General features: G+C 33.3%; 1 long non-coding RNA gene and 1 pseudogene across 1 annotated transcript; both read left to right on the forward strand.

Moving 5' to 3' along the window:
• Positions 1–30,690: 30,690 nt before the first annotated feature.
• LOC141562194 (ADP/ATP translocase 3-like) lies at positions 30,691–37,457 on the forward strand (annotated as a pseudogene).
• A 15,353-nt stretch (positions 37,458–52,810) lies between these two features.
• On the forward strand, positions 52,811–93,559 carry LOC141562744 (uncharacterized). Its single transcript, XR_012488236.1, has 3 exons — positions 52,811–52,958; positions 82,432–82,597; positions 89,818–93,559. It is a non-coding gene; the product is annotated as an uncharacterized LOC141562744 (long non-coding RNA).
• The last annotated feature ends 50,620 nt before the right edge of the window (positions 93,560–144,179 follow it).

Here is a 144,179-nt window from a genome sequence, read left to right on the forward strand (position 1 = left end):
TGATGATTTCAATTTCAATTGTATCCAATTCCAGAATATCCTAAATACTAACTTCAAACAAACAAACAAATGGATTTTACTATGTAGTAGATAGAGGGTCAGCCTTGGAGGCAGGAAGATCTTATATTTATCTGTTTTGCCTTTGATATACAATCTAGTCAATTGATCAATCAGTATTAATATTATTCAATATTAATCAATTAATTAATTAATATTAATATTAGTAAATATTAATGTGTACCTTGTGCTACATTCTGGCAATATAAAGACAGAAATGAAACAATTCCTGTCCTTGATGAGTTTCAATGAATAAGAGAATTCAGGGATTTTTCTTGTTCTCCCAAAAATTAAAAAAGAAAGACATTTTTATACCAAAGGCATTTTGTTTGTACTTTTATTTCTCTTCATGCTCATATTTTATATATAAAATAAGACATTTGCTTTGTACCCTCATTCGGGGTTTTCTTGGCAATGATACTAGAGTTTTCCATTTCTTTTTTTTCTTTTCTTTTCTTTTCTTTTTTTTTTTTTAGCTTATTTTAATAGATGATGAAACTGAAGAAAATAGGGTTAAATGATTTACTCAAGGTCACACAGCTAGTATGTATCTGAGGCTGAATTTGAACTTAACTCTTTTTCCCAGTATTCTATTTACTGTACCATTTAGCCATCCACTATATCATGTAGTCATCTTCTATTTACTTAATATAACTAAACTGGAAAATGGCAGACTTTTAAAATGATACATTCTTGGTGATTTTAAAAAAAATATTGTTGCCTTTTGTTTTCATACCACAGTCATTTTTCTCTTAAAATCTCCATCCTCTGAATCCTGGCTTGTAACAAAACATTTAAGCTAAGCCAACTGTAAGGAAACCATATTCCATATTTCCTCTCTCTCTATGGAGAGCAAAGAGATTTGCTTCATTACATCCATAAAAATTGAAAACAGTAGAATTCAGCATGTTAATTCCATTAAAGCTCATTGTTAGCTTTCTAACTGATGTCTGTCCTCTAATCCTCCAGTCTGTTCTGTGTACTCAAGATTAATCTTATTTCTGAATTCCTGCTTTTATTGTTTTATTCCCCCATTAAAAAACTATCAGTAGCTCCCCATTGCCTAAAATATAAGAGTTTATATGCCTTAGTTTGCAACTCAAGGCTCTTCACAATCTGCCTTTAACTTATCATTCTAGTTTATTCCTTATCACCTTCCCTTCAAGGCTGTGAGCTAGGATGTACCTCATAGGATTGTTGTGAGACTCAAATGAATTTAGGTCCACATATACCCATATATATGTTTAACAAACTTTGAAGTATTAAATAAATATTGATTATTATTAATTGTTAATTTTTCTTATATTGGAGGAAATTATTTTTCTTACATGTCTGGGTCTGCAGAAGCAAGCAGCATGGTGAATACAACTTAAAGAACAGGTCAATGAAGAGACAAGTGAAGTCAACAAGCATTTATTAAGCACTTACTGGGTAATAGCAACTGTGCTAATTGCTTAGAATATAAATACAGAAAAAAAGACAGTTCTTACCCGCTATGGTCAAGGGCATAGTAGAGAAAGTCCAAAGATTCAGGAGTACAACCTGCAGTGGAAGGAAGACATGGATGGCTGGGCTTCACCTTAAAATGGTGGTTTTTGGAGAAATTGGCTAATCAGAGGAAGAGACTACAGCAACAGAGGATACTTTCAGTGTGGGAAATCCAGTGGTGGACTGAGCATCTGGGGTAAAAACTTCTATGGCATAGGAGAGAAAGCTAGGAAGGTCAAGAATGGCCTGAAGAAGACAGGAGCTTCCAGACTCATTTTTATGCTACATCCCAAGTTTCTGGTTGAATCTTTCTCTTGGTCCTGGAGAGTGCACTCTCCAGAGGACTTGACATTTGATAAGTTCCATAATTAGCTTTCTCTTATCATTCATGGGACTTTTGATGGCATTGGATTTTTTTTTTTGAGCCCTGAATTCCTAAATTAGGGTGTGAAGGGATCTAGAGGAGTGAATGAAGTTCAAGAATGAAGGGTCTTAAAAGTGAAGGTTGGTCTTCATTCAATCTGGCTGTCACTGTGACACATTCTCAGGGAGGAAAATGGAGCCAGAAATTAAAGGCATCTTGTCAGTTGCCTCAGGTAATATTCTGTCAGAATAAGTCCTCATCCTTCATAATCTCAAGATTTTAGAAAAGGGATAAATAATTTCTCTATTTAAAAAAAGGATTAGGGACAGATTCTCTCCTCCCCTTTTGAAAATTAGAATACCCATTCTAATTTTCTCCACTAGCCTACTGCTAGAGTATTTTCATTACTCCTGTCTACAGAAAGTAGCTGTCATCATGTGAGTGACAAAGTCAATGAATTAATAAGATCACAGACACTTTTCTCCATCCCTTCTAACAGTGGTGCTCTTCTGTTAATCTCTTGCTGAGCTTTTTTTTTGCCCTCAAGCCAGTCATCTGTTATATCTTGCTTCCTCCACTTCACTTACAAATCCCATTACTCTGGTCACATCACTGCATTTGTGTAATACTCTTCTAAAATTACAGAGGAAGTAAAAATGTTGGCGGGGCCAGGAACATTTATATTTTGGTTGTATGGATTTCCATCGAGGTCAGATATGTCTGAGTACATGGGGCATGGTGCCCTTCATGCATAACTGCTTGGAAAGCATACAATTTTTGTTAAAAATCTCCCCTTCCTGGCTCCTTCTGAAGACATGAAATATCTTGGCAGACGTACCTACATTTCAGTGCTTTCTTAATCTGAAACACTTTTAATTTTGAGAAAAATCTCCTTTTGTGGAGAGCTGCTATGTACAGAAATGTCACTCAGAAGCATAATTAGTGCTTTTCCTGCCTCAGCATTTTCCTAACTACAAAGTAGTCTGATATTGCTTCTTCTAGCAAAACTTATAAGCTTTTTCAGGTACTGTATTTTTCAGTAATCTATATTTATATTATGCAGTAGCCTGCCACAAGATAGGCTTAATGAGGTTTTCTTGGGATTTTTCTCTGGTCCCAACATTTTTGTGAGGTTTACTTGATATGACCAGACTCCCACTTGATGGAGCCATAACTATAGCTGGACAATAAGAACTCCCACCTAAGGTCCCCAAATTTATAGTGCATTGAAAGCATTTATATGTAATTTACAGTGGAGAAGGAAATGGACACAACCAAAGTAGCAAAGATTTTTTTTTGGACTAGACCTATAATTTCATTGGTTTAAGAAACTCCCAAAAAAGAAACATGCAATTTATCAACACAGACTTACATATTCTTTTGTCTTTCTTTTAAACTTTGTTATAAGCATTTATTATATGCCAGGCACTGTGCTAAGCAATGGATATATGTAAAACTATGACCACTGTGCTTTAGAAATTCATGCTCTAATTGAGCTGAATCCACTCCCCAGTACCTCCAGTACAATATGCATGCAAGGTTTATATAATTTAAATGGGAGGAAATCTCAGAAGAAAGGCATTAGAAGTCTTGCAAACTAGGAGAGGCCTCTTGTAGAAATTGAAGTTTTGAGTTCTACATTGAAAAAACCCAGTTAAGTCAAAGGGTGGAGTTAAGGAGAAAGATCAGTCCAAAGATGAGGGATAGTCAATCAAAAGGTATGAATGTAGAACAGGAAGTATTATATTTAGAGAGAAGCAACTCCATTGTCACTGGATTGAGGATAATACTTTTTTTTTTTTTTAACAGCTTATGGTTTTAGAGGGTTGCACTGAGAAATAAATGATTTGTTCAGAGCCACACAGACAGTATATATCATAAGCAAGACATGAACTCGTCTTAGTGATGTATAAGCTGACTCTCTACTCCTATGCCATGCTGCTTATTTAACAAGAATAATTAGTTAAATAGGAAGGTCATAGATGTTGTGCTTCCTCTCCAATTACTTCTGTCCCCCTAAACAGGGGCGATTTGTTTGTTCATCCTCACACAGTCCATTCTTTTTTCCTGACCTCCCTATAGTCTCTTGCAGAGTGCTTCTTTTCTAATCCTCAGATCTGAATTGTCTCAGACACCAACATTGCAGTTTGGCACTTTGCCACTACCTTTTCTTCTAAGGGAACTTTTGAAATGTTAAAATGAATATTTAAATAAATTAAATAATTTCTTGATTTAAATTTGTTTAATTTCAAAAGACTGATTACCACAATGATAATTCTATTTTCCTCAAAAACCAATAACTTAATTTTGCTGTTGTACTGCCAAAGTATGCAACATCATTTCCTTCATGGGAAATATCTGTATAGATAGTCATATTATTGGCTCTTATTGTATGTGTGTAACACATCTTAAATTATATTTGTCTTGACTTTTGATATCTCTGCCCTTTTAAGCACTGAAGGGGAATATGGCTGGTCTGAATTTACTTGCCATAAAGAATTTGGTATAGCAAACTAATGCCTACTTTGAAGTATAACTCTTGCCTCAATTTGATTTTTCTTGCCTTTTTTTTGGAAAGCTTTGAGAGCTGATTATTAAATACATCATGTGAGCACGTATATTTTAGAAACTAGCAAATGGTACAAATCAGGGTTTGATTTATTAATTTTGTTGATTTTCTATATTTAAGAAAGTGATAAAGTGTTAATAGTATAGATTAAACTAAAAAGTATATCTTCAGCACTTTTTTTTGAGAGCTGATTGTTAAAGAAATATGCCAAAATACTCTCATTTATAAGTAAAGTAAATGAGACCCAGAGTGGTAAAGAAACTTGTACAAGGTCACAAAGGTATTAAGATAAAATTTAAACCCATGACTTTTGATTCCAAATCAAAAACTCTTTCTGGTTGACCATCCCTACTTTGGCTACCTGGTCACCTCACTTTTTTGACTTTTGACCTCTTTATGTTGACCATTGTTTTGCTATATCAATTTCTACATCAGGATGCATAGTTCTATCCTTGAATATAATCAGATAACCTTGGACTGCTGTGATTTGGCAGCTAGTCTTTCCAAGGTCATCTATATGCTGATATAGACAAAACTATTGGCTACAATAATTTAGACATAATATTGAATTACAAGCATTCGATAATGTTTTTAGTAGATGCTGCCATTCTGTACCTTCATAACTTCCAAAGTAGGTAGGGTGAAAAGTTCTCAAAATATAAAGACCTAAAAGAAAAAATTAAAACCATATGGATACTAAAACATGTCAGCAATCTCTACCATTTTGTTATAGGAGTTTTCCTAATGGTGTTCTTTAGTAAGTCTACAAAAGATGATCTTGCTTGTCAATACTTTGATCTCAATTATTTTATCCACCTGCATACTATACTGGCAAACATTATGCTTAGGAGAACAATAGTAGGATGTCAAACTGTTGGTTTCCATCAAAAGTTCATTGAACATAAGAATGAACAATAATAGCTGACATTTATATAACACTTTAACATTTGCATTCTTTTTACATTCATGATTAGGACCGAATTCTTCTACTCTTGCTTAAATCTTAATAGTGGTTTATGCTAGTTTTGTGGCTTACCTATAAAATGAAGAGACTGACCTAGATGGCTGTTGAAGGCCCTCAGCTTTATTATCCCATAATCTTATGATTCCAAGTTTTCTAAATTGTAGAATGGAACAAAATCTGAAAATGACAAATAAAAAAAAGGAAAATGTCCCTTTTTGCTTTTTGTTCTACTGTCTTTTTGTTTGGATATTTTCATTTTCTTTAATCAGATATGGACCTTCGAATGGAAACATAAAGTAATCTTTCATATTTGCAAAGAAAAACAGTTCAAAGTGTCTTTTCTAAGAGAAAATAAGAAATGTATTTGGGGCAAAATAAATAGAGGATATTTCCTTAATAGGAGGCCTAATATTCTTTGGGTGTGCAGAAATAACTAAGGTGCTTTAAAGGGTTTCTGAAACTGACATAGTGCTACTGTAATTAGAAACAGGTGCATATAAATTAGTAAAGAAAGAAGACTAATTGTTACTAATGGACCCTTTACAGTAGATATTTTACATAATAAAATGCATAATTAAGCATTAATGACCAAGTAGATGGTTGGTGATTTCATCTCACTTGTGCTAAATTTTGGCCTAAGGTGAAACCTAATATGTTTATAATGCTGAGGCTGCTGTTGCTTTGAGATGTTTGTTTAAAAAAAAAATCAAACTTCTGCATTTATTTAGAACTTGCTGGTGTTTAATATAGATTTAGAGATGAATATCTGTGAAGGGGCTCAATGTTCTCTGGAGACTAATGCCCAGGAGGTATAAATTGATTTGAATTATATTCCTCTGAGAATTGTCTCTACCTCTGAACCACCACAAGCAAGGAAAAAACCTCAGTGTTTTCATATATAAACCATCCACACCAAATTAGTTCAGACATTAATCAAAGGACCTCCATTGTGTGGTGAGGCTCTTGGGTCAGGACTTTGCACATTTTGATAATGGATTTTGACAGAAACCGAATCAAGAAATAAAACAAAATGAGGCACAAAAGTTTAATTTAAGATTTTCATAATTGTGCATGAATGTTTCTAATTTCTAATTATTATAATTTTTCCTATCAAAAATAGAAGTTTTCTATTTCATTAAAGAGCTGTTTCCCCACTCTGGGACTATATTCATGGTTTTTTTTTTTTTTTTTTTTTTTTGCTAAATTATTCTTCCTTGTAAAGCTAAAACTTTTGCCATCTAGAAAAAAATCATATTCTAGACTCTCCTTTATAGGTGGTAGTTGCTAATTTTTGAGTGATCCAATGCTTAACACAGTGCTTGATACATAATAGGCACTTAATATATGTTTATTGGTTGATTGCTTATTAGTAGATCCTGTGTATACCTCTGTTTTGGAATTTTTTTTCCTGATTGTTTGCTGTATTATTTTACTTTGATATAGAAGATCTATGTTTTAGGTATAATGTTCCTGGGACTTTTTATTTTGGAGTTAATTTAAGGAGGTGAGCATTGGAGTTTTTCTATATCTACTTATTTCTGGTACTAAGAAACATGGACACTTTTCTTTAATGATTTCTTGAAACATGGTGTTTAGACATTGGCTTTCAGATAGTTCAATAATTCTTAAATGATCTTTTCTTGATCTTTTTTTTCCCCCTTGTTAATTGTTTTTGATACAAAATAATTTCTCTTTTCTTGTTTTAATATTTGTTGTTTTCTCATGGAATACTTGGCTTCTATTTGGTCCATCCTAATTTTTAAGAAATCTATTGATTTGAAATGGTGTGCCAGGCAGTTAATTCTCTTTCTACTTCTTTCTGCATTAGCTTTTATTTTTTTTTAATTTCCTCTGGGATTCTCATTTCTTTTTCAGTTATTTCCTATAGCACTCTCATTTCATCTATAAGATATTTTTAGCTCTTGATCTATTTTCCAAAGTAGTTGTTTTTCTGATGAGATAGTCCATATTTTCTTGTATTTTATCATTCTTTTGACTTTGTTTCTTGATATTTCATGGAGTCATTTGCTTTTACTTGAACAATTCTAATTTTTGAGGAATTACTTTCATCAATGGCTTTTTTGCCACTTAAACAATTCTTAATAGTTATTTGTATCAGTAAGTTTTGCTTCTCTATCCCCTTCCTCCCTCTTTAAAAAAACTTGGCCAATTCTTTCTTTCTTAAAATTTTATTTTATTTTAATACATATTTCTTTATGATTTCTTTATGATGTGAAGAGAAAAATCAGAATAAAAGGAAAAAACTCCTGGAGAGGAAAAAAACAACAACAGAAAAAGAAGTGGACATAGCATGTGTTGGTTTAGATTCAATCTCCATAGTTCTCTTTCTGGATACAGATGGCATTTTCTATCCAAAGTTTATTGGGATTGCCTTGGATCACTGAACCACTGAGAAGAACTTTCATAGTTGATCATACATTCTTGCTATAACTGTGTACATTGTATTCCTGGTTCTGCTTGTTTTGCTCAATATCAGTTCATGTAGATCTTTCCAGGCCTTTCTAAAATCAGCTTATTCAACATTTTTTATAGAACAATAATATTCCATTACCTTCATATACCACAACTTATTCAAACATTTACAAAAAAAGCTGCTACAAACATTTTTGTGGCTCCTTTCCCCCCTTTTTTTATGATTTCCTTGAGATACAGACCCAGTAGTGACACTGCTGGGATGAAAGGGTATGCACAGTTTGATAGCCCTTTGGATATATTTCCAAATTGGTCTTCAGAATGGTTGGATCATTTCACAATTCCACAACAATGCATTAGTGTCCCAGTTTTCCCATATTGCCCCCAACATTTATCCTTATCTTTTCCTGTCAACCAATCTGAAGGGTGTGAGGTGGTACCTCAGAGTTGTTTTAATTTGCATTTCTCTAATCAATAGTGAGTTAGAGCATTTTTTCATAAGACTATAGATGGCTTAAATTTCATCACCTGAAAATTGTCAGTTCATGTCCCTTGGCCAATTCTTTTTTTTATAAGGTATTATTTTCTTCAGTATTTTTATGTGCTATTAGCAATATAGCACAATATAGCAATTACCATGCTATCGTCTTTTCATAATCTTCTGATTTGTTTCCCTCCATTTTCCCAATTTTTTATCTATCACTCTCATTTAAATTTGAAAATAACTTTTTAGTTCTTCTAGGTGTTTTAGTTGGGCTTGTATGCAAACCACATTTTTCTTTGAGTCTTTGCTTGTAGCTGTTTTGACGTGTTTTGCTATTCTCTGATGCAATAGTAATTTTTCATGGCTTGGATCTTTTTTCATAGTTTGTTCATCTTTTTTCTAGCCTACTTTAAAAAAATAATAACTTTTTATTTTCAACATACTTGCAAAGATAGTTTTTAACATTCTACCCTTGCAAAACTTTGTGTTCCAAATTTCCATCCCCTCCCCTAGACTGCAAGCAATCCAATATATTTAAACATGTGCAATTCTTCTATACATATTTCCACATTTATCATGCTGCACAAAAAAAAAATCAGATCAAAAAGGAAAAAAATGATAAAGAAGAAAAAGCAAGGAAACAACAACAAAAAGGTAAAAATACTATGTTGTGATCCACATTCAGTCCCCTTAGTCCTCTTTCTGAGAGCCATCTGCACTCTTTCCATCATAAGTCTATTGGAATTGGATGAAATCACTTCATTGTTGAAAAAAGCCATGTCCATCAGAATTGATCCTCATATAGTATTGCTATTGCTGTGTACAATGTTCTTTTGGTTCTGCTCACTTCACTCAGCATCAATTCATGTAAGTCTCTCCAGGCCTTTCTAAAAATCATCCTCCTGCTCATTTCTTATGGAACAATATTCATTAACATTCATACATCATAATTTATTCAGCCATTCTCCAACTGATGGGCATCCACTCAGTTTCCAATTCCTTGTCTCTACAAAAAGGGTGTTCTAATCTACTCCTTGATATTAACATTTGGCTGTGTGTTCCTGGGTCAAGGTGGAGGGCACTGTCTCTGACTAAGAATTTTTTTGCATTGCTATTTTCAGAGCTAGTTTTAGGATTTTGGAAGTTTTTGGTACTTCCAAGTTAGTGTGATTTGAGGAGAAATGTGGTCACTGCTGTCTTGGTTTGTGCTTCTTTATCTAGGTAGAGCCTTTGATTCCTTGAGACAGCAAAGGATACTGCTCTTCAGGGCTCCTAATAGCACTTCTCCTCAAAGTCCCTGATCCATTGGGACTGCAACTATTCTTCTCTGCTCTGTAACTGTGGCTTAGAAGTCAGTATAGTCAACAGAGTTGCCAAATTATGTCTCTAGCAAAGTTTTCTGACTAGTGGCCACATCTTACTGTCTATGACTTAAGAACTCGGAAAGCGCTGTTTCTGCAGTTGCTACTTCCAAGTTCCTCCACTGATTTTGCTGCCTTATGAGTTTCAGTACATTCCCATACCAGTATTACAGGTGTCTCTTTCTGATTTAAGTTGTATTAGACTATAAGACTGTACACACTTTCACCTTTTATTGATTCTGCCAAAGCAGAATTTGATTTGAATTATTATTTTAAAGTTGTTTGAAGGGGAACATTGAGAATGATGGACTGCTTCTATTTCACCATTTTGGCTTCTCATAAATTTTCTTAAAAAACAAAACAAATCAAAAACGTATTCTCCCTCAAACCAAAAACTTTGGATCCAAAGGTGTTTTGTTTATTTATATCTCTTTGAACATCCTTTTGTTCTATTGTGTATTTACAAAAGTTTCATGGATTTCTTTTTTCTTTTTAACATCTCTATTACTTCCTTCTCTCTCCATTTTTTAATTCTTTCATTCCCCTAAGTCAAAACGCTTCCCTAATAATTACAGTAAGAAAAAAAAAACATTCAGACATTGCTCATGTCTAAACATCTTTTTTATTCTGTATCTCTAGCTAAGCACTTGTCAAAAGGTGGGAAGAATACTTCATCACTGATTTCTTGGAATAGTGATTGATCATTGATTGGAGGTCTTATTTTTTTCAAAGTTTTTTTTGTTTAAAATTAATTGTACAAATTGTTCTGGTTCTGTATTATTTCAATCTGTATCACTTCAAATATGTCTTCTCTGGTCTGAAGCTGCCCCTTTTATTATTATTTTTTTTAAGAAGCAATAATATTCTTTATTTTAATCCATGTACCTAACATGATAAATAATTTCCCAATTTATGCTTACTTTAGTTTCTAGTTCTTTATTACTACAAAATTATTATTTTGAATATTTTAAAATGAGTGTCTTTTTTCTTTTTCTTTGCTGTCTTGGGACTATAGACCTAGAGTTGGTAATGCTGGGTGGAAGGGCATGGGTTTTTTGGATATAGCTCTAAAATGATTTCAATTAATGGTTGGATCAATTTGCAGACCTGTTAATACGGGTATCTATCCTACCATATCCCTCAACAATTATTCTTTTTTTGGTTATCATTGTCAGTCAGATGGGTATGGAATGGAATCTTTGAATTTTTAAATTTGCAGTTTTCTTCTTATTAATGATTTAAATAATATTTTCACATAATTGTTAATAATTTGCTTGAGAAGCAGAGATTTCCATGAAAACTTTACACTTATAAAATTATTCAGATATTTAACCATTGTATGGATCCCTTTAGTAGTCTGGGGAAGTGTAAGGGTCCCTTTTCAGAATAATATGTTTAAATGCATAAAATAAAATAATAGGAATACAAAGGAATAAAGATATAAAATGTAAAAAAATACCCAATTCCCCCAAGCTCCTCAAATTTATAGCTAATGAATTCCTGATATAAAACAAATTTTTAAATCTCATTTCACTATTACGGATACTAAATAATTAATTTTAAATAAGTATAAAATATAAATTACAATATGATTCTCTTATATACTGTTAATCCAAGAACTTCCAAAGACAGTAATATTTGTAGATCATCCACAATCTTATTATTTATATTTGTTTATCTGAGTTTTTAGGAAAGTTATTTTTAAAAGTTGAACTACTTCAGTTACACAGGAAATAACATTAACCAATTCTGATTCCCTGTAATTATTTGCTCAATTGACTGTGTAGAAGAGAACAACAGTTATGGTGAATACTACATTTTAAATGTATGTTATAACTGAGTGCCTCTAAGTGTTAGGTCATGAAATTTCCTCACTCTATATTTCAAACATCTATTAATTATTAATATTGGTATTTTCCTCTAATAACATATATTACAATCCCTATATAATGTGGTAAATAGCTTTCAGATTTGTTCTGATTAATTAAAAAAAGAAGACAAACAATTATACTATACTATTAATATGTAAGAAATTCCTTCACTAAAAGCATGTTCTTTCTCTTCACATTTTCTGAAGTCTGTACTTTCTATTTAGGTAGCACCTTTTCTTAAGATCTTAACATTTGCACTATCAAGTCTTTAATGGATAGAAATAACATTAAAATATATTACTATCTAAAAAAATTGCTGTCTGAAAAGTTTATCCAACTGTGACCTATCATAGTAGCCCTCCAAATATATAGGTCCATACTTACAGTTTTCTGAGCCTATACAAAAACTCTTTTCAATCTGATGGTAACCACCAGAACTTGCACTCCATAGTTGAAAACTTTGAAAGGTCAAGGTCATCTCCATGCCATGATTAGGTAATGGGACATAGAGTCAGACTTTAGTGGAGGTTTCTCATTAGACTTCTAAATAAAAAAAAATAAAATTATGCTTGACATAATAAAATAAATGAAAACCTCATTTTTTTATAAGAAAGAAAGCCCTTCATCAGATAGCGAGGGTAAATATTGTTCGTTTTATATGTAATAGAAATAATAATGATAGTTGCTTAATTATAGTGTTATAAAATTTGCTTAGGACTTTTCATACATCATCTCATTGAATGCACATTCATGTGTTTTACAGAGTACTTTAACGGTTTTGTTTTTGTTTCAGAGTCATGGTGCACTTTAAAGTTACAAATTAGTTTCACAAACATTATCTCACTAGATCCTCACAACAACCTTGTGAGAAAAAAATTACAAGTGCTATTTTCCTTTTTCAATCTGAGGCTTGGAGTAATTAAGTAATTTTCCCAAGGCCACAAAACTAGTAAATTGTTGAGCCATGTCTTCTGGCTATCAATCTAGTACAATTTTGATGATGATTCTTCTTATAATGTCCATATAAAGGAGGTAATTTGGGAATAAAAAGGCAGCATGGTATTGTTGAAGGAGGAGCTTTGGCGTCAGGAAACTTAGGTTTAATTCTGCCTTTCATATTTACTAATATGACATACTAGAAAACTCACTTAAACTTTCAGAGATTGTTTCCTCTTCTCTAAAAATAAGATAAATAATACTTATGTATGCAATCTCACTGATGAAATGCTTTGCAAATCTTAAAGTACTCTATAAATAAATATGAGATGTTATTAAATTCTAAAGACAAAAAGGTACAGTGCAATGAATGCTGGATTTTGTGTCAAAAGAGGTCTGAGTTCAAATCCAACCTCTGATGTCAGTTGGTATGTATGACCTTGGACAAATTTCTCTCAGCTTCAGTTTCCTAACATTTAAAATGTGACTAACAATATTTCTAGTATGTGCCTCAGATGATTCCTAGAAGGATAAAGTGAGATGATGCATTCAGGATACTTTGCAAACTTTAAAGTGCTATGTAAAAGTAAGTTGTTTTAAATAGGGCTCTGGATCTTTCATGATAAATCCTGATGCTAAAAATTCCATTTCTTAACTTTCCTACTAACTTAATCGAAATAATGGATTAGTTGCTTTTTTTCTCCCACATTTTGAATATGAACTTTCCTTTCTATTCTGAAGTTCCCAAATTGATATACCAGTTTTAAAACTAGCAATTGGCATGATTTTCCTTCCAATTGTTATGAGTTTGTGCTAATGGAACTATACACTCATCCTCTCTTTTGGGAGAGACCTATCAAGGGTTAGTTGTATTGTCTGTTGCTATGGAAAAGACTAATGTTTACTGGTTAATTTAGGGATAAAAAATAAGACCTGTCCTCATTAGCATCTTGCTTTATTAGCTAAGCTAAATTGTCACTTATATATCAAAAGAAATTGGAAAACAAATGGAGTAGCTAGTTGTTTGGCTGGTATAAGGTGTTAAGGATTTTGAGCTTCTTTCTAAAATAATATAATTATAGGACCATGCACAGTTTTTTTGAAAGATAACTGAAGATTTTAATAAGCTAAAAACAAATCAATAATTCTTAATTAAGTGATATGAAGCCTTATGATTTGAAAAGTAAACTAGGGATCTTGGAGTTTTGAAAAATGATTTTTTGTTGATATCTTATAATATTGTCTGGATTTCCCCTTGTATCTTTTCTTCTTCCTCTCCCAGAAAACCATCTTTTATCACAAAGAATTAAAAAGAAAAAGGTTAAAAAAAAAGAGATGAAAAAAAATTTGACAGAGATGACTCTGGCCTCTCTTTGTTAAGGGTCGGACCTGTAGCATTTTACCTTTTTTCAAATTCATCTGGTATGCTGAAAGGTTTGGGGAATTTTATTTTTCCTCCATTGGTTCCAGTCCGCTGTGGCTATGTTTTCCCCTTCCCCCTTTATAGTTGCATGTATGATTAGTATCTCTATTCCATTTAGTTACTTAATATTATATTAGTCATTACAAAGAAATATTTGCTTCAATAAGATAACAGGAATAATTAAGTAAACATTTTCCACAAAACTTTGAGGGAATAATTCCCCTTTACATCCCTTCTCTAGGGAGATAAGGATTAGATTTATAGTTTAGTTCAGTTCCCATCTAACCTTAGTCTCACCAAGTTCATCTACCTCGCTACAAGCCTTGAATCTTTGGCCCTCTAGGCACTGATCTTGGATTTGGCTGTAACATTTGGCCTGGATTTCTGGACTCCCAGATTTACCTAGGTCATGTTTCTGAGCCAAATCAAACTCTGTTTCCTGCAGTTAAAATAGAAAATAATTTACAAAAAGAGCAAAGATCCAAACTTTTTTTTTGGGGGGGGATCAAATTAGCTAAGATAGAGGAGAAATGAAGGAAGTTGCCGGAGGCATCTTCTCTTACCACTGGTATAAGTAAAGGATCTCTTTAACATCGAACTAAATGCATTTAATCTTTGCTTCCCTGGCTTGGTTTCCCTGGCTTCTTTAGCCATTCAAAATTTTTCATTATTTAAAATTTCTTTCCAGCATGAATATTAATTAATTCATAGCTTTATAAGCAATGCATTTATGTTCTTGTTTTTTCCATTATTGTTCCTATATTGGAAGTTCTAGTTAAAGGATCATCTTCCACAGGGAGCCTTTCCCAGTTCTTAATTATAGTGGCTTTTCTCTGTTGATTATTTCCAAGTTGTCCTGTATATAGTCTTTGTACATAGTTCTTTTTGTTTTCCTGAGGCAATTGGGGTTAAGTGACTTATCTAAGGTTACACAGCTAGGAAGTTTGTGTCTGAGACCAGTTTGAACTTAGGTCCTCCAGACTTCAGGACTGATGCTCTATCCACTGCACCACTAACTATCCTCTTAGTTCTTTACATGTTGTATCCTCTGTTAATCTATGACCTCCTTGAGAACAAGGACTGTCTTATACCTTTCTTTTAATCTCCAGCATTTTATGTTTTGCCTGGTGCATAGGAAGTGCTTGATAAATGTTTATTAACTGGTTAATTAAGGTTGAACTTAGATATTGCTGACTTCAAGCCCAATTCTCTATCCCCTATATCATCTAATTGCCTCAAGTTTTGGACCAAATTTGTTCTGTATGATTTTGCAACATTCATTTTTGATTAGTTTTTAGTCATCATTTTTTCCATTTATATTGTTTTTGTGGATACTGCTTTTCTGATTCTATAGAATTTTACAACAGTTCACACAGATCTTTCTGTGTTTATATATATGTATTACATATACATATATATCTCATGTATAGTAATCATTATAATACAGTGACATTACATTCATATGTTACAATTTATTTTGCCATTTGCCAATTGATGGATGTTTTGTTTCCAGTTCTTTATGATCACCAAAAGCTTATTACCAAAATGCTATAAATATTTTAGTATGGATGGAGCCTTTATATCTATCAATAATCTTCTTGGAGTACAGGTCCTAGTAGTAGAATTTAAGATTCCAAAGGGAATGTATGTCTTAGCAATTTGGGAGACATTATTCAAAATTTCTTTCCAGCATGGGAATTAATTAATTCATAGCTTCATCAGCATTGAATTAATGTTCTTGTTTTTTCCATAATTTCTCCTATATTGGAGGTTCTAGACTTTTAATTTGGCATGCCTGAATGGTTTTGTGATTTTCTTCAAAATGGTCTTTTCTTCAAAATATTAGTGAGAATCAATTATGATGAAGATGTAATATTTGAGTATATTATAAATGATCTTCTAGACATATAAACATGTTTTCAGTTTTGAGAGGTTACTATAGTATTTCATTTTTGGTAAATTAATTTTATTAAAATGGTGAGTGCTGGCTCATTGTGATGCTTTCCATAAAGTATTACATAATACTCAAGTGCTGAAGTTGCTTAATTATATCAGAGAAATGTGGTCAGAGATATAAATTCAAACATTGAGGGGCCAGGGGGCCAGTAGGTCTAGTTTTAGAATCACAGGATTTCAAAATTTTCTTTCTATGACAGCTTGTACCAAAACTAAGACTCCTTCTTCTTACACCTGACAAATGGTCATTAAGCCTTAACTAAAGACCTCTGATGAAGGGAAGCCTCTACCTTTCAAGATAGTTCATTCTACTTTTATGCGTTTATTGATGAATTTTTCTTTTTTTTATCAAGCTTAAATATAAAAATAATAAATAATCATAGATCATGCAATAGAACTTTATGCTTCTTTGAAGAAAAACGGAGATTAAAATTTCTTATTCTACATTTTATTAACAGAATCATGATTTTGCCTAAAAAATTAACATCTAGAACTTAGATCCATAACATAGCTTCCCATTTTTGAGTAAGAGACATTTAAGCTGATATAAAAGAAATTTAATCTTAGAATTCCTGTTTGCAATCTAAAGTTATACTTTCACATATAAATTGAAATTCTATTGAAGAGTTGAGTTGTGAAGCTCCTATCCTACATTTACTCATATTATTAAAGTCAAGTTTGCCATTAGAACTTTATCTTTGATTTGTTATTATATTTGGATTTGGGATCAGCGAAAGTGTGATTGCTGATTAGACTTGATAGACATGCTGGCAATTCTATCATATGATGGGGTCCCAGAAATAGAGGGCTATTATTATTTTTTTTAAAGAGTGCTTCTTAATCTTAGCAACCATTATCATTTTGTGGCACCAGAGTACAGAATTGAATAGTTAAAGCAGTTAAAGCGACTTGGAGAAGTGACCACTGTGTCTTGGGAATTCAATTCAACAAAATATCTATTAAACTCCTAAGGGAAACAGCTTAATTATAGAGTACCAGACTGGAATCAAGGAGACCTAAGTTAAAATCCAATTTCATGTGCTAGTATAAGTCTCTTAACCTCTTGTTGCTTATTTCCTCATCTGTAAAATGGGGATAATGATAGCTTTTATCACCCAGGTTTGTTATGAAGATCAAATGAGATAACAATTATAAAGCACTTAGGACAGTGCCTGGAATATAAGTGCTTTTTAAGTTTTATAATAATTATTATTATTTGCAAGGTATTGTAGTAGGTGCTGGGGATACAAAGATAGCTATGCAATTTTTATGAATTTTCTTTAGGGAATGGTTGTCTTGGCTCTGTAACCAGAAAACAGACATATCATGTTTCCTACAATTTGATGAGAAGTCTTCCTTTGGCTATGTATGTCTACTTGGGTCTGCAGAAATTGTCAACATAACCCAGAGAGAGGACTGAATATGGATCACAATGTAGTATTTTCATTTTTAAATTGTTGTTTGCTTACTTTTTGCTTTCTTTTTATTTTTTCCCTTTTTAATCTGATTTTTCTTGTGCAGCATGATAATTGTGGAAATATATATAGAAGAATTGCACCTCTTTAATATATATTTAATTACTTGCTGTCTAGGGGGGAATAGAGGGAAGGGAGGGAGAAAAAATTTGGAAAACAAAGTTTTGCAAGGTGAAGTTTGAAAACTATGTATGCATGTGTTTTGAAAATAAAAAGCTTTATCAAAAATTGTCAGCCTAGGGCCATTGGATACCAAATGTCACTATGGAGGAATTTGGTTAATAATGTCCTGCTATGTGGCCTGGCATTTGTATTCCCATTTTTCTAATACAGAAGCTATTATAGACTCCTGATAAATTTAATGCATTATTGCTTTAGCTAGTGAGTTACCCAGCAGCACCTTGATAAAAGGGCATAGTGGAACTGATAAGTTTTGATGGACCAGATCAAATAGGAAAAGAAGGTAATCTGTGGGTACTGTGGGAAGTAGCATTGCTGGAGGAGTTCAGGGTAGCATGAAAGTTATTAGTTATGGAATTTTCAAATAGCTTCATTCAAAGCACAGTTTTAGATGTTCCCTCCTATATGAAATTTATTCTGATTTCTCCCCAGGGGGTACCTCCTTCTTAACCCACCAAACTATTAGCAGTTTCTTCTCTGAAATTAATTTGTATTACTTTGTATGTACACAATAGCATAGAAATACATACATATATCTATCTATCTATCTATATAGGATATAGGTCTTGTTTAATATATGTTGAAATGAATTGAATTTCTGAGGAGGAGCATCTGTATGAGGATTGTAATCAATATGTTCTTTTTTTTAATTATTGAAGGCCATTTTCTGTGACCTAAGACTTTTCTGATTTTTTCAGATTTTGTGTGTACTTGTGGAGCCTTTCAGAACCCTGGATTCTATCATGCTACTTTGTGGCAGCAGAGTTAGGATTTTGTTAAAAGCAATATCTTGTATATTAGCAAGATACTAGTACTTATTATAAGTACTTTTTTGGTTTGTACTCCGCCTACCTTTAAAATAATCTCTTAGGTTGTTAAACTTTTTTTTTTTTAATAGAGAAGATAGTAATAGTGACTACAATAAATGGGCCATTCCACTGTGACACAGCTGCTCCTAGTCATGTCTCAGCAGGTTGCCTATATTTCTCCATTCCCATTATAAGTGATATATGTTAAATAAATGGCCTAGGTGCTACCCTGAAGGGCATTATCGTAATAATTCAGTGAACAGAGTGTAGAGAACAAGGATCCTATGGCTATTATTTATTTGGGATGCCTTTATATGAGTCAGTGGCTATAACAATGAATTAAAATGTAGTTTCAAAGCATCTAATAAAGAAAGGAGAGGTTGTAGGTACATTAAAAATTCAATAGCACAATGTTTTCTTGCAAGTTTTATTGCTTCCACTGAGACTTCAAGAAGCTTTTATTGACATTTGGATATGATCTCAGGTTAGTGTATATCTCACTAATGGGAAGCTGGCATGGTAATGAAGAATGAGTGGTGATATTTTCATGACCATTTTTGATTTTAAATTACTAGTCTTGCCCAAGGATTTGTTTATAATTCTGCTTTGTCAGATTCTCAACCAAGTAGACCAATTATTCTCTTAATTTTCTTAAGTACACCATTTTGTTGCTGATAAAAGGCCCAGGGAAAACATATTTAGAATCTTCTTCTATTTCTTTGGCCCTTTTTCCTCCTCCCTTGGAAAAAATACAGGGTTTCAACCAATGATGCTAAGATTTAATAACATTATCACTTTGGAAGTATGACTAATGGAAACTAAGGTGCATCTGGAATGAGTCTGACTATCTTCCTCTTACCTTGAATTTTTTGCTATGTTGTTATTGTTGTTGTTGTTTAGCTCAAAAATACTGAAGATCAATAAAATATATAAATTTCCCTTGGATCACTCTACTTATTGTAATTTTTCCATACTCTTTTTGGAATAACACCCCCAACTTCCATTCATAGTACTATATAAAGTGGGAGTAGTGGTGAGGTCCATGACATTTCCCATATGTAGCACTCATATCACCCATGATTGCTACTGGGCAGGAAATATGTGGTAAAGACAGGAGAATCCAGTATGATTTTCTCTTTTCAGGAAACTAGTTTTGGCAAGGGGATGTATCTGGACATTTTCTAGATTCATGAGAGTAACAGCAATTGATCTTTTTCACTTACCTGATGCTGCTTTGGAGATATGGTACATGGAGGGATTGATATGAGAGAAAAAAAGCTCTTTATTAATGTTCTGAGTTAGTGAGAATCTATTTTTTAGCATCATTGGAGCTAGGGGTGAATATTATAATAGTGAATACTATGTCAAGTTCCACAATGGTGAACTATTTCCAAATCATTCTGTCTTTACTATGATAATCCTCTTTCCTTTCCCACTGGAAACTATATTCTGTTCATAGGATCCTGGACTCTGATAGGTAAGCTTTTTATGCCTTTTGTTGCATAGAACCTCATCCTTTTGCCATTTCAGAACCATATTATGTGTCCCCAGTGCTTCAAACTCCCCTTTATATGTCCTTTTTTTTCCCTAATTCTTTTTTTTTTTTTTAATTAAAGCTTTATATTTTCAAAACATAGGCATGGATAACTTTTCAACATTGACCCTTGCAAAATCTTGTGTTTCAAATTTTCCCCTCTTTCCCTTACCCCTTCCCCTATATGGCAAGTAATCCAATATGTTATACTCTATGTTCTCTTTATCCATTAAAATGCAAGATCCTCAAGAACAGATATGGACTTGCTTGCTCATATTTGTATTTTTAGCAGTTGGCATAATGCCTGATGTGTAGGAAATGTTTTCCCATTCATTCATTCATTCATTGCCTCCTACTTTTGGTATCTGCTCAGTTGTGAAATATTATTTAGCTTAGCAGGAAAAACTATTCATTGAATGTGTCCCTGGTTCCAGCTTTTTTTTTTTTTTCAAAGACACCAGAAAAGACAAATGTTCTATTGCAAACCACTCTTTTACCCCAAAAACATCTCAAGTGAGGTCACAAAGAATCTGACATGATTGAAAAATGACTGAAAATTATTAGGTGGTTTGTCCTTATGCTAAACTATTTCTACCTAGGTATTCCTTCTCCCTTTACTCTTTGGGACCAAGAAGAACAAATCTAATCACATTTTTACATGGCAGTTTTCAAATATTTGAAGATAATTATTGTATTCTAATCATTTTCTTATTTCTCCAGTTAAGAGTACTGAATTTTGAGTTGGATGATTCTTTTTCAACTCTCAGCTGTGATTTTGGGCAAATAACAACCTCTATGTCTCTCAGGTTCTTCATCTGCAAAATGCAAGGGTTACAATAGATGACTTGTAAGGAAACTTCCAACTTCAAATCTACTATTTCTGGGTCTTTCTGAGAATTCTAAACAATCTTCTTAGTATCCAGATGATATAGAGTAAATTGAATTTTTTTTAAAAAAGAAATTGTACCTGATTTTAATTAACAATTTTCTTTTCAGATTGAATTAATCTTTTCATTTTTTACTAAATTAATTTCTACATATCCATTTCACAACTTTTGAGATCTATGGGTTTGGTCACTAATTTTCCCATTGAATTAGATAATGATTTAATTTTTTTTATAAAGTTTTTAAATTTCAAAACACATGCATAGATAGTTTTCAACATTTACCCTTGCAAAACCTTGTGTTCCAAATTTTCTTTTTTCCCCTCTCTTTCTCCTACTCCCTCCTCTAAATGGCAAATAATCCAATATATGTCAAACATATGCAATTCTTCTATACTTATTTCCACAAGATAATAATTTAATTTCAGAGCACTTTCTTAACAACAAATTCAATGAAAAAATCTTGTGACAAAGGAAAAAGTGGGGACAGAATTTCTGAGTAATTAATAATCAACTTCTTAATTAGTTAATAAACAATAAAATGATGATCAATAGTTTCTCTTGGTAACATGAAAAAATTGGGAGTCTTAATATATTTTTGGAAAAGGGGTGATCTTGACATATTCATTATTGTGGAATTGTGAACTGATCCACCATTTTGGAGAGCAATCTGGAATTATGCCCAAACAGTTATTAAAATGCCTATATCTTTTGACCTGGAAATACCACTACTATTTCTATTTCCTAAGATGATTAGGGAAAAATGTTCTAAAATATTTGTAGAACCTCTCTTTGTGGTAGCAAGAACTTGAAACTGAAGGGGTTCCTCTCAATTTTGAAATATCTGAACAAGTTGTGGTATATAATTATGATAGAATATTACTATGTTATAAGAAATGACAAGCTTGAAGATCTTAAAAAATGAATAGTTGCACAAAATAATGAATAGTGAAATGAACAGAATGAAGAGAAACATATGTAACAATATTGTTTTAAGAAAACTTTAAGTAAATAAGTAATTTTTATTATTATAAATACCTAAATTAATTATAAAGGACATACAGTGTCTGTATCTAGAAAATAACTGGTATGCATAAATAATTTTACATATACACACCTATTTGCTATTAATGATAGCCATCTCTAGGGTGGGGAAGAAGAAGAGAAGAAAAAATTTGTCATAACCTCATTATATATTTAAAAGGAATAGCAAGTTTATATATATATGTATATATACACATATAATAGATTTGTAGTTTCATGTGCAATCAACTTTTTTGATTATACTTTGTTATGGAACTGCTTGTTTATTGCATAAATTAAAAATAAAATTAAGAAAAGGTAAAGGGAATGCCCCAGACAGATGAAACTCAACCCCAGTTGGTAGTCAATTAATGAGGGGGTGAGCATTTAAATGAGGAAGTCTTGCCAAAAATCTTTAGTTCCTCCTGCTGAGAATAGTGGCTTGATATGAGACTCAGCCACCTCTAGCAATCTGTACTGTTATCAATCTCTACCCAGAATACTCTGTTTGATTTTCTTCTTAATGAGCTGGGTCAGTTTAGGAATTAAGCTCAGTGCTTTGAGACAGAAATCCACCTAGACTGGATTCTGTGTTTATTCTAAACTATATTCTTAGTTGGATGGGATCCTCCCCCAAATCAAGGAATATTCACTCCAAAGATCATTGCAATCTCTACTATCAGCCATGTCCTTCAGAGACTGGCTGACTGAACTTATTGAGGAAATGAAAAGCCTGGATTCTAATTAGTAATAGGTTATTAATATAATAGAACATAATAACTTCTCTCAGTCTTTGGCTGATTTTCCTCCTCCTTTGGTCTCCAGCAATGCAAAAAAGAAAAATAAATCTGAATGGCAAAAGCATTTTGGAAGAAACTTGCTATAATGCTTTTCTTTCTCCTTAGCCAATTTATTTATAATTATGTATTTCATAATAAATTTTTTTAATGAAACCTAATTATGTACTTTATCTTACTCAGTTATCATAGTAAATAATTTCCCCTTAATTTATAGTTTTATACTCATGCTGAAATAATAACTAGATTTGAAAATTGTGGATTTTATAATTGAGGCATATTAGATATTAATAAGCATTGTATTCCATATCCAATAATAAATACTGCAGAGTAGTTGACACTTCATAATAGTAGTTGGCATTTCTATGGCTCTTTCTACTGTACAGAAGTCTTTTCTTCATAAAATTTCTGTAAATTGGGTAGTCTAAATGTCATCTCAATTTGCAGATATGGAAACTAGCTAAGACCAATTGAGTGATTTGCACTGGGTCACATGAAAAATGTCAGGTAGGACTAAGCTTGAGATTTGAGATTCTTAATCACATGTCTATTATTTTTTCTATTGATACTCACTGCTTTGCATGGAAAACATGTGAACATATGTGTGAGGTACATTGAGATCATAATTTCATGGTAAAATAGATATTTAGTTTGATTATTTTATTTTGTTTTCTTTTAATTTAGATACGCAAATCCAGATATTTCCACATTCAGAGCAGCTTTGGTATTGACTAGAGATCTGGGAGATCAGAGTCTGCTTACTGAGTTGTATGCAATTGAATTATTTGGACATCTTAACCCAAAGAATCTTGGTAAAGATCTGCTTTCATAATTTCACTTCTCTAATTATGATAGCTTCCTTTTAATTGCCTATTGGATCAAAGTGAGCCTTTCCTGTCTACATTCAATGCTCTTTGCCAACTGGTTCCATCTCTCTCTATTGTCTCACATAAATCCTCCACTCATATCTTGGCATCTTCCTTATTTCCTCTAATCACTGAATTTAGAATTAATAGGACACATGCTCAAATTCTTGACATTACCATTTACTATCATTTGACTTCGAGCAGATTACTTAATCTCAATGTACCTCATCTGTAAGATGAAGGAGTATAACTTTATAACTTCTAATGACTATTAGCTAGCATTTTATACACTTTAGTGTTTATATCTTTATATCTTAAAATATTTTAAAACCATTTTACAACATTATCTTATTTGTTTCTCACAAGAACTCTACAAAGTAGGTGCTATTATTATCACTATTTTATACATAAGGAAACTGAGACTGAAGAAAGATTTAATGTTTAAGATTACATGGTAAATATTGGAAGTAGGATTCTAATTCAAGTCTTCCTGACTCCAAGTTGCACCTAGTCACTTGGCACGCCCTTGGTAGTCATGTAAAACAGTTCCATATTGGTCATGTTGTGAAAGAAAGCACAGTCTTCCCCCCACCCCCACACTCCAAAACAAACAAGTAAGAGAAAGTTTAAAAAGTGTACTTCAATCTGCATTCAAACTTCATCAGTTTGTTTGTTTGTTTGTTTTTTTCTGGAAGTGGAGAGCATTTTCCATCATAAGTTCTTTACAGTTATGTTGGAGCATTGGGTGGTTGAGAACAGTGAAGTCATAAACACTCAATCATTGCTCTTCTTGTGTACAAAGTTTTCCTAGTCCTGCACGTTTCATTTTTTTTTTTCAGTTTGTGTCTTTCACTCTCTCCATCCTCAAAAGTGTTTTAACTACATTAGTGGGGGACCTCAACCTTCCTCTCTCAGAATCAGACAAATCTAACCACAAAATAAACAAGAAGGAAACTAGAGAGACTAATAAGATTTAAAAAAAAACTAGATATAATAGACTTTGGAGAAAATTGAATAGAAACAGAAAGGAATACACCTTTTTCTTGGCAGTATATGGCATGCACACAAAAACAATAATTACAAATAATAACAAATTGGGGAAGTTTTCCTTGATGATGTTTAGGCTTTTTTAGATGACTTTAAGGTAGTTCAGGATTCTTAAATTACCTCTTCTGAATCTATTCTCCAGTTCAGCTATATTTCTGATTTTTTACTAATTCTTTTGAAATTCTTGACCATTTGTTTTTCCAGATGAACTTTGTTATTCTTTTTTATAGATCTGTAAAATAATTTCTTGGGAGTTTGATTGGTATGGCACTGAATAAGTAGATTAATTTAGGAAGAATTGTCATTTCAAAAGAATGAAAAAAAATCAGAAATTACAAAATGAAAATACCCAAGAATATTATAGTTTAATCTTATTGTCATTTATGATCTCTCTTTCTCATTTACCTTTTTATACCTCTCCTGAGTTCTATAATTGAAAGTCCAATTTTTCAATCAACTCTGATGTTTTCTTAAAGGCTTCTATTTTATTGAATTTCCATTTTCCTCCTGAAGGATTATATTCAGTTATTCTGAGGAAGTGAATCTTAGTTGTAATCTTAGCTCCCTTGTCATCTGTAATATTACAGATTAATATTACAAACTCTTCAATTCTTTAATATAGAAGCTGAATGTTTGTGGCAGCTCTTTTTGTTGTAGCTAGAAACTGGAAGTTGAATGGATGGCCATCAATTGGAGAATGGTTGGGTAAATTATGGTATATGAAGGTTATGGAATATTATTGCTCTGTAAGAAATGACCAGCAGGAGGAATACAGAGAGTCTTGGAGAGACTTACATCAACTGATGCTGAGTGAAATGAGTAGAACCAGAAGATCACTATACACTTCAACAACAATACTGTATGAGGAGGTATTCTGATGGAAGTGGAAATCTTCAACATAAAGAAGATCCAACTCACTTCCAGTTGTAACCAACTTGAAGAGATAAGATTAACACACAAGAAATAAGAAGAAAATATTATAGGACACCATTAAGTGCTAAGTGTTATGTTAAAGAACATATAAATATATATACATATTTAATTTTAGGAGGTTTTCCTGAGTACCCCAACCCAAATCAATATTCCCTTCTTTGAATTCTTAAAATATAACACATTTGATATATATCTACATATATATATCACATACACATACACACACATATATAAATCTTTCCTTGTGCTTTATTGTGGGTTATATGTTTTGAAAGTATACATAAAAGAACTAATTTTAAATAGTGACTACCAAAAGTTGCCATCTGATAATCAGTACTTCTGTAATATAAGTGAAGGAGGTTGGTAAACAGCTTCCATTATGTAGTAAAAAATTCTTAATATGAGTATGAGCTCAACAGATAAGAGGGCCTTTTGTGTGACAATAATAAAATAATAGGTAGCATTTATAAAAGATTGAAAAACATTTTATAAATATTATCTCGTTTGGTTTTTACAATACTTTTTGGAGATGGGTACTATCATTCTCATTTTATAGATGAGTAAATTGAGGCTGAGAGAGGTTAAATGACTTGATCGGGGTTACACATAAGTATCTCATGCAGCACTTGGGTCTTTCTGATTCTTAAGTCTAGCTCTATCCATTATACCCATCTAATTGCCTGAGAATATAGGAGCATATGATTTAAGGCTTAAAGGGACATGGACATCATCTTAGAGTCCAGTCTCTTATATAAATGAGAAAACTAAAGCCTAAGAGCCCATAGAGCAATTTCAGTAAAAGCACCAAATATGTGTTTCTTCTGTTACATAAAGCAGGAAACAAGACATTCTAAACTTCCCCTAATGCCAAGGGTTCCTTATTTTGGGAAAAAAGAAATTTCATTAGAAATAGAAGTAACAAGATAATCATTATGTTCTTGCTTTTGATTTCCAGGTTGAATGGAATGAATACTCAAAGACAGAAAAAGAGTGAATTTTGTTCCCTGATTTTGTGTCATAAGTGCTTACGCATTTCATTATAGAAATTAAACAATAAAGTTAAGGAACACAATTTATAAAGGTTCAAATTTCATTCCAATTCTTGTTGCTTCCAGTTTCAGAGGAAAATTAGTTTAATAGTAATGGGATTAACTGAGATAATGGGACTATAAGCTTCAACATAATTGGTGAGTGAATTGTCAATTTAAATTTAATTGAGTCATATTAATTCTTGATTTATAGTAAAAGGAATTTTGAAAAATTAAAAAAAATCAATAAAACATCTTTATTTAAAACACTTAAAATTATATTGTCCCTTATTTCAGTTATATGATTCTTTTATAACTAGTAGCTTACCAAAGAGTCAGTCTGTTTATAGTTGGTCATCTATACTTCATTAAACTAAATAGATTGTTTGAGGTTTCTAGTCTATGGTAGCTAAACTAAGGAATGGCATCATGTGAGTGAATCTTTGAGATTCACTTGATCTTGAGAATCTTGAGAAGTAATCAAGTCTCTTAGTGGGTTTGAGGTAAAGAGTGAAAATAACTCTAAGCTGATTCTCAGACAATAGGCATATAGTTGACTTTGGTTTTCTTGTTTGGAATTGTACACAGAGAAATTCCATTTTGGGCTCCACAGCCTAACTTTTAGAAAATATAGGGCCCTTTAAATGCTGTGAGGAGATATCAGAACAGGAGTTTTTTTTAAAAAACACAAATGAAATGATAATCCAATTTACACAATCCACACAAATACATTTATGTACATGTGTATGTGTACAAGTACATATATATATATATTACCTAAATTGGATTGACATTTTATTTGTGTGTATATATCTATATTTGTTAAGAATGCTAAACTGGTTTTCTCAATTTTGTAAAGACCATAAGGGCAAGTTTAAAAATTTTATTATGTAAAGGCACAATTCTCTGAGTTGAGTCAGAACTTCTAATCAAACCAATTTATATTTGAGTTAGAAGTTCTGATGACAATTGTCAGAGCTATAAGTCAATCAGTCAACATATTTTCCAAGAAGCTTCTATGAACCAACCTCTGGGATAATAATATAGAAGGTACAGAGAAGAATAAGAAATAGTCTCTGTCCTAAAGATTCTTGTAACCAACTTGAAGAGATAAGATTAACACACAAGAAATAAGAAGAAAATATTATAGGACACCATTAAGTGCTAAGTGTTATGTTAAAAAAATTAATGAACTAGGAATTTAAAGATGGAGAGATTACTGTAGATAGATTATAATTAGATGGCTCCATGAAGAACATGGGAATTAAATGGGGCTTTGATGGATAGATGTGAGATAGGCAGGTAGATTGATAGGCAGAGAGGAGAAGAAAAGACATCTACATATTGAATGAAGAAATTAGTATGATGTACATGAAGAACAGACAATAAGATGTGCTGAACTGATGCAAAAATCATTAAAAACTGCTGAGAAATCAGGACATTTAAGTAGGGTTGGGTTTTGACTGACAGCAAAAGAGTTTAAAATTAATGTCATAGGTAATGGGAAACCATTTAAAACACTTGAGCATGAAACAGGAATGAACAGTTGATTCAAGTTGCATCAAAGAAATATTAAGCTGAAGGATGGATTTTAAGGGAGAGAATCTGGAGGACAGAAAATTACTTATGGGACTGTTGCAGTAATTTATATTTGGAGCAATGTGAGGACCTGGTTAGAGTAGTTGTTCTCTAGTAGAGTAGAATACTCAACTAGTAATGTTGAATAAGGACATAGATTTTTAAAAAAATCACAGATTTTAAGCCATTTGCAAGTAGTAATTAATTCATCCTTTGTATTTGCACCGTTAGTAACTCTTGTAGTATTGCTTAATAAATGCTTATTGATAAAGAATCAATAACAAGAGTGAGGTCAAAAGTTTTGTTCTGGGAGATTGGAATATTGGTGGTGCCATTAACAGCAATAGGAAGTTGGGAAAAGAAGTCAATTTGGGAGTAAAAAGATAATGGATACTTACTTTACAGAAGCCAAAATGAATTGATTTTGTATGTAATTTTAAGAGCCATTTGTAGTACTATATTCTAATGTGGATTTTATTAGACACCTTGGGAAAGCACATTTTTTTTTTTGTTTTCAGCCACTATTTCTGGGGTCTTTAAAGTCATTTTCATCTATTTTAGGGTGAGGATAAACAGCAGATGGCAAATATCACATTAGTTTCAACCCAGAGAGCAGCTCAAAAAAGGTCCTGGGCAACTAGGGGGAAAATAATCTTACCTTAATCTCTCCTGTTCTCTAGGAGAATTTCCTCTATCTTTTCTTTCATTATACTGCCTCAGAAAATTTAAAGGTGAGTTCCTGAGGTGAATTCAATGTTCAACTTGATTCTCCATCCTTCTTTGTACTAGAGCTCACATTTTGTTCAAGAAGAATTTCTTTACCACAACTTTTATATCGTTATAAGTGAAGCACTGAAGTTCAAAAGATCAAATGAGAAAACCTATAAAATATTTTTTGATCTTTAAAGCACTATGTAAATGCTAGCTATTACTATATTATTATTATATATTGTTGATATGTTGGATAAAGCAGCTCTAGCCATCCATTTAGATGTGAGGTAAATCAATTTTTTCTGGAAATAATGAATTTATTGAAAAGGTTACTAATATAAAAATATTGCTTGATTTTCCCTTTTTGCCCATTCATCTTCACCTGATAGAGTGTTGGACCTAGAGTCAGGGAAACCAGATTTCAAATCCTATCTCAGACATGAGCCTGGTGACCCTGGGCAAATTAGTTAACCCTTTTTCAAGTTTATTTTTCTTACCTATGAGATGGGATTGTAACAATAGCCCAATAGACATCAAATGAGATTTTATGAACTCATATGTATATACATATATTATATATGTAGCTTTTAAATATATTTACTGCATTACAAATCTTAGATTACAATAAAAGGTTAGTTATTATTTCAGCAAAATATGTATTTCCTGAATGTTTAAAATTTTTAGTCTAATAAAGTTATTAGATGGTAAGTAGGTCTTCCATTTTCTCTCATCTCATTAATTTTTTAACCAATTATAGGACAGTTTCTGATTTTACTACTAAAATGAATTTGCTCTCTCTAGAGTTATCAGTAGTCTTTTAATTGCCAAATGTAATGGCTTTTTCTTTTGACCTGTTTTTTTTTTTTAAGCATTTGGCACTGTTGACCATTCTCTCCTTTGAGATATTTTCTCTCCTCTCTTCTTGGCTGGATTAGCATTTCTCTTTCACCTTTTAACTGTAACATATCCCAAATACTAAGTGATCTTCTTTCCTATCTTTATACGTTCCCTCTTACTTTTCTCATTGGCACTGATGAATTCTATTATCATTTCCATAGATTGACTCTAAGATTTAGAAATATGGTTCTAGGTTTATTCTTGGATTCTATTCCTATAATACCAGGTTGGATATTTCCAGTTGGATGTATAAGCTGAATATGTCTTAAAATGGAAATGTCTTTTGAACTTCCCTATTTCTGTCAAGGGTATCACCATTCTTTATCCAAGTTTTCAATTTTAGTGTCATCCTCATCATTTTCCTTCTTTCCACCTATTCATTCATTTGCCCCATTTTGCTTCTAATTCCACAGTATATGACCCCTTCTCAATACACCAATGGCTTTAACTTTATTTAGGTCCTCATCATCTCTCTTCTGGAGAATTGTAAAAGCTTTCTAATTAGTCTTTCTACCTCAAATCTTTCTCCCTTCTCCACTCTGTCCTTCATTCCAAAGTTATATTTCTAAAGCAGAGACTTGTCAAATACTGGCTACAGCACTTAGAATATTACAGAATTATATTAAATTGTAATTGGGAAATAATTATCAAAATAAGTATAGAAAAATATGGATGACATTTCATTTTGATATTATATTTTGTGATAGTTAATGTAATCATTAATATAAATTAATATGTAGTCCATAATGCTCCTAATGAATGTATTAGTGGCTCCTATTTACATTTGAGTTTGATGCCATTGTGCTAGAATTCAGATCTGGATCCTATTTAAGAATCTCTAGTGGCCTCTAGAATAAAATACAAAATTCTTTGGCATTTAAAATTGTTCTTGGCTCCAATCTGTCACTCTAAGCTTATTGCACTTTACATATATCTTGTATATTCCAAGTTATTTGTTGTCTCCTTTATCAGAAGGTACACTTTTTGAAGGCAAGCATTATATATCCTCAGTGCATGGCACAATGTCTGACACAGAGTAAGCAGTTAAACATTTATTGATCAAGTGACCTATGCGACCTTTGACAACTTACTTAACTTTTCTGGAATTCATTTTCTTCATATATAATTCAATATGATTAAAAGAAATTCTGTTATCTTCTTCTTTGTACCAATTAAGCATATTACAGTCTCAGGTCCTGAATTGAACATCCTTGTAATAACTTGTAAATAACTGAATCATATTCATTTTATAAACTTCCACAATATGATTTGATGCTGAAAGCTAATCCAGAAGTAGACACAGCTTATAAAACACATTTGAACTGACAGAACCATAATATTTTCTAAGGTGGTAGCCTGCTAGGATTTTTAATGTTCTGTGCCAGGTACTTTTCTATGCCATAACACTTTTTGACTAGCCACTAAGGTTAAAAAAATTGGGCCGTCAATTTTCTTATTGACAATGGCATAATTTACTTCCTCTGTAAACTCAATTATTGTTGTAGTAATGGATAAGAAGAAGTCTTCAAACTCATTCTAGTCCATAAAAGCATTAGTTGTCCTGTAATTGCATAATGGAAAGTAAGGAAGTGCTTTTCTAATCTTACAACTATCATCCAGTGCTTAGTTACATTGTTATTTGGTGTTAAATTAGGACTATTTTTTTCTGACAGGAAATTGCTTATAATAATTTAATTCTGTTAGAGTATCTAGGTTCACCTAGAGTTTGTGAAATAAATGTCAAGAGCTTGAGAAATTTATATGACTTGTCATTTTGTTTAATGTATCTTCAGGCTCTGCTCAGAGTCAATGACTTCCTGAGGCAGTCTTACTCAATTCTCTTTGCAGGATCAATTTGAAGTCTGTTTCAATATTTTGATAGACACAGTTTAATTTGTTTTCTTTGTTTTTTTTTTTCCTCCAGAAATTAGCCTGTTCTCACAGAGTTATACTAGCAATGGAGTAGAAATAGGGGCTTGTTCTTTGAGTCAAAAGAACCTGAATTTAGGTTCTTCCTTTGACACATGGTATTGTTGTGATTATGGGAAAACCACAAGTTTCTAATGTCATAGTCCACTTAAGACTATAAATTACAGAAGGAAGGAGGAAACAAACATTAGACAAATGTCTACTATGTGTCAAGTGCTTGACGAATATTACTTGACCCTCCAACAACTCTTGGAGGTAGGTGCTGCTAATATTAGTTTTAAAGTAATTTTTAATATTAATTAGAAATTTAAAAACAGAACTAGGTATAGCAAGGGAGAATAAGTTAGGGGAATCAGATTAGGTTTTGGTGAAAGTCATTTCTTCTAACTTCTCCCAAGTAGTATAGTAGAAGGAGAATTGGGGCTGGTGTTAGGGAGATCTGAGAATGAATTCTTGTTCTGACATTTTTAAGTTGAATGAACCTGGGCAAATCATTTAACCTTTTTAATAGAGGCTTGGTTTCCTCCTGTGTAAGCTATGTTTGTTTGAGAGGTTAATACCAATTTCATTAGCTAAACAATAAACTTTAGCTGAGTTGAATCCTAAATAAATTTTAAAGTTCTATATAAACATGAAGGATTCTTACTCACACTACTTTTGATCCAGGGCACTAAAAGAATAAGTAAGAAGGTGCTTATTTCATTTATTTAAATACTTCTCTCAAGAGATTCTAGCCTAGAAATTTTCTAAAAGTTGTACAAGATTAATTTTTGTAGGCCAGCTTTGAAGAAGAATTAATGAGGTTTATACTATATGTGTACATATAAGATATAGTTTTGCATAGTTAGAGATGGAAAATAATCTTGTGCCCACACATTTCATGTGGAATCATTCTTATATTCCTAGTATGATCCAACTTGAACATACTAAGTTATTTCTGAATATATTTAATACATATCTACAGATAAGTATTTTATTTAAGATTTTTTCATTTATATTCATTAAAATTAAATCTGTAATCACCTTTCTCTTTTTTTCTCTCTGATTTGAAAATCAGGACCTTGTTTGTGATATGAAAACAGTTTTTTATACAATGTCTTTGTTATCTATTCTTGAGAATAATTTTTGTAAGGTAGATATTAGTTGTTATTTAAATGTGAATCCATCTAGATTAATTTTTTTTCAGATTATGCCCATTCTTAAAAAAATGATGCCAATTTAGTATAACTTGCAAAATCTCCACAGCTTCTGAAAACACTAGTCACTTCCATGCCATGATGATGGAGAAAATGAAATGGGATTTAGTAGAAGTTTCTGCATCTGTCTTTTTAAAGATAAAAAAATAATCGTAAAATTAATTAATTATTTCAGTCATTCATTCTTGTTGTCTCCCTCTACAGAATGGAAGATCCTTGATGTCAGTGACTATTTCACATTTATCTTTGCATGTACAATGCCTAGCACAACATCTGATACTCATAAGGCACTTAATAAATGTTTGCTGATTGGTTGATTTAACAAATATTTGAGTATCTACTAATCCTAAGGCATAATGGTAAAGGAATGATTAGACACAGCTTCTTATTGATAATGATTTGGTTGGGTGGTTAAGATGAACACTCAAAAAAATATAGTACAAGTCACTATGTATCATATGAGTGGTAGAGACAGATCTAATTGACATTCAACAATGAAGAGATCAATTTCCATTGTGGTATTCAATGAAGGCAGGGACTGATCTGGGTTTTGAAATCATATTCTGATGGGTAAAAATGTGTGTGTTTGTAAGAAGGTATTTCAAGTATCAGAGATTTTGTAATTCTGGCATCTTCCTTAAATGGATTGTCAACAAATTTGGGAATATTAAAGTTATTTTTCTTATTATATGTAAACATGTGTTTTATGCCAGATGAACTTTTCTTTTTGGTTAGATGGAATAACTCATTTATGTATCATAGTGGATAAAATGTTTGACCATGAGTCAGAAAGATCTAAGTTTCAATCCTTCCTCTTAATAGCCACATAACCCTGGGAAAATCAATTAACCTTCCTAAGTCATAGTTTCCTTATCTGTAAAGTATGAGATAATAACATTATCTTCTTTCTACAGTTGTTGTGAATATAAAATAAGATTGTATTTGAAAAACCCTTTGTGACCCCTAGAATGCTATGTAAATGCTAATTATGGTAATATTAAAATATGATGAAATTTTTTGTATTTTATTATTATTATAGCTTTTTTATTTATAAGATATATGCATGGGTAATTTTTCAGCATTGACAATTGCAAACCTTTTGTTTCAACTTTTCCCCTCCTTCCTCCTGATGACAGGTTGACCAATACATGTTAAATATGTTAAAGTATAAGTTAATACAATATATATATATACTTGTCCATACAATTATTTTGCTGTACAAAAAGAATCGGACTTTGAAATAGTGTACAATTAGCCTGTGAAGGAAATCAGAAATGCAGGTGGACAAAAATAGAGGGATTGGGAATTCTATGTAGTGGTATAGTTGTATCCCAGAGTTCTTTCGCTGGGTATAGCTGGTTTAATTCATTATTGCTCTATTGGAATTGATTTGGTTCATCTCATTGTTGAAGAGGGCCACATTCATCAGAATTGATTATCATATAGTATTTTTTTTTTTTAATTAAAAAATTTTTTTTTCTTCTGAGGCTGGGGTTATATGACTTGCCCAGGGTCACACAGTTAGGAAGTGTTAAGCATCTGAGACCAGATTTGAACTTGTGTCCTTCTGAATTCAAGGCTGGTGCTCTATCCACTGCACCACCTAGCTGCCCCCATCATATAGTATTGTTGTTGAAGTATATAATGATCTCCTGGTCCTGCCCATCTCACTCAGCATCAGTTCATGTAAGTCTCTCCAAGCCTCTCTGTATTCATCCTGCTGGTCATTTCTTACAGAACAATAATATTCCATAATATTCATATGCCACAATTGATTCAGCCATTCTCCAATTGATGGGTGCATCCGCTCAGTTTCCAGTTTCTGGCCACTACAAAGAGGGCTGCCACAAACATTCTTGCACATACAGCTCCCTATCCCTTCTTTAAAATCTCTTTAGGATATAAGCCCAGTAGTAACAATGCTGGATCAAAGGGTATGCACAGTTTGATAACTCTTTGAGCATAGTTCTAAATCATTCTCCAGAATGGCTGGATATATTCACAATTCTACCAACAATGTATCAGTGTCCCTGTTTTCCCACATCCCCTCCAACATTCTGCATTATCTCTCCCTGTCATTCTAGCCAATCTGACAGGTGTGTAGTGGTATCTCAGAGTTGTCTTAATTTGCATTTCTCTGATTAATAATGACTTGGAGCCAAATATGATAAAATTACAGATCCACTATTGAAGTAAATAATGCATTTCTATAATCTCAGATAGATTCATTCATTTTATATAAGTAAGGACACAAAAGAAACAAGAGGGAAGAAAAGAGAGAGAAATTGAAATCCTTGTTCAAAATAGACCTATTGGAAAATGAATTTTAATTAAGACATCATATGTAAACATTGGTAAACTACTTTCTGTTGAAATATCACTAATTGACTTAAGAAACTAAGTTGTGCTGTATATGCTTTAGATCTAAATCTAAAAATATTCTTTAAAAGTTTTATATGCAAGTGGTATTTTTAAAAAAAATTGGAATCACTAGTCTACTCATATTTTAAAGCATTTAAAATAGAAACGATCCATTTTATTTATTCCAAAAGTTTTTAAAACAAGAGAGAGATCATTTATCTATGAATTTGTGGTCAATTCCCAGAAACAGATGATAGAGTTTAATTGATCAGGAATTCTGATTGCTTTAAACTCATTTAATGAATTATTCTCATTTTTAAACAATTACTACACATACCTTATTTTATTTATCTTTAAATGCTGCTATTTTAAATATTTAACAGACAACTGTTGTTTAATTTGTGCTTATAATTTTATTTTTTAACATTTATCTACTACTGACTTACTCTTATTCAAATTCAGAGTAAGTCGTGAAAGGATTAATCTGAAAGAAAAATCAATAAATTTCTTGAATTGACAATACCATGATATAAATTATCTATAGATAGATATAGTTCTCCCTCTTCTTCCCTCCTTCCCTCTCTTCACCTCTCATATGTATGTAGCCATACTATTTTTAGTTGCCAAATTAAATAATTAATTAAGTAATATCAGACCAAAGATCTCTATGAACAGTTTATAGAATTGATTGGAAAATAGGTAATGGCAACACTAACTCATTTTCCAGCTTTTGTCCATTTTATACCCAATCTTTGCCTCTTGACTCTTAATCTACTTCCTCTGTAACCCTGTTGAAACAGACCATCTTCACTAAGGAATTTCAAGACAGGTAACTATCATTGAGAGATTCAAACTATTATTGCAATAGCATGCAGGTAAACACATTGCTGATGATGAAGCGGGTTGTGGTCCCTTTAAGAAACTAGTCCTTTCAGATTGATTTATTCCTTTCTGATTCCCAACCCTCCCTAGCTGATGCATTATCAATTCAAGAATCTAGGACCTTTGATTCACAAATCTTGGTCAAAAGCATCCCTTTGAATTCCAATAGGAGATATCTGGTCTCTCACAACCTCATCTGATCTGAGCCAACTTGGGCTGTCCCAGCCCCCATTTTAATGATCTGCTCAGGTTTCCCAATCCCCACCAAGCAAATTCTAGCCCTCACTGAAGGGCCAGACTTGGGATTTTACCCACAGGCCCCTTTAGCTAAATCTTTCCTCATAAAAGAACCAAGCTGGCGTCCTCTCTTTGCAGAGGTTCCAAACATGGCAGCCTTACGCCTGACATGCCAAGGATCTCTGCCTACTGGAACACTGTTTCCAGTGCCCTCTTATCTCTACCTAAAACTTTTCTAATTAGGCTTTAACTTTACTTCCAAACCCCACAATAAACCTCTTTTATCAATCTAGGTTTTCAGTTCTGTAAATTCCTTTACAGAGGACTCTTGCACTGCCACTAGACCTATTTAACTCCCTATCCTTGAGCCAAATCTAAAGGGGTTGCAGGGGAGCTTTATTTGACTCCCTGTGTCCTGAACCTGCCACTAGACCTCAATTAAACCCTAATTTCATTTAGGTACCCCAATTCTAGATCTCATCAATGACAAGTAGTACTAAAGTAGAAAAGATTATATAGTCTGAATCCCAAAGGAACAGAATCTCTTCTAATGGAGTAATAGCAAATATCATCAGATATTTCTCCACTCAGGTCCTTAGCTTTGTCTTTAAGGATCAGTGTGTTTAGGGGAGGGGTTTAAGCAGTATTTTGCTGGTAATCTTGAATTTTGTAGTACAACTGGAGTCACTTCTCTCTGTTTTGTCTACCTCTTGAATTTCATGAGAATCTACTTGGCATTTGATGTTGGAAAATCTGGCCTGAAAGAGAATTTAAAGACCTGGAAAAGTGCCTTGTAAAAATCACCAAATCTAATAGAATTTGTGGCTTGTTTCAAAATTTCAATATATCAATGCAGGATATTAGTGTCTGTGGAACAGCCTACTTTGGAATCTATGATACAGAAAAAAGATATGCTCCATCATCAGAAGAACAATCATATTGTGATGAGTTGGATAATTGCACACAGTAATTTCTGGGCTCCTATCCCTTTGTTATATCCCTAGATGCAGTCAGGGCACAAAGGAATTGATATCAAGTATCCTGAGATGATTGTGTAATGGAGGAAGATCACTAAAGATGAGAGTAAGCAAAGCTTTCTTTAAGGTTCCTAGTCCAATGTTCTTAGAAGCATAGGTGAAAGTTTTATGCTTGTCCTGTACAATGAATTGAAGAAAATAATCTAAGAACTTACTAACTAAAACAGAAACAGTGAGTATAGATCACATAGAGTATGTAGCTATAATTAGCAATTTCAAAAAAATTTATCAGTTCAGATGGTATTTAGAGATGTATCAGGAAAAGCTCTTCAAAAAAGAGACTCATTTATTTTGATGTTATTTATACAATGGAACTGATGATTCAATACACTGATTTTATTGGTTTGGGGAAAACATTATTTCCATAGGTCCAAGAAAACTGATCAACTTAGACCATCTAGTTTAAATGACATTTTGTAGGACCATAAATGTTATTAAGCACTTATTTAAAAATATGTCTCCTGTTAATACTTAAGCACAAAATGTACCATTTTGCATAGCTGGGGAAAAAAGAAAACATCATTGTTACATGAATCAAGATATACATACATAGTATGTTAAGGCTTGCAAAAACCTTAGCACATATTATTATTTCTGATCCTCATACCAACAGTGTGAAATAAATGTTATTATTATTTTACTGCAGAAGAAACTAAGCTGAGGAAAGTTAAGTGCTTTGTTTAGGGTCAGAAAATTTAATACCCGAAGCAGGATTTAAATTTGTCATCCTTGCTTCAAGTCTAACTATTCAGTATGTTGTGTTTCCTTTCCTATAACTAGGGCCAAATCATATCCTGTGAAGTAGAACAAGCTAGATATAGCAATAATCTATTAAAACATGATTTTATGACAGGTGAGTCATCTATCCTTATTTGCTCAACCCCCAACTCATTAAAGCTACAGGGATTATTTCCTTCTTTGTATTTATATTGCTAATATCTAGTACAGTGCTCAGTACATAGTAGGTACTTAACAATGGCTAGTTAAATGATTTGTTATAGAGTTCATTCTATGGAGATATCAAAGAGTATGAATAAAAAAAGTTTTTTTTTTAAGGGAATTCTCAGTTTCACTGTACTTCCATCCCATAAAGCAATGTGGAAGGAATGAATGAATATGGAGATTGAATGACCCTGTTAAGCCCTAGTTATTGGTGTAATTGGAGGGAGAAATCTTGCTGCTTCTGCTGCTCTATGTCTCTTAATTTCACAATGAACCTCCTGCCTTTGGAGCTGTCACGGGAAATTTCACAGCACTAAATCCATCATAAAAGACCAAGTGATATGTCAAATGGTACAGGTACTCCAGTTAATTTTATTATCATCTAATTGCTTCCTTCAAAAATATAGTTAGTGAAGGATGTGTGGAAATTTTTCATCTTTATGTTTCCAACCCAGGAGGCTTTAAACTATTTTTTTCTTTTTTCTTTTTTTGACCTGAAATTCTTATGTGAAAGATGTATAAGTAGCTTGACTAACATTCAGCATTGTCCTACTTAAAAATGATATAAGAATATTCAATTTAACCTGTTTCACTCTGCCATACTATAATTCACCAGCTTTATTTTACAAAATCAGTATGCTTCTAAGTCCTTCTAATGAATGAAATCAGTGCTAAATTTATGAAGCCTTTAATAACCTTTCAGTTTTTCCATTATTGTATACAATGTTCTGTTGGTTCTGTTAACTTCACTTTGCATCAGTTCATTTAAATCTTTCTAGGTTTTTCTGAAATCATCTTGTCATGTTCTTCTCTAAAGTATAATGTTCTCTAGGAGCAGGTTTCTTGGGGGGCGTCTGGAGGCAGCCTTAGCTTCAGTTCAGTGTACTTATCACCTCAAATGCAGCCAGGAGTTAAAGTCCAAATTCTTTATTGTTCCTTTTAACTCTTGTTTCTTTTCCTGGGACCTGGTTAGCTTTAATAGAGGCCCATCTCTCTTCTTGGTTTCAAGAGCTCCCTCCCAATCCAAAGGTTTGTCCTTCAGCCTCCAGCCAGTACAAAGGTGGAAAATGAAATGAATCTGACTCCACCTCCGAGAGTGAGCTTGTGGGTTCCTGCGTCTTGCCCTGAGAGCTTCTCGCTTATAGTTCTGCCCGACTTGTGAATCTCCTCGACTAAATCCTAAGTTGAATCTCCTGAAGTGCCCAGCCAGAACAAAGGTAGAAGTTGGAATGAATCTGAGTCGGCCTCTGAGAGAGGGCTTGTGGGAGCTCCTCCTTATATATATGCTCTCTTAAAGATGTGAACTTTAATAAGTACTAAGTATATAATCATTGTCTCTATTGATTCCAGTGACTTAGCACATTGTTTCAAGTTCTGGCCCATAACATCATCTTGCTCATCATTTCTTTAACGTAATAATAACAAAGCTCATCACATCAGCTTGTCCTGTCATTCCTAATTGATGACACTAATATGGTAGTGATACCTAAACCAAGAAGAGCCAAAACAGAAAGAAAATTACACTCCAATCTAGCTTATTTATATTGATGTAAAAATGTTAAATAAAATGTTAGCAAAGAGATTACAACTTATCAGCAGGATAACATACTATGATCAGGTGGGATTTATACCAGGAAGCAGGAAGCAGGACTGCTTTCTCTGATATCTTTGGGATACAGACCTAACTTAGTGGTATTTCTGGATCAGAGATTATGAAGTTTTATAGCTTTTTGGACCTTGTTCAAAATTGTTCTCCAGAATTGGACCAGTTCACAGCTCCTGTGCTTATTTTCTCACATGTGTACCAGTATTTAAAATTTTCCTTTTCTGTCATATTAGCAAAATATGATAGGTGTGAAGCGATACCTCAGAGTTGTTTTAATTTTAATTTCTTAAGTCAATAGAGATTTAGAGAATTTTTTTAGACTAATGATAGCTTTGATTTCTTCATTCATAAGCTACCTGTTCATATCTTTCGCCCATTTAACAATTGAGGAATGGCTCTCTCTCTTTTTTTTTTTTTCTTTTATAAAGTTGGTTTCATTCTCTATATATTTGAGAAATGAAGCCTTTATCAGAGAACAGACTATAAATTGTCCCTCACCTTTCTCCTTTCCTTTTATTTTTGGCTCCATTAGTTTTGTTTGTATAAAACCTATTTATTTTCATGTAATAAAATTTATCCATTTTATTTCATTTAATTCTTTAAGACCACAAATTTCAGAATGAATCCCAATCTGTATCAGCAGAAAAAAATTGTTCATTAGGAAATCCTTATAATAATGAGTTGAGAGGCTTAGTCAAAAAGAAGAGAAAATTGTAAGAGTTGCCTATTCATGAAGGCATCAAGATACCACTTTTTATAGTCAATTAAATTTTCTTCCAGAACCAGAATTCCAGGTTTTTTTCTATAGTATTTTAAAAGGGATCTTACTTAGTCCCTTAGAATTCCTGCTTAGAACAATCTTGTTCTTTATATCTAACACATATGGAGAATTCTGGCCTCAGAATAACACTTGAAAAGCATAACTATTAAGAATTTTTACTTTTGTTCCTGGAAACTTTCAATATTATTCCCCTATCACCCAAAGGCAATTGGAGGGCAATTTTTAAAATGGAAATTAGGCACTTTTTTTTCTTTGAGAGTGATGTTTTATTTTAAAGTATTGTATAATATTGGCTTAATGACTAGAATTGTAGATTATAAAGTAAACAAATAACATTAGGTTTATGAAGAGAATCTGATCTTTTGTTAATTGGGTAAGAGTGGCAATATTCTCATTTAAGGTTGAATTTTAATATTTTAACACTAATTTCTCCATATTTTGGTTTCAAGGATAATACTGATACTTTTTTTTTCCTTATTCAGACTTTGTGACATTCCTTTGGTAAGTTATGAATAAACTTGCACACTTTTGAGAAGTGTGAATGAGGGGCAGCTAGGTGGCATAGTGGATAGAGCACCAGTCCTGAAGTCAGGAGGACCTCATATTTCCTACCTGTGTGACCTGGGCAAGTCACTTAAGCCCAATTGCTTCAGCAAAAAAAATGAAGTATGAATGAGTTTACCTTTCTAATCTAATCCAAGAAATAAAATATTAATATGCAGCCTCCCTTTTTGAGATAGACTAGGAGATATTTCATTTTCTTTTTTAATAGCTTTTTATTTAAAAATAAAAGTTTGCAACATTTACCTTTGCAAACCTTGTGTTCCAAATTTTCCTCTTTGCCTTCCCCCACTCCCTCCCCTAGACAGCACATAATCCAATATATGCTAAACACATGCAATTCTTCTACACATATTTCCACATTTATCATGTTGCACAAGAAAAATCAGATCAAAAAAATGAGAGAAAAAACAAAAAGCAAGCAAACAACAAATAGGTGAACATATTATGATGTGATCCACATTCAGTCCCCACAGGCTTCATTCTGCATGCAGATGGCTCTCCCCATCATAGTCTGCTGGAATCGGCTTGAATCACTTCATTGTTGAAAAGTGCCACGTCTATCAGATTTAATCATTGTATAATATTTCTGTTGCCATGTACTACAATGATCTCCTGGTTTTGCTCATTTCACTTAGCATCAGTTCACGTAAGTCTCTCCAGGATTCTGTGAAATCATCCTGCTGGGCATTTCTTACAGAACAATAATATTCCATAACATTCATATACCATAACTTAGCCATTCTCCAATTGATGGACATCCACTCCATTTCCAGTTCCTTGTCACTATAAAAAGGGCTGCCAGAAACATTTTTGCACACATTGATCTTTTTCCCTGTTTTATGTTCTCTTTGGAATACAGACCCAGTAAAGACACTGCTGGATCAAAGGGTATGCACAGTTTGATAGCCCTTTGGGCATTGTTTCATATTACTCTGCAGAATGGTTGGATCAGTTCATAATCCCATGAACAATGCCTGTGCACTTAGGAAACTGAATTTATAAAGCATGGAATGAGTAGTGTTCACTACATAGTTTAGGATTTCTTCCTGCTTAGTGTGTTGGACAACTTTGTGCTGACACACAGGTGGTGACATTATAATCCATTTGACCATTGAAGAGAAGTTGTAACCTTGAGTCTCCCATTTAATATGAGAGGGAACATGCCTTCCTCTGTCAACTTATTTCATCAGACAACTTGATTCTTGAGATTTGCCACTAGTGATCCAAATCGACTAGGGCATAGTAATTACTCTCTGGTAATTAACTTAAACTCTTTGTTTGATAGCCTTGCTAAATTATATTTAGATGATCTTTAGAAGAAGTTTCTTTAGGAAGAGGCACTGGCCCTTTTAGAAAATAGGTTTGACTCTAAACTGTTATTTCTATAACACAAAGCATGTGTCTGAAGCCTTGATAGCTGATTCTGTTTTAGAAATGGTTGCTCAGGAGACCACTTAGCAGCTGGTAATCATTGTTAGGAAGGAGAGATGCTTCTTCTCCCTGCCCCCCTTTCTTAAAGAAGAAACTTGAAAATGATTCCTTTCTGATTGGGAAAAGACAATAATGGGATTTCACAGGCAATGGAGAGCCACCCTTAAGGGACAAAATTGCTTTCTGTTTTGATGAAGAAAAATATGCAGAAACTCAGAGTTCAGCAAAATGAGTACAGTTACTGAAAAGACAGATTTTATTGAAAGCAGTCATAGATAAGATTCCTTCTTGCAGGAAATTTTAAAAAGCCCCATAAACCTTACACATTTAGAGATCAAGTTCTAAAAGCTAGAACTCTCCTATATGAATATCTTCAGGAATTTTGATCATATCTTACAAATTTTGGGGTTAATTAAGAGATATTCTATTCAACCATGTGTAATAAAGCAGGTTAGAGTAAATAAAAACTAAAGAGAAATAGGAAAAACAATAGCTTATGGATAAGACATATGGAAGAAGGTACTAAAAATTCCAAAGAAAGCCTTTACTATGGAACATTTGCACCCATTTCCTAGAATCCCTGAATAGAATTGAAAATTACTGTGGAAGTGCAAGCCTTAAAACTGTCTTTGGGAAGAGTACAATTCCAAGAAAAAACACTGGGAACCCAGGTATTCAACTCCCTTGTGCATTTTACTTATGAAAGCTCTTAACAATGGAAAGGAACTTCATGGCTCCAAAAAGGAAATTTGTTGATTAAAGGAGGCATTAATTATAAAGTTTAAGATACTTGATATTGATAGCAATGCTAAATTGTACCAGAAACCACTAAAATAAGCACCAACTTTCAAAACAAATAATTTTTCTTCTACTTTAAATAAAAATGTTCAGTAATTTTATAATTTATTAGTTATTCAGTATATATAATTCTTATAGAAGCTGGTTCAATTATTTGTTCTGTCTTCAAAAAAAAAGTGTTGGATCTTGGCCAAGTATTCATCAGTACACTTCTGAAACCCTTTTTCACTTCTATTTTTTCAGCACTAACAATATACCTACAAATAGGTATATTATTATATCAAGTCATTTAACATTAAATCCTCAGAATCAAATTTCTAGGACTATAAAATGTATAGGAGATGTTCACCTAAATTGATAGAGAAAATTTCTCATCTGGAGCTTCCTGGACACTGATTATAGTTTAATAGTTTTAAAATAGTTTTTAAAATAATAGTTTTTAAAATTATTTGTTGATTACTTCCTTAAACAATAATTACATTCCAAGTGAACTTCCCATCTTGGTCTTCCATGCTTCCCTAACACTGGCCACGTACTCTCTTGCTGTGTGTATGTGTGTGTGTGTGTGTGTGTGTGTGTGTGTGTGTGTGTGTGTGTGGTATGTATGTGTAGTTACATCATGGTATTATACAGGAGATATAAACTCACCAGCATGAGATCATATTCAAGAAATTTGTCCTAACCCCGAATGATTTTGTTTTAAAAAGCTTATTTAGCTTTATGTTCTGTGTTACTTGCCTCGGTAGAAAAGTGCCAACTCTCTCTTGATCCACAAATTGTTTAGAGAAATTTTTTTTATTCACAATTGAACAATATCAAAGTAACATGAGAAATTTTAGGGTAGGAAATGGCATGTCACTATAACTTTTTTTTTTTTTTTTTTAGCACTATAGAGCTAAAATATGATTGATAGGATAGGATAGGATGTTTTATAGGATAAAAATGAATTTTCAAGGTACATCTCTCAATTTTTTTGTTATGGCATGTATATACTAGTTTCCTCAGCAAGGCTGTTCCTATATTAAATTGGAATGCTTGTCTTCCCTATCTGTTCAACTTCCTTCATGCCAATTATCCTATTTTTCTCACTCTCTTTTTCTCACTCACATAGATTCTAATGATAACTTAGATCCTCAATGTTCATTTCTGATCTTTTCTGATCTTTTTATTAGCCCTTCTATAATTACTTCTTCCTCTCAAATTCTGGAAGTTTTAGGTCTGATCTGGCTCTTTCCTCTAGAAATACCAGTATGTTCCTCTTCTATAAGTCTAACTTTTAAGAAGGTTTGCAAATACAAATTGTTTGTAGCAGGTATGCATAGTGTATAATTTCCATGGGTTTCTAAATCCAGCCTCAGACATTTATATCTATGTATCTCTGACTCAAAGTTAAGCATAAATTTGAGATTCCACTTCCTCACTTGTAATATTGGGAAAATAATATCTTTGGTAGGTACCTTGCAGGGTTTATAGTGAGAATTGAATAATAAAAGATTTATAAGATAGTTTTTATCTATCTTTTTAAAAATTCTTATTAGAAATTTTAAAATTTAAATATTTAAGTTATTTGAACCTAATAATAGAGCAATTAAATTGAAATTACATATATTTATGAAAGATAACAATATTTTCTGACATAAAAGCAACTTAGTAAAGAGTAGCATTATTTCAAATGTTTTTGAAAATTTCTTTAATGCTGGCTTAATAGGAAATGGATGGATTTTTATATATACTTCTGAATTCATTCTGTTGAGATATAATGTTTTGGTTGAAATATATAAGGAAAATCTGGTCTCACAGGTAGTGGAAAAGGCAGGAGTACTTTAATAGGCAAAAATGTCTTGACATCATGATAAAAATACTTTTGACCCTGAGATGTTTTTGGTCCACAGTTTGAAAACTATAGTATATACTTCTTGTAGTTCCATAATATAGTATAGTGTTTTCTTTTTCTGTTTTCTGGGGGTCTCTGGAAGAAGCCTTCCTTTCAGTTCAGTAATCACCACAAAAACAGCCATGTGTTACAGTCCAAATTCTTTGTTGTCTCCTTGCTTGGGGCTGGGCAGCTTTCTTAGAGGCCTTCCCCAGTCTTGCCTTCAGTGGGGAAAAGGAAGGAGGTAAGCCTGCCACCAAAAAATCAAATGAATCTCTCTCCTTGGTTCTGAGAGCTTGAACTCTCCCCGCCTTTGTCCTTTGTCTTCTCTGCCTCTGCCTGAATGAATCTAGCTGAGGCTCCTAGTTTATATGCTCTACACTGAGTATAAAGCAATCATTATATTATCACTAGGAAACCACTATTTGTTGTAAGATTAAATCAATCATACTGAATTTAGAAAACTATTAAGTACCATGCTAAATTAGATAACCATTGTTTCATCAATTCCACTTAATACCTTGTAAGAATCCTTTGTTTCAAGTTCAGAGTTCTGACCCACAACAGTAGAGCAGACGGTTAACTCTTTAATGAGAAATGTGAGAAGAGATAGTCAAAATATTTAAAATGTCATTTTTTGTAATGATCTTAAAATAATTGAGATATGAAAAATATCAAATGAAGTTAAAAATAGATCAGAAAGTTCTCTTTTAATTATAACTTTAGGTCCACTTTGAAAGAAATAAAAGGGATTATAAAATGTTTCCAAAGTCCCATAATAAAATATATACAATTCAGTTTTAATAGCCACTTAATAGATTAGAAACTATTAAATCTTAAAAATACATTAAGACTTTTGGGATACCCGGAGAGGCTCAAGTTTGAAGCATACTGGGAAAATGAAATAATAACAAATTCATCAGGTCCTCCAAACTGTTATGATGAACACACATTGAAAGAAATTATATTCCTTTCTTTTTTATAGTGTTTTAGCAACAAAAGAGAGTTTTTTAAACTCATTAGGGAAAAGTGAAATGTATCATGCATATCTTTTCATTCTTAATTTTTAATTCCTTTAAGGTACTCTGTCTTCAATATGTTTTGGCATATTTTGCTTTGGTAGAAGTTTGGAAGTTTTGTGAATTTTTCCTGATAGGTATTATTGGAAGAAGACATCCAGACTGGGTTCTGTCCTGGATCTTGTCTTTTCCCTATAACATTTCACTTAGCAATCTCAGCAGCTTCCAAGAATTTAATTGCCATTTTTATGTTGATGATTCTCAAATCTACTTAGACCATTCCAACCTCCCTCAGGTTTTTCATTCTTGAATCTCCAATTGCTTTTCAGACATTTGGATGTCTAATAGACATTTTGAACTCAACATGTCCAGAATGGAAGTCAGTCTCTTCCATACCTTGAGAGTAACACTATTTTCCTAGACTCACAATCTAGGTATCATTCTCAAGTTCTCACAGTCTCTCCTACTATATGTTGTTTACAGGAAACACACCTGAAACTGGGTGAGACATTCAAACTAAAAGTAAAAGGGTGGAGCAGAATCTATTATGCTTCAGGCAAAACCAAAAAAGCAGGAGTAGCCATCCTCATCTCAGATCAAGCAAAAACAAAAATTGATGTAATTAAAAGAGATAAGGAAGGGCATTATATCCTGCTAAAGGGCAGCATCAATAATGAAGCAGTATCACTATTAAACATATGCACCAAGTGGTGCAGCATCTAAATTCTTAAAAGAGAAATTAAGAGAGCTGCAAGAGGAAATAGATAGCAAAACTATAATAGTGGGAGATCTCAACCTTGCACTCTCAGAATTAGATAAATCAAACCACAAAATAAATAAGAAAGAAGTCAAAGAGGTAAATAGAATACTAGAAAAGTTTGATATGATAGATCTTTGGAGAAAGCTAAATGGAGACAGAAAGGAATATACTTTCTTCTCAGCAGTTGATGGAACCTATACAAAAATTGATCATATACTAGGGCATAAAAACCTCAAAATCAAATGCAGTAAGGCAGAAATAGTAAATGCATCCTTTTTAGACCATAATGCAATCAAAATTATATTTAATAAAAAGCCAGGGGAAAATAGACCAAAAAATAATTGGAAACTAAATAATCTTATACTAAAGAATGATTGGGTAAAACAGCAAATCATAGACATAATTAATAACTTCACCCAAGAAAATAACAATAATGAGATATCATACCAAAATGTGTGGGGAACAGCCAAAGCAGTAATAAGGGGAAGTTTTATATCTCTACAGGCCTACTTGCATAAAATAGAGAAAGAGAGGGCCAACGAATTGGGCTTACAACTAAAATTGCTAGAAAAGGAACAAATTAAAAGCCCCCAGACAAACACAAAACTTGAAATTCAAAAAATAAAAGGTGAGATTAATAAAATTGAAAGTAAAAAAACTATTGAATTAATTAATAAAACTAAGAGTTGGTTCTATGAAAAAACCAACAAAATAGACAATCTCTTAGTAAACCTGATTAAAAAAAGGAAAGAGAAAAAGCAAATTGTTAGTCTTGAAAATGAAAAGGGTGAACTCAACACTAATGAAGAGGAAATTAGAACAATAGTTAGGAGCTACTTTGCTCAACTTTATGCCAATAAATTCGATAACTTAAATGAAATGGAAGAATACCTTCAAAAATATAGCTTGCCCAGATTAACAGAGGAAGAAGTAAGTAGTCTAAATAGTCCCATTTCAGAAAAAGAAATAGACCAAGCTATTAACCAACTTCCTAAGAAAAAGTCCCCAGGACCAGATGGATTTACATGTGAATTCTACCAAACATATAAAGAACAACTAACTCCAATGCTATGTAAACTATTTGAAAAAATAGGGATTGAAGAAGTCCTACCAAATTCCTTCTATGACACAGACATGGTACTGATACCTAAACCAGGTAGATCGAAAACTGAGAAAGAAAACTATAGACCAATTTCCTTAATGAATATTGATGCTAAAATCTTAAATAAGATACTAGCAAATAGACTTCAGAAAATCATCCCCAGGATAATACACTTTGACCAAGTGGGATTTATACCAGGAATGCAGGGCTGGTTTAATATTAGGAAAACTATTAGTATAATTGACCATATTAATAATCAAATTAATAAAAACCATATGATCATCTCAATAGATGCAGAAAAAGCATTTGATAAAATCCAACATCCATTCCTACTAAAAAAGCTTGAGAGTATAGGAATAAATGGACTATTCCTTAAAATAATAAGGAGCATATATTTAAAACCTTCAGTAAACATTATATATAATGGCGATAAACTAGAACCTTTCCCGGTAAGATCAGGAGTGAAACAAGTTTGCCCACTATCACCATTACTTTTCAATATAGTACTAGAAACGCTAGCCTCAGCAATAAGATCTGAGAAAGAGATTCAAGGAATTAGAGTAGGAAATGAGGAAATCAAATTATCACTTTTCGCAGATGACATGATGGTATACTTAGAGAACCCCAAAGACTCTGCTAAAAGCTATTAGAAATAATTCAGAATTTTAGCAAAGTTGCAGGATACAAAATAAATCCACATAAATCCTCAGCATTTTTATACATCACCAACACAATCCAACAGCAAGAGATACAAAGAGAAATTCCATTCAAAATAACGGTTGATAGCTTGGGAATATATCTACCAAAGGAGAGTCGGGAATTATATGAGCAAAATTACAAAACACTTGCCACAAAAATAAAGTCAGATTTAAATAATTGGAAAGACATTCAGTGCTCTTGGATAGGCCGAGCGAATATAATGAAGATGACAATACTCCCTAAACTTATCTATTTATTTAGTGCTATACCAATCAGACTTCCAAGAAACTATTTTAATAACCTAGAAAAAATAACAACAGAATTCATATGGAACAACAAAAGGTCAAGAATTTCAAGGGAAGTAATGAAAAAAAAATTAAGTGAAGGTGGTCTAGCTGTACCTGATCTAGAACTGTATTATAAAGCAACAGTCACCAAAACCATTTGGTATTGGCTAAGAAATAGACTAGTTGATCAGTGGCATAGGTTAGTTTCACAGGGCAAGATAGTGAATAAAAATAGCAATCTAGTGTTTGACAAACCCAAAGATCCCAAATTTTGGGATAAGAATTCATTATTTGACAAAAACTGCTGGGAAAACTGGAAATTAGTATGGCAGAAATGGCAGAAACTAGGCATGGACCAACATTTAACACCACATACTAAGATTAGATCAAAATGGGTCCAAGATTTAGGCATAAAGAACGAAATCATAAATAAATTGGAGGAACATGGGATGGTTTACCTCTCAGACTTGTGGAGGAGGAAGGAGTTTGTGTCCAAGGGAGAATTAGAGACCATTATTGATCACAAAATAGAAAATTCTGATTACACCAAATTAAAAAGTTTCTGCACAAACAAAACTAATGCAAACAAGATTAGAATGGAAGTAACAAATTGGGAAAACATTTTTACAGTTAAAGGTTCTGATAAAGGCCTCATCTCCAAAATATACAGAGAATTGACTTTAATTTATAAGAAATCAAGCCATTCTCCAATTGATAAATGGTCAAAGGATATGAACAGACAATTTTCAGATGATGAAATTAAAATTATTTCCGCTCATATGAAAGTGTTCCAAATCACTATTGATCAGAGAAATGCAAATTAAGACAACTCTGAGATATCATTACACACCTGTCAGATTGGCTAAGATGACAGGAACAAATAATGATGAATGTTGGAGGGGCTGTGGGAAAACTGGGACACTGATGCATTGTTGGTGGAGTTGTGAAAGAATCCAACCATTCTGGAGAGCAATCTGGAATTATGCCCAAAAAGTTATCAAAATGAGCATACCCTTTGACCCAGCCATACTACTACTGGGCTTATATCCCAAGGAAATACTAAAGAAGGGAAAGGGACCTGTATGTGCCAAAATGTTTGTGGCAGCCCTTTTCATAGTGGCTAGAAGCTGGAAGATGAATGGATGTCCATCAATTGGAGAATGGTTGGGTAAATTATGGTATATGAATGTTATGGAATATTATTGTTCTGTAAGAAATGACCAACAGGAGAAATACAGAGAGGCTTGGAGAGACTTACATCTACTGATGCTAAGTGAAACAAGCAGAACCAGAAGATCATTATACACTTCAACAATGATACTGTACGAGGATGTATTCTGATGGAAGTGGATATCTTCAACATAGAGAAGAGCTAATCCAATCCCAATTGATTAATGATGGACAGAATCAGCTACATCCAGAAAAGGAACACTGGGAAATGAATGTAAACTGTTATTTTTACCTTCTGAATCCAATTCTTCCTGTGCAACAAGAAATTCGGTTCTACACACATATATTGTATCTAGAATATATCGTAATATATTTAACATGTATAAGACTGCCTGCCATCTGGGGGAGGGGGTTGGGGAGGAAGGGAAAAAATCTGAACAGAAGTAAGTGCAAAGGATAATGTTGTAAAAAATTACCCATGCATATGTACTGTCAAAAAAAAAGTTATAATTATAAAATAAAATAAAAATTAAAAAAAAAAAAGTTCTCACTGTCTCATTTCCTTATCTAATCTGTTGTCAAGGTCTATTTATTTCATGTTTTCAATATTTCCTAAGTATATCACCTTCTCTTTTCTCATACTACATTCCTCTGGTTTAGGCTCATCACCTCAATCTGTTGACATTGGCCTCCTGATTGTTACATGAACAAAATCTCCATTTTTTACCTCCAGACAGGTTTTTTTCTCTAGCTGTACTCCTTCTTCATCTCTGCTTATTAGCTTTACCAGCTTCCTTTGAGTCTCAATTAAAATTCCATCTCCTATACAATGCCTTTCCAACCCTTCTTAATTCTAGTCTCTCTTTTTTATTTCCTATTTATCTGGTACATTATTATTTGTGCATATTTGTTTCTTATTGTCTCTCCTACTAGAGAGTGAGCTTTCTGAGAGTAGGGACTGTCTTTTGTCTCTTTTTGTATCTCCAGTATTTAACATAGTGCCTGGCATAAAGTAAGGACTTAATAAATGTTTATTGAATTGGAAAAAATATTGTATACTCTGTCAGATGTGATCACTTAGTCGATTTGACTTATTGGTTTTCTTTAATATAAGTAAGTGTTCATTGGAGATGGAGAATATATTAAGAAATGACTGTGATGTTTTTTAAAAAAAAGACATCACTAAAAGGAGAAAAAAAGAGAAAATCATCCAACTATTTGTAGAGAGGCATATGGGAATCACATTGATGCTTGATAGCTTTGTTTGATAAAAGTTTTTTAAAAAACTAGAAAGATTATCAAATCTATTCATTTTTTTTTTTTTGTCCTTTGCCAAAAATACATCCTGGAATTTCAGGGAGTTAAACTAATTGAACAAAAGAAAAAGATCAAAGCCAATGTTTAGTATTTAGTTAGAAAACATAAATAGGAAATTGAAGTAATTTCCAAAAGAAATAAAACTGCACAAGGTATTGGGTGGGGAACACTGTGATGTTTCACTTTTCCTAGTGAGCACAGAGTTAATCTCATGGGCAGTACAATATAATTTTGAATACATATAGTCAAATATTTTATTGGTCAGATAATATAGTATGCTTAACAACCAGTTTTTAGCTCATTTAGAATTCATCTGTTGCTAGAATTCATCTGTTGCTTCTTCTGCTCCCTCAGACTTTTAGATGAGTGCATTGTAGTGATAAGAGTACAACATCTGACAATTGACAACTTGGTTTGGAAGGCCAGCTTTGTCATTGATTATCTTTCACCTTGAATACATTACTTCTGTTCTATGTGTTCAGTTTCTTCATTTATAAAATGGAAATTGGAACACAAAATGATATCTAAATTTCTTTTGTACTTGAAATCTAGACTCTGCTTTCTTTTCCCTCTTTTTTTGTAAAGTGGAAAGAAGGGAATTTTATAAAATGGAAAGTGCCATGGCATGTGGTAATTTTAATTCCTATGCCATACAAAAGAGATAGAGGGAAAGTGTAATTTGTGTTGACTAGAACATCCAGTAGCAGATGTGTCAAATAGTAAACTACAGCCCTTAATTCTGATCCCTTTGATATGGGGACAGTAGGGATTTTCTTGGCATCTGGGGGAAGAGATTCTACTCTAGTTGAAGGAAACTGTCTAATCTCTTCAGTCAATGATTTTCCCACTGAATAATATTCTTTGTCCCTGCTTGACTGAACAAAATGACTGTAAATTACAGCTCATTCACCACAGTCAACATTTATTTGAACATTTAAAAACTTCAATAATCTTTCAAAAGAAGATTTCTATTTCATCTAAAACTTATATAGTGAAGAATGCAATCAATTCCATTACTATACAGTGAGCAAAAACATGAATATATTAAAATTGTTTATTTTAAAATGATGACTGCTATTATTTATCTTGTCCTTATCTTTTTAAAAGTGAGTTCAGAAAAAATAGTCTCAGAGAAAGCTGCTAGCCTGCTATTGTTCTTTTAGATTTAATCTGCAGGCTATTATAGTACATGTGGATAAGATGATTGCTTTTCATAATGACTAAAAGCAGTGAAATAAAAAAGGTTCTCTTCTGTAGGCTTGTGGTAAGAATCTTCTGGACAACTCAAGGAGCAGGCAGGTAAGCATATAATCTCATTCTGTTCTAATGTGATTTGTATTTCTTCTGCTAGGCCTCTATACTTTGAAAGCTTTTCACTTTACATAGCTTGGAGATTATGAATATTTGCTGCATCTAATAAAAACATTGTTTTAAAATTTTTATGGTTCAATGTAACATTGAAGCATTTGAGGGTAATTCAGCTGTCTGTGATAATAGTCCAATTCCAGTATACTTTATTTATTAAGAAGAAAGGAATAGTTTAAGATCTTTATTTGTGATATACAAATTTGTTGTCAGTTATGAAAGGCAGAAAGCTTATGATATGTGTCTAGCCATTATGTTAATTCTTGCTAAAATTTTTCAGCCTGTGATGAAATGTTGAGGGACAGCTGGGTAGTATAGTGGATAAAGTTCTGGGTCTGCAGTCAGAAAGATTCGTCTTCTTGAGGTCAAATCTTTCTGAGTTCAGATACTTGCTAGCTGTGTGACCCCTGGCTAGTTATTTAATCCTATTTGCCTCAATTTCCTTGTTTGTAAAATGAGCTGGAAAAGCTCACCACTCCATATCTTTACCAAGAAAAACACAAATAAGGTCACTGAGAATTGAATATGATTGCAGTGACTGAATACCACCACCCCTAATGTTATGTCAAACAATTTTTATCATGTTTTTACATAATGGTCAGTTTACAGTAAGTCTGGACTTACTGTACTGATGCAAAGGGTGAGATGCAACCTACATTCCCATTCCATAATTAATCATAACCTTCTTGTTTTCAGGCCACAGCCTCCCTTTGCTTATTTTATAGAAAGGACAAGAATGCCATAGAGGGTAACAAGAGTTTTGGAAGGTGAGGGAAATACTTCCAAGTAAGAAAAAAGAGAAGATTATTAGAACCATATAATTAGAAGGAGGCTTAATGATTATCTAGAAAATTTCTATCTAAAACATGACATTATGCTGACATGTTTCAAGTATCTTTATTTTTAAACCCTGAATTATTTAAACTTTGGTTTTTCATGATCACTGTTACTTCAATGAAATCCACTTTTTCTTCAGATACCAGATGGGTTATTTTACAAAGTTTTACCCAGAATCACATATTTTACTTTGTGTGATACTGTTTAAAATTGCTTAAGATAAGACAGTTTCCCTTTGAAATCTGAAAATACTTTCTTTAACAGGAAATAATTTGTCAGGTTTTGCTAATTTACTCTTGGCAATATTCTTTTTACATTACTGAGAACATCAATTCCTTTGAACAGAAAAGTTATATTAGCTTCAAACACATTTTATAAAATATTGTAAATAAATCTGGTTCATTTTCATTAACACTCTAAGATCATACATTTAAAATTTGAAGTAATGTGATTCAATCCTTCTAATTGACAAATGAAGAAACTGAGGCTCAGAAAGGTGATAGGATTGGAGCAAAGTCCTATAGGTAAGGTTAGTTGTAGCTGTTTTAGGATTCAAAGTTAGATTCCAAATCCAGTGAGAACTTAACACACACTTAGGTAGAGTGCATGTTCCCAAGTTCAAATCTGGTCACACAGTTTACCAGCTATGTGACCTTGTGCAAATTACTTAATCCTGTTTGCCTCAGTTTCTTCATCTGTAAAATGAGCTAGAAAAGGCAAAAAAATTTTTTAAATGTCTTTGTCTGGGGAGCATTTCTGCACAAATACAGTGGAGTGGGGGAAATGCAATACACTTAAAAAATTAAAATGTCACTGACATTAAGTCTGGTAGAAAATTCAGATACAAAAAATGCTCATTTTTCCAAGTATATAATATCTTTAATTGTAATGAAATAAAGATAATGTTCATGAAAAAGTTTCCAATTCATGAAAAATTAGACATGTCTAAACAGCAAAACTTCCTTTAATGTTTTTATAGTCAATGATAGTGTGGAAACTACTTCCCCTGAAGTAGATGACCACCTCTTTTCTAACTTATTTTTGCAGAGTTACTCAAGAGTCCTGAGAAGTGACTTGTCTTGGGTCATACAACTAGGGTGCATCAGAGATAATATGGGAAGACAGTTCCTGACTCCAGGGAGGGTTTTCTATCCACTATGTTATATTCTTTCCCTTCCTTTTACATGATTGTTTTAAAATATGACCCCCTCAATTCCATCCTCTATTAGCAGTTCACTTCCCAAAGATTACTTTGCATCTCAAACAGATTTCTCAGTGTAACACGTTATAATGTAGAAGCAATGTAGTGTAACAGATAGAGTGCTAGAATTCGAGTCTGGAAGTCCTATGTTTAAATCTCATCTCATATGTTGTGGGAAGCTAGGCAAGTGACAACCTTTTTGGAACTCAGTTTCTTCACTTGTCAAAAAAGGTTTGGAGTTGATGTCCAAAATTCCTTCCAGTTTTAAATCTATGGTCTAATATTAGTCAGTTCTCATATTGTCATGACTTCCCTTTGTTTGGTTTGGTGAATATTGTTGGTAGTGGAAAGGTAACTTTTCTAGTCACATCCTTATTTTTATAAAGTGATAGAATAGTTACAACCTCTGAAACCTCAAATGTTGGTGATAGTTCAAAATTAACGTCAAATACATATTCCCTTAAATATGGGAACAGAGGCAGATGATTTTATATCTTTATGCATTTTATTTTTTGGTGCTTGCTGACTGTGTTGTGATGAGGTAATCAGAGGCAAGGATTGGAGGGCTGAGGGAGAGGGTCAGACTTTCTTGGCTGCAGTATACTGAGGAGAGAAGACTCCAGCGTCCAGGATTCATCTTTAAGCTGCGTAGCAGTTTGCCTGCCTCTTTCACTTCTCCTCCTAAAGAAAGACCAAGGACTTTGACCCATTCTGACTCTGACTGATTCTTTTCATTTGTGTTTGACTCTGTGTGACCCCATTTGAATTTTCTCAGCAACAACATCAAAATGGCTTGCCAATTTCTTTCCAACCTCATTTTACAGATGAGGAAATGGAGGCAAGCAAGATTAAGTGACTTGAACATGTATGGTTGCATAGCTGGTAATACTGAGGTCAGATTTGAACTCAGAAAAGTGAGTTTTCCTGACTCTAAGCCTGGCACTATATCCACTGTGCCACCAACTTGCCCATCATACACATATATTATTCATTTATATATATATTAACTCATAGATATATTATATATCATTACAGATACATATTTCTGGTATATTTCTATGGTAAAAGTGTGTGTATATGTGCTTTTAAACCTCTAAATAAGTACATACTGCATTTACTTGGATTCTATTTAGCTTTGCTACCAATCAATGTTCCCCTCCCAAAGAAATCTATCCCCCCATAGCACTGCTTCACTTCCAAATGTCAAAACATTCTACTTCTTGAAAGACCAGCTTCCTCTGTGTGCAAAAGGTCTTCCTTGGATTCACTCAGTGTGCTCTCCTTAGCATTAAAAAGTAAACAGAAGCGACATATCCTTAAAATAACTATCTGAACTTCAGTCACCTGCAGCATCCCAGAAGCCCACTAAATGAATGAACTGTCAAGCACCACACAGATGTGGGAATTAAAACTGCTGAACTTAAGATATTAAAGACAATATACTGAATCTTTAGGTCAGCCGCCAGCCACAGAGTTCGTCTCCATGTTTCATGTGGCTACTGTGTCTTGGCATTCTCAGCAGCGATTTAAAACATAACTTTGGAATAGCACAGACTATGTGCTACATGACTTAACCTTGGAGCTTTCAGCATTTCAGCCAGTACCCAATTAGTGCCGACATTTCTCTAGTTAGATAGTGCATGTGGAACAAGAAGAAGTACAAAAGAGAAAGAAAAAAAAGAAAAAAAAGGTTCAGTTACTAGACTGGGGAAATGATCAGAGACTAATTATGTATTTGTAGGGCTTAAAACTCATTTCCTGAGAACCTGAGTACTAAGCATTATTTACTCATCAGTTGCTTGTAAAGTAAGCCACTGGGTCCTGAAAATTACTTTCTCAGCTTTATTTCCCACTCTTCTCCAAAGCAGACCTCGGAAGACCTGTTTCAGCACTTTCCAGCTCTGGGATCTTGGGCAAATCTCTTTTGGGCCTCAGTTTCCTCATTTGTAGAAAGGAGATAATCAAACGAAAGAATATTTATTAAATGTCAGGTGCTGAGGATACATACAAAAAAGGGCAGAAATAGAATTGCAGATTTGTTGTGTACAAACCTTAGAATTAATAATTTATGTAAATGTGAGCAGCTGTCATTTAATGTCTCACTTCTTGTAGGCTCCTATGCAGTTTTTTAAATATGATTTGAATATATCTTCTGCCATATATTTGCTCATAGCATTTCCCCCCAGTTTAGAATGTCCTTTCCACTTCTGTTGTTTACACCAGATTTATTTATTCTTCAAGCCCCAGCTCAAATCTTAACTTCTTTGTGAAGCCTTTCTTGATCATTTCACCTCAGCTTTACCATTACCTCTAAATCCTCATAGTACTTAATATCTGTGCAACTTGATTGACATTTTTTTGCACATTGCTTTAATTGTTTTTGAGAAGTAGCATCATATAATGAATAGAGTTTGGCATTGAAATTCAGAAGATATGGGTTTAAATCCTGCTTTCTGATTCTGGGCAAATTACCTAATTTTTAAGTCTTTTTCAAACTCTTTGGTCTCAGGATTCAGTTGCCCTCTTAAAATTTATGAAGACGCTAACGAGCTTTTATTTATATGGTTATATTGGTCAATATTTATTATATTAGATACAGATAAAATTTTAAAATATTTATCAATTTATTTAAAATACCAGCAAACATATTAATGTAAATAATTTTTAAATAAAACAAAAAAGTGAAAAGAGAGAATTGTTTTACAAAAGTTTGCAAATCTTTTGAAAATGTCTGGCTTAATAGAAGATAGTTGGATGATTATATTAGCTTTCAATCTTTTTTTGCATTGACTCTGTTGAGATATATTATTTTGGTTTACATCTATAAAGAAAATCCAGCTTCATATAGATATGTAGTTGGAAAAAGTAAAACAATTTAATAGTTTAATTATGTGTTACTGTGAAAATAATTTTAACCTCAGGAGAACTGCTGCTCTAGGTCTAAGACCATAAGTTATAACGAAGATGCTGACCTTCATTAGTAGAATAAATTTCCTCATAGACAGTTCCTTAAATCAATGAAATCACAGATTCAGTACTTTTCCCTTGCACTGTTCACATTTTTATGTGTCTATTTCTTATTTATAGCATCATAGGATAATAGATTTAGATTTTAAAAGTACTTTACTTAAAGGTCATCTAAATTCCACCCTCCTCATTTCACACATGAGGAAACAGGACTTGAGAGGTTAAGCATGCTCTCAGCTAGATTGTCAAGTTCCTTCAAATCTGTTTGAAACTTGTGATTATCTTCTGTGGGCCTTAGTAGTGGGCCCTATCTTTAGCTAATGTTCAATAGAAACTTGTTTGGTTATTGGATATCATTTACATTTTGGTTTTTCTCATTAGGTAAGTTAAGAAAGATGTTCTTAGGGTTTTGTTTTAAGAGATAAGGCATTCTGATGATTGAAAGATGAAAATGTTACTTTTAGAGGGAAACAAAAGGCATCAAAGAATGGCAATAGGTGTCCGTTGGACATATAAGATTTCTAATTCAGTTTGTTAGATCACAGAGGTTTTTGACAATTGCAGGTAAACATTTAAGATTTTGAGTTCATTTCTAAACACTGAAAGTCTGATATTTTTAATACTCTTCTCAATCAAAAAGAAAAGCTAATTTGGTTCATATTCCACTGTGGTTTATTTAATGACCATCTCAGGTTAATTTATTTCTGTCTCATTATCACTTTTTTTTTAATTGGCATTAGGATCTTTTAAGAAAACATATCACTGGAAAACATCATTTTATGTTATGTCAGATTACTGCTCTGTCTCCATTTATTATTTTTCATGGGTAGTAATCTTTGAATGGTACTATAAGTTTATAGAACATTTGAAACCTTGGGGAAAGAAAGCTAAAATAATTGTATTGGGAAATTTGAAAAAGATAGGATGTAGATGAGCAAATATGAGAAACAACAGAGTGGTATAGCAGAGAATGGTAAAATTCTTAGGAGTTACATGAATTATTTTCCTGTATAGAAAGACAAATAGTTCAATCTTATTGTGTCTCTCATGATTTCTCTTTCATGTTTACCTTTTTTATGCTTTTTTCAAATCTTGTGTTTGAAAGTCATATTTTCTTTTTGGCTCTGGTCTTTTTATCAGGAATGTTTTAGAAGTTCTTTATTTCATTATAAATTAATTTCTTTCCTGGAACAATTATTCTCAGTTTTGCTGTGAAGGTTACTCTTGGTGGTAACCCCAACTCCTTTTCCTCTCAGAGTCTCATATTCTAAGACCTACTCTTGGAAATTTGATAACTATTTTAATGTGATAACTACTAAATCTTATGTGATTCTGACTGTGGCCCATGGTATTTTGGTTTCTTTCTGGCTGCTCATTTTCTACCCTATTTCTTGATTTTGAATTTTACGAAAGGTGAATGAATTCTGTCTCATACTTCAGGCTTTTTTGCTATTCTCTTTTCAGAGTTATTTCTGTGTGTTTGGGAGATTTGGGGTCTTAAAAATAATATGATCTATGGAGAGGTGTAGTCACTACTCTTCCAGTATGCCCTATGAAGTCCTTATATAGGAAAAGTTCCTCATCCCTTGGGATTGCAATTAATACTCTTTCTCAGGATCTCTTGGGACTCAAAGTGATACTGCCACTCAAGGCTCCCCATTCCCTCTTGACTGAAAGTCCCCCTTTTCTTAGCCCTTGAACTATGACCTAGATATAAATACTAGATTTTCCAAACAGCATCTAGTCCTGCATAGTGGTCCTCTCTAATTGTTTTTTGACTTGTTGCTTGATCTCCTCCTTACCTAGGCTTGAGACCTCCTAGAGCTGTTACTTTTTCTATTGTCATCTTTTAGTCCCACCACTGATGTTTTATCCATATATGCCTTCATTCCTACGTCACAGATCTCACTTTTCAAGTTCCTAAGTTATCTTGGGCCAGAAGAATGCTTCATTTTGATATTTTTGTCGCTCTTTCACTATAGAATTTGATTTGAGATTTTATTTTAAAGTTGTTTGGAGTGGAATGTTGAGAGAGCTCAGCTAAGAACTTTCTCTTTTTTATTTGAAAAAACAGAGTAAGGAAAAAAAAAAGAAAAACAGAAAAGAAATACAAAACAAAATAAAGCAAAACAAAAGAGAGCATTGTCATGTGTCCAGCAAAACATCAGGGAGGATTCAAAATGTATAACAACAAATTATAATATCAATAAAGCATATGTATTAGTAGAAGAAATTATATTCAAGAATGACCATTTTTCTTTACTTCTTATAAACTGTTCTTTGGTTCTCTGCTGCTCACCTAATTTACTTTATTCTTTTTTCCCTCTTTCATGTCCTCTACCATTTCCAAACAAGCTACATTTAATAAAAAATATAGAATATACACATATAGATATATACACACATGCACATCCATACTCACACCATACACACACACACACATGTCTTTCCTATCTTTTCTGCCTCTTTAATTAAATTCTGCTCCATAACTTGCCTTATTATTACTTAACCTCCCCCCACTCAAGGATTCCTCCCTTGTCTTCTTCCCTTACCCTTTACTTCCCCATTCACCCATCCTTCCCCCCTTATTTCTTTATAGATTTTGGAGGGTGCTATACCTTTCATGGCATATGTGTAGTTTTGCCTATTGAACCCATTCCTGATGTGAGTAGGTTTTCAGAACTATGAACCCTCCTCCCCCCTCTAATGCCTTTGTATTTATTTTTCCTCTGAACTTCATTTGTATAATGTGATCATTATTTTTACCTTAATTCTGCCAATTTAGTTACTGTTTTTTTGAATCTTATATACATACATAAACTTATATACATAAAAATAAATAATTTGTCCATGTTTCAACAGTTTGTTCATGTTACATTTCTAAAAACTGACCTTTCATGTTGGCTCTTATATGTTAAATTTTCTGTAAATTCTAGTTTGGTTGATAGAAAGTCCTGAAAATCTGCAAGTTCATTGAATGTCCATTTTTCTCTCATTCAGGATTAAAGATAATTTTGTTGGATATTATATTTTTCTCCACAGGCCTAATTATTTTGATTGTTAGTAGATGTGATTCCAGGAGCTGCTGTCTTTTATTATAGTTGCTGATCAATCTTGTACAATTCTAATTGTAGCTCTAGCATATTTGAATTTTTTTCTTGTTTCTTGCAAAATTTCCTCTTTGATCTGGAGGTTTCAAAATTTGACAGTGATATTCCTGTGTATTTTCCACGTAAGATCTCTTTGAGATAGTGATTGGTGGATTTTTTCGATTTCTACTTTCCCCTCACTACAGGACAATTTTCTTGGATTATTTCCTGCATTATTGTGAACTAGCTCTCTTTTTTGGTCACAACTTTCTGGCAGTCCAACTGTTCTTACACTTTCTTTTTTTGATTTATTTTCCATATCTGTCATTTTTCTTATAAGATATTTCACATTCTATTCTATTATCTCATTCTTTGTAATTTATTTTGTTATTTCTTGGTCTCTCATAGCTCCATTGGCTTCCCCTTGCCCAATTCTAATTTTCAAAACATTATTTTTATCTTTGAGACTCTATATCTCTTTTTCTAATTGGTTAACTTTTTTTTTAATAAGCTTCTTGCTTTTCTTGTATGGTTTTAATTTTTTTCCTTAGTTTTTCCTTAATGTCTCTCATTTGATTTTTGAATACTTTTTTTGAGTTCTTCTATAAATTCTCTCTGGGCAGGGAGCCATCTTACATTACTCTTTGGGGTAGAAGCTATATATACATACACACACACACACACACACATATATTTTAACTAAAGTATCCTCTTCTGAAGATGAATCCTGATCTTCTCTGGTCCAATAATATGTTTTAATGGTGGGGTTTTTTCTTCTTTACCAGTTCATTTTTAAAATAAGGAATTAAATAAATTTTTAAAAAATTTAAAATAAATAAATAAAATTATAATCAAATGATAAATAAGTAAATATTAGTGTAAGCAACTCTAATTGAGGGGTGGGGAAATGGTGCCTCAAGCTTCTCTTCAGCTCTCCTCTCTGACCAGAAACCCCAAAGAGCTCCACCCTCCGGCAACTGCGGCAGCCAGCAGCATTCTTGCCCTGCTGCTTCTGCTATGTCCTTCTCCCAGGGCTGCACCTCAGCAGCATAGCTAGCTAGTATTCTCAAGCAGCTGAAGTTCCCTCATTCTTCCCAGACTCAGACCCAATCTCTACAGAGATAAAAGTCTCTGTGACTCCCGCTGAGTCTCCAGTCACTCTCAGGTACCCCCAGGGCTTTCCACTTAGTGTTTTTTTTTTTCCAGCCAGTCCTGGGGTGCAAACACTTCAGACTGGTTAATCTCCAGCATAAGGTCTTTCTTTAGAGCTTCTTGGGTTGTATCAGGAGGACCCCAGTTGCACTCTGCGTCTTCTTGGTTTTTCACAAGTCTAGATTCACCCTGATATGCAAATTTATTCTATTTGTATGGGAAATCTAGAGAGTCTGAAATTTGCCAATCTACTCTGCCATCTTCTTACTAAGGACTTTCTCTACTCTGCCATTCTGGCTCCACTCCTGAAAGTTCATAGTTTAAGAAGTCACCCAGAATGTGGATGATTGGAGAGAAGAAAAGGAGGTGATGTATGCTGCCTGGAAGCTCCTTTGGTTTACTAATTACAATTAAAAATTAATTTAATTGTTTCTACCTGCCCAAGGTACATAAAAACCATCTCTGTCTTCTAAATATCAGAACTCTTTTGGGGAAAAAACAAACCTCAGGTAGCCTGCATTAGTGGCATCTCTGATTTTCTACTATAATACTGTGATCTTCAGGGATATAAAAATCCTCAAAGCTCTATGCTCCTATTGTTCACATTGCTACTAAGTAGATATGGTTTCTTTGTGTATTTTTGTGTTTTCAACTAAAATCTATTCCCTCCCATTTTGGTTTCTAATTAGCTCAGTTTTCATCTCCTCCTTATCTGTTGTAGTTTTTTTATACTCAGAGAACCTCTTGATTTTATGAGAGTTTCACTCATTTTAATTAAGAATATTAAAATTTGAAATGTTTAGTCTTAAACACAAACCATTATTAAAAACATGCAAAAAAAGAGGCTCTTGGCTGTCACTTCACTATCTATCCTTTTGATTAGGAGAGTGTTGGCAAGGCAGAAGTATACAAGTTATATAAAGGCAGTGTTTAAAAACCACTATTAAGTATTACCAAAATTAACCAAATAATAGTAATATACCAATAATATTAATATAATGTTATATTAATATAATAATATATCAATAAGAACCAAAATTATTCCAAACTATTTAAGTTTTTTGAATCTAATAAAAGAAAGAGATTTCTCCGGGTTCCAAGTCACTTAATTTAGCCAAACTTACATTTGGTGTTTATTTATTTGATTTTTTTCACCATAGATCCATGCTTCTTTCAGTTTAGGGAAACTTCTTGGGCAGAATTTCCCACCAGCAATGCAAATCAGCAACTTCTTTTTTCAATAGTTTTAGAAAATTCCGTAGGGTGTCACTTAAAATATAGCTATTAAAGGCACTGGTCACAGGCCACATTGTGAGTAGGTCACTCCTAAACTTATGCAGGACTAGATTAAAATATAATTGGAAAATATTTAACAAAATAAATAAAATAAAATGTAACATAGACTATGTTACTATGTAGTTTTCAAAGTCAGTATGTAGGTTCTGGGATCCTTTTCCACAATTTAGTAGCATGATACCCCTGATTTAGAAGATGTGTTAATATTTAAAGGAATTATATAACAGTTGGAATTAGCTTAATTTTGAATTGTTAAGTCAAAGAAAACTCCTGGACTCCTTTGGAATTTTTCCAGATTTTCCCAATTTATATTGTTATGTACTTTTGTCACTCTATAGGCATTGTAGTCTCTTGTTCAGATTCTTCTCTATTAATCTAATGTATTTTGGGGATCATAAGATTGGCAAGGGACTTTTGATATCATCTAGTGCACTCCTGCCCCAATTTTATATAAATATGTCAAGGCCCAGAGATTAATTATTTTGCTCAAGGTCATATAGATGAGTCAAAACTTGAAACTTTTTCTTCTGCCTCTAAATACAGTATTCTTTCTACTATACCATGTTGATTGAGTTTTATCATATCAGGAGAGATAAATCTGAGGGATGATATGTGGTTCTGCTTTACAGGATTAACATTAGCATTAGTTGGAGAATTGGTAACTGTTTCAAGAAGGAGACACTTTTTATAGAATTATTCTTTGTTCTGGTGAGCATGAGTGGCAAACACTTGATTTAGATTTCATTGCACAATGTGAAAGGTCATTGGGTATTTCTGGAGAAAACATATTTAAATGTCCTAGAGGATGTTGATAGAATGTTCCTTCCCATAGATTGTACATAAATGCCTGTGATATATTTAGGGCCTCCATTTCATAAGCATCTCAGTTACTGTGACCTTAAAAATAGGCTGCTGAAGTCAGAAGCCAGTCAGTGCACAGAGAAGGAGCACATAAAAGATAGTAATGCTCTTCTGAGCACAATCCTAATTACTATGACTGATGAAAAGAAGAAATCAGTCTTGAATCTGGTAGAGCACAAAGTAATTATTATAAAACTGGTGATAAGCATAGGTAAAAGACTTGCCTTTGAAATTAAAAGGCCAAGCCTTGTTAATTATATTTTAGTTAATAAAAACATGTAAGAGACTTAAAGAGTAGTGAAAATTAATGAAGTCTTTTGTGAATTTTCTGATAAATTATGTAAATCATAAGTAACAAAAAAATTTAGGAGAGATAAATTTCCTGAGATTTACATAATGATAGAAACATTAGAATTCCATTAAAAAAGGAAAAAATCTTGACAATAAGTGTTTTTTTTTTTTTTAATCAGATGGCCTACCTTTCTGAAGCAGGTACTGGGAACTTATAATCTTAGAGACCCAGAGATGGAGTTCAAGGGAAGACTGAAAAGTAATTTAAATGTGACTTTAGATTCTCCCAGATTTCCTTCCTGAATCTCTTCCTTTAACCTCCCCAGATTTTCTTAATGACCACTCTTTCTGCATAAAGTCCATAATGTAATGTAATGCAATGTCCCCTGCCTCATTCTTCTTTCCATCAAGGAAATTATCTGCTTAAAATTACACAGTTAGGGTTAGCTTTCTATTTGCATTTAAGAAGAGGATCTTGTTGGTCCAAATGAGTTTCCAATGAGCAGAATGTGAAGAGAATAAATGATTTTTGTGAGGATGGTGGGGTAACTGTATACTAGGACTCTTGTCTAGTTTGCCAATGTAATTTAGTCATTTTTTTTTCAGTTGTATCCAATTCCTTCTGACCCCATTTTTTTTTGGCAAAGACACTGGAGTTGTTTGTCATTTCCTTCTCCAGCTCATTTTACAATTGTAAAATAAAAATAATCTCTTTATCCTTTTATATATGTTTGGCTAGATAGTCACTGAAGTTTATGAGTAACTCCAACACTGTGTGAAAAATTGAGTGAAATTTTCTATCTTGTCCTTTTTTATTACTAGATGCAAATGCATATGTAGATGCATATGTATATATGTAAATATGCATGTATGTATATATTTATACTACTAACTACTGCTTCTGTAATTTTTTTTTGCTATTCTATCTCTTATAATTTTTACTAATAATTATAAAGGTCATGCATAAAAATATTAACAATAGGATAATAATCATTATAATTAACATTTAAATAGGCCTTAAAATGTTCAAGAGACTTTGCATATGTTATCTCATTTAATCAATAAAAATAACAATTAAATAGAACTTTAAAGTTGGCAAAGTTCTTGCTATCTAACTTAATTTGATTCTCACAATAACTTTGTGAGGTAGATGTTATTATTACCTCCATTTTACAGAAGAAGAAACTGAATAAAGAAGTATGGGGTGTCAGGGGTATGCTGGTAAATGTTTTATAATTGACTCAGAAAAAAAAATCAGTGCTTGGTTTATTATTTTTTGCCTTTGAAGTCATCATACCTTTGAGGAACCTGATTCTGCCCCTTTCATTAATTCCAGAATCTACTTTTTGAATACCCTAAAAACAAGACTTTTTGTATTTTCTCCATTCTTTTGCTTTTCATTGATTCTTTTGCAGGATAGATTCAAATAAATCTTTTCTACTTTTTTCCTTCTTGACTATTTTTTCAGAAGTTTTCTAGCACAGATAAGTTTGTTCCTTCTTTACTGAACTTCTTTTTTTTCAATCTGTTTCTAGATTTCATCTTTTACTTTTTAGCATTTTGTATCACTATTAGCCTCCATATTTTACTGTGTAATTTTTGAGGGTCTATTCTTTCACTTCCATATATTAGTTCAAAAAGTGATCAAGATTTTGACAAAACTAAGGTCATAATAATGCTATCCTGACTTCCCTATCAAACATAAGATCTTATTTTTGTTTCAAAAGGACAAAATTAGATTTTTATAATCTAATCACATACATAGGCTCTGTTTCTCACATGAGAGACTGATGTAGGCCCAGAAAGCTGTAGTAGAAATCAGGAGATTGGGCTTTGTCAATTGCTACTTATGGGACTTTACGAAAGTCAAGTGATGTGTCTGAACCTTACTTTCCTTATGTGCAAATGAGGGATAATAATTTTTTTCCACCACAGGGAAATATTGTAAGAATTAAATGAAATGACAGATATGAAAGGACTTTGGTAACTATAACATTCCACATAAATGTTAGGTGTTATTACTATAACCTTTCAAAAGAAGGAGTGGTATCTCACATTGAATAAGTGGGCCTTAATAGGTTTTAAAGTGCTTCCTCAATGATTAATCTATTTGATCCTTACTAAGATGCTCTCTCTATTTTGTAGTTATGATATTATCTGCTTGATGGTATTATTTAATAAGCACTGATTTATAGAAAGATCGCTGAATTCAGATGGGGAAATACTGTATTCCATGAAAAGGCCACCTTCTGCTGGAGAATTTTAAGTAATGGAAGTAAGGAATGGGGAGATGCTATTTCTGATTAACCATTGGCTTTTGAATATTTGATTCTTAGATGCTTTTTTAAGTAAAAGATGTCTTAATAAAAACAAATCAATTAATAGAAGAATCTGCTCAGCTATGGGAAAAATCAAACCAAACCTCACAAAATATATTGGGAATAAATAATGGCTATTTCTTTTTGTAATTCTTGAAATTGAAAGAAACAACCAAATATTTTAATATCATTCATGCAAAATGACTTAGGAAATTTGTTGCTAAAGAGGTTTGCTCAACTTAAACCTTTCATTAAAGGAAATTTAAATAGGAGGGTTCTCCTGGGAGCCCTGGGGCACTTTGCAAATGTTTTGTCTCATGAAGCTCATCTGAGTGTGGGAGAGGAAAGGCTTGTACTGATTTATTCTAAATGTGTGTTTTGGGAGAGAAAAAAAAGAAGAAGCAAGGTTAAAAAAAAGCCAACCTGGAAATGAGACTGCATAATGATCCCAGTGCCATCACATAGCCTCTATGGCACTGATGTTAATCTCTAGATCCCTAATTTTGCTGGATGTGTCCCTGTAGACAGTTTTAGATTTTCAAAACAATTTTCCTATTCCCTCTCTACTTCTTTTGACCTTCCCCATACTGAAATCTCAGTTTGAAGTGACTATCTGATCTATGCCCAAATAATTACATTGGCTCTTTGATTTTTCTAAATAATTTAGATAATAACGTAGTTCAATAATCATCTCTGGCTCTTTATCAGATTGGTGATGACTCTAACTATGTATCTGTTGTTGGTTGTCCTTTCTTTTAGAAGACCAATGAAATGATGAGATGATGTCTTGATCTATGCATGAATTGGGTTTGTGAAGCAGAGTTGCTGAAAGAGAGCTTCAGGCTCTTTTGTCCAGGAGTAAGACAAAAGTTAAAATAACTAGCTATGGCCTGGGGATCAATGGGTGACCCTGGCATCTTTGATGTCTACCATAGTACCTGCTTCAGCGTCTTCATGGATGTAGGAACAAATTGTTCTCATCTGCCCATTCTCTTGAGGCAATTCTTTACATGTTTAGGTAGATCTCTTCTTGACTCTGACTGTTTGAAGTCTATTGATTACCTTCAACCTAGTTTAGCATGACTGCTCTTATAATTTTACCGATATAGTTGCCTGTGTATGTTATAGCTTCTTGGAGCTACAAATGAAAGCTGAGTAAGGGGCGGATGCCAAAAATGGATGAGAAGCTATAATAAGGGCTCAGCAGACCCTCATATCAGAGATGAAAGGCCTGCCTGGATACCCTTACATGCCATGTATTTCTCATGTTACCTAACCTCTAGCAACTCAGCTAGCCACAAAGAATATATTGAATCAGATAATTAGGGAATTGTTTGTATCATCTTTAGCTTTTTAATATAATTCAAAAGCAAGGAAAATGAATGTGTAGATAAGTCATTTTTGAGAATTCTTCTTTACTATTTAAAGTATGTGAAAAGAAACCGCATTCATCAAGTCAAAAAGAGTTTATGTTAAGTGCCTTCTATATGACAACATTTGAACACTAAGTGCAGGGGATACAAAGATAGGCAAACACTGTCCCTAGAATCAATCTAGTAGAAGAGACAACCTGTAAATTTTTTTTTATACAAACAATATAAACAGGATAATTTGGAGACAATCTCAGGATAATAAGGGGAATTAAAAAAGGTTTCTTGCAAAAGGTAGAATTTAAACTGAAACTTGAGGAAAGTCAGCAGGTGGAGATAAAGGATGGAGAGTATTCCAGGGATAGGGAATAGCTAGTTAAAATGCAGAGTTAAAAGATGGAGAATTGTGTGTAATGGATAATAAGGATAATGTCACTGAATTGTAGAGTATGTGGAAAAGATTAAAGTGTGAGAAGATTGGAAAGATAGGGAAGGGCCAAGTTATAAAGGGTTTAGTATTTATTTGTCCTTTGTAAGGGTAATATATTGACTTGTGTGTAAATTAGATTTAAGTGAGACAGAACCATATAGAATCATCAGGCTCATTCTGTCTTCAACAGTAATCTAAGTCCAGTGACAAAATGGGATGACTGGAGATGGATTGAGTGCAATGGATGAAATCAGTATATTTGATGACTGACCAAGTTCTAGGCACTTCATAGAACCTGCTTCAGATACCTTTATGGCTGTTGGAACAAATTGTTCTTATTTCCATTTTGCCAGAGGATACTCTTTCCATTGATACATATTATAGCCCCTTCATATCTGTTTACCTGATATGATTATTTATATTTTTCCATATAATGTCCACCCAATATACTGGAAGCCTTCCTTTAGTTTTTTTTTTTAATACTTATCAGTCACAATATGGCCCTCATACAATATTATATCTGCTTTATCTGAGTCTCATTGTGCAACCAGCCCACTTCCCATCCAAGTCACATATAATAATAATAGCGATTACATTAAGTTTTGTAAAGTGCTTTACACATTTTATTTTCTTTTATCCTCATACCAATTCTTAGAGGAAAGTGGGTAACCAGACACTATTATTTTCCTTGTTTTGCATATGAGAAAACTGAGCTAGAATTTCTTCTGTTTCTTTCTCAAGGTTGCATAGCTAGTGTGTTTGATCCTGCATTTAAATTTGGAGCTTTCTGACTCCAGATCCAGTGTCTTCTCCAATGTACTACTTAGTTGTCTATGTTCTAAGTTATTTTTTAAAATGCTATTTCTTATAAAGAAGTCATAATTGTCAAGTATTTTTATTTTCCTATATCTTTGCCTTCATATACTACAAAATAACTCAGTGAATTTTGATCAATTGCTCCTCTAATATCAGAATGAATTTATGAAAAAAAGGAAAAATATTTGAGTATAAATATGTAACCATTTGAAAAAAAAGATGAATCCAGAATTTTATTGTAACCATGGCAACTTGCATTTAAATGAATGTTCATTATAAACTCAACAAATCATTTATGTGGTAGAGAGTTTTTGGTATCAGTTGATTCATGAATATTCTAAAATGGAAGACTGTAAATAAACATTCTTTCTTAATGATGATTTTTTATCAATTACATTTTTCAAACTTTTCATGAACAAATTTATATTTTAAGTAGTTTTTTACTGATGACATATTGGAGCCTTCAGTTGTATTAGAAATATAAATGCATTTTCTGTTTCAGTTGCTTGATACTCTATTAAGTTCTTTACAGAAAGGAAAACTATCAGTATTTGCTTTTTGTTCAGGTAAAGCTTTATGACAGACTTTGGTGATAGATTTATCTTTTGTAGATTTCAAATAAGTGTTATATAAACACATGCATACATGTATATTTGTACATATGTATGTACACACATATACATAATATTTACATATGTAAATATGATACATATATAAATACATATAATATGTATATAAATCCCCAATTTTTTTTTTTTTTTTATATATGGACACTTTATATCAAAGGTTGGCAAACTATAAATACTCTGGGCCAGAATTCAGTAAACTATAGTCTGCCATACCTGACCTGTGGACTGTTTTTATTTCACTGTTTCAGCTTCCTGAGAGTTTTTCGAGCTCTGACTGGAGGCAGCATCCTATCATATTAATAGTGGAAAGAGAGCTAGATTTGGCATTAAAGAACCTGGATTTGAATCCTTCTCTATCACCATTTATATAAGTCAATATAAGGATATATTGAAGTCACTTTACCTGCAAATGTGATGTGGTATGCCTCGTAATACTTCCATTCAGTCACTGATAAAAATATTGAATAAAACAGGAATTAAGCACAGAATACTAAGATGCACTACTGGGCACCTTTCTCAAGGCTGACTTTGATAATTTAATCACCATGGTTTTAGTACTAGCAATAATAATGCCCTACATCTATTTAGAGGTTCAGAAGTCTTACAGCACTTTTTTCCGTGATCTCATTTGATAAAGTTAACTGGCTTTTGATACTCCTATCAATCTTGTCAAGTAGACACAGAACCATTATATTCATGGCCAGACTTATGAATAGGAGGAATTTGAAGCTACTTATTTCATGAGATTTCCTGAACTTTGATTAGACTCCTCTCTTTCCAAATAGAGCCCTTCATCCATCTCTCTGAAGGCTGAAATTCTATTCTCATGGCTTCAAGTCCTTTTTCTCAAGACAAAGACTGTTATCTAATAAAATATACTATACTCTCATATTCTAAGCTCTATTTGTCACAGGCATTTTAGTCTGAATGATTTTCAGAATCTTTTCTGAGATCAGGCTTTGTTAAGATGAAGAGAAGAAGAGTCTGAAATTCTGAATGTCTCAGAATTAATGGAGAGGAGGAGAGGGAAAGGAAAAAGGAAGCAGAAAGGGAGAGGGAGAGAGGGCAGTCCTAGTAATAAATGAAACATGAACTTTTCTAACAATGTTATACTGAAAGAAGGGAACCCTACATATGTCATTATGGCTACAAAATCCATTGGCATGACTAAAGCATTAGGGAATAAGATTTAGAAAAGAATGGAGACTTAATCCAAAGAAAAGAAAACAGAGAATTGACCTATTGATTATTTTTGCTTATGAGATAGATAACAAGTATCCTTCATGCTTATCTGGAAGAAAACAAGAGAAAACAAGTTTAGCTCTTAATCACAAGAGGTCTTATCAAATGAAAGAATTTCCTGGCTCTGGGAAATATATGGTGAAATCTTTTTCTTTTGATTTCCAGAGTTCCATTTTGCAGGAGTGTTTCTTTCATGCTTAATAACAATTTTAGGGTATTTTTGAATTTCCTTGTAAGTAATCTGGGAGTATTAATTTGGTTCCCATTTTAGAACTGAGTAGTCCACAAGAGTTACTCAATAATTCTAGCACAAATAAGGCCTCCAGGAAGAGAGCTCTAGAGATAAAAGGGTTAAGTTTTCTAGGGTCTTATCTCTGGTTATGGCAACTTTATTATCTGATGAGAAAATGTCCAGGAAATAATTGGATTTATAGAAATACATTTTTAAACTTGCCCTTGAAAAGTATATATAAAAATTATTTTTGGTTACATCATATTTCTGGAGTTGTTTCAGAGTGAGGTTTGGAATATATATTTTTGAATCATTTTTTCTTATGTTAATTGTTGGAGAATTTTAAAGCAGTATTTTTGCCTGTGAGTTAGAAGCAAGGTCTCTTAGAAGTGGACATACGATAGATAATGGTAATAGAAGAAAATAGCACAATTATTGAATTTTGTAATATGGTTATTTATAATAAATGATACCCTTCAAGAATGGTTCAGGAAAGAATAAATAACCATAGATAAGGAATTTAAATGAGATTTGAGATGACCTGGCATCACCTTAGAATTCTATATAAATGTCAAAAGTTGGAACTATTTCTGAATCTCTTTATGTGGCTGGTCTGATGGGGGCATGGAGTTTGTGCTCTCAAAATCAGGATTTGATAATTGCAAAGGGATTGTTCTTTTAATGGAATGGTATGTTTAAATGTTAAAGCCTTGAGAGCTAAAGAATAAGCCTCACAACAGTGAATCAGAATAAATGGAGTCTTACTGCTAATAAAATCATCATAAACCTTCCTAGTGGATTCTCTGTGGAAGTTGGTTTTTATGAAAGCCAGAAATTACTGATACAATTACTTTCTTGATTCAATGGATAGTTTACTTGTTTTAACAACAGAAAGGTAAATCATTGAGAGTGTTGACAATTTTCCATCAATCCTTCAAGAATAATAATGGCAATATAAGCATAAATAAATGATGTATAAAAGAAGACATGGGCTGTATGTTGATTTCCCAGATTGCTGACTAACCATAAGAATTCAGAAAGCTTTTTTAGGCACAGTTAGGAGAATGAGTTAGGATGAAATTTCACTTGGGACTTCAGGAAGAAGTTTTACACAGTTTATCAACATTATGTATGTTTGTTTTATTTTTCTTAGAAAGTTATTTAACTTTTAAAAATTTGAATATGAAGATCCAATTAGAATTTTATTGGACAGTGAAAATTATAGCATTAGGAAGTCATTATTTATTCTGTAGATGAAAAAGAAATTTTGTGTAAATTGCATAAATACAGATGAATACCATATCCTCATGGGAGCTCTAGGCAGATACTTCATGTTTGAGCTAATAATTATGTACAATGGGGATTTTAGGCTTTATGTCTCTCTTTTCTGTCATTTTCTTACTTATCTATTGACTTTACTTTTCTTATAGTCCCAGGATATCTGTTTTTTATATATACCAGTTTTACTGACATATATATATATATATATATATATATATATATATATATATATATATATATATATATATATATATATATATACATACATAATGACATATAAGATAAGATTCTTTGGAGACAGAAGTCATTTGAGTGGTTTGTTATTTGCTGATCTACTAAACTCTTACCTATTATTACATATTTACTGACCATTCTGTTAATTATTGCCTTCTTGCTTTCAGGTAAAAAGTTGAAAAGATAGGATGTTTACTCAGGCTGAAAAAGTTCTCATCGTGTCTACATGGAAAAAAAATAACTTGAGAGACAGAAATGAAGGAGTTTTTTCTTGTGTGATCCTAGGCATTTAATCTTGTTTGCCTCAGTTTTTTTCATCTGTAAAAATGTTCTAGAGAAGGAATTAGCAAGCCATTCTAGTATCTCTGACAAGGAAATCTCAAATGGCATCATGAAGAGTTGGACAGAAGCATTGAACCTTACTGAAAATGACTAAACAACAACCATCACAACAACAACTACTCTTCCCATAGTCTATGACCACTCAAACTGGTCTTTTTAACAAACTTTACAAGGATGGATAGATAACTGGATAGAAACTCCATCTCCCACCTCCATGCTTTATCCTGATTTTTGTCCCTTGTCCTAGAATAGATTTCTTCCTCAACTCTACTTCTTTTCCTTCAAAACTCATTTGAAATATTATCTACATTAAATCTTTGCTGTTACCCAACTGCTAATGTTTTCTCCCCTCCCTCCATTTTGTATTTACTTAGGCATATGTTTTGTCCATTCTTTTAAAGAAAATGAATAATATATTGTAAAATATGGGAATAATTCTAAAACACTTTCAAACCTTAAAGTTATAAAACATTAGCTATTATTAATAGTAGTATTAGTATTCTTTCTAAATATTGATTCCCCAAAGGACTGTAAGTTTTTGGAGGACAGGACCTGCTTCATTTTGCTTTTGTCTCCTTAACACCTAGTTATGGTGGCTGGTACACGGTATTTATTTAATAAATACTTGTTAATTAATAGTTTTGAAGCTGGTTAAATGGCTAGATTCAAAGAGTAATTATTAATGGTTGATTCTCAATCTATTTGTATAGCTTTAATTTATAGAATACTTGATCTCTTCAGAGAATTGAAAGTGAATATCCTACTGAGTGAAAGGGCAAATCAGTTACATGTTAGAAAGGAAAATCAAATAGGAGATGTTGTCAGAAAAACACAGGAATAAAAAAAAGATGAGTTGATGATGTAACAAGTGAAGGATAATCAATGATCATCTGATCTTCTCTGCAAGTAGTCTCAGGATTTCAAAAGAAAGTGAAGTGGGCATCCTAGCATGGTGTATTGAAAGTATATGAACAAGAACCATATCAAATGATAAATTATGAGCTAGATTATGAGAAGAACTACCCAAATCAATGGGATTTAAGATCCATTTGAGCATTTGAATCTTTCATTAAACTTAAAAAGGGGGCAGAAATATAACTAGCATTTATAAACACTATGTGGCAAGCATTTTGCTAAACAAATATTATCTTATTTGATCCTCACAACAATTCTGTGAGTATAGATATTATTATTGCTTCATTTTATGGTTGAGGAAACTGAGATAGAAAGTTTAAGTGACTTGCTTAGGGTCACACAGCTAGTAAGTATCTGAGGCTGGATCTCCATCTTCCTGACTGTAACTAAACTTAATGCTCTATCCACTGTGCCACCTAGCAGAAGTTACTATGTATTTCTAGGCAAGTCACTTTACCTCTCAATCTGTAAATTAGGGTAAATAATATCACTTAACTTCCAGGGTTTTGGGTAGTATAAAAAGAGATAAGATATATACTTTCTTCTGCAAACCTTGAAGTGCTAACTATAGTTCCAAATTGCTTTCCAGAATGAATGGATTAATTCACAACTGTACCAGCAATTCATTAATATGCTACTTTCCTACAGCTTCTCCACCATTTGTCATTTTCTTTTTTTTTTTTTTTGGTCATCTTTGTTTATCTGATTGGAGTAAAGTTGAACCTCAAAGTTTCTATTTTTTTATTTTTTCTAATTATCAATGATTTGAAGCAAATTTTCAAAATATACTTGTTGATAGTTTGGCCTTCTTCCTTTGAGAACTTCCTGTTCATATCCACTGGCAATTTTTTGGTTGTGAAAAGACATATTCTTTTAAATTTGAATCAATTTCTTATATTTTTTAGAAATGAGAGCTTTATTAGGAAAACTCTTTGCAAAGATTTTTCCAAGTTAACTTTACATTTAACATTTCTTGCATTGGTTTTGTATGCACAAGCAAGTTTAGATTTTATGCAATCAAAAAAATGTTTTATCTTCTATAGTCTTTTCTACTTTTTCTGATTACAATTTGGCCTCCTACTAATAGGTCCAAAAGGAAATTTTTTTTCTTCTACTTCTAGTTTGTTTATAATGTGCTATTTCATATCTAAATTATGTACTTATTTGAAGCTAATCTTTGCATGTAGTATGAAGTGTTTGCTCAAACCCTGACAAATAATTTAAAAATGATTACTATATGCCAGGCAGTTTCAAGGAACTTATCTTCTAACAGAAGGGGCAACATATAAATGTTTAGATACCTACAAAATTCATATTGAGTAAGTGGAAGGGAACCTTGAGAGACTGAACATCTTGGAGATTGGGACAGAAAATTTAGTAAAGATTCTGGCATAGGCCAAGATGCTCCCTCTAAGTGTCAATCTATTCTTTGAGCATGGTTTACCATACCATTTTTTTTTCAATGGATGGGGTTAAAATTGTTCCAAGAGTATAGAAAAAATATGTTATTGAAAAGTTAATGCTGGCATGTCAAAATGTCAGCCAATTTCTGCTTCTATCTTTTTAGAAAATGTCAGAAATGCAAAGATGATGAATAGGCAGCAGAAAATGACATTCACTTCTGGAGTTTTTCTTTAGGTCATTCTTTTTAATCTCTTTCTATTCCGAGAAGGCTTTCACTTTTGTAAACTAATATTATATTTCTTCATCTCACCCAACTTTATGGAACAACTTCTTTATTTAATATGATTAAATGGACCAAATGTTAATAAGCCAACTCATTGAATCTCAAGGCATTAAAACAGCTCCTTCATTTTTCCTTTTTGGCTCTGTTTACTTTAATACCAAGGCTTTAATATAAATGTGTAGTAAAAAAGACATATTGTCTTTATTTGGAAAAGTTAGTAGTCTTGTAATTTCAGACTTTTCAGCTTTCACGAATAAACACTCAAAGTGTAATTAGTGTCTTCTTCTTTGCTCAGCATTTCACAGACACATGGTAATAAAATTTAGTAAGAAGAATACTTCAATAATGTCTCAAAAATCTGCAATTTTATTTGTGTAGGAACTTTCTATGCTAATTCAGATTACAATCTCCTCTTCATTTACTCCATGCTTTAGAACACAGAAGAGTGCTATAGAAAGAAGTATTTTTTTGAGCCTAGAATCTAAGGTTCAAATTCTGATCCTACTACTTAATTCTTGGGTGATCTTAGATAAGTTAATTTAGCTTTTCTTCTTCTGTAAAATAAAAGATTTGGACTAGTAGTCTCTATAGGCTTATCTGAATTGTAAGTCTTTGATTGTATGATCTTACTGAGTTGTGGTTGAAAGCATTCACCACCTGGTGAATAGCCTTCTGATAATGAGCTTCTCTCTTATACTTATCTTTGGAATATAGGTAAAAGCTTTTTGTGTCAGGCAATAATTTAGGGAGGTATGATTTGTAGGAATTATGCTTATTTTACAAGTGAAGAAACTTTAGAGATCTTGGCTAAGGTCATATATTGAATTAGTGACAGATTTGGAGTTGCAACTCCTATTTTCTGATTCCTTGTATCCTTTCCTCTATATTGTATCACCTAGAAGACAAAACTGACTAATCAATGAAGGGAAAGAAAGAGAAAATTATTTGACAGGCCAAATGTTTTCACCAGAAGCTCATCATTAACCTTTCTGGTTTTATAGGATGATGTTCTGGGAGAGATGAACCTATAAAAGTCATTTTGTTGGTTTGGAGCCAGGATATACTCTTATATTCAATTTTATTATGCAGAGAATAGTCTGACAGAAAGTTTCAGATTAATCATGTCAAATTCTGGAAAAAAAAGTAAAGCAACCAACTTTTTTCAGAGTTTGATATATGCATTGGAATTGCCTTAACCCTACCTGAAAGTTTAGGAAAAGGAATATTATTTAAAAAATAATTTCATTATACTATCACTATCATCTCATGAAACAAAATGTGACTTTAAAGAAAGCTAAAGATCCTCTGAACTTTTCAGCTTTTTTCTTCTCTAATGATCAGTCAAAAAGGGTATAACTGGGATTTTAAAGGATGCTTCTCTCTCTTTCCCCCTTTTTACACAAAGGTTTTGACTTTGAATTCTGTGATTTGATATTATTTACTGACATCATGTTCCATGGCCTTCAGGAAGCTTCCCAAGGTTTTCTTTTCCTGTTTTCTTGCAATAGGGAAAACATCTCCTGAAGCAAGGAAACCCCACAGGTCCTGTTCTTTATATAAAAGGATAGCTGTTGGCCAAAGACAAAATAATTATATCCTCTCTGGAGAATGCTTAAGACAAAAATTGTTATATGTGTTGCTGTTAGAAATTGAGAAGTTACCCCCACAATTCTATTCTTAAAAAGGGGTTATATTTTCTAATTTCATTTGTCAATTATTTGGAAATTGAATCAAATAAAAATTAATATTGCCTTTTGTCTTTATGGCATAGTCATATCATTTCTCTTCCTCTTTCTAATGGAATTTTTCCTTGTAAAAAAAGAAAAAATATTTAAGCAATGTCCAATGTCACAGTAATCATCTCTAGTCTTGTAGACTAAATTCTATATTCATGCTCTATCATTTCTCTACTGAGAGGATATGTGTCTGAATTAAATTTTTAATCTACTAATTGTCAAATGAAATTGCATTTTGAACTCAAAGCACTTCCAAAAAGCTATTCAGATATTTACAACAGACAGCAAGAAAGAGAAGAGAATATCACTAGCTAAATGGAATGAAGAGATATCACCTTCCTTTTGCTGGATCTTTCCCAACAAATTTCTAGAGAGCAATTTGTGGAGAGTAGAAGAAACCTGTCTACTGCCAGAAGCTGAACTGCAAGGCACTGTAACTAAATTGTTTACAAACTTCTCTGTTTGCCATAGATAAAAACTTTGAACATCTGGGAGTCAGCTTCATAGAAATTAAGGAGTAAAGTAGCTAGTCTTGAACTCTACAGGAAGAGGCAAGGTATTATTACAGAGTTATGGAAAACAAATTCATAAAAGGTAAATTAGTTTTAATTGAATGAAGGAGAGAAGCTTCAAACTTACTGAGAATGGTCTTGCCCAGAAAAGGTCAGACATTTAAGAAAATAGATTCTCAAATCCATTAAGAAATAGGCAGAAGAGTATAAAGCAATGATAAGTCATAAGAGATGAAAAGGGGTTGATAAGCTCTGTCTAACAAGAAGACAAGTATTTTTGTTTTGATTTAGAGGGTTACTTCAAAAGGAAATGATTTATAAAGGATATAATGCACATTTTTTGATTTCTGAACATCTTTCAGAAACAAGCTGGGTGGTAGACTAGAAAACTGGTTTCTTAGATGTCCTTGACCTGGGCTTTTTTATGTTTTAGTGAAAGAGACAACCTTTATAAAAGTTAAATAAATATTAAATTCTGTGGCTTAGTTTATGTCTTATTATTTCCAGAGTACAAAGGAAGATGAAAAGAACCAACATAATATGAATCCCATTCTTTGAATTAAATGCCCTATTCAATTTGTTCCCAGAGGGATAGGGAAAATGGACATTTCTATTTCTTAATTTAACTATTTGGTCAATACATGTTTCTCCCCAGCAAAGCCCAGTGTTGTATCCATTATGACACTTGTCCTTTTGTATAATGAATAACATACATGACTGAATGCCATGGAAATGACTGTTTTAAAGCTCTCTTTCCTCAAGCACTTAGGGAGGTTGTGCTAGTTAGTGTCTGTGCTAGTGTCTATGAGAACTAAAGTGTCTGGGAATTTTCCTGAGTCCAGCTTCAGGTTATCAATAGGCTTATTTGTAACGCTATTTTTGGAAGCTTCAGAGTACCAGGAGGATTCAGGCTTTCCATTTACAGTAGTGAAAACATTCCTATCTACTTAAGAAAATTGCTTTTTGCCAACTGTATCCTCCCAGTACAGATATTCCTAACAATTTAGGAAATAAATACAGGACATATAGTTGGCAAAAGGCAATTTGAAGCAGGCCATCTTATAACAACAGTTGCAAACTATTATAGAACTGTATGTGCTCCTGTATGAGCTCACTTACCAGTCTTCTCTTCTGAAACATAGGATTTAGTTCCCTATTGAGAAATAATATATTTAAATTTTTGATTGATTTGGGCATAGACATAACTTGCAGCAGACAAAATTTTGAAATAGATGCAGTTGGATTTGGGCACTTCTTTCTCATTCCTTGAGTAGACTCCTTTCTTCTCACACCATCCCCAAATTCAGTAATAATGATTGTGATGATTCTGAGAGAGTCATCTGTGTCACTGACAATAACACCATTGTGTGTATACATGCACGCTTCTTGGGAGTGGTGCTTCTCCTTATTTGTGCTTATAGCCTTGACTGTTGGCAAAAGCTGGTCTCTCTGTAGTTCTGATATTATACCTTAAAGACAGATTTTCTTTGCTGCCATAATTAGAACTGATTAAGAATAATTTCCTTTAATGGATGCTGGAAGTTAATCATATTTTTTACTTAAATTTATAAACAAGTATAGGACAGAGGTTATGTTTAATTGAATTATTTTAGGAAAGTGAAATGAAAATTACTATGACCTGGGAATCTGAAGGAAAGAAAGAAGAAAGGTAACAAGCACTAACAAGTACTTATTAAGTGTCTACTACATGCCAGATGATGTGTTAAATCCTTTACAAAAATCTCATTAGATCTGAAAACCATTTGGGAGATAAATGCTATTATTATTCCCCCCTTTCTAGTTGAAACTGAGGCAGACAGAAGTCAAGAGATCAATAGTTTGTAGGTGTCTCATACTGCATGCCCTTTATTTCTTGCTTTACCTGGTTGCCAAGGTAGCAGCTGCCTGGGATCTAGAAGCTGTGCTATTCACTAGCTATGTGACCTTGTGGAGAATCACCTTTAATTTCACTGAGCCTTGAGTTCTTAAAATGTAACCTGATCAAATTACAAAGTCCTTAAGAGAAAAAAAAATGATGTAAATGATGTAAAAGTGCTAGAGAAGTCTACTTTACTTGACGTATGGGCTTAAATAAATAATTTCCCCTATATTGGTCTTAGTTATCTCCTCTGTAAAGTAAGAGGATTGAACTAGATAACCTGTGTTCCCTTCTGATTTTCTAGATTCTATGGTTCCTCCATAAATGTGGAATATTTGGATTGCCCTTCTTTCCTTTACATAGATAAACTTTTGGGAGTGCTTGATAAATACAATTTAAGGGAAATGATAGAGAATGAGAATGCAAACATTACTGTGATTGATACTGATTTTATATACATGACATTTTGACTTCTGAAGCTCCTATGAAAGCAATTTAGAAACAGAATTACTCTGTATTTGACCTTGTGCCATTGGCCAAATAATTACTTTCTGCTGGACTTTGATCTTATAATATCTAGGTTCACACTGTGGTGATTATTTGGTCAATTTTACTTCTGGGAATATAGACTCAGGGCAAACAAGTTTTTCCAACAAGTGAAATAAAGCATGTTCAGATTAGTTTCCCATCTGAGCTGTATGTGACCTAAAACCTAGTCCTAGACATCAAAAGAATTGCAGTTACAAAGCACTATTTTATAAAATTTTCCTTCCTATCTCCAAACCCAGAGCACCGCTTTTCCTGTTGTTATGTCTTGTGTTTTTTGTTCTTGTACTGTTCATTAAGTCCCTTCTCCATTTTCCAGTGACCTGGGAGTTTGGACCCTGCTTGAGATTTTACTAACAGGAACTATTAAGAAAAAAACCCAAACTTAAATAACTAAACATGTCCAAAGTTATTCTTTATACAAGTAGAGAAAATAAATGGCATCTTTTTATATGGTGGAAATTGAACTGGGAGTCAGATAAAGGAGGATTTTTGTCTGGGCCTTGGCTATCCTGACATAAGATGTTGTGAGACTTTCCTTTCTCAAGGCATCAGTTTTCTTTTTTCTAAAATAAGAAATTCAATTTGATGATCTTATAGCCTAATGACTGACAGAGCTGGGACCACTGTCTTGTTCTCTTGATTTCGTGGGTACCCATGGTATCCTATCATATTTTCTCTCCTGTCATATGGCATTTCACATTCATTCTGTTATGCTACTCCTAAGAGCAAATAAAGAAAATATGCAATCATAAACTACTGATTAAACAAGTTCCTTGAGGTCTGAAGCCATGCTTTATTTATCTTTGTCAAGACCCCAGTACAAAGTCTTCTGCAGTGGATCAAAAGTGAAGTGGAATCAAAAAAGATTTGTCTCAGATTTTTACGAGCTATGTAATCCTCCACATGTCATATCCACTTTCTCTGCTTCAGTTTCATACACTGCTATGTGAAGATAATACAACACCTACTTCACAGGATTGTTATGAGGATCTAATAACATATGTAAAGCACAAATATCACTATTATTGTTATTATTATGTTTATTGTATAGAAGGGAAGTAGGCGCTGCTATAGAAGAGCCATCTTTTTCCCTCTTGTGAGTAACAACAGTAACAGTTAACATTTGAGTTCTAGAAAGCATTTTCTTTATAATAGTCCTTATAATATTAACAAAGTAGGCCCTATAAATATTGTTATCACTAATTTCCTTAAAGGGTTACTGTAACTGGGAGGGATGAGTGACTTGCATGCAGTCACAGACCTAAAAATTGGAGTAAAAATTGTGGGACTTCTCACTATACTAGTTTAGAACTCCAAAAGATTTTCCTCCTCAGATTTATGTGCCCACACTTCTGTGAGTTATAGAATTATAATGGGATAGCTGTGTAGCTATTAGCACAGAACAGCCTTCTGCTATCATCACAAATTAAGAGGGTTTTTTTTGGGTGATAAAATATATTATTCATAGCTATCTCTTAGTTATATAAGAACTGATGGTCCTGATTTGATTTTCTTCTTTTCCCTATCATTTCTTCCCTTAGCCCTGCATTTTCCAAGGCTCCATCCATGACTGAAGAATGGTGAAAAGATGTCAAGAAGATATCTCCTCCACTCAGTGCTCACAGGACTTGGATGAGAGGGAAGTCAAGAACTCTTCTTTCTCATGAGATGAACGTCACCCATTATTTCACTGTTTTCTAATCTCATGTAGGTCTGAATCATCTGCCTTGACTATATGTGTGACCTATTGTTCCTCATCACTAATTTGTGACCTACTAATGTATGTAACCAAGGTATTCTGGATCTTGTTATTCTCCTGATTGCTATGCCTTTAAGACTTCAGGAACTTTCCACCAGCCCTTCACCTGAATTTTCTTTTATGTGTTGTCTCCCTCAATTAGAGTATGAGTTTCTTGAGAGCAGGGACTGACTTACTTTTTTTCTAATTATATCCTCAGTACTTGGCACAGTGCTTGGTTCAAATAGTTAGTGCTTAATAAATTCATTCCTTTCCTTTGGGCAGCTGGCCTTTAGACAATTTTTTTATAGGTAATTAGACAATTCTCTGCTCATTAACTCCTCCCCCTGAGGATAGAAAACAAAATCAGTGAGTTTTGCTAAAAGTCTTGATGAAAATGGCTTGATTTGGTGAGGAAAGAGGAAAAAAGCTAAATAAAGATGCTGTTGCTCTGATGGCTTCAGGGAATTAACTCAAGTAGTTAATGAGTCAGTGATTTCATTGATGTGAATGTTCCCTTCAACAATACAGACCTCAGCCCATCCATATCTGTCTCTTCATTGTGACTTCACCTTAGATTTCACAAAGGATAGAGTACTGTGCCTGCATTCTGGAAGAACTGAATTCAAATCCAGCCACATATATCTACTAGCTGTTTAACCTTAGGCAATTCGCTTTATCCCTGTCTCCCTTAGTTGCCTAAACTATAAAACAGGATAATAATAATAATAATAAAAATACCTACTTTCTATGGTTTTTGTAAGCATCAACTAAAATAATAGATATAAAGTGCTTTGTAAACCTTAAAAGAGGTTATTGATCTAATATTAGGTTATTGACATATAGACTGTACAACAATATTGGTAGAATATTGTTAAGAATATGTTGTTTTTAGAATTGTGGGATAATTAATAGAGCTTAGCAATTTCTCGAAGTCTCTTTAGTTGGCTCTCCTGCTTAATTCTGGACTTAGGAGGCTGTGATGATACATGCTTGCTACTGGGAAGGCTAAGAGTGGTGGATTGCTGAAGCTCAGGAATTCTGAGCTTCAATAAAGCTAAAGCCAATCTGGTGCCCAAGGAAGGGGTTAACTGGCTTAAGTAGAAAACAGTTTGGGTAAAAGCTTCCATTTCCATTAGTAGAGGGATCAATATTTTGAGTGAATATTACAAATCTAGGTGAAATTGAAGGACTCAGCCTAATATAAACAAAGACTAAAACAATAAAACAAACAAAATAAGCCTGCCCGAATTTATTGCTCATCTGCAAGGCGTTTTTATGTATGTATGTATGTGTCTGTCTGTCTGTCTCTGTCTGTCTGTCTGTCTATCTATCTATCTATCTATCTGTCCCTTTCATTTCCCTGTCTCTCTCTCTTTGTCTTTTTCTATCCACTGACGAATTTATCTAGCCTTGATGATGTTTTTTCCTGATATGGTTAGTTAGCTTAATCTTTTTGAGTAGTTAGGGATCTTATATAGGTGATTGCAATATTCTGGCAGTTCTGAAGTTCATTACCAATTCTGATTCAACTAGGATTCACTTGAATTCTGTGCTAGAATCTCTCCATGGCAGTGAGAAATATCTTTGGCAAGCAAACGTTTTGCTATTTTATTAGTCATTTAATATTAATAACCAGAGGTGAATAAAGTCATCTACATTGTTGTATCTTTCAAGGAATTGTGCATAATTTTGATATATGAATGAGGGACTGTTTATCAGAAGAAAACCTTGAAAATAAAAACCTTTTTTTTTTTTTTTTTTTTTTTTTTTAGTTAATTGCTTCCCCCCAGTCAACAAAAAAAATAGACAGAGGTATTTTTTATTTTCTATATCTTTAAATGATTTATGGGCTGCTAATGTGGTATATTTTGGAATATTTCTTTAAAAAGATTTCCCCTCTAATATTATCAAGGATTTTTTCAGTTAATATATGAATTATTTTTTTAAAAAATTTGGGTATGGATTTAAAAAGAAAGCCTATAGACCAGTAGTTCATCACTTTTTTTTTTATTTGTTTGTTTTTGGTGGTGGTTGTTTTTTAAAAAGATCTGAGGTTCCTCTCCTTCCCCCCCACCCCCAGCCTTTATTATTTCCCTCTCTGATATATTATGAATTGATTCCTTAAGACTTTCACAATTGTTTCCTTTAATACAGATCTTCTTAATGTAAACTTGGTCTTATTCTGCTGCTCTTCTTTGTTCTCTCTGCAGCACCATTTCTTCTTTTAAAAACACAACAGAGAATAGGACAAACGTGATGGATTTGCTTTTCTTGATAGTAAAGAGAGTTTATTATAAAAATCTTTCCCAATCTTTTCTATTTTCTTTCTATTTGTTATTTCCCTTTTAGGAGTTTATTCCTCAAAAATAAAAATCTTGCTTTTCTTTGCAAATAGAGACGATATAGACTAGTTTAGTCTCATTGTGGAGCTGGGACTATAGGATAAGGCTTTTGTGATTTGATGTAACTATTTTTTCCTCTTCCCTATCCTCTATTTCATATAGATTAAAGTTTCTGGCAGTAGCTTTCACAAATTCAGAATTTTCTCTACTGTTCTAGGTTTCTTCTGAGAATACTATATATATATATATAAATTGTATTGATTCCCAAGCTCATTTTACAGATGAAAGAACCAAAGCAGAGAGGTGCGGTTGGTTACTTGCCCAGAGTCATTATCTATTGTGTTATTTAAATCCTTATGCCAGGATTACTCCAACTCCAGTGCCTTATCTACTACCTCATTTGTTTTTGTTCATTTGTTCACTCTAGTCTGACTCTTCATGACCACATTTGGGGTTTTCTTGGCAAAGATACTGGTTAGTTTGCTATTTCCTTCTCCAGCTCATTTTACAGAAGTCAAGCAGGGTTAAATGACTTGTCTAAGATCACCCAGCTAGTGTGTGTCTGAGGTCAGATTGGATTTCAGGTCTTCCTAATTACAGGCTACCTAGCTGCCCATCCACTATCTCATGCTATCTTTCATATACATTTTATCATGATGACTTTCTATATCAGTACCAAACGGTCCTTGCAGCTAACCTAAGAAATAGGATTTTAAAACATTCTTCATTATATAAATGCTATGTAATATTTCAATGTTTCCATTGAAAAAAAATTATTGTAGTAAAATTTTTGGTGACTCTAATCAACTCTTGAAATATGCTTTTCTATGGAAATATTTGAGTACATAAAATGCACATTTAGATAACAGAGAAGTATTTACCTTTTAAGACTGCAAACACAATGAAAAAAGCTAAAATATACCAGGATGTCACCTTTGTATGTACAATTGTTCATTTGATGCAATTATGGATATAAATTCATAGGTTTATGTACATCCCATATGCACAAGTCTATATACACATACATGATAAGTACATGTACACTCGTACAGTATATTTGAAAACAAAGAACTCATTTAGAATTATATTATATACTGCCACTTGGTGGCACTCTTGTTTCAGACTTGAATTAATTTAAACACGCTCTATGACAAGAGGAAAAATGTGTTTGTAATAAAGAAAAGTGACAGGCCAGGAAGGATTTCAAGAGTCTTATTTTGGACACAATATTCAGGTGTTCTGGGATTCAGATAGGCTGAACTAGCCTATCTTGAGAGGAAGGAAACTTACAGCTATGTTGAATAAAGACCATGGCTCCCAAGAAATCCAGCAAGCTGGCACTTAATGATTTTTCACTATGCAAAACTTGGCACATTCAATTCAAATCTTTGATTTTCTGCTGTGTCTTTTCTGGGGGACATGGTTTAAAAGATGGACATTAATATAATACATCAGTTAGTTTTGGGTATTAAAAATAATTCTTACAGGCCCCTCCCAAAAAGAGCAGTCTCCTACCTTAAAATATAAATTAGTTCCATGAAAATTCTGCTAAATAGAATCTATGACAACCCATTAGATGACTGGATGGTTGATCCTCATTTACAAATCAGATTTAAAAAGAAGTAATTAAACTACAGCTGTCAGAAAACAGGCTATTCATTAAAGTATGTTTTTCAGGAAACACCCTTGCCTGCCTAAGCCACCCTCCAGCCTCAGGAAGGAAGTACTCAAAGTGGGCTGCAGGGGCCTCTTGTTCAGTCAGTCAGAATGCAGGCTCTTAATAATTGTTCAGTGGGCAGCTGCCCCTCTTCTGCACGAGCAGCCACTAGATAAAACATTTAAATCAACATCAATCATTTTAGTAGAAGGGGGGAAAAAAAGGAATTATATTAGAACCCTATCATGGGGTCAGTGTCTCTTGTACAATACCAGAAATCTTCTGTGCAGAACAGATCCTTTCTTGTTATAGATAACAAAAATGAATGTTAACTGGTTTTTAAGGGCCTGGGGTCTGAGTAGGGCTGGCCAGGGTTGTGGGGAAAGGATTAATGGTTTGGAAGACTTTAAAAGCCTGTATCTCTCTTCATTACAATCACAGTGTAGTAGACAGCAGTGCTGGCCTCCAGCATAGAGTGGCTCCCAGAGCATGGAGCATTAGTGAGAAAGATCCAGTCTGATCAGCTGGGGCATCAATCACATTCAGAACAGTTAGTGCAGGTCCCCACCCAAATAGCTTAGATATGAAAAACGGTGCGTCATCATTGAATCTGAAATTCATTTAGACAAGTGCATTGACACCGACCACCACTTCTTCCTACAATAGCAAAAAAGCTGCAACTCCAACCCTTCTAAGAACTCTATGGAGAAATTGCTCCTTCTACTACTGAATAGTTTCCTATGGCATCATAGGAACTGAGCTTTGGTGCAGGAAGGTAACTTATCCCCTCATTTTAATGATGGGGAAATAGCAGGAGCTCCCCTGATATTCTGTTAACTTCCCAATTAGGAAGGATAACTCATTGAATCAATTTGTTTGTCTAATTCCATAGTTTATTATTTTCTTCACAATAATAACAGCTATCATTTGGATAACACTTTAAGGTTTCAAATAATTTTACAAATATAATCTCATTTTATACTTATAGAAACCCACGAAGAGAGATATTATATGTTATCAATGAGGAAACTGAGGCTGAGAGAAATTAAGTGACTTACCCAGAGATACACAGCTATCAAAATATTGAATCTGGATTTGAACTCTGAACGTTGTGAGTCCAAGTCCATTACTCTATCCATTATTTTAAAAAAGCTTATGGTCAATAACTTAGCCTGCACATTGTAAAAATTTTGCAGAACTTTGAATGCACTAACACAACACAATGATTCAGTGTTTAACAAGATGCTTCAGAAACATTTGTTGACTTCTCTTGAGGATATAATGGGAAGAACCCTGGATTGGAATTCCATTTCTCCTTAGTACTTGTGTGACCTTGGCCTTTTATAACCTCAATTTCTTTTTCGTAAACATAAAGGTATTGGACTAGATGATCTAAAAGAGGTTTTCTACCTCCAAATTCTATGACTATTGTGAATACTGACAAAAGATAGGACTTTTAACACCCTCTGAAAACCATTAGTACAGCAGACCATCCTGATGATGCTATACTCACACTGGATTATCCAGAATCCACAATGCTTAGTAGAGAAAAAATGTCAAAGAATGTAGGAATTTATAGATTACTGATTTAGCAGTTGATACTTCCCCCTCTAAGCTCTGTCCTAGAATAATGCAAAACAATAAGCACAAAATATTTCTTTGGCTGGATAAATTTGTTTTCAGAATCTTAATCAATTTAGGTCTTATTGAAGTTTGTTCTTCATAAAATCTGCCTAAGGTTCAATCCAATTTTACACTGTAATAATATTTAGTAGTTTTAACCCATTTAATTGATTTGTGTTTGTACTACAAACAGAATCTTAACATTAGAAGGGATCTCAGAGATCATTACTAATAATCTCCTTAATAACATGACATACAAGGTTACATTTACTTTCTGATTTAGGATCAAGAAAAATAATATAGGTAAAGTACTTTGTAAACCTCAAAGAACTATATTAATATTAGCTGTTATTGCTATTATTTTTATTCCATTAGCAATGTTTGATTTAAAGACCTCAAATAATGGGGAACCCACCTTCCAGCTCATTGATAATATTAAGGAAATTTTTTTTTTTCAAAGAATTTGCTGCATTGTGGGTTCCTCCAAAGAGACTAGAATAGTGAATTGGGATTAAAGGTGGTGGTGTGGTGTCATTTTCCTGATTGTGGTTTATGGGAGACTATATTCTTGTGTTTGTTCTGTGAAAATAAATCCCATTTTCTTAGAACATAGTTATGAAGTTCCTTCTCCCTTCACCTTTGAACAAGAGTTTTGAAGGAAAGAACATGAAAAGATCAGAAGCTCTCAACAATTTTATAAATGCCACTTAACACTTTAAAGAAAGATGATTTTTCCTTACTATAAAATGTGGTATTTTCTATTTAGTAGGATAATCTCCATTATAAGTCTCTTACTCATATCATACTTACTTTGTATAGCTTACCCCTATAAGTTTTTAGTTAAGTGACTAGTACATAATAATCATCATTAATTTTTTTTTTTTACTGAAACCATATTTTTCTGTCATATACATTTCCAACTGCTATTTCCTTACTGATCCTTTAAAAGCACAGTAGATGCTAAATAAATGTTGGTAGATTGATTACTACCTAGGTGACTTTGGCGATGCTATCAAGAAACTTCTCTGAGCTTCAATTTTCTCATTAGTAAAAATGTGGGATTTGTGCTAAAGATCCTTCTAGATCAGACATTCTCAGATTACTCTTTGACATTACTCCCCATTATTCATTTGCAAAGCTTTTGTGATGTTTATCAAGTTAACTTGTCTCTCATTGACTAGTTTATTCATTACTTCAGTGGAGATCCAGGTGCTTGGAGAGTGACAGGAGATGGACAGATTGGGAAATGCAATGACTATTACCCCTATTGGCATTTCTGACTGGTTTGCATGGCTCAGTAGATGCTCTTAATTGGCTCTTTTGTTGTATGTTAAAGAAGCTTAAATTTAAAAAAAGAGAAAAGCAATGAAAAAAATCTTTGAAGAGAAGGTCATTTCAAAGCAATGCATGCTGTTGATTTTAGAAACATATTCTCTATGGCAAATTCTTTAAAGAACCGAAATCCAGAGGTTTTCTCCTCTGATCTATAAAGAATACAATTTGATTGTACAGATTGGGCTCAGGATTATGAATTTATGTTTGTTACCTTTTTTTTCTTTTTCAGGAGTACAGAAATCCTTCATTGTCCTGTATACTTTGTCTACTTAAGTGCTGCTTAAGTCACTTCAAAACAAAGCAAGATAACAAGATTGATCATGGTCTGGAATCCTGAGGAAAGAGCTCTTCTCTATTAGAAACTGTCTGCCATTTGCTGAAGAAAAATGGATTGATAAAAGCTATTAAAAACTTGAATTAATGCATATTTTATGAACTCAACAACATTAAGGGGAAGATTAAACTTAAAGGTGGCCATTTCAGGCTTTACCCAGCACTTTCTAATTTTATTTTCATCCTTTAGAGTAGTGTGGGTGTAATGCCAGCAGACCAATTATGTTACATAGATGAAATAACTATCTTCAGCAGCTTTGCAATCAAGAACTTATTGTCTAAAGATCTTCTTAGTGTTTATAATGTAAAACTTGCCCAGGCATCTGCTTTTTTATCTGGGCAGAATTTACTGTGTTGATTGTACATGTGTCTTTGTGTCTTTTATAAGGTTATAGTCGGCTGTGGGTGAGTATAGGAGTACTCACAGAGATTATAAGGTGATGGGAGAAAAGGGTGATTCCTAGTCAGTCAGTAAGTCAATAAACATTTAAAAATACCTACTATGGGTTAGGCACTATATTAAGCACTGGGGATACAAATAAAGGTAAAAGATAGTCCCTGATCTTGAGCAGCTCAAGTTTATTGGGAGGACAAAAATGTGAATAACTATGTACAAATAAGCTATATACAGAACAAATTCAAAATAATCCTAATAGGTTATATCCTGATGGTAGAAAAGAGAGAGTTTCAGAGATGACATTTAGGTATTTCTTCCACTGTGACTCTATAAACTTAGGTCTTCACAGGATTTTTGATCTATACTTCCCTGAGGAAGAAATTGTATTGGCTCCCCTTTGTATTCATTCTCACTGCAGGAGAGCAGATAAAACTGTTTTGGGAGTGATCATACCAGCTTTTTTTTTTTTTTTTTTAACCAGGGTAGAGAGGCAACATTTTAAACAGGATACTTAAGAATTAATGTTCTTTATGTTGCTTGGCAAAGGGTAGTTATGGATGGGTAGTAAAATAGATAAAAAATTAGGAACTAAAAATAGCCCCACAAATCAAAGATATGTTAATAACAAGAAGATGAGATGATCACATTGTGAAATGGAAGAAGTATTCTTATGATATAAAAAAATAAAAACAACAACAAAACCAAGAAAGGCCCCTCAGAACAGTGACTAGATGGGTTTTATCAAACTTTTGGGAGTATAGTGATAATAATCCACATCTATGAGTTTTACTAATATTCAATGTAGCTTGGATGGACAATGGATAGGGTTACTCTTTCTGGTTCTGCTCCAATCCATATGAGTAACATTTCATGAATTATGGCTTCATCTGCCCCAGACTTGGAAGTCAATTAACTGGAATGGGAAGTCCATGATGATAATAATTCAAGTTAATTTTACCTTGAATATAGAGAAAAGCAAGTTGAAATTCCATCCTAACCCTATGGGGATTTATATGAGGGTGATTCATATGTAATAATGATATAAAAACAGATAACAATATATCAGAGTGTCTCATTGCTTGAAAGAACTCCAGACATTTTGCTCAATGAATGTTGTATGAAGTCTGAACCAGAGTTAGAGTTCCTCATGAGATCCATTCATTGAACAGGAATGTTCCCTCTAGGTAGCCCTTCCAACTAGGTATGATCTGTACAGCCCAGTGATATGTTTGCATCTGTTCAGTCAAACTTGACAATTTAAGTATATTTGATTAAGTCAATTTTTCTTAAATACAAATGACAGTAGTTGAATAGAGAGATAAACTAACAAATCAATTTATGAATTATCCAGAAGTAATGAGAAGAAGCTGGATGATATGGCAGGAAAAAGAATAGTTGTGAAGTTAAGAATATCTGAGTTCAAATCAAACTCAGACACTAACTGTGGGACCCTGAAAAAATCATTTAATCTGTCTATCTTAGTTTCTTTAGTTGTAAAATGGAGATAATAATAGTCCCTACTCCAAGATTGTTGGGAAGAATCAAATGAAATAATATTTATAAAGTATCTATACCTGGTAAAGTAGGCACTTAACCAATGAAAATTTTCTTCTTTCCATTTTAAGAAGAAAATTTAGGTTACTATCTTCTTTGGTATACAGATATTGGTGGAAGTCACATTTTGATGAGGTCTTCTTTTGATAACTTGAAGATGGAGATTATGCATTTGCAGTGTCTACCAAAGAGAGATATAAAAATGGGCCAATTCTATGAGTAGTTCATCTTGTATTCTATAATTTGGACAATTAATATTCATCCATTTGATTTTTCTTATACGTTTAATAAGGCCAAACTCCTTTATATGATTGTGGTGGTTCTGTACTTTTCTTGGACTTGATAAAATTATGCACAGGGAGGATTATTTTCATTTTGACTGCAATGAGAATCCTATTTGACAATGGCAAATATCTTTATTATGCATATGTTGTCCCATTTTTAGTCTTGATTGCTATTGATAATTACATTACTGTCAAACAAAGTTATATCTGTTATATTTTAAAAATATATGATGTTGAAATATGCATAGGAGAAACCTTTTGGAGAATAGCATTTAAGGAAATATTTCCCCTGGGTAATTAATAGGCTTTTAAAAAAATCAATAATCAATAAGTCTATTGGGATCTTATGTTTCCCCACACTGTTCAATAAATTCTGTCATAGCAAAGATGTAGTCCACTATAGATAATAACTTCTGAAAGCTTTCTGATTCTTTCCTCAGCTATATGTTAAAAATACCCTTCATTTTTAGTAAATTAGTCTCATGAATTTTTTTGGTAGAAATAGGAAAGGTACATTAGATAATTATATTTCTTATCTTTTGTTAATAACTTTTGATAATACTATCTGATATTTCCCTTAAACCTTTGGCATTCTCCCCACCCACTTTTTATTTTTTTTAATATCTTGAAAACTGACACTACAATGCTATCAACATTGTGTATTCTCTAGCACAAACCATCTCTATATATTTAATCTTCTATAGGTGGTCCTCCATCTTTGATTTCTTCAGTTCCTTTTATATTTCTTCATGTAGCACATCTGGCTTTTGACATTAAAGTCCAAATGTGATGACTCTATGATGACTCCATCTTCAATGATTGTGAAAGGAGTTTGTAATAAAAAATTTTAACCAAGTTTTTCTATGGTTTCTTAAGTAAAGAAAGAGAAAAGGTTTTTCTTCTAGATTTGACTCAGTTCCCTAGAACTGAAATATTATAGAAATGAAACATTTATCAGAGAAACTTGCTGTAGATTCCCCCCTCAAATCTTCTTGTAAAAAAACAAAACAAAACAAACTTATATTTTATGTAATCAAAATGATTCATTTTATCACCTGTGAATTTCTTTATTCCTTATTTGGTCATGAAGTTTCCCCCATCTCTAGATTTGACAGGCAATTTTTTTTTTACTAAATATGTATAATTTTCTATTCCTTTTGGGAGTAGAGTTCAGGGAAACTGTTTAGTAACTAGTAGAAGTAAAGTGCTATGTGAGTGGAAAACAATGAGTACTTTTTTCATTAAAAGGGAATAATTCTTGCATGAACAGACAGTGGAGAAAACAGTTGTTATACTGGGGGGGGGTGTTGGAGATAGCTCGCACTGTCTCTGGAAAGCAAATTGTGAAATTGTAGATTTACATTTTAGAGACAAGCCAAAACAATAAATTACTTTAAAAATTACATTGTGATTGTCCAGACTTAAGAAAGTGATGGATAAAATAATAATAGTACAGATTGAACTTTAAAATGTTTTGTACATTTCTAGAGAGCCAGTTGTTAAACATTTACAGAAGTCTGATGGTTACACTTCAGCTTTTATAGAAAATTAGGTATAAGTGGTATAGAATACTAGTAATATAGGCTTTCTCCCTGTAATTTCTTCTTAGAACCTATTTATAGAATAACAACCACTGTCAAAGAATTGTGTGTATATTGATCTATTTGTTGATTGGTGGATCTGATAGTATTTTAGCCTACACTGATCTATCCTAGTTATTTATATAAAACAAAGCAAAAACAAACTTCCCTTTTCCACTATAAACTTTTAACTCTTAGAGATTTGCCCAGAGATTAACCCAGTGAGAGGTTAAGTGACTTGTCCAGTATTACACACTCAATATGTATCAGAGATAGAACTTGAATTTGTCTTCCTGAATCCATGGCTGTTACCTTTAATTTTTCCTCACTTATAGACAGTATTAAAGATAGAATATTGAAAAATCATATACACTTAATTAATCTGAGTTATTATTATTATTTTGAGACAGAAAAAGATATTTCTCCCAAAATATGTATAATTATAACTTGCTTTCTTCATTTCAGATCTTGAATTAAGTCCCTCTTCTTTTATCTATTTAAAAAAAATTTTCCTGACTCATAAGCCAGTAAGAGGTCTAGATAGAACTTACCTTGATATGCCTGACATTTTTATCTACTATGTAATGTGGCCCAAAACTGAGAGTCTTCTCCTCCCAGATTGATTTTTTTTTGATTAGGTAAAAAAGCCCCCCCCCCTTTTTTTTTTTTGCTTTATTTTTTACCTAGCTTTAATTATTGAATGTGTTTTGCCTCAGACAAATGGAAACTTTATAGCTTTTTATTTACAAGATATATACATGGGTAATTTTATAGCATTGACAATTTCCAAGCCTTTTGTTCCAATTTTTCCCCTCCAGAAAGACCCAAGAAAGCTTCATTCTGTCATAATGGGCAGTTTTCTTCTCATAGCATGCTTCTTTCCATCATCAAGTAATGGTTTAATTGCTTTGTACTCCAATTGTTCTGTAGCATGTACATTGTCCACTAAATACTAGTCTTAAAAAAACATTTGACTCAGTTCCTTCCCACTATTTTCCTTTAGTCTTACTAGAGAAGTAAAGATAAAGATGGCAAAACATTACAAATTCTATTCCTTTTTCTCATCTAGTTTGTCTTATGATTTGTATTTTGGAATTTACTAAACCTAGTGGATTGTAATCTTATGAACTGCCCAATAATCTGACTAGTGAAGTATATATACATATATATATGTACCAATCATCTAAAAATTACACCATCAAAAGATAATTTATCTTTATATTTTAATGATAATCTTTTCTTATTTTATTTCAATGTAATGTAATAACTTACAAAATATTATATTATAGCACTTAAAGTCAAATTTAGCATTATTTTCACACTTTTAATAAGCATTTAAAACAACTTACTTCTTTAAAATTCTATCTAATTCTCATTTTTGATCATAGAAGTGACTTTAGTTATCAAATGGAACTACACTTTTGCTAGATTCTACCAAGATATCAAGGTCTCAAGAACAGCTAAGATATAACATGTATCTGTCATCTAAAGACCATCCTGCCTATATTAAGAGATGGGAACTGGAGACAGAACATAGGAAATTATGATCATTTATTTAGGCACAGGGTTGGGGAATTACTTGTATTTGGAACTCATACTCAACTCATGAAATCTTGAAATACTGAAATACCTTTAAATATTGAACCACTTAATTCTGTTCCCAACCTTTTAGTCTTCTCTACCATTCATCAGAAATCTTCTCACCCTGAAAGATCCCCTCCCCCTCCACCTATATGGCCCCTTCCTTTAATTGGCGAATTCTTTCTAGAACTTACATTTTTAGGAAATTCCCAAGCCAGTCTCACTTATTTCTTTTCTTATCTGGTAAGATATAGTAGGGATTAGACATGTGTCTAGTCCCATTGGTGTAGGGAACTTCCAAATGAGACAACTCTTTCTATGAATTCATGTGGGTACTTTCTCTGTTACTAAGTATCTTAGAGATTTTAAAAGACTTTAACACAATCCCAAAAGAAAGTTTGTAGACTTCTTTCTTAGTGTAGATCTTCATGACAGTCTTACTTCCTAAAAGTTTTCACTATGGGGAATATTATCCAGGAGAAGCTCTGGGACTTGCCATTTAATTGGGAATTTGTAAAGGAGGTAAGTCATCCAACAACACAGGTCTGCAACTTCTCTGAACTTTGGTTTTAGAGATTTGATGGAAGGAAGGAAGAAAGGAAGGAAGGAAGGAAGGAAGGAAGGAAGGAAGGAAGGAAGGAAGGAAGGAAGGAAAGGAGAGAGTGAGGGAGGGAGGGAGAAAGGAAAGGAGGGAGAAAGGAAGGGAAAGAGAAAGGAAGGGAGGGAGGAAGGGAGGACGAAAGAGAGTTGGCTGGGCATTGAGAAGATAACTTTGGCAGTATGTATATAAGGTAGAACTTGAACTCAGATTTTCTGGCTTTGAAATTTATTATCTCCTCCGTAATGTTGAAGATAAGACTATTTTTAAGAAAAATAACATATCAGACACTGCTCTATGCTAAATTTTCACTGATAACTAATAATTGGTAAACTTGGAGATACAAAATGCAATTTTAGATAATTGGTAAAAGTTTAGAGTGAACACAACCAATTTTTATGTTTAAAATACTATATATTTTTCAAATACATGTGAACAGTTTTAAACATTCATATAAAAATTGAGCTCCAAATTTTTCCCTTCATTTCTTTTCCTCCCTCTCTAAAATGGTAAACAATTTGACATGAGTAGTAAATGTATGATCATGTAAAACATGTTTCCATATTAGATGTTGCAAAAAGAGAAACAGACCAACTTTTAAAAATAAAAGGAAAACATTTGCTTTGATTTGCATTCAGATTCCATTAGTATTTTCTCTGGATGTGGATAACACTCTCCATCATGTGTTCTTTGGAATTATCTTAGATAATTGTATGGCTGAGAAAATCTAAATCATCCATAGTTGATCATCACATAGTATTGCTAATAACAGTCAATTTTAAAGAACAATGCTTACTAAAAGGATGGATTTATGTCTCTACTTCTTTTCCCTATTTTCAAGATGAGTTAAATGTAAGAGTTTATTACCTACTGTGTGCAAAGCATGGTATTATACAGCAGCAGAAGGAAGGACTTTTGGTGACACTGAGAGATCTGAGGAGTTAATAATTCTAGGCATGAGAACAGTGAAGATGCTGTGAATAGGATATGTGATATTATGGGTGAGGAATAGCACAAGAGCTAGCTTGGAGGACAGATAAGAGAAAAGAGAGATCAACTGATTTTTTAAGCACACATCCCCATATTATGAGTAAACTGGAAGATGGAAAAAGCATGCTGGCTAAGGGTAGTTTGCTGATAATTTTAGTTTAATCTGTTTTTGTGCCCACACATCCAATTAAAAAGTGTATATGATACAATTAACAAAGAAGACCTACCTGTGCTCTTGAACATATGTTGACATAGTGGGTTTGCCAATTTCATCGTTTTAATGTGGCCTTCCCTACCCAACGGGATCCTACTAAAATCTTATTGTCAACTCACAATTCCTATTAAAGCATATAGAGATTCTGATCTTGTGCCAAGTTCTAAATTGGACCAGTTATACCTATATGTGAGTACAAGGAAGGAAAGATGGTAGAATAACTGTAGATCTATTGTTTATTTTAGAATGAGCACATGCTGATGAATAACAAGGTTGTGTAACTCCTGTTGAAACTTCCTCTAAAATAACAAAAAAAGTGAATTATCTTTTCAAATATCTTTATTAAAATCCAAATATATGTATTTCCCAATATAACTGCTGCCAAATGACCTTTTCATGTCTGTTTTTTCTCTCTTAATATTTTAACCACACACACACATGTAGACTTATAAACACAACAGATAGGCAAGTAGATAAGATACAGATACACTCCAAGAATCTGGAGAATATGCCTGTTAAATTCCACTTCAAAGAGTTTGTACTTATGTTCTATGCTTTTAAGAAGCAGGTATTGTTTCAGATTTCTCGCTACAGAAATGTAACTTCATTTGTCAGACCAATAACAGAACAATATTTGCCAGTGTTTCTTTTATTGATCTCATGTGAAGGTTTAAAGCAGTGCCTGATGTGAGGTGATATCCAAGGTCAATATCATGCTGTCTCTACTCCTATTAGAAGCTTTCAGAAGTGGAATCCTAAAGCTGGAGTCAGTATTTTTGTGTTTGTTTGCTTCCATAGGCTAGCTTTGAGGCAAAGAAATAACAAAAGATACGATGAGACAACAAGCTAGGGGCAGTAATAGAGACAGAAAAGAGACACTAAGGAATATCAATATTTGGGAATGGTCCTTGCATAGTTAGTCAGAGACAAGAAGGGCACTCTAGTGCCATCTCCCTGGAATTACCTCCCATTTACACCACTGGTTGTTTATATGGTCTCTATTTCAATTAGTTTTGCGAGCTGAAGGAAAGAAGGGGAGAAAGGAGGATAACTTTAAAGAATTTTGATGGATAATATTGAGGAGGAAAGTGAACTGATGGCCTCAAATGTTTTGATAAAGTATCTTCTGCTGAGGAGTGAATTGGAAGTGAAGAATAAAATCTTAGGCAGAAAAGAGTCAGTGAGGAATAAAATATTCAAATTAACTTGCTCATTGTCTTGATTTTTTTCCCACTAATTTTTGACAGAATTGAGGAGTCAGCCTTAAGAGGGAAGCATATTGCATTCGTAGGCAATCTGCATGCACTCCAATCATAGTGATTCAAGATCCCCCAAAGCAAGTTCTTGCAACTAACATTCTTAGTACCATTAAAACGTTCAGTCTCAGATATGAATATGATTTTATCAATAGAAATTACATCGAAGAAGTATTGCAATCTGCATTGTCACTAAGGACCATGGGACTTTTCTATCACACATACAGCTGAAATTTTCCCTATTTGTTGTTTTTTGCATTAGAATGTGACCAACTTGAAAGGAGGGATTGTTTTATTTTTCAACATGTGACCCCAGCACTTAGCACAGTGTGTTGCATGTAATAAATAAATGTTTTGTTCATCCATTGTTTTGGAGTCAGAGCATTTAGGTACAAATTCCAAGTAGTGGTCTGATCTTACTGTGCCTCAGATTTCTTATCAATAAAAGGAGAGAGTTTGATAATAAAAATCATTTAAAGGTTACTTCCAGACCTAACTCTGTGATCTAGAATAATTCTGTGATTTCCCTGCTTGAATAAATTGTTAGGCCTATCTAGCATCCCTCTCTCCCTAAAAAAAAAAAAAAAAAAAAAAAGGCTTGATTGATAAATATGTAGGTGATTCAGGCAGCTCTGATTATCTCATTCTGTTGATCTTCAATTATCTAGGTAACTCTTTTTGACCTTCATTACTGTCTTCACTGGCATATCCTATTTGTGTGACCTTGGGCAAGGTGTTGTAGGATTTCGGTTTTCTCATCTGTAAAATAAGATGGTTAGACTAGATAATTTCTAAGGTTCCGTGTAGGACTAAAACAATCAATTGGACAACCAGTTCTTACTACATTCTACGTACTATACTAAGACTTGGAGATCCAAGGAAAGGCAAAAACAAAGTCCTAGCTCACTGTCTAATGGGAAGAAACAACATGCAAGACACTTATTTAAATGGGTAATCCCAGAGAAATGGCACTAGCAATGTGTGTGTGTGTGTGTGTGTGTGTGTGTGTGTGTGTGTGTGTGTGTAGAAGAATGCCAGGAATGGCTCCCTGCAGAGGGTGGGATTTTATGCTGAGACTTGAAGCATATTGTGTCATAGGGGAGGAACAGCATGAACAGTGTTCCTTGAGAGGTAGAAAAAATAAATTTTTTTAGAAAGAAGACTGGAAAAGTAGGAAGGGTCCTGGTTGTGAAGGTATTTAATAGCCAAAAATAGGGAATTTTATATTTGATAGTGGAGATGATAAAGAGTCTCTGGTGTTTATGGTCAGATTTGTGCTTTAAAAAAAATTAGTTTGGCAGCTGAATAGAGAATCCTATGTTCCATTCCTAGTACTTTTCACCCTTCATTGCTATTCTTCTTTAATGGTGACCTCTTATCTTTCTACTTACTTCATATACAAGATGCATTTCACTATATATATATATATATATATATATATATATATATATATATATATATATATATATATATATATATATATATATATATATATATGTACATATATATATACATATACACACATACACACACACACACACACACATATATATATATGTATATACAGTTCCATGTCAAAATTATTGCACACACTGCATAGCCAATGTTCATTTTACTGAGACTTCTCAGTTTCTTTGGCACTTATGTTTTCAAAGTGCTAACAATTTCTCCTTGCACTTTGTAAAAGCTACTGGCTAGAAAACCCAAATAGAAAAAATCCACATATTTACCAAAAGCTCAGGATGATATACCAAAATATTACTCTCCCTTTAAAAGGCTAATGTGAATTAGAAATTAAAACTGAATGACAAAATAGGAGTTTTGGGTTGTAGACTTTCATCATTTCAATTGCTCTTTAGCAATATCTTTTAAATGATCTTCTGAGATTTCTTTTACTTCCAAATGTTTTGCAGGGGAATAGAGATGCTTTTCAAGTCACTCAGTTGGGAAATCATAAAATGGAGGCTGGTGGCAAATGGTTAGAATGATCATATTTCCCAAACCTCATATCAGTAAATATCTTTCCCTTTTATCTTTAATCTCTTTCACTCTATTGACCCTTTCTTTCTTCGCTGCCTATTCCATTCTTCAGAAAAGGATACTTTATTGTGAAATTTGAGGCCATAAGTTCACTTTTCTTAATCTTAAATATCAAATTCTTTCAATATCTATAATGTTCTCTCTAAAATGTACTGTTCTCTGTTGAGATTTTCTTGGAGTCTCTGGAGGCAGCCTTCATTTCAGTTCAGTAATCACCACAAATGCAGCCAAATTTTTTATTATCTCTTTCAAAGTCCTATGTTCTTCACTTGGAGCTTGGCTAGTTTTTGGGGAGCTTTCTGGAGTCTTAGTTTCAATGGAGAAGCGAAGGAGAGCCTGCCACCAAGGTGATGTTAGATGGAATGAATATGTCTGAGTCCAAGAGTTTGTGCTCCAGCCTTCAGCCTCCAGCCTACTGTTCACTTGTCTCTGAATCTCCCTGGCTAAGGCTTCTAGCTTATATGCCCCACACTGAGTACAAACCAATCATTATATCACTAGGAAACCATTATTTGTTGTAGAATTAAATCAATGCTAAACTAGATTTAACCATTGTCTCCTCAATTCTACTTAGTACCTTGTTTCAAGTTCTGGACCATACCATGGTTTTATAAGATTAAATCAATCATACTTCATCATGCTAAATTAGATAACTATTGTCTCTATCAATTCCACTGACTTAGTACCTTGTAAGAATCCTTTGTTTCAAGTTCAGAATTCTGGTCCATAACAAATATCAAACTCCATTCTCCTTTCCTTTACTCCAGGGAGGGAGTGGCCCTTCTTTTGAAATCAGTTTTTCTATTTTTGCCTTTGATATCAAATCTTCATGTTTCTTCAAGTTGTTTTGTCCTTCCCATTATCCATTTTATTTTATAATCTCTAGTTGCTCTTTATTCAATTGGCTCCTTTATTGCCTTCTATAAAGTATATAAATGCTCAGAACTCCCTATCCTTAAAAAAGAAAAGCCACTTTCACTTGACTCTGATAAAATCCTATTGTGTATCTTATATTCCTTTTACAGACAAATTTAGAGAAGTGAATATAATTATCACTGCCTATAATCTAGCTTTCATTCCTTCTTTCTTTTGAATGAAAATGCCCAGCAACAATTTTTTAATTGCTAAAACAATGGCCAGAAGACTTTTTCCTTTTTTGACTTCTCTGCAGTATATGGCACTGCTTATCTTTAGCTCCTCCTTGAAAATCTGTTCTTTCTTTGAGGGTTTATTTGTTTGTTTGTTTTTAACATGACTATCTCCTTATCATTTTTCTCAACCTCCTTTGCTGGATTCATCCTCTGTAGCCTACCTCATATATGTGGCTTTATGCCAAAGTTCTGCTTGGATCCCTTTCTCTTCCCTGTACTCTTTCCCTTGATGATCTCATCAACTCTAAAAGATTGAATTCTTCTTCTTCTTCTTCTTCTTCTTCTTCTTCTTCTTCTTCTTCTTCTTCTTCTTCTTCTTCTTCTTCTTCTTCTCCTTCTTCTTCTTCTTCTTCTTCTTCTTCTTCTTCTTCTTCTTCTTCTTCTTCTTCTTCTTCTTCTTCTTCTTCTTCTTCTTCTTCTTCTTCTTCTTCTTCTTCTTCTTCTTCTTCTTCTTCTTCTTCTTCTTTTTTTAACATGTAGATGGACTTCCAGAACTATACTCCTAGTTGTTCTCTTCTTGGTCCTCCAATCCTTTATCATTGTTGGCCTCCTGGATACTTATGCTTAAGTGAAAGGCAGATATTCTAAACTCAACATGTAAAAATTGGGATTCATTATCTTTTCTCTAGATCCATAATTTCCCCCAATTTTCTTATTTACATTGAGTGTGCCAGCATTTTAGAAGTCAGCCAGATTCACCACCTCAGAAGATAATCCTTGATCTTCATAATGATAATCATCCCACTTGGGATTTTCCTGGTAAAAATACTGAAGTAGTTTGTTATTTCCTTCTCCTAACGATGTATGAGGAAGCTGAGGCAAACAGAGTTAAATGACTTGCCCAGGTGACATAATAAGTGTCTGAGGCTTGATTTGAACTCAGGGAAATGAATCTTCTTCTCTTTGTGCCTGACACTCTATCCCCTATATCACCTAATTTCTCCTCCTTGATCCTCACCTTCACTCCAAATAACCTATCTTTTGCCAAGTATCATTTATCCCACTTCCAAAACATCTTTCAAATCCATCACTTCCTTATCACTCAGACATTACTCTAGTTCAGACCATCATTACTTCTTTAGTGAAGGATTTCTTCTAATTGATCTACCTGCTGCTATCCTTTCCTTTTTTCCAAACCATCATCCACTATTCCAGGATAATCTTCTTTAAGGCACAGGTCTGATCATATGCCTCTAAGATAAAATGCAAACTTCTTTGTTGGGAATTAAAAATTTTCCATAAGAAAGTTATCTTTCTAATCTTAGTTCATAATATTCCACAAATTCCACATCCTAGATAAACTGGATCATTGCCTAATCTTGTCTCAGTGGATTTATATAAGCTATCTTCCAGGACTAAAATACAGTTTTCACTCTTATTTGTCTTTCAGTATCTTTGTCTTCCTTCAAGATTTAGTTAAAATTATAACTTCCTCCATGGAGCCTTCTCAGATTCTATTCTCCACCAACTGTTAGTGCTCTTTAACTCTTCAATGTTCCCTATATTATTTGTGTACATATCATATTAACGAAGTAGAATGTAAGCTCTTTGAGGACAGGGATTGGTTGTTTTTGTCTTTGTATTCTAGAACATAGCACAGTACCTTTCATATATTTGGTACTTAATATAAAATTATCTGGTAAAAGATTTTTCTTTTGCAAAGTCTATTTAAAAGTTTATTTCCTTTTCCTGAAATTGGGTCTGCTTCACACAGTACATATGGTCATCATAATTGTGCTCAGTACCAGGTATAAAAATCATGTCCCAGAAATAACTGTGGACTCTCCATAACACAACAGAGCAGAGACAAATGGGGCCTCGGTAATGGCACTGGGTGTATGCACATACATATTTGCAGATATAATTAGCTTCTTGAATATTTTTGCTTCCTTCTACTTGCTAATTTCATCTGTGCTATCCTCTTCATCTTATTCCAGCAAGCAAAAGAACACGGAGATTTTGTAAACCAGTTTAATTCTCTAAGTATTTAGTGTCTACAGTGTGCAAAATAATGTGTTAGGAAAATTCAAAGTCCTTGCCTATGGAACTTATAGTGAATGGATGGGTATATAAATTAACTGTGATAAAATATTTCATGACAATCAGTGATTAACACATTAGCAAATTGTTATTTTATGACACTATTATAGCAAAAGATTTTTTTTACACATGTAATTTCATTGCTGTAAAGAATTCTCAGTGTGGGAACTTCTTTTATTTATTCATATCAGCAACTGATCTAAAACTTACAGCTTTAGAGAGCTTCCTGTATGTACTTGGAGATTAAATTTGTCTAAGGTCACACAACCCGAATGTATCAGAGGTAAAACCTGAGTCCAGGTTTAGATGACCCAAAGGTTAGTTTGCTATCTGCCTTGACACTTTACTGCTAAAATAAAAAAAAATCTTATAATAATAAAACATTTTATGATATTATTATCATGTGTAAGAAGTGGGTGGCCTGAGCAATACATTGGAAATATTAAAAGAATCAGAGTAAGCCTCTGACACAATAGGTAGAATTTTTTTTCCGTGGAGAATTTGTGTAAAAGCATTGATGAGTATTCATAGGATAGGTGGAAAGGACCTTTGAGATCATCAGATCTACCCTTCCTATTTTATAGATAGGGATACAGACAGAGATATTAAGTGACTTGCGTCAGAGTCATACAGCTTATGTCTGAAGCAGTATTTGAACTCAGGTTTTCCTGGATCCAAATCTAGCACTATAGTCTCTGCACTACTTAACTATACAGGCTGATCTACAATTTCCAGTGGTGGAGGGAGAACATATACTAAGATGGTGGATCTCCTGAAATGTTTCTAGATTTTTACAAGTACTGTGTGCCCTGTTTGAGTTTTAGAATTTATCCTGTAAGATACTTAATATTGAAAAGAAATGTTGAAAGGTTTCTAGTTGTTCTTAAAGTTTCAGGAATATCTCATTTTTATACTTCATTCAATAAAGCACATATTCTCCTGATTTAGATTTTTTTAAAAAGTAAACCTTTAAGTAGGGTATATAAAGGCAAGATTTATATTCTTGTCCTATGTAACAGGAGAAATTCAGTGGAGATCACAGTAAGAAAATGAATGTATTTTGTTACCTCGAGCCAAAAATGTTACATTTTCTAAAATCAAAGTAGAATTAGGGTGAAGAGAAAAGCTCTTTTTGCTAAAATTCCATTTTGGAAAAGTTCTCTGTGGTCTGTTTGATACTATTTGATCTGAATCCTCTCTTACTCCACATTTCTAATTGGTTGACAAGTCTTGCTATTTCTTCATTAACAACATTTTAGGCATATATACATATACTATTATTATTAATAATAGCATTTATATAGAGCTTTAAGGCTTTGCAAAAGTGCTTTGTAAATATCTCATTTTATCCTCATAACAACACTGGGATTTGGAGCCATTATCTTCCCCAGTATACAGATGAAGAAACTGAGGCAACCAGTTGTTAATTGATTGTTCAGGGTCATAACAGTTAGTATCTGAACTAAGGTTTGATTTGAAACAGTTTGATTGCAGGTTCAGCACTTTATCTACTGTACCACCTAGCTGCCTCTCACATTATTTTATATTTGCTTTAAATTTTTGCTATATATATCTTATAGTATTTGCTATTTTCCTCCAATGGACTTACTGCAACCAGAGTTTGTTTTATTTTTTGTACTTGTATTCTCACATCTAGCAAAGTGCCTGGCACATAGTAGGCATTTAAGGAATATATGCTAATTGATTGTGATTCCAAATTATGGAATCTTTCACATGCTCACTTCTTCCCAACCATGATGTTTATAAAGGAAAATTTTTCCTAAGGGGAAGAACTGAGTCATTCAGTATAAGCAATTATCAGATGATTCTAGCTGTCCCTGAGCCAATATAGAAGAGATTAACTTTGAAGATGAAAGTGAAGATTATGCAATTTCATCCTAGTTAGCTGGTTAAAAAAATTACACCATATTAGAATGATTTCATCTTCCCTGTGGATGTTTTATGAATTGAGAAGTGAATTTGTTAACTTTGAAAATATTTCCCTGCTTTATTAATCAAGTTACATAGCTTCTTATTTGCATACAGGAGACACCACTCATCAAGTTTATGTGCTTTCCTGAAAAAGCTTCAGCAAATACTAACAAGAGATTCAGTTGTATATTTTAGCTTTAGAGGTTGTGCCTGTTCCTTTATCTGTCCATGTGGTTAATGGCTTTGAGATGCTAGGACATGAATTTCATAAGCTCTTGGACAATTGAGCTCTTTATCTTTTGCTGTGGCAGTATTTAACCCCAAGTGCCATTTCCTAACCTAATCAAAAGACCTTTACATCCTATGATACAGGTGACAGTATGGAGATTGATTTGTGATAAAGCTGCATGATGGTAAGGATCTGGATATTGACCCCTGCCCCCAAGAGGAGTTTATTATTCCTCCCCATAGTGAAACAGGACATTTAGTGCATTTGTTATCCTGCTCTTCTCATTCTTTTGGTGATAATAGTTCATCAAAAATAACAGCTCAAATTTATTGTGCTTTAGTTTATCAATGTATTTGTGATTTCTTCCTTTAACAATCCAGATTACAATGCCTAGATGCCTTTTCATTCTACTCAATTATCTCCTATAAATACTCCTTTCTCCATTTATTGGCCAGGGATTATCACATAGAGGAATGTTGGAGTTGTTTACAATTGTGATAATTTGTATTTGTGACCCCTTAATTCCTCTGTCTCTTTGTTATAGTTAACCTAATTTTAACTGGAATAAAACTATTTTCTTTGGAAGGGGTATGGGTAGAGAGACAGGTTGTACTTAGATAATACTATTAAAGTAAAAGAACTGGGTTCAAATTCCACCTCGATGAAATAACACAATGAGCTTTACAAGTCTTGAAGTATTATGTAAAATCTGCTATTACTACTACTTGTTCTTGAGTTGTCTCAATCATGTCCAACATTTTCTGACCCCATTTGGGGTTTGCTTGGGAAAGATACTAGAGTAGTTTGTCATTTCCTTCACCAAATCATTTTACAGATGAGGAAATTGAAGCAAACAGGATTGAGTGACTAGCTCAGGTTTATATAGCTAGTAAGTGTTCCAGGCTAGATTTGATCTCATGAAGATGAGTTTCCTTGACTTCAAGTCTAGTACTGTATCAGCTGTCCACCAACTGTCCCTACCACCATCACCATCATCATTACTATCATCATCACCTTCACCATCACCATCACCATCCACCATCACTTACTACCACCACCACCACTAGTACTACTTACTATTACCACCATCACTACTACTACTACCTCCATTGGCACTACTACAAAGATGATTACCACTAGTACTACTACTATTACTACTACATACTACCACCACCATCACCACTACATACTACCACTACCATCACCACCACTATTACTATTATTATCACTATTACTACCACCACCACTAGTACTACTACTATTGCTTACTACTACCAAAACTACTAGTACTACTGTTACTTACTACTATCACCACCAGCACCACCACTACTACTGTTTCTACTTTTTTACTACTACCATTACTACTAGTATTACTCCTTACTACTAGTGCTACTACTACCACCACCACTAGCACTATTTAATGCTATTACTACTACTACTTACTACCAATACTACTACTATTACTTACTACTACCAACACCATTAATACTCCTACTATTTATTACCACCACCACCACTCCCACTGCTACTATTACTACTATTATCACTACTACTACCACCACTACTAGTACTATTACTACTACTATTACTTATTACTACCAAAACTACTAGTACTACCGCTACTTACTACTATCACCACTACCGACCACCACCACCACCACTACTACTACTACTACCTTTTTGCTACTATCACCACTATTAGCATTACTACTTATTATTTATTACTACCACAACTATTAGTATTACTACCACCACTAGTACTACTTATTGCTACTACTACTTACTACCACTACTACTACTATTACTTACTACTACCTACACTAGTACTATTACTATTTACTATTACTACTACTACCACCAGTACTAATACTATTACTACTACTTACTACTTTTACAATCACCACTTGTATTACTACTGCTACTTATTACTACTACCACCATCACCACCACTACTAATAGTTACTATCACCACCAACACCACTACTATTATTTACTACAATCACCACCACTACTACTATCACTACCACAAGTACTAATACTATTACTACTACTTACTATTTTTTACCATCACCAATTTGCTTATTACTACTACTACTCCCATCATCACTAGAACTATTACTATTACTACTTACTACTATTACTACCACCACTCTTACTCCTAGTATTATTACTTGTACCACTTCTGCTATTATTGTTTTTATTACTATTATCTCTGATGTCTACTAGATATGTGGCCTTGGACAAGTCACTTAACCTCTGTGGGTCTCAGTTTCCTCCTATGTAAAAGGAAATGTTGTTCTAGATCATCTCTGGGGTATCTTTCACCTTGATAGCTAGGATTCTCATATCCTAAGATTGTGTTTACCTGGAACAGAATAAAAACTTAATAACTGCCTATTTTAAAAATACCTGAATAAATAATTCCATTCTTTCACAATGTTTTAATTCATTCCATTTTCCACAAAATGACTCCTACCTCATATTTAAAAAATGAAGTCTTATATATAATAATATTTTAAAGCAAAACTATTAAGGTCTTTGAAAATTAGAGTCATTTAAGCTTTTTTTTGTATTAATGTTTGGGGTAGTTTATCATTGGGGTAGATTATCATTATCAGTTTATCATTATCAAGGGAGATGCTACCTCCCTTGTTTCGTCTATATGTAGAGAGGATACATGCCTAGGTGAATAATTTGCTACATTAGAAAGATCATTTCACCAACAACTTCCATGTCCAGCATAGGGTGAAGCAGAGCTTGATTTACAAACTCCAGTGCCCCAGCACAGCAGTTTACAGGAGGAACTGAACTATGTAATCAGCAAATGATGCAAATCACCACAAACCAAGTACATTCTGCTGTTGCCCGTGATTAGCAAAGGATTCAATTCATTTTGCAGAGGGCTATATAGCCAAAGTTCTGACCCAGAAATGTGTAGCTTGATCAGTAAAGTTTGAATTGAAAATGACTTTACAGATGATGAGTGCCATTCAGATAATAAAGCTGCATCATTTGCTGAATGTATCAGGAATTCCAGTGCCAAGAGACTGTGGGCTAGAAACAGGTGTCCACGTCTATAACAAATTAAGTCAAATCAGCAATATATACATATTCAGTAAGCACATATACCGCCCCCAGCCCCAATAAATTATATAGACCATATAGTTTGGTTATTAAACTCTGGAACTCAATTAGCAAAGCAGGCAACCATCTGAACTGGTACAGCATTGCTGCTAAATTAAAGCATTTAATTTATTTCAGCAATTCTGATCATTAAACTTTACAACCTAATTATGCCAGTGTATGGTTACAGTACAAATGAAGAAGGAAGTGATAGTCAAGAGTTTGATTACACATGACAGAGTGTAATCCAACTAAACAAATAAATCCAATAAACATTTATGAAGCACCTCCTATGTACAAGGCAATGCACTGGATGCTTGGGAAGCATAGTACTCCACCAGTACTTTTGTTTGTCTGCTGCATTGTTAAGGCTGATTTACCCAGTGGCTGTTGGATCCTTTTGCCAGGGTGATAATAAAGACCAAAATGTATGTATGAGAAGTTGCCTCTATCTACTTATGAGCAAGACTGGCTTAATTAACAGCTGTGTTTTCTTTTTTTCCCCCTCAAAATATATGCATAGATAATTTTCAACATTAGCCCTTGTAAAATCTTGTGTTCCAATTTTTTTTCCCTTCCTTCCCTCCATCCCCTCCCTTAGACTGCGAGTAATCCAATATATATTAAACTTAACACTTCCAAGCTGTGTGACCCTGGGCAAGTCACTTAACTCCAGTTGCCTCAGCAAAAAAGAAAAGTGTTATTTTTCAATACATATTTCCATAATTATCATACTGTACAAGAAAAATTAGACCAAAAAGGGAAAAATGAGAAAAAAAAACAAAAAGCAAGCAAACAAGAACAAAAAAGTTTATATACTATGTTGTGATCCACACTCAGTCCCTAAAATCTTTTCTGGATGAAGATGGTTCTCTCCATCATAAGTCCATTTGGACTGGCTTGAATTACCTCACTGTTGAAAAGAGCCACATCCATCATAATTGATCACCCTATAATCTTGCCGTTGCTGTGTACAATGTTCTACCCTCTTCACTTATATCAATTCATGTAAGTCTCTCCAGGCTTCCCTGAAATCATCCTGCTGATCGTTTCTTATACAACAATAATATTCTATAACGTTCTTATATCATAACTTATTCAACCATTCTCCAACTAATGGACATCCACTCAGTTTCTAGTTCCTTTGTGCTTCCTTTTCTTAAAAGAAGAATGGTGAGTTAGATTGTGTCCTACAGTTGTTGTTCCAAGTTGATCTTAGCACAACTGTGAAATGATTGATTAGTTTTCAATATTATCCCAACCAGGATGCCACACTGGAGCCAGATGGTAGCACAGTAGATAGAATCCCACTCTAGAATCTGAAAGACCTGAGTGCAAACCCAGCCTCAGACACTAGCTGGACAACCTGGACAAGCCACTTCACCTCAGCTTATTTCAGCTTCCTTAACTAGATTAATAGCACCCACTTTTGGGGATCAAATGAGATGTTTGCAGAAGTACTTAGCACAGTGCCTGGTACTTGGTAATGACAATCTAAATGCTTCTTCCTTTCTCCCATTATCCTCATTCCAACGTGCCCTCTTCATGTAATATCTCATGCTCTAGACTAGATCTCTAGAGAGATCTAGTAGATCTCTCTACTTACCTATTAAATTTTTCTCTTTGCTTGCTACAATTTGAAGAATTTATAACAAATGAATTTACCCTATACAAGATGCTTTTCCATCAATCTTGATACTATTTTTTTGGGTAAGGTGACTTGTCCAAGGTGTATAATTCAGCTAAGAAGTGTCAACTCTTTGAGGTCACATTTGAACTCAGATCCTCCTCACTCCAGAGGTAGTGTTCTATCCACTAAGCCACTTATCTTTCCCTCCAGCTTCATAAAATTGTATGAACTCTTCCCATTGCCTAAAATAAACTTCTTTCTACCTCTCACATCTTCCTTCAGGAATCAATTGGTAGAGTCATATTGTGTCAAGGAAGTCCAAATTATTGAGAAAACTAGTTGCAATTAAATCTTATTTTAAGTACATTTAAAAGTAATCCATTTCCTTTATTGGGTTGCATTATTGGAAAGAATCCATTATTGTATTCAGCCACTTGCTTTTTTGTCAGATTTTACATAAATGGTTGTTTACTGTCTTCATATATAATGACACTAACCCAGAAAATTTGAGTCTTGCCTGAACTTTTTCCCCAAGGCATCCATAGAAGGTAAAAGCCTAGAACAAGACAATCATGACAGAAAGATATGTAATGGACACAATAAGTGAGCAGAAAAATGTTAACATTTATATTTACAATTGCAAGCAGTCTTTTTTTTTTCAAATTGGAATTGTATGTGTAAATGATTTCGATGGGCAATTCAACCTGTTGTTTTGAAGAGTGAGTTAATTATGCAAACTACTTTATTATGAACTATGGTGATTATGAGGCTTCTCAGAATTTGATATTTTACTAATGACAAGAATTATAAGGAAAATCATTGTCTTTGGGAAGCAAAATGTTCATCTTTAGAGGAGTGAAAATAGGATATTTGAATTTTTTTAACTGTGAAGAATCCTTCACAAAAGACTTTAACGCATCATTTTGGGATGGAAGATTCCATGGGTTCTTGAAGTCTGTGCCAGGAAATCACAGGCTTGGGAAGATCCTATTATGTTATAAACATCTCAGCGTGGCAGCATGACTGTTGTCTGATAGCCAGCCAAAATATAGAGGGTTTCTCAATGATGAAAGATCTGATGAGTTGGTGGTGATGTCTTTGATTCCAGAAGCTCATAAAGTTCATTTACTACGGTATAGAAGGATCGCAATCAATATCATTGGAGGTGAAATCCTGGCTCCTTGAAATGATTATGAATATCTAGAAAATGAGTGTGACCATTTGAGTAATATATAAGACCTTTTCCAACTCTGAGTTTCTATGATTGTGATTGTTATATCATTAGACAGTTATTTTTTCTTGTTTTTTAATTAAAACATGTTTAGTTCCCATAGTAATAAAAACTAAGTAACATTCCATGATATAAAATGATCTATAGCTATATGAAAAGCAATACAACATTGAATACGACAAATTGAAAATCACAGTATGTCAAAATGAGCCCCAAATAGGAGCTATTAGTTTATTCTTATTGAAAATTAAACCACTGGTCCAAATGTCTATCCATTAAATGGCATGCACTGCCCTTTTTTCCAATTTTATAGTCCTTCCAGTTCTGTAGGTTTAAAAACAAGGTACATGTTATTTCAGGATAGCAATACTCTTACTAAGGAATGATTATCTAAAATTAGTATTCCATCAAGGTAACATTAACTTCTATGAAAATAGACTTACTAATGACTGTAATGAAATGTCTTCTGAAAAACATTCAAATTATTGAATTACTCTATCAGTTTTAACCACAAAGGATTTTTACATCTTAGAAGCCACCTCTTTAATTGTTAGTACAAAAACATGAGGATATAATACTAAGAATTTCTTACTAGTTGTGTGACCCTGAACAAGTCATTTAACTTTGTTTGTCTCATATTTCTTATCTGCAAAATGAGCTGGAGAAGGAAATGGTCTACCATTCTGTTATCTTTGCCAAGAAAACTCCAAATAGGGTCACAAAAAGTTGGACATGATTAAAAAGGGATGAAAAAAAAAACAAAAAAATAAAAACAAAAATAAAAGAAAGAGTACTGGACCAGGAATCATAAAGTCCAATTTTTAATCTCCTTCTAGCACTTCCTGTCTCATAATAAGCAAGTTTCTTAGCTTTTCCAAGCTTCTGTTTCCTTATTTATAAATTGGGTAAAATAATAGCTATACTATCACAAGACTGTGCTAGTGGCTCAAATGAGAAAATGCACATATAATTTGATATTATAAATAGATAAATCTGTGTCCTATAATTTTCTTTTTAGTGATGAGTAAACGTTATTTTTTTTTAAAAAAGTCTGTTATATATTTATCCTTCAGAGGGGGACAAATCAGTTTAGGATACATATTTTTACTTTGACAGGACACAACAAAATCAAGAAAAATAGGAAAGGGGAATTATTGTGAGAACTTTGTTTTTGAAACCCTTTTGCTGAACTGTGGAATTGAAAACTGAGGGAAGATACCATAAAGCACTAAGGCTCCTTTAAGAAAGCAATGAAATTTTAGTAGCAAAATGAAGGTCAATTAGGACAGAATAATGGAGAAAATTTTGAACACCTAATTGCTGTTATATCAATTTTAATATCCACCCACATTCTGAAACCTGATACATCCTAACTCTCAAGGGTATGCAGATAATTATGCTTTTGAGGTGTTCAAGTACTTTATCACCAGTAAGACACTTGAACTCTGATGTGAGAAGGTTAATTATTTGGAATATCCTTGAAAACATTCTTTAGTAAGAGTGGATTACATGAAGACACCTTGAAGTGACAATGCAAGACCCAAGAAAGATAAATGCAAAAATCAATGATATGTCCATGTTCCCTCAGAGGACTGCTTTTGAATACTAACATTCCAAGTTATTAGTATTTCCTCTTGAAATAGAATTAATTTTTTTCACTCCTTTTTGCCTCTATGCTCAAGATGAATTAGTTTTAGCCAAATTTAGCCAGTGTGTTCCAGACGCCCTTCTTGACAGGGCAAGGTAAAACTATCTTGGAAAGAGTAATGGTTTTGGGAGTCCTGATTCTTTTTCCCTCACTAATTCTCAAAAAGCCAAGCTTAAATGCAATGATGGCATAATCTTCTACTTTACAGTATATAGCATGACAAGTATTTTTCTTCATATAACTTACACACAAATGTTTTTATTTTGTTTAAACAGATTTATGATCTCACTGAGATGACTCTTCCTCTCACAATACAAATGGCAACCCATCCTTACATGTCTATCTTGTGTGATTTTTTTCTCATGTCCTCACCACAAGTAAACTTAATATATTTAGTTATTACTAGATTTTTTGGATATAATTATAGTGTAAAAACCTGATTAATAAAAATCAACAGATTTTTTATGCTAATTTGATTTCCCTAAATTAAAGAATTTGAGATTTTGAAGAGACCCTAGTTGTCATCTAGATCTTGTACTCAGTATTTGTGTCCTTGGCCAAGTGCCTTAACCTCTCTGAAACTTTGTTTCCTCATTTGTAAAATCTCATTTTTGTGAGGAAATAATTTTTAATCTAATAGAGTAGAAAATACATTATGTAACTACAAACTATTATCATACTGATCTTTCAAGGCCTGATTCCAATTCCCTTTTCTCCAGGAAGCTAATCTTGATTTTAAAATCCAAATATGATCATGCTTCCTTTCATTCACATAATACTTTATGCTACTCTTATTGCAATCCCAAAACAATAATAATAACTATAATAGCAGTTATATAGCACTTCAAAGTGTTACAAGTACTTTTCCTAAGTCATCTCATTTGATTCTTACAACAACCCTATGATATAGGTACTATTGTAATTCCCATTTTACAAATGAGAAAACTCAAGCTGAAAGATTTGAGGGACTTGCTTGGGGCCAACTTGCTAGTTGAGAGTATGAGCCAAAAGGAAAAAAAGAAAGGAAGGAAAGAAATAGCAACATTGGCCAATTGGAACAGGCCAGTTAGGTTTCCAATGGGAAGCTTCCACCACTCACAGATTATTGTTAGTCCTTTGTTCTCAAAGAGGACCAATGAGGTCAAGAGGATAATGTCTTGACTTGCAAGTGAATTAAATTTAAGTGAGGCAGGGGCCATCAACCTCACTCCCCTAGAGTCATTTGGAGTTCAGTAGCAAGACATAGGTCAGGACAACTGGTAGTGACCCTATATTGATAACACATAGAAATATTGGTGATTTATGTGGGTTTTATTTTTTATCCTGAAACTTTGCTGAAGTAGTTTCAACAATTTTTTTATTTTAAATTTTATTTTCTAGGATTCTTTAAGTATGCCATCACATTATATGCAAGGAACGAGAGTTTGGTTTCTCCATTGCCTATTTTTATTCCTCCTATTTCTTTGTCTTGTCTTTTTGTTATAGAAATATATATATATATAGAAATATATATTTCTAATAAGAGTGATTAAGAGTGGTAATGTGGACATACATCCTTCAGTGCTGAACTTATTGGTTAAGTTTTTAACTTATCCTCATTGCAAATAATGCTTCCTGATGATTTAAATACTATGATTTTATCATTTTAGGGAAAGCTCTATTTGCTCCTTTACTTTCTAATTTTTTTTAAGGAATCCATGCTACATGTTGCCAAAAGCTTGTTCTGCATTTATTGAGATAATCATATGATGTTTGTTATTTTTGTTATTGATATGAAATCAGCTCTGTATTCTCACTATAAATGCCATACAATCATAATATACTTAAGAAAGTATTGCATTATTTTTCTGTTTTGGTTCTTCTTGGTTTTGATATCAGCAGCATATTTAAGTCATAAAAGGAATTTGATAGAATTCCTTAGTCTATTTTCCAAATAATTTATATAGTATTGGAATTAATTGTTTTTTAAATGTTTGGTAGAATTTACTTGTGAATCCATCTGGTCCTGAGGACTTTTTTAGGGAGCTCATTAATGATTTGGATTACAACCAAGAATAATGTATCCAAAAAAATAAAAATAAAATAGGTGGAAAAGTGGCTATTTAGAGAAACAGAAGACTTTCAAGCATTTGTGATAAAAAGACCAGAGATGAATAGAAAAATTTGATTTTCAAATAGAAGACTCGAGATAAGCATAAAAATATAAATATGGAAGAGATATCCTAAGGATTTCAATAAGGTTAAACTTATTGAAAAGGTTTGCACTCTTTTTTTTTTTTTTTTGGAAGGTCTTTTTCCTAGCATCACAGAGTTAGTGTTAAGTATCTATTTGAGGCTAAATTTGAACTCAGGTCCTCCTGACTCCAGGGCCAGTGCTCTATCCACTGTGTGCTCTATCCACTGTGTCATCTAACTGCCCCTATTTATATTCTTATATAGGAAGATGATACTTGTAATTCCTAGGAACCTTATTATTGTTAAGGCATTTAGAAGAAGTAGACACAGATTGATGACATGGGTATAAGTTGACTATGAGGAAATAATGAAAGATATAAAAAAGTAGAATGCAATGAGAGAAGGGTGGACGGAAAGGAAACATTGGGGAAATTATCTACATAAAAGAAGCACACAAGGAAGAGCTTTTACAGTGCAAGGGAAATGAGGGAGTCAGGGGTTGCTTGACCCTCACTTGCTTTGGCTCAAAGCAAGAATTGCCTCAAAGAGTAAATAATATACACACTCAGTTTGGGTAGAGAGATCTACCTTACCCGTCAGGAAAGTAGAAGAGAAGGCCATAAGGGAAAAAAAAAGAAGGGGAGTAATAGAAAGGAGGGTAAATTAACGAAGGTAGTGGTCAGAAGCAAAACACTTTTGAGGTCACAAGACTAGCACTTCTCTTCATCCTGGAATTGTGGCCAGGAATTGTATATACCCAGTTTCATCAAAGAGTTCCCTATGATCTTTTTCTGATCAGTTGTCTAATCCTATTTCCTGCCCCACTCTTACCATCTGTGGGCTAAGAACTCTTGAAGCTCCTGCTACCTTGTAGCATCCATTTCTAAGGACTGCTGGTTGTGTGGCTACAAGCACTGAGTTCTGAACTATCACCTTTGTGTCACAGACCTTTTCCTGCCAGTCTCATAAATTGTCTTGGGCTAGACTTATCTCTTATTTTGACCTTTTGTTGTCTCTGCTGCTGCAGCATTCAATTTGAGGTGTTATTTTAAAAAATTGTTTATAGGGGAATGTTTGTGGAGTTCAGCTGTTTTGCTATCTGTACTTTGTCATCTTGGCTGTTCTAAAATCCTATCTTCTTTAATAACTTAACCAGTTCCCCAACCCTCCCTAACTTAAAATGCCTTTCATGAAATTATCTTCAGTTTATCTTGTATCTATCTTGCTTGCACATCTTTGCTTCTATACTTTCACATATTAGATTCTAAAGTTCTTGAGAGTAGATTGCTTTTAAATTTTTTTTTAACCCCCAGAACTTAACTCAGGGTTTAGCAAGTAGTTTTGATTGTTCAGTAGTTTTAGTCATGTCCAACTCTTCATGATCTTTTTTTTTTTTGCTTGTTTTTGTTTTTGTTTTTTGGCAAAGATAAAGGAGTGGTTTGTCATTTTCTTCTCCAGCTCATTTTACAGGAAACTGAGGCAAACAAGGTTAAGTGACTTGACCAAATCACATAGTTAGTAAGAGGGAAAGTTATCAAACAGCAAACAAAAGATTCAACCCAGAGAAGGAGACATAATGTGATTCATATGCAAAAGTCTGATGACCACTCTGCTACATTGTTTTTCTTTATATTTTTCCTACCCCAAGTTATACATCCATTCAGAAAATATTCTCTTTAAAAAAAAGAAAATAAAAAATACCCAACTCATTTCAATAGAATAACTAAGATGCCTTCAGGAGAGGAACTTCTTATAGACTCCAAACTATTTTACACAACTCATAATAATACCCATACTTCTGACTTCATGAGTGCTCCTTCCTACATGGTGTAGTTAAGTGAAAACTCGTTTTTGAGAATCATTCAGGTCTCTGGTTTGCTTTTTCATCTTCTTTGTTATATTTATAGAAGACATGTTCAATATAAACTTGCCAAGTGCATTTAAAAGAAGGCAAAATAGACTTGCTGACAACTAAATAGATTGTCAGAGTAAATCCTTATAATTCTAGATAAAAATGATGATCCTTGAATGAAAAATTTTGTATATGAGTTTTGAAATTACATTTTTAATCAGGCTGAGTGTAACTTTTCATTAAAGTACTTATATAATTTCTGCTTCCAGCTATCTGTATATTATCAATGTTTATTATTTCTAAGGAGGCAAGAATTTATAAAATATGAACATCAGATCTACTGAATATATGACACTCTAGATTACTGCAGATGTTTCATGTCACACTGAGAAAATGATATATGCTTTCCTCTTCTTTCCAAGGAGAAAGTATCAATTTTGATGAAAACAGAAAATTTGCCATTTGTTATTAGGTACAGGCACTGATTCACTCTATGATGCTCTGTTTTGATTTTAAAAAGTATTGGTCCTAAAATGTATTGATGGGGCAAACAAATGCTGGTCTAGGGACCTGATGGTATGGAATATACAAAAGAATAAAGTATAATAAAGACAATATAAAGTAAAACTGAAAGGAAAAAAAACCTATTTTCATTCCTGCAAATAATAATTTTTATGTCTATGTGATTTCATACTTAAAATTTTAGAAGGCAAAATGTCACTAGCATAGAAATTTTCTGTAAGAACCACTCAGTCAACCAATTAGTGTTCAGTTACTGATTGAATTGACTGTGTGAACCTGATGACTGAGAGAATAGTAGTATAATAGACCAAAACAGAGAAGCATGCTATAAGTGCAGGCTTAGGAGAAAAAACATGATTTATATTTTAGACATTTTGAATTTGAGATGGGACATCCAGATAGAGATCCCCAACTGAAAGATGATTGATATGGGTGAGGAATTCAGAATATTGTTTAGATATTTTGATTTGGGAATCATTTGCTTATAAATCTCATCATCACAAAGTCTGAAATAATCATCAAAAAAATACAATTAGAAATCCAAGAGAGAAAATACATCAAGTCCAAGCCTTGAGAAACATCTCTGTTTAGGAGGTGGAAGATGAATGAAATAGCAAAGGACAATGAATGAGTGTAATCATAACCGGTAAGAGGAGAATGAGAAGAAAGCAAAGTCAAGAAAGTCAAAGTAGGAGAGACAATCCAAATCGTAATAATATCAAGAGTTGAAGAAAAGTCAGGTCAAAGTAAGGTTTAATAATCTCTCTCTCTCTCTCTCTCTCTCTCTCTCTCTCTCTCTCTCTCTCTCTCTCTCTCTCTCTCTCTCTCTCTCTCTCTTTCTTTCCCCCTGATTATAGAGCTCCCACAGAAAACATACTTTACTCATGAAAACTAACAGTATTCTTTGATAGAATCTTAGGGAGTTTTCTGGGACACTGAGAAGTTAAATGAGTTGCTCAGAGTCTTGGGGGTTTGGGGCTGAAGAAGACAGAGCAAAATGGAAGGAAGTCCAAATTAAGGGCCAAACTATGTGTCAGGCATTGTGATATGTTCTTTATACACATTTTATTTAATATAGCTAGTATATATTGGAGACTGGACTTAAACTTAGGTCATACTAATCTTAAGGCAATCTCTAGCTCCTACAATAGTATACTATATTTTATAATTATAATTATCAGTGCAAAATATTAAATAAAATATTACCAAAGAGGGTACAGTAATCAATGGTTAAAGATTTTTATTGTGATGTACTGTGAGTTTGTTATACTTAGATCAGAAGCGAAAAGATGGTTCAATATTAAGAAAACTATAAACATCTTAATAAAAATAATGAAAATACCATGATTCTATTAATGGACATTGAAAAAACTTTTGGATAAAAAACTCACTTATGTTAAAAGTGTTTAAAAAAACACTTATTAATATGAGGAAAACCATCTCTCTAAGACCATGAGCTAGCTAGCATTAACTATAATGGAGAAAAATGCTGAAAGCCTTTTGAATAGGATAAGAGGTGCATCCAGAATATCTTTTTTTTTCCCACTATTTTTTCCATACTATTTGAAATCTCAGATCTATCAATGTGATATGAAAAAAGAAATTAATATTATAGGAATAGGCAAATCTCTATAGATATTATGACTTATTGAGAGCATTAAAGAGCTATAAATCAAGAAAACTTTTGTGCTATTAAAATTGAGTCAATTAAAATACATATATTTGTCCGTATGTGATCTTCTCAAATGGATAATAAGCTCTTCATGAGCAGAAATCATTTAATAAACATTTCTTTCTAATCTACCCTCTGTAAAGCATAATATACCAAATAATTGTTGAATGAATGATAGATAATTTTAAAAAAATGACTATATTGTAAGAAAATAATTAGCCATTTTTATGATAGCAAGGGTTATAAATGAATAATCTTATGTATCTGAATATTAACTTCAAATTCAAAATCAGAAATTTTTAAGTCTGCTCCCATTCAAGTAGCTTTGGAGGTATCATTGTGTGACTTAAAGGAAGGCAGAATGGACATCTCTAGCCTCTTTTTCCATTTTCCTCCAAGGCAATTTTAATTATGGCCAGGAGGGAAAGCAGAAGATTGAACCAAAATGCTAATTTTCTCTCTTCAGAGAGGTGGTACCAGGCTAGAATTATATCTATCTGTTCTTTGAAATAATGTTAATCTAAGGAATGTAATCGCCTTTGAGCTAACTTCTGATTGTCATTTTTTTGGGGGGGAGGGGAAGCAGAACCACGCTTGATTCTTTTCCATATGAAATACCAGTTTCACAATGAAGACATCACAAATATTGAAGAAAACTCATGTATCCAAATTGGTCACAAAACAGAAAGTAAAGAAGGAATATATGGGAGAATATATGCCAGACAATAGATAATCAAGGTGTACCTCAATTGAAAATTGCTCACCCAAGAGTGACTGTCCTGGATCTCACTCAAGAGGATGCTTTTCATATTTTTTAGGGGCAAAAGCTTGGAACCAAGACATGATGGAAAGGTTGCCCTCCTCTTTTATGTCTTCCCAGGTGCTTTTCTTTCCATAATGTTAAGAATGGTGGTCTCTTGAAGTTGGAAGCCAGGAGCACCTGAAATGACTGCAAAGCCTTAAGTGATAAGGACCCAATTAAAACTCAATGGAAATTTAAGAAAACTTAAGACACTGAAAAGATCTCTTGTCAACTCTGTCCTGTTCTCATGCAGAGCATTCATCTCTTATCAATGAGGTTCATGACAATGAGCTTTGGGATTGTGGTTATAATAGGAAGCAGAAATTTATTGTACTCTTCTGACTAGCATCTCCAATTATCAAGTTTATCAGATAACATTTTATCAAGTTAAAGTATGAAAAAATAAGAATTTTTAATATAAAAACATGTATTTTACTATTCTTACTCAAATTATTCATGCAATTCAAATTATCAGCTACATTTTACAATATCTATATTTGACTCATCAAAAATCTAAAAGATAAAAAAATTGGAATTGAAGTTAAATGTGTTTATTGTCACTATTTAAAAGAATTCCAATAAATTGTTATCCTTGGATATATAAGTAATTTTGAAACATATTTAATTTCCTTATGGTTTAAAATAGGATGCTTTTTTATTGAACATGCTTTTCTTTCTCTTTGTCCTATGTTTAACATTTGAATATCTTTTTACTTTCAAATACGTGAAATCTATTATATTTTTTAAAAAAGAAACTGAATGCATTACCATTTCAATGAAGTAGTCTCCTTCCAGAGTGCTCACCTCACACTATGAATATTTTCAGTGAAACCTGGGGGATTGTAAACCATATTCTCTTCTAAAATTTCTCCCCCACTGAGACCCAGGCTACTAAATCAGATATAGTTTCCAAAATATGTTAAATGGGGCTACACTATTGCAAAGATGAGAATAGATTCTGAATGCTCTATAGAGAATAGACATTTTAGTTTTGGGCATGATTTTAGTATAAGATAAAAAAATGTTTTTATACATTTGAAATTTGCCAAAATATAAGGTCGGATTTATAAATTATATAACAAGTTGATGCCGCATTTTTCTCACATGTGGATTTTTTTGCTTCCTGTTACCAATATATGTTGACTAATAAAAATATTTAAGTTGCAAAGTATATATACTTCATGATAATTTTTGTCAATTACTGGTATTATATGATTTTAGAAGAAGAGATAATGGGGACCTTGCAGGTCATTGAATACAACATTTTATATGAAGAGGTTAAATGTCTTGGCCAGGGTGACATAATGAATACTTCTGTGAAGCAAGATGTGAACTCAGGTGTTTCTGATAACCAATCAGTACTCTACCTACTAATTTCAAGCCACCTCTCAAAATCAAACCAAATCAAATCCTGAGGCCCATGGAGGTTACATGACTTTTTCAGAGTCATATTGAAAATAAGCAACAAAAGCAGGTTCACAATTATGGAAACTTAATAGGATTTTACAAACATATATTACTCGTATAAAACTATACTGATAAAACTCAGGCAAGAGTGATATAGTAGGGAATAATAGAGGAGATATGGGTTTGATTTTTGCCCCTTAAACTTTCTCTTGACTAAATTGTTTAGTCCTTAATTACTTGAAAGTGACCTAACATTTTCAAATCTGAGTTTCTTTAAAAAAAGAACAAAATGCTGCTTGTACCTTTTACTTTATGGGTTTATTGTTTAAATCAATATATAAATTATAACAATATATGGGAAATTTTTTTATAATCCTTAAAAGTATTTTAGATTAATATTATTATTTGAAGTCATGGGACAGGCAGATTAGGATGGTGACATAATAAAAAACAGTGAGAAAAGAGGAGGATAAAAATTATGGTTAAATGCAATGAAATGACATTTTAGCATTTTAGATTTGTGGATTGTGGTGTTTCTAATGGAAATATAAGATATGGTAAAAATGAAAGTAAGATTATTTTTTTCTTTACTGAAAACTTTAGTTTACATTGAACACACAATCCAGCTTTAAGACCCAGAACCCAGAAGTAAAGGATGAACTTCTAAATAATAAGTAATGAGATTAAGGTAAGAATACATAATCCAGAGTAGTATCTCTTGAAAAAAGACTCCATGGTATAAGGACTTTCACTTATCCACTTAATTCTTCCAAGTCCTCCTTCTTCACTTGCCAAATGGGAAAGAATGATAATTGTTCTTTCTGAGTCATAGATTTCCCTAGGAGTCAACCAGTTCTTTTTCTTTTCCTAAGAAATTTTATTCCTTTTTATTTTATTTTATTTTTATTTTTATAATTATAACATTTTCTTTGACAGTACATATGCATAGGTAATTTTTTTTTTTACAACATTATCCCTTGTACTCCCTTCTGTTCCGAGTTTTTCCCCTCCTTCCCTCCACCTCCTCCCCTAGATGGCAGGCATTCTCATACATATTAAATATCTTATAATATATACTAGTTACAATATATATGTGCAGAACCAACTTTTGTTGTTGTTGTTGTTGCAAAGGAAGGATTGTATTCGCAAGGTAAAAATAATCTGGGAAGAGAAACAAAACAAAACAAACAAACAAACAAACAAACAAACAAACAAACAAAAAAACCCCAATGCTCACAGTTTACACTCATTTCCCAGTGTTCCTTTTCTGGATGTAGCTGATTCTGTCCATCATTGATCAATTGGAATTGGATTAGCTCTTCTCTATGTTGAAGATATCCACTTCCATCAGAATACATCCTCATACAGTATCATTGTTGAAGTGTATAATGATCTCCTAGTTCTGCTCGTTTCACTCGGCATCAGTTGATGTAAGTCTCTCCAAGCCTCTCTGTATTCCTCCTGTTGATCATTTCTTACAGAACAATAATATTCCATAACATTCATATACCATAATTTACCCAACCATTCTCCAATTGATGGACATCCATTCATTTTTCAGTTTTTAGCCACTACAAAAAGGGCTGCCACAAACATTTTGGCACATACAGGTCCCTTTCCCTTCTTTAGTGTTTCCTTGGGATATAAGCCCAGTAGTAGCACTGCTGGGTCAAAGGGTATGCACATTTTGATAACTTTTTGGGCATAATTCCAGATTGCTCTCCAGAATGGTTGGATTCTTTCACAACTCCACCAACAATGCATCAGTGTCCCAGTTTTCCTACAGCCCCATCCAACATTCATTGTTATTTGTTCCTGTCATTTTAGCCAATCTGACAGGTGTGTAATGATATCTCAGAGTTGTCTTAATTTGCATTTCTCTGATCAATAGTGATTTGGAACACTCTTTCATATGAGTGGAAATAGTTTTAATTTCATCATCTGAAAATTGTCTGTTTATATCCTTTGACCATTTATCAATTGGAGAATGGCTTGATTTCTTATAAATTAAAGTCAATTCTCTGTATATTTTGGAGATGAGGCCTTTATCAGAACCTTTAACTGTAAAAAATTTTCCCAATTTGTTACTTCCCTTCTAATCTTGTTTGCATTAGTTTTGTTTGTGCAGAAACTTTTTAATTTGGTGTAATCAAAATTTTCTATTTTGTGATCAATAATGGTCTCTAGAGGGGGCAGCTAGGTGGCGCAGTGGATAGAGCACCAGCCTTGAATTCAGGAGAACCCGAGTTCAAATCTGGTCTCAGACACTTAACACTTCCTAGCTGTGTGACCCTGGGCAAGTCACTTAATCCCAGCCTCAAAAAAAAAAAAAAAAAAAAAAAAATAATGGTTTCTAGTTCTCCCTTGGACACAAACTCCTTCCTCCTCCACAAGTCTGAGAGATAAACCATCCCATGTTCCTCCAATTTATTTATGATTTCGTTCTTTATGCCTAAATCTTGGACCCATTTTGATCTTATCTTAGTATGTGGTGTTAAATGTGGGTCCACGCCTAGTTTCTGCCATACTAATTTCCAGTTTTCCCAGCAGTTTTTGTCAAATAATGAATTCTTATCCCAAAATTTGGGATCTTTGGGTTTGTCAAACACTAGATTGCTATTTTTATTCACTATCTTGCCCTGTGAAACTAACCTATGCCACTGATCAACTAGTCTATTTCTTAGCCAATACCAAATGGTTTTGGTGACTGTTGCTTTATAATATAGTTCTAGATCAGGTACAGCTAGATCACCTTCATTTAATTTTTTTTTACTTCCCTTGAAATTCTCGACCTTTTGTTGTTCCATATGAATTCTGTTGTTATTTTTTTCTAGGTCATTAAAATAGTTTCTTGGGAGTCTGATTGGTATAGCACTAAATAAATAGATTAGTTTAGGGAGTATTATCATCTTAATTATATTCACTCGGCCTATCCAAGAGCATTGAATGTCTTTCCAATTATTTAAATCTGACTTTATTTTTGTGGCAAGTGTTTTGTAATTTTGCTCATATAATTCCTGACTTTCCTTTGGTAGATATGTTCCCAAATATTTTATACTATTGACAGTTACTTTAAATGGAATTTCTATTTGTATCTCTTGCTCTTGGATTGTGTTGGTAATGTATAAAAACGCTGAGGATTTATGTGGATTTATTTTGTATCCTGCAACTTTGCTAAAATTCTGAATTATTTCTAATAGATTTTTAGCAGAGTCTTTGGGGTTCTCTAAGTATACCATCATGTCATCTGCAAAGAGTGATAGTTTGATTTCCTCATTTCCTACTCTAATTCCTTGAATCTCTTTCTCAGATCTTATTGCTGAGGCTATTGTTTCTAGTACTATATTGAATAGTAATGGTGATAGTGGGCAAACTTGTTTCACTGCTGATCTTACAGGGAAAGGTTCTAGTTTATCACCATTACATATGATTTTTACTGATGGTTTTAAATATATGCTCATTATTATTTTAAGGAATAGTCCATTTATTCCTATACTCTCAAGCATTTTTAGTAGGAATGGATTTTGGATTTTATCAAATGCTTTTTCTGCATCTATTGAGATGATCATATGGTTTTTATTAATTTGATTATTAATATGGTCAATTGTACTAATAGTTTTCCTAATATTAAACCAGCCCTGCATTCCTGGTATAAATCCCACTTGGTCATAGTGTATTATCCTGGGGATGATTTTTTGAAGTCTTTTTGCTAATATCTTATTTAAGATTTTAGCCTCAATATTCATTAAGGAAATTGGTCTATAGTTTTCTTTCTCAGTTTTCTGTCTACCTGGTTTAGGTATCAGTACCATGTCTGTGTCATAAAAGGAATTTGGCAGGACTCCTTCAATTCCTATTTTTTCAAATCATTTATATAGCATTGGAGTTAGTTGTTCTTTATATGTTTGGTAGAATTCACATGTAAATCCATCTGGTCCTGGGGACTTTTTCTTAGGAAGTTTGTTAATAGCTTGTTCTATTTCTTTTTCTGAGATGGGACTAGACTACTTACTTCTTCCTCTGTTAATCTGGGCAAGCTATATTTTTGAAGGTATTCTTCCATTTCATTTAAGTTATCGAATTTATTGGCATAAAGTTGAGCAAAGTAGCTCCTAACTATTGTTCTAATTTCCTCTTCATTAGTGGTGAGTTCTCCCTTTTCATTTTCAAGACTAACAATTTGCTTTTTCTCTTTCCTTTTTTTAATCAGGTTTACTAAGGGTATGTTTATTTTGTTGGTTTTTTCATAGAACCAACTCTTAGTTTTATTAATTAATTCAATAGTTTTTTTACTTTCAATTTTATTAATCTCACCTTTTATTTTTTGAATTTCAAGTTTTGTTGTGTTTGTCTGGGGTTTTTTAATTTGTTCCTTTTCTAGCAATTTTAGTTGTAAGCCCAATTCATTGGCCCTCTCTCTATTTTTTGCAAGTAGGCCTGTAGAGATATAAAACTTCCCCTTATTACTGCTTTGGCTGTATCCCACACATTTTGGTAGGATGTCTCATTATTGTTATTTTCTTGGGTGAAGTTATTAATTATGTCTATGATTTGCTGTTTTACCCAATCATTCTTTAGTATAAGATTATTTAGTTTCCAATTATTTTTTGGTCTATTTTCCCCTGGCTTTTTATTGAATGTAATTTTAATTGCATTGTGGTCTGAAAAGGATGCATTTACTATTTCTGCCTCACTGCATTTGATTTTGAGGTTTTTATGCCCTAGTATATGATCAATTTTTTTATAGGTTCCATGAACTGCTGAGAAGAAAGTATATTCCTTTCTGTCTCCATTTAGCTTTCACCAAAGATCTATCATATCAAACTTTTCTAGTATTCTATTTACCTCTTTGACTTCTTTCTTATATATTTTGTGGTTTGATTTATCTAATTCTGAGAGTGCAAGGTTGAGATCTCCCACTATTATAGTTTTGCTGTCTATTTCTTCTTGCAGCTCTCTTAATTTCTCTTTTAAGTATTTAGATGCTGCACCACTTGGTGCATATATGTTTAATATTGATACTGCTTCATTATTGATGCTACCCTTTAGCAGGATATAATGCCCTTCCTTATCTATTTTAATTAGATCAATTTTTGTTTTTGCTTGATCTGTGATGAAGATGGCTACCCCTGCTTTTTTGGCTTTGCCTGAAGCATAATAGATTCTGCTCCACCCTTTTACTTTTAGTTTGAATGTATCACCCTGTTTCAGATGTGTTTCCTGTAAACAACATATAGTAGGATTCTGACTTTTAATCCAGTCTGCTAACTGCTTCCTCTTTATGAAGCAGTTTGCCCCATTCACATTTATGGTTAGAAGGACTAATTCTATATTGCTTGCCATCCTCTTAACCCCTGCTTATGCTTTTCCCCTTTCCTTCCCTCTTACCCCCCTACCCAGTATTAAACTTGTGAACACCACTTGCTTTTCACAGCCCTCCCTTTTTAGGCTCCCTCCCCCACCTTAAAGTTCCTCTCCTTATTTTACCCCTTTTCCTCATAATTTCTGTTTTCCTTTCCTCTTAGCTTACTCCTTCCCTCTCACTTTTCAATGAAGTGGAAGAAGTTTCACCATAAATCAAATTTGTCTATTGATACACACTCTGTTCATCTCCCTCCTTTCTTTCTCTCAGATATAATAGGTTACCTTTGCCTCTTCATGAGATGTAGTGAGCTGTCGTCTCTAGAAGCTGCTGGATCGCTCTCTGGGAAGAGATCTGCTGTGTCAACTCAAATCTCTTGGACAGATTCTTCTTCCTGTAGTGAACTGTTGTCTCCAGGCAGTTGCTGTTAACTCTTGTCCAGAGAAGTGACTTCCCTTCCTGCAGAGAGCCCCGTCAAGCCTGATGCAATGCAGAGTCTTCTTTTTTTATCTCTGGGAGTCCTCTCTTTTATTCTCCCAGAGAATGGGCGTGGGATAATGCAAGGGCTTCTGGGAAGAACCACCTCAGCCAATGAGCCTGCTCCTTCCATCAAGTCAACCTGAGTTCTCACCTTGTAATTGTCCAACCTGAATTCTCACCTTGTCACTATCCAGACAACCCGAGTTCTCACTTAGAAATCCTAACAATGAGATGTCGTACCATCACTTTACAGTTTTTTATGATATAATTTCCTTTCCACCTCCAGTTTCTAGAACAAATTATACATATGTTCTTTACATATTTTTATGGCAGATTTCATTTACCTTTCAAGAAATCTTTTGAGTTCTGTATTTGAAGATCAAACATTTTATGTAGGTCTGGTTTTTTCATCAAGAATAGATGGAATTCATTTATTTCGTTAAATGTCCAACTTCTTCCCTGGAAAACGATGCTCATTTTTGCTGGGTAAGTTATTCTTGGCTGCATACCAAGTTCCTTAGCCTTTCAGAATATCATGTTCCAGGCCCTTCATTCTTTTAATGTGGATGGTGCTACATCCTGGGTTATCCTTATTGTGGCTCCTCCATATCTGAATTGCTTTTTTCTAGCAGCTTCCCATATTTTTTCCTTTGTCTGATGGTTCTTAAACTTGGCCACTATATTTCTTGGCATTTTGATTTTAGGGTCCCTTTCGGTAGGTGATCGATGAATTTTTTCAATGTCTATTTTACCCTCTGTTTCCAAAACGTCTGGGCAGTTCTCTTTGATAATTTCCTCAAAAATAGTGTCCAAGCTATTTTTTTCCTCACATTTTTCAGGGAGTCTGATTATTCTCACATTGTCTCTTCTGGATCTGTTTTCCAGGTCTGTTGTCTTTCTAATAAGGTACTTGACATTCTTTTCAATTGTTTCATTTCTCTGGTTTTGCTTGACAACCTCTTGGTTTCTCCTTGAATCATTCATTTCTACTTGTTCGAGTCTAATTTTCAATGATGTATTTTCTTCACTCACTTTTTTTATATCTTTTTGTAATTGTCCAATTGTGTTTTTAAGTGAGTTTTTTTCTTCTATGGAATTTTTTTCCATTTTATCCATTTTATTTTTTAGAGAGCTGATTTCTTTATCCAGCTCACTAATTTTGTTTTCCTTGGAGTTGTTTACCTTTTCCAATTCACTAATCCTGTTTTCCTTGGAGTTGTTTACCTTTTCCAATTCACTAATTTTGTTTCTCAATGATTTGTTTTCTTTATCCACTCTGTCTTTAAATGCATGGAATGACTTCTCCAGGCTCTCTTGCCAAGCTTCCCTTTCCTTTTCCCATTTCTCTTCTAGCTCTCTTGGGAGAGTCTTTTTGATTTCCTCTATGAGATTATTTTGTATTGAGGAGCAGCTCATATCCCCCTTAGGAGATTCCTCTGGGGACAATCTGCTTTTAGTGTCCTCAGTATTTGAAGTCTGCTCTCTCTCCATGCAGAAGCTGTCAATGGTTAGAGCCCTTTTGAATTTTTTGTTCATTTTGTCAGAGTGGAATTGAAGAAAACAAATTGACAAGAGAAACAATTGGTCTGTTTTGGGGGGGATGGGGCTGGATCGTGTTAATGCGCTTCCTCTACAGACTGGGGGGGAGGGCAGCAGCGAGCCACTAACAGGACAGCGATGGTTGTACTGAGTCTGCGCTCTGAGGCTCTGAGAACTCGCTGAGTTACTCCAGGTGGGGGTTGGGGTGGCCGGGTTTGGAGAGACACTAGCTTTCTGGGGTTTTATTCTTCACCTCTGGTGTTTACACCCTCTCAGCTGCTCCTGGCTTGCTGCCAAGACAGAATATCCACACTGGCGTAAAAGCCTTTTTGCAGAAACGGCAGAGGTTGTACCCCTCCCCTCTCAGGTCTGAGCTGTGTGAGCTGTCTGTCTTGCTCTGGCTTGCCTGCCCTCAGTCTGCGCCCAGTCTGTTTGACCCTCCCCCGAGCAAACACAGACCTTCTCTGGTGAATTTCAAGGATGTCTTTTCTTGGTGATTATTTGTGGGTTTCTTTTCTGGTCAAGCATTAACTCTGAGGCTTGTCATGAAGTAAGTCCTGAGAGAAAACACGGATCTCAAGCAGCTGTCTGCCTCCATGCCGCCATCTTGGCTGAGTCAACCAGTTCTTGAATGATATAGCAACTTGAAAACTTTAAGACACTCTTCATCTACAATGTTTAATTATTGTCATATGTATTTATATCACAAGACTACCTGTAGTGCATTAACTGTCATTTGCATGGTGTTTTAAGACTTTTGTAAGAACTTTATGCTCATTATCTCATTTAATTTCCACAACAACCCAGTGAGCAGGTATTATATCTCTTTCTATAGAGATGAAATTTAAGTTTAGAGTTCAAGTGACTTGCTGTGGTCACACAGAGATGGGAATCAAATCTACTTCTCTCTGAACTCTAAGTCCACCATTCCATTCCATTCAAGATGTTGTTCTAGTCCCCTAAACTGGTGTTTTAGAACATATATCTTGGAAGACAATGCTGAAGGATAAAAATAGGCCTGTCTTAAACTGAATAGGAGTGAATAGGCTGAATTGCATTTGGGACATTAGATAGTACTTTTTATCAATTCCAAGATAGTCCTTAAAACAGAGAATCATCTTTTAAACACTATTTTTTTTAAGACGCTACTTATTTTGCAGTTCCACAATTTGTGGAAAACCACAATCTCTGGAAAATCCAATTTCTTAGTGATTTGAAGTGCAATGGAGAAGTTGGCATAACATAAGTAGGAGGGGAATATTAGCTGTTCAAAAGGAATTATAACTAATATATACAATTTGCATAATTGGAGACAGATGTGTCAGTCCTATGTAAAGACCAAAGGAAAGTACATAGCCTGAATGATACTTTGGAACCCAAATCATGTTAAAAAATTGAGGAAGGAATCTTGCCAATTAAGTGGATTCTTATGAGAAGGATTTATGGGAGGACATGATATCATGATGATAAGTTTTAGTACGACAATAAGATAATAGAAATAAATTTGTTAGCATGGCATCAAGGTCTCTATCTTGCTTTAAATATCCATTTTGTGAGCTATTTTGAGTAAACTGTTTTGCAGTAGAAAGTTAAGCGGTTGCATGTTTTAATTATTAAAGCTTTTTATTTACAAAGCATATGCATGGGCAATTTTTCCAACATTGATTCTTGCCTCACTTCTGTTCCAAATTTTCCCTTCCGTCCTTTCCCCACCCTCTCCCCAGCTGGCAGGTAGTCCAATACATGTTAAATATGTTGAAACTCATGTTAAATCCAATATATGTACACATATTTATATGGTTATCTTATTGCACAAGAAAAATCAGATCAAGAAGGAAGAGAAAGAAAAACTGAGAAAGAAAACAAAATACAAGGAAAGAACAACAGAGAGAGTGAGAATGCTGTGTTGTGTTCCATACTCTGTTCTCATGGTTCTCTCTCTGGATGTAGATGGCTCTCTTCATCACTGAACAAGGGGAACTGGTTTGAATCATCTCAATGTTGAAGAGAACCATGCACATCAGAACTGATCGTCGTATAGTCTTGTTGTTGCCAAGTATAATGATCTCCTGGTTCTGTTCATTTCACTTAGCATCAGTTCATGTAAGTCTCTCCAAGTCTCTCTGAAATCTTCCTACTGGTAATTTCTTACAGAACAATAATATTCCATAGCCTTCACATACCATAATTTACTCAGCCATTCTTCAATTGATGGACATCCATTCAGTTTCCAGTTTCTGGCCACTACAAAGAGGGCTGCCACAAATATTCTTGTACATACATCTCCCTTTCCCTTCTTTAATATTTCTTTGGGATATAAGCCCAGTAGTAACACTACTGGAACAAAGAATATGCACATTTTGATAACTTTTTAGGCATAATTCCAAATTGCTCTCCAGAATGGTTGGATTCTTTCACAACTCCACCAACAATTATTAGTGTCCCAGTTTTCCCACATCCCCTCCAACATTGCGCATTATCTTTCCCTGTCATTCTAGCCAATCTGAGAGGTATGTAGTGGTATCTCAGAGTTGGCCTCCTTTGCATTTCTCTGATCAATAGTGATCTGGAGCACCTTTACACGTGGCTACAAATAGTTTCAATTTCATCATCTGAAAATTGTCTATTCATATCCTTTGATCATTTACCAATTGAAGAATGGCTTGAACTATTATAAATTTGAGTCAATTCTCTATATATTTTAGAAATGAGGCCTTTATCAGATCCTTTGGATGTAAAAATGTTTTCTCAGTTTAAGCAATGCGTATATTCTTTAACAATGAATAAATATATGTAGGCTTTCTGATTAGTCTGATAGAAAATATTATAATGCAATTCATCAATTTATATAGTAAAGAACTTAGCAAAATCCTTAGCTTAAAAATAAAAAAAAATCTTCCTGATGCTCCATTCTCTAATCTATTCCTAGGGCATGACTACGATTACCCCCTGAGATTCCTACACTTTAGATGTCCAGAGCCCATGTTGGTTTGAGGATAGTATTGATTAATACAAGTTTGCTAGTCAATTACCTCAGAAACAGCTTTAGGATCTCCAGCTGGGAAGAAAGGGTGTAAAAGAAGCTTATCTGTACCTCTCCAACTCAGATTGGAGGTGTGCTCTTAGAGCTATTTGTCGTCTTTGACTAAAAAATTTTGATTGGATACATTGAAAAATATTTAATCAAATTAGTGTTGCTGTTAAGGAACTAATTCAGTTATACACACTGTACAATACATTTAAGAGTTATATAGAACAGGAAGCCAGGAACTAAAGAATACCTTCTTCCCATGGACAATTAGGAATGTGGAAATCAAGAAATAGAGGGAAGATAGCAGTATGTCAACCCTGAAGGGAGAAACATAGAACTGAAACCTGGAATTCTGAGGGAAAAAAGAGTGAGTTAATAAAGGATGAAAAAGGGGAAAGTGATTGGTGGCTCTTTTGTACACAATAATGAAGTTTGTGAAAATCATGATTCATAGTTTGAAAGAATTCAAAGAGATTCTTTAATAGTCATAAAAGGATTTATTTACTCCATAACTGATGGACCAAACTGATAGAGTATGGAAATTAGAAATAGTTTGGGAGAGCTTTTGTATTGAAAAGTTGGGGCTTTGCTATTAGGCTAACAGTCTACAAGGTTATAAAGTTTAACAGAGAGATAAGAAAGGAAGCAGAATGTCTTTTTTCATCCTGGTAAGAAGACAGGATATCTTTTAGTAAGGTCAATCAGACAGGAAGAGGTTTTTATAGAGGACAAATAAGGAGTAATAAATAGGAGGTTTTATTGCTTCACATTCCTTAGCTAGATATGTAGTTTTGAGTCGAACCTGGACTCTGACCTATCATCTCCCCCCTTTTCTGTCTTTTGGGGAAAGGGAATTTTGAGGACAAGGACTGGGGACTCATCAGTAGCACCTCAATATCCCTTGATAATATGCTCACACTTGTGCAATTAAATTAATTTAACAAACATTTCCTCAATAAATATACTTACAAGCAAAGCAGCCTAATGTTCAGCCTAAAACCAATAAATCTAAGATTAAACAGTTTTTCCAAGTATTTCCTGAATCTTCACTATCAATGGAAAGTTGGATTTGCAGAAGTTAGCTGACAGCTCCTACCCTTAGGGTTACCCCTAGAATTCTGAGACTTAAGGGTGTCTAGTATTGCTCATAGCCTTCCATATTGGTATTTACCATTGATTATCTGCTAGTACCATTTTCAGGAAAAATTATTTACTATGATGGGAAAACAATAATAGTTGGAAAAAAGAACAAGATTCCCCACATTTGGGTCATATTCATTTTTTTAAAAAATCTATTTATTTAACATTTTTCCCCAGTTACCTTCAAAACAATTTTTTTACATTTGTTTTTAAGATTTTTGAGTTCAGTTCTCTTCTTATCCCTATCGACAATTAACAAACCACATATGAAATACAAAACATTTCTATAAAAGTCAAATTATGAAAGAAAACATAAATCTCCCACCCTAATGAAAATTAAAACTCTCATGAAAAATTAAGTTAAAAATAAAGAGAAAGATAAGAGAAAATGCTTCAATCTATAATTAGACTTGATCAATTCCTTTTCTGGGTATGGATAGGGTTTTTTATCATAAATCCTTCAGAGTAGCTATGAATGATTGCAATACTGATAATAACAAGTCATTTACAACTGGTCATACCAGAACATTGCTATTACTTTGTATACAGTATATTTCACTTTGTTTATGGGGGACTTTCTAGGACTTTTTTCCCCCTAAAAGCATCCTGCTTATCATTTCCCAGAGAACAATAATATTCCAAAGAGAAACTTGTGTTGAACATTTTTTTCACAATTACCATCGCTAATTGTGTTTGTTCCCATTTATTCTCTTTTTCCTTTCACCCTGTCCATCTTCTTCAAATATCTTGCTACTGACCATTTCTTTCCCCAATATGCCCTCTCTTTTATCACCTTCTCTTCCTTCCCATATTTCAGTTCCCTCTTATTTTCCTGCAAGGTAATATAGATCTTCACAAATATCCATAAGAATCATGAGAGAATAGGCATAGACCTTAAGTCCAATTTTGATGAGCTATTATTATAGTCAATATTGTAGTAGCAAAGGAGTAACTCATAGTTCCTATTTGCTGGAAGTTGTTTTCACTCTTTAGGAGGTCTTATAAAGTTTTCCTTAGGTATAGGTCTCTAATGGGCTGTGAAAGGGTACATTGATGGAGTCCCAAAATTGCATTTCTTTAGCTTGTCTGCTTTATCCTTGGGCATGTTATTCAGCTGCTAATACAGACACTGCCCCCAACCATTGCTGCTCAGGAGACACTGTTACTGATTCTTGGTGACTGGTAGTTCCTCTTTTGGGTCTGCTGGGTCTCCCAAACTCACATAGTTATGGACTGTGTGGGAGGGGTTATGAAGAAGAGACTATTTCTTTTACACTTCCCCAATACAAGCAACTCTTTCTCAATGTCTTCCTTAGAATCATGTCATTACTGTATTAATTTGCTATTGGAATGCTGAATTCTGAACTGCAGTTTTGTCCATAGCTTCATAAGACATGATTGATTTTCTTTCTTCAACAAATCATAATATATTTCTTGTGTGGCCAATCATATGCTTTCATCCAATGATCAACATAATTTACTCCTTCAAACTGATTGAGGATTTGTTCTCATGCAGTTTATATTTCTAATCAATTGATTAGATCAAAACATCTGGACTTTATTTAATTCATTGGGATATAATTTTCTACTTCCCAACATATTTGTCAGAAGTGGAAAATAAAAGATATGGGGTATTTTTATATGTGTGACAAATTGCTTGTATTAAATCTCATTTTTTCTTTTTAGACTTTTAACTCTGCCTTAGCTCGTACAAAGGCTTTTATTTTGACAGTGTCTAACAATCAAGGTTTTTTTTTTTTTAACTTTAAATCACTTTTCTTTTTACTTTAAGAAGGCATACTTCAATTTGAGCTCTATAAAATGTACACTTTTAAAAACTTTTCAAATACAAGATTGCCAGTTAGGCAGACCTTTTGGGAAATAACATATTTTTATATAATAATATATTATATTTACATGGTGCCTTTGAGCGAGGCCTCCCAATGCACCTTACAATCCTTGGCACACATTAGAATAACTTCATACAATAGTGAAATGTGGTCTCAAATATAACACATTATAGTTATTCAATCCAGAGTATGCAGTATTAGAGTTATGGATAAAATTGTAATTTGTGGGCAAATTAAAAACCACCAGTCTTAGAGAACAAAGTTTAGAGATTGTTTGAATCCTTATTTTCTACGTCTACTTTTTTCCCTTCTTGACCCAATTATCACTGTTTCTTGACAGGAGAATTAATTAGAGAAATCTCCTTCTTAGCTTCAATTCTATTTTTTTCTGTTTCTAAGAAATTCTTTTATATTTTTCTAAATTGGTGATGTGTTTGCCATAAAATCTTATTCTGTTGAGGCACACTGAAATAAAGGCTATTAGGTCTTTAGCACAAAGAGAGGTAGACACAGATACTGGATGTTCTAAAGAAAATGGAAACAATTTTGTCTTTATATATAACAGATATTTCTCTGTGGCAAATCTATTATTCAGTATTATTTGTTTCTGATATGTGTAAATTACCTCTTCCTTATATTGATAACAATACTTTATATTTATGTAGTGACAGTTTATAAGAATCTTAAAATCCAGAATCTTTTTTAGTTTTTTTCAATAATAGGCTCTCTCATATAGCTATGACTGGGGTTGTTATCCTCATTTATTGGACAAGAAAACAGACTGAGAGAGTTTAAATAGCTTACCCAAGGTAGGTTACAGAGCTAATAAATGATAGCACTGAGTCTCAAACCCAAATTTTCCAAATTCCATACTCTTCCTATGAAGAGTACATCTACAGAATTTTTATTTGAAAAAAAATTACTATGTCAAACTTATCACAGAATTTAGCCTTTTGGTATATATCATACAAGGTAGTTATAGCTATGGGAAATATCAATACCTTGATTTCTAGATAAATCATTCTATTGATGTGGCTCTACCCTGCTAAGATGTAGATAGCAACCCATCCACTTCTCCTAATCCTTTGCTATGTTTTCTCATAAGTATACTTCAGGGGGATTCCACATTGGGCATTGGGGGCCTTCCTGTAGATCTCTTGATATTATGTGGAACTCATAAAAAATATCTATCATGAAGAGTAGCTGAGAACAGAATAAAAGGATATTATACTTTTTTTCATGCACCATCCCCATCACAACATCTCTGAATCATAATTTCAGTGTTACTCTTGGTGCAGCCCTTTCTGAGAAGCTTAATTTCATTTTTCAGTAGCCATTCATCTTTCTCTATACATCAGTGTATTGGGACTACTGGTCAATGTGCAAATAAATTTGGCTCTCAAGTAGTTCAAGCAGCAGAAGAGAGAAGATTTATGAATTTAAGGGATTTTCTTATTACTCTGAATTTTCTGCATGGGCCCTTTCCTCATTAATGAAAAAAACTTTGTCATTTTTGAATTCAGGAGAAAAATCTAAAATAGAGCAAGGAATTTTAGTCTGTTTGGCTTTTTTGCATCATTTTCCTTAAGATTAATAGAGTTAACTCCACTTATGTAGTATTAATATAGTTTCATTAAGAGAGAAAATAACTTGTATTACTTAATGATTAGGAATGTCTTGTTGCTAGGCAAGATCAAGATACCACTAAGGTTAATCTAAAGTTCAGGGGGAAGAAAAAAAAAACCTTTATTAGGAAAACTGGGGTGGTTGAGGAGAAATCAAGACTGAAAAATCTCTCTCAGGGGACTGGAATTCTGTACATTTAGGAACACTAGAGGTATATAATAGTTATTTTGAAGCCCAAGAGTTCTAACTGTTGTTGGAAAAGTTGGAGGGGAGAATTATTTCTTCATAGTATTTAGAATGTGAGGGAGAAGGCAGGTTGATTCTAAACTATGAGGTGATGAGAAAGACTAGTTTAGAGAGATTGCTATTGGGTGGAGAAAGGAATGCTAACTGTTGTATTGTTGAAGATGGAAGGAATGGGGCCTTAATTATAATAAGATGAATTGAATGTAGGAAGGATTAGGTGAGGATAGAAGAAGTGAAGTTTGAGGTAAAACTCTTTCCTTTTTTTCTTGTCCCTGGTTCCTTGGTTGTCATTGTAATGTGTGTGTGTGTGTGTGTGTGTGTGTGTGTGTGTGTGTGTGTGTGTGTGTGTGTCTGTGCGCGTGTTTGTGTATGTGGGGTGGGGGAGTGGAAAGAAAAAAGGTTAATGGTGTTCAATAGAAATTTCTAGTATACATATTTTGGTATTCTTCATTATTTGTATACTATAGGAATAAGCAATATTAGTTATGAGATCAGACTTAATGTAACACTAGTTATAGTATATTACTGACTGAGTTTAGCATCCTGAGGAGCAGTTTATTATTATCCTAGAGGAATAGTGGGCCTTTAGTGCTCAAGTGATTCTAATTGAGTTGATAATAGGCTCAGAATAGGGTAAGTAGGCTGACAGGGAAGATTTTTTTGGGATGAAGTTTAGGGACTCCTTATATCAGGCAGATGATGGGATAATACATTTAGAGTTTAGAGGTAATCCAGTTCAATCCTCTCATTTTATGAGAAAGACAACTGGGGAATGAAAGATTGAGTAAATTTGTCAAAGGTCACCTAAATAGTGGAACAGCTAGATGGGGTAGTGGTTAAAGTGCTGGACCTGTAATCAGAAAGATATGGATCAAAATATAGCCTTAGACACTTACTAGCTATGTGATCATGGTCATGATGCTTAACCTTATTTGCCTTAGTTTTCTCACCTGTAAAATGAACTGGAGAAGGAAATGGCAAACTACTTGAGAATATTTGTTAAGAAAAGTCCAAATGAAGAGTCAGATACCACTTAATGACAACACAAAAAACAACCTAAATGGTAAGTAGTAGAGTCCAATTTTATTTCTATCTAGTCTTTAGATTTCAGATCCACTACTCTTTTATTATATCATGTGAGAAAATAGCAGATAATGGGGAATGGATAATGAGATGAGCAGATATTTAGTCAACCTGTTCAAAAAGCTTAGAAGATAGAATTAGGATTTAGACTATCATCAGGGAAAAATGGGATTTCTCCCTCAGAGGAGAGTTATTTGTGCTTGGAGCTTCCAGAGTATTCCCAACCATGGCTGATGTATTCTAGGGAAGAGAAGAAAGATAGATACCTGTGGAAGAAATTACTTGTTCTTCAACCAAGAAGCTTTCTGTGGACTATCTCAGGAGATATTGCTGAGATAAATAACATATTCAGTCCTTGATGAAGTTGTTTTCTATTTATCTCTTTTAGGTTGAACTGGAACCAGGGTGGCTCTAATGCGGAATATGTCAGGGATCATGTAAAAATATGTCTTTTTGAGTCAGTATAGTCTTCAACACAAAAGTAACAATTTTGTAGAATTATAATGCCTAGAGACTAAATATCAAGTATGGTCCACAAGGGAAGGATAACTGATCACTAACAATTCCAGCAATAAATCAACCAAAAAAATTTAAAGCACCTATAGAGTATATAAAAACAATATACAAAGTATAACATCTCATCAGGATTATGAAATTGTTACAAGAAACTAGGCAGAATAATTTATGATACTAAATTTCAATACTAAATAGTTAGAGCCAATTGTGCCCCTTTCATTCATATTGAGGATACAAAGATATTAACTGGTAGAATTGTGTTCCCCTGTGAGTATGGGAGAAAGAGGTCATTTGTGTATCATTGTGGGGAAATTTTACTATTTAATTCCTTTTTTAACCTCTATTTGCTTTCAATAAAATGCTCTTTGATTTTGAATTAGTGATGCATTATCTGGCTTAAAGATATATTTGGTAGGCTCTCTTTGGCCTTTGACTCAAGCAATACTCTGAATTAGGTTGAAGCTAAGAGGGTTAAGTGCTTTTGAAAAGAAGAATAATTTTAAGTAAGACCCTTTTTGCATTGCCATAATAACCATAAAGTAACAATTGTTTAAAGCACTTTGCACAATGTTAGAAACATTATTGTCACTAATTAAATGTTAATATAATCAAATGTAATTAATTGAATTGAATATAATGACTAGGTCTAGGTCCTGATAATAATACAATACTTTTGAAAATTCAAACCTGTTTTCACTTATAGTTCATATTATGTCAATTCACTTGAAGCAAAACAATGGAGCTATAGTACAATCTCTAATTGAGGAAGAGTCAGGAATCAGTCTAGTTTCCTCATTTTGTCCCTTGCTGCACTATTTTGACCAACAGTTTGCTGGTAGATACAGAACACCAGATTAGGCACAAATGCCCTCTGAAACTTTTTTTGGTATACAGACAATGGATTGTATGATTTAAAATCCTGCTGGGATGTAAATTGGATAAAAACAGGGAACCAAAGCTTGTGACAAAGTAATTGGGCAACTTGGGTCCTGACAGAAAGAAAAAATACCTTCTTCTAAGGAAGTATGAATAAACTGCTAAGGATAATCAATAGTTTATTATCTTTAGGTCTTTTGAATTATTAGACTAGATTCTGGAGAAAAATCTCCATTGTTTACTATCCTTTCAAGATATTCCAAAAATTGTGCATATCAGCAAAGTTGAGACTTTAGCTTTTAATAATAATGATGTTAGCTAATTAATCTTCTACATCTAGTATTTTTGAGGCAACTTTCAATATTAATTAAAGTGAGTTTAAATACTGTCTTGGTCACTAGTTATGTGACCCTGACATCTCTTAAATTTCCTTATCTATAAAATGGAGCTAATAATAATATATACATAGGCAATAAGAAACATAATTTCAAAAGACATTCAGGCATCTCATATTAAAGTACTCTTAAAAATACCTCTGTGAAAACAACAATAACACAAAATATCATTATGGGAATAATTCCGAAGCAGCCAGAATCATCAGCAATCAATAGAGAGAAGTAAAGTAACTTGATTGGAGGAAGGGCCTGCGTACTAGATTAGCTAAACTTTCTGTTATCATGAACCAGCTACGTCCTTCAGCAACAGAGCTGGATGATGCCAAATAGGATAAGCACAAAATTATATTATAAAGAAAGAAATTCATTGCATTTTAACAAATAACAAATAATAATAAGGGAGTCATTTCCAGGAAAGGTGTCTTATTATAGAAAGAGCAAAGTTCAAGAATCACAACAAATTAAAATGAAAATAATAGAAGATATAGTACACAATGGAATCTTCTTTAAGATGACTTTTTAAAACAAGCTGGTAATGCTGAAAAAAATGGAAAATAGGTAAAAGAAGTGGCAATGACATGATGTTGTTTAAACAATTTCCATAGTGAAGAGACCAAAATAATCTAGAGAACACCTGAGCCACTTCAAACTTTTCATTTAAAAAAAATTATTATTATTCCTTGAAGTCCATTTCATTTTTAGATCCCCTGTTCCAAAGTCATTGTCATGACTGGTGAGTTTTTTGGTGGTCATTTTATCTTGAAGTATTCTCCTAAAGCTCTAATCACATTGTATGTGTATGAATTGTATGAATGTGTATGAAGCTTTTTTCTAATAGAATTGCACATTCATTATCTCTCAGTATTCCTCTACTCTGATCTCTCAGATCACTGATTCTCACTGCCAATATTAAGTGTTATTCTTCAGAAGGGTTGTGATCTATCTAAAATTTAGGTATCAGTAGCAGCTGCATAGATATAGTACTCTTCTCTCCTCTCCCCCTCCAGATTACCTCATGCCTTAGGTAGTTGGGATAAGTTTAACAACTCAGGACATGTCACCCTCTTTTCATTTCAAATCATTTGGTCTGCCTGAATGAGCTGCACTGGATGACCAAGGATGGAAGAAATATGATTTGTGTTACTTATCTCGCATCTAAATTTCCCTATTAATGTTTAAGTCCAGTTCCTCAAAATCAGTGTCATCTTTGATTCTTCATTCTCCACCAATTGCCAGAAATTAGCAATTCTGTCTTTACAAGAACTTTCCTGCTTGTTTCCTTCTCTCTATTAAAACAAGCATCACCTTAGTTCAACCTCTTAATAACCCTTTTCTTGGACTGCCACAATAGTTTTTTAATTGCTCATTCTGCCTCAATTTTTAGCAATTTCAGTACATTCAATAATTTCAATACAAGGTGATTTTCATTATTTCACATCCAAACATGTTCCTCCCATATACAATGGTCTCCAATTATTCCCTGTTGATTCTGGGTTCAAATATGATTTCATTTCTACATATATTTTAAATGTCACTTTATGTAAAATTTTTATATATCAATGATTTTTGACAGACTAGTACATGTATATAGTTGTTTTTTTAAAAAAGCAAATTAAAAACACATTGACTTAATTACTTTTTTGCTTATAAGGATGCAACATCAAAAGAATTTACATCAGTACAGACTACAAGTAGAATTAAAAGTCTAAATAGCTGGTTTACTAGCATAATTATATCTATGTGGAAAAATATATTGCATATATGTACAATATATGTGTACACATATACATATGCATATATCATCTTTATTATTTTTACATATCTTTCTATATATATTATAAAAGCATAAAATTACACAATGAATTATGTAATTAATTATAAATACATATGATTTAATTGTATCCATTTTTCTAGTGCAGAATGCCATCTATATATTGTAATATTCTTCTCTAAAGTATAATGTTCTCTGGGAGCAGGTTTCTTGGGGGGCTTCTAGAGGCAGCCTTTCTTTTGTTTCAGTGCTCATCCCAAATACAGCCAGGAATTAAAGTCCAAATCCTTTATTGTTTCCTTCAAAGTCTTATCTCCTTATGTGGGGCTTGGCTAGTTTTTATTAGAGGCCTTCTGTAGTCTTGGCTCCGAGAACTTAAGCTGTCTTCTCTGGCTTCTGAATCTCCTCCACTGAATCCTTTCTGAGACTTTAAGAGCTTCTGGTTGGCTTGTCCTTCCTGGCTCTGAGAGCTCCTCCTTATATGTTCCACACTGAGTATACACCAATCATTATATCACTAGGAAACCATTATTTGTTGTAGGATTAAATAAATCAATGCTAAACTAGATTTAACCATTGTCTCCTCAATTCCACTGACTTAGCACCTTGTAAGAATCCTAACAATATATATAATATCTAATCTTATGCAACCGCAATCCATATTTTACTGTAAGTCTTTGCCTGAATGTCCATTTGGCATGTTTGAAGTCTTCTTCTCCATGACCTCCCTTTTCCCTTCCCCCTTAGCATACAGAGTATATCTGGGCCAAAGTACTATTATAGCATACTTGTATCCAATTGATTCTATTTAAATACTATTATATGATTCTTAGTTTTAAGCAAACTTCCTTAAGATTTTTGAGACACCTTCTATATTATATCTAGTTGAATACAGAATTATAAGTGGAGAAAACAAAGTATTCATTGGTGAAATTTTGCAGCACTTTTAATGATTCAAACTGCTTCTTAAAATAAAATAACATTTAATGCAATGTTCTTACATATATGCTTTGTGACTGAAACATAGTCAGAAAAATAAAAATTTCAATTGATTCAAAGGACTATTGAAAGATATATGACAGGATTAAGTAGGCTTCAGCATGCTACCACTTATGACTTGCTACCAAGAAGGAGCAGGAAAGATCCAGAAGTATGATTAAGACATAGCATGATTGGAAAAAGAAATGATAGATATATGGGCAATGTGCTGCTCTGGTGCTCAAGCAGTGTTAACAAGCTTTAATGCCTGCATGCCAACTGGATCAATCCCCAATGGAGACTCTATAGGGAGATTTTTTTGGACTATATATGCACAGGATTATCTGACACGGATGAGTTCCTGTCTGCACCATTTTAGGCTGTCTCAAAGTCAATGAGCTCAAAGATTCATCAAAGAACTGATGAAGAATATCTAACATCAAAGATTCAACATTTGGCTCTAAATTGAGAGCTTGCTTTACTATTCTATGGAGCCCTGACAATTATTCTTATGTGGTGTACATGGAGCATGGATTAAGGGTGGCTCAGGAAAAGGGCCAGCAGGAATGTTCAGGCCTTCAGTCATATTCTATTAACTCAAAAACATGACCTTTCAGAGAATCATATAATAAGAAATCAATTAATTTCATTTAGAAGGTATTCTTTTCTATTGAAAAAATGTCAATATTCACACCGCCACTACAAAATTGTATTCAGTTTTCTTTTGAAAATTATGTTTCTCATTAATTCTCCAAAGGTATCAGGCCATAATCTATAGGGTAAAGGTATATAATAGCATGCAAAATATGGGTATGAAATGCAAAAGCAAACTGTGTGACTCCAAGGTCACATGCTGTATGAACTAATCTATTAAAACTATATGAATTTAAAACTTTTTAAAATTAAAGTTGTTTGGAAATTGATAAGTACCACGTAGAGACTTATAATTTATCCATCAGAAGAACAGAGTAGACATGCCAGTCTTTATCAAGTACTTTTTTTTTTAACAAATGACATATAAAACATTAGAGAGGAAGCGATTATAGAAAAAACAGAAGCTGTTAAATTAGACAGCAACTGTTCATTACCATTTTATGAATAAAAAGAGAATGAATACTTACAAGGGTAAATAATCTCATGATTTGTAGGAAACTTAAAGAAAAGCAACAGTTCCAATGCCAGTCCAAACTCACATTTTCAACATACCTTCAAAGAATTTAGTGTTAGGAAGACAACTGTCTTCTTTCTAGGTAAGTTACTTTAATACTTTGAAATAAAAATTTGAAATCAATGCTGCCTTCACTATGGCAACCAGCTTATCTTTCTTTACATCCAAACCACACAATGGAATCTTAGAATTTGCCCCTGAAATTTCAGGGTCTGTTAGGTGAAATATGGTCTATAAGCACTTAGTCTGGTGGGAAGGATATAGGTCAAATATTTTTCTCCTAGAGCCT

This window comes from Sminthopsis crassicaudata, chromosome 3 (assembly GCF_048593235.1).
Source record: "Sminthopsis crassicaudata isolate SCR6 chromosome 3, ASM4859323v1, whole genome shotgun sequence".
Lineage (NCBI taxonomy): Eukaryota > Metazoa > Chordata > Mammalia > Dasyuromorphia > Dasyuridae > Sminthopsis > Sminthopsis crassicaudata.